This window comes from Caloenas nicobarica, chromosome 4 (assembly GCF_036013445.1).
Source record: "Caloenas nicobarica isolate bCalNic1 chromosome 4, bCalNic1.hap1, whole genome shotgun sequence".
Lineage (NCBI taxonomy): Eukaryota > Metazoa > Chordata > Aves > Columbiformes > Columbidae > Caloenas > Caloenas nicobarica.
In genome coordinates, this window is record NC_088248.1 from 26,725,071 (window position 1) to 26,869,249 (window position 144,179).

The 144,179-nt window shown below is 40.8% G+C and overlaps 2 protein-coding genes across 6 annotated transcripts; one reads left to right on the forward strand and one right to left on the reverse strand.

Moving 5' to 3' along the window:
- The first annotated feature begins 52,533 nt into the window (after positions 1–52,533).
- Positions 52,534–60,263, forward strand: PAQR3 (progestin and adipoQ receptor family member 3). Of its 3 annotated transcripts, XM_065633825.1 has the most exons (7): positions 52,538–52,810; positions 52,900–53,062; positions 54,266–54,421; positions 55,134–55,331; positions 56,744–56,834; positions 57,167–57,315; positions 57,773–60,263. In XM_065633825.1, exons 1-6 carry the CDS (start codon positions 52,626–52,628, stop codon positions 57,307–57,309), a joined length of 936 nt encoding a protein of 311 aa, XP_065489897.1. In that variant the 5' UTR covers positions 52,538–52,625; the 3' UTR covers positions 57,310–57,315; positions 57,773–60,263. The 3 variants fall into 3 exon arrangements, with proteins under 3 accessions (XP_065489896.1, XP_065489898.1, XP_065489897.1); XM_065633824.1 differs by having other exon boundaries at positions 52,534–53,062; XM_065633826.1 differs by lacking the exons at positions 56,744–56,834; positions 57,773–60,263 and having other exon boundaries at positions 52,534–53,062; positions 57,167–57,259.
- Positions 60,264–61,815: 1,552 nt separating this feature from the next.
- Positions 61,816–120,001, reverse strand: BMP2K (BMP2 inducible kinase). Of its 3 annotated transcripts, none has more exons than XM_065633804.1 (16): positions 119,393–120,001; positions 103,591–103,709; positions 102,201–102,306; positions 100,598–100,740; positions 100,152–100,273; positions 99,048–99,129; positions 98,296–98,428; positions 95,673–95,776; positions 93,444–93,523; positions 91,643–91,803; positions 89,922–90,100; positions 88,797–88,886; positions 87,227–87,408; positions 84,997–85,154; positions 78,689–78,802; positions 61,816–67,295 (listed from the first exon to the last, which is right to left on the reverse strand). In XM_065633804.1, the coding sequence occupies exons 1-16, from the start codon at positions 119,544–119,546 to the stop codon at positions 65,884–65,886; spliced, it is 3,339 nt and encodes a 1,112-aa protein (XP_065489876.1). In that variant the 5' UTR covers positions 119,547–120,001; the 3' UTR covers positions 61,816–65,883. The 3 variants fall into 3 exon arrangements, with proteins under 3 accessions (XP_065489876.1, XP_065489878.1, XP_065489877.1); XM_065633806.1 differs by lacking the exon at positions 119,393–120,001 and adding an exon at positions 115,967–116,050; XM_065633805.1 differs by lacking the exon at positions 78,689–78,802.
- Positions 120,002–144,179: the final 24,178 nt, after the last annotated feature.

A 144,179-nucleotide genomic window follows, 5' to 3' on the forward strand; every position in this document is an offset into this window, starting at 1 on the left:
ATGTTCATCTATTACCATGTCATCTTGAAATACTTTACAATCCAAAGGGACTAGAAAGGAAAGCAAATGGGCACTGTTAAAGCCAGTCATGTTTGTTGGCGCTAAGCCTTGCCAATGAACAAGGTCCATGTGTCATCAAGACCATGGCCATACAAGAAAAATGACATTACTTACTTGACAACATTTGTGATGGCTAATCTAAGATAATTTAAACACCTCTCACAGAAACATTAGGGAACAGAGCCATAAGAAACTATTAATATGTTTGAAAAATCAACATTATCAGCAGACAGTGGCGTCGTGAATCTTTTACTGTTTAGTACAAACTCTGGTCACTATTTGTTATGTTTCCCCTGCAGTAGCTCCAGTGCTCAACTGCAGTGATGCCAACAGCTAGCTATAACTTGAGATATTCACCTCCACTCCTTTCCAGTGTTGCTGTGCTTACCAGGCCAAGGCAATGCAGGTACTAAGTAGGTGGCCCACGTATGGAGTAGAGAATATTCCAGCGAGCTCCTGTGTTCAAGCACCAGTGAATTGGTGTCCTAATCACCAATGTTTGTAACACTTTGCCCCAAGCTGGCAGCCAGGTGCACTATTCTGGCACACTGCTGCTTGCAGAGAATGGCACTGCAAAGCCTCAAGAGGCTTTCCACCTTGATTACCGGGGAAAATGAGGCAGCATGCATTTAGTAGCAGAAAAAGGAGTTGTTAGGCAGAAAGGGAGACTGAAGCCTGAAAATGGACATTAAGCACAACATGCTGTCTGTGCTACCTGTCATTGCAGTGATCACCCTCACAGCGAGTGGAATCCAGTCATTTACCCATTTGAGCTTCATCATCCGTCACTGAAACTGCTCAGAAGTGTTTCAAAAATGGTAATAGTTTTGGTCAAGATGACTGCAGTCACTGAAAAAACACAGTTTTCTTATCTTTTGCCTTCTAGTTCCACTCCTTATTAAGATGAAAAAAAGAAAGAAAGAAGAGGTAAAAAAAAAAAGTCAACATCAAGACCCAGCTCTAAGTTATTGAGATCATCAACATGACTTGCACACTACATCATTTTGACAATTGGGGCCTCTAAACACCTTCCTTGATTATCACCATAACAGATGAGTTCATAAGTACCTGTTGTCCAAAGAACCAGTGGTCCAGATGAATATGGTATTTGCCTTCACTTTTTAAATCGCTTGTAACTCCAGCAGTACAAAGCACCGAGGACAGTGTTCATTTCAGGACAACTCACTAAGAACATTTTGCCTAATTAAATACACCTCATTCCCCATAGAACAGCAGATCTATCGATGATAGAGAAATTGTATCATTTATTTTCACTAAGCTGATCGTGCTTTTCCAAAAATGTGAATTAATTCTCACAGGGAAAAAGTGGCCTGGCACTGTATTTGGCTTGATTAACTCTCCTTGCTGTCTCACATTTGTTTTCTGAAAAAAATCTGACGTGGCAGCTTGTTTAAAACTTGTTTATTGGGAAGAGGTCATAAGATGATCACTGTTCAGAATAGGTTGGGCATCTTATTAAAGGTTGAATAAACTGAAATGCTTCACATGAATCTCTGAGATAGAAGCTTGATCAGGAGAGAGAGCTTGTCTTAGAGAAATGTTGCCAACTACCTAACATTGCAGACAGCCAGCAGACTGCAGTACTGGTTAAAAGAGCAGGAAGATTAAATAATTCTGTTTCTCAGCACTAACGAATATTCAGTATTATTCTTCTGTAGTGCAGGACAGGCTCTTGCCTGGAAGGCAGCCCCTCTGTAAAAGGAACATAATAAGAAATCATGCCAGCCTTGAAGAACTGATAGTCAAAACAGACGAGGAAAAAAAAGAACATCTTGAAAGGATCTGCAAAACAAAGGAGAAGAAAACAATATTTTGCTTATCTCAGGTCTTGTATCACCCTGGTGGGAAAGAAGAGAGCTGAATTCATATCTCCTGAGACTCAGCCCAATGACTTTTCCTCAAAAGGCCTGCCTTCTGTCTTTTGTGCTTTTCACAGTATGTGGGGAAAATGAAAAGAAATTAGGGGTTTTTTTTTTCTATGTTATATGTTGTTGCTGTTGCTATTGCACATTCCTGTCAGATCTGATGTGATAATTTGGGCTGTGCTTTCCAAAACTTTAGAGACTGCAATCTAAAGCTAGGTGAAGTTAGTAGGTTGATTTCATTACCATTGAAATGGAGCACTAATGCACTCCAAAGCTGCAAGACAGAAAGCAATAGGCTGTCTTTCCTTCTCCTTTCACTTTCCACTTCTCCCTTCATCTTCATTGTGAAACTATTACAGAGAGGAGCCTGAAAAGGAGAAATTCCCTGTTTCCTGTATTGCCAGTGTAATGCAGGTTTCTTCTTGCCATCCCCATGAAGTCTCCTGGTCAAGACCTGCCGAGTTCAGCTAGATGGACTCACAGAGTTATTTGCATCCAGGATGAAACAACCAAAATCAATTCACAGCCTCTTTGTAAACTCTGAAGAAACTGCTAGTTGAAAAACAAAAACAAAAAACCAGACAAACAAAAAAAGCCCACTGCTTTCCAGATCTTACAAGAGTGAGAAAATGTTTAGAAAAGAGAGTGGGGAAGAGAAAATAGAGAACTCAAAGGTTTCTGATGGGCCGGAAACTCCACCAAAAATGATAATTGAATTGATTTTGTGAGAATAATTTCCTGATCAACAGGTGTAGAACGAATGGCCAGATTACCCAGGGTAAATGCTTGGTCCTTACTACATCTCAAACCCTGGAGCTTTGCTGCACTGCACAAGATCTTCAGCTCTCGAGCATTCTGGGTCTTCTTGTGAAGTCCTGCCTTTGCAACAGCTGACCTCAGCACCATAAACTGTGTTGCAGCACTGGGATAACCTTTGAATCAGCAAAGATCTTACAGAAGCTCTGACCCTTAATTTCTCAAACCTCTCTCATTCTTCAGAGCTTTAAGTCCCTCTAACCTATTAAGTGCCAAATAAATCTCTCAAATCATTAATTCCAGGCAGCCTTTTGCTAAGAGTTCCCTGAAGCATAAGGTGCCTACCTTACTCAGATAGCACAGAAGTCTCAGCTGTGCCATAACCCAACCCTCATCTGGTTAGAGTCCAGAAATGACAACAAGGACTTCTCAAGTCCTTCTCCTGCCTTGTCAGGGTGACTGAAATAAACCGAAGCACAAAAAGGTTTGGTAGTTTATCTAGTCATACCACAGCAGCTGGGTAGGTACCATTTATGACAAATTACACTTGCTGCATGTTACTGGTCCTGGCTTCCAGCATGCAAAGCACTGGGAAGTACAGTGAATTTTTTTGCATATACTTAAAATGCCTCAAGTTGGGTATTTATTATTAAGAAGTCAGTAGGCCATGACAAGCCTAAGTAAGGCAATAAGGATACTTCCAATACGTGGCATATGTTTTGCCCACAGCCTTCAGTGCAGTGGTTCTAGAAAAAACAAAACAAAACTACATACCAGCGCACTGCACAGCTCCTCACCTCTTACAAGGCTAAACAGTCTCTTTTTCTTCGGGAGAATGCAGTTCTGGCCCAATAAGCACCCCAAACTTAAGCATTTTAGAGACAACTAGCCTAAGCAGTTATTTCGCAGAATAACAGAACCATATCAGCTACAGATATGCAAAGGTCCCAAAGCAGAATCACCTTAAAAAAAAAAAAAGTGTTCTACTATAAAGTTAAAAGCACTAGAAAAATGAGAAGGACACAGAAGAATTGCACATTCCCTTGCACCTTTTCCCTTTTGCTCTTTAGATCCTCGTGTAGGAATTTTTCCCCCTCCATTCCCCAGCTCAGGACATTTTTCTCTCATACACTCTCACACTCTCTCTGCCTCTTCATTGTAGTCCCTGGCAAAATGTCAGAGGAAGGGAAAAGTGACAAGCTTATAAGAAAATGAATATCTCATTCTGTTTGAATATTACATTAACCCCCAAGCTCTGCTGCTTCATTTGTCAGCTTTTTCAGAGCTCTCCATCTCTCCAGCACCCCTGACCTGGTTGGTCTGATTAGGAATGATGAACGTGCACATTTGCAGTGGAGCTCTTTGCACACTGGTAGACCCTCGGCCTTCAGTCACTCATGCAGATAATAACGGCAGTTCGAGTCACTTGCCCATAACTCCAAGCTTCATTAAACAAGGGGGATGTCACCGCAAGTCCCTTTAACTGTCTTCTCTTCTCCACAAGGGAAAAAAAAACTGTCAGGGCTGAGAAATGGGATTTAGAATATAAATAAAATAGTGATTTGGGTATTGCACTGAATGAATGTCTGCAGTTGGCCTGAGCCTGTGGGCAGAAATCTCCTCATTCAGTGAGGGTGGGAGGAGAGGCAGGCTGGACCCAGCATCGCCTGACCCTGACCAGGAGTTTGCACAGAAACACGCCTGAGGTCAGAACGACTTCAAAAGGAATTGTTTCCCCCGAGGGGAGCAGGCATTAGGCAGGGACCCTTGTCAATCATCACCTTGGCTGCTGGTTGTCACACTTCTGTTTTCTGGGTATGTTCTTGTGTCTGCTTGCAAGCTGTGCTGCACGTTGCACAGCAGTCACCTCTTCTTGGAAGAAATCCCTGCTCTGAAGGATGTGAGGCTTTATAGGCAGAAATTGTTACTTGCCACAAGTCACAATCCAATCCATGGCTGAACAGAAGTTCTCAGGGCAGTGAACAGGGAGGTGAAAGCACAGGAGCAGACTGAGCCCCACAGCCCAGCTGGTTACCGCTGAGAGCAGTCATGCAGTTAGTTCTCTGTTCTGATCGTAGACGTTCATCCTGCGAGTTGTTCTCTGCTCTGCATCTGCGTGTATCATCCACTTGACATGTCTTCAAGCCCTTCAGTCATCTCCCTGGTGCCACAGGTAGGAAACACTGAGGCCCTGGTTTGCTGAGTTTCTGTTGTGGGCTGTCAAGGGCCCCTGCAGGAAAATCCCTCCATCAGATTCAGTTCTGGGCCCCTTGTCAAGAGAAAATGTCAGTGTGAGCTCCGAGAAGAATCAGAAAGATGTTGAAAAAGCTAGAGGGTTTGGCATGAGTCAGTGTGTTTTAAGGGCAGGGAGGGGAATACCCATGCAAGAAAAAGTTACTTTAAAAAAGGAAATCTGGACAGGTACCCAGCACTGCAGTACTGGCTACAGGGCAAAATCTGTTTATTTTGTCTTCCCATTCTAATGTTCAAAGCCAGAAGATGCAATCACAGAGAGGTTAATTGAACCAGCAGAAACAGCAGCGATAGAAATTAAACTCCAGCCTCCTGGATTTAAGCCCAGGGGTTTCCCAGTGGCTTTTTCCAGGGTTGCTGGTCCACGGATGAAGTGGAATATTTTAACAAACTGAAAGTGTCTGTCGGCAGTTGACCCTCCCAGGAGGAGGAACAATTAAAGATTAGGAGTAGCCTGAAATGCGTGAACAGAATATGGTATAGCTGAAGGGTCATCCAAGCCTTTTGTGGGTTAGCACAGGCCTGCCTCTAGCCCCACCTCTGCCATTTATAATAAAGAACAAAAGTTTCTCCCTCTTCCATTTCTGATGGAGATAAATAAGGGAACAAGCCCTAATCTTCAAGGCAGTTATTTTCCCTGGATCTGAAGAAGGTGGATCTTAAGGTGCCTTTTTAAAACACAGGTAAAATTCTAGACTGTGATTGCAAGAACTACCATGACATTGACCATAATGCCCTGAGGTAAAAGATTGTCTTGCACTGGTCCACTGCTGCCCTGTAGGGTCTTACTCAGGGAACAAGTTACATAAACACTTGCTGGAAAGAGAAAGATCTGCTAAGATAAGGATGTGTCATTATAGTACATACAGCCCCAGGCAGCTGTTTGATGAACTTGCTGTCTTACCTAACACTAAAGCTATGTTATTACACACATACACACAAATATGTATATACTAACAGAAGTATATGACACTAGACAAGAATGGAGCTCAGTGCTCCTGAGATCCAGCCCAGGTTTGCTCCTAGCTCTTCACAGCTGTCTAGGGTTAGATTTCAACCAATCCAAACATTTAGGCACATTTGGATTTCAGGTTTCAATGAAAATCCATCTTCAGTTTAAAACAAATACCACCACTGATGTAGAATAAAGACCATGGTCTTCACCCAGATAAAAGGTTCCAATACTTGCAAAGATACAGGGTGCCACATTTTTTAAAGCTACGTTCTTTCTCATTGACATTTAACTTCCCATAGGAAATGCATTGTTTTCACAGCCTATGATATTTCCCATCCCCTAAATATTCTCATGAAGCATCAAGGGAAAAAAGAAGCATTTCATTAGATATCTTCTATTAGGAATGAAGCCCAAAACAACCACCCAAAAAGCCCCTTTGCATTTCCAAGCCACGCCAGATATTTCCTTGACAGCTCATTCAGATGTTTAAACCCTTGCAACTGTATATGACTGCTTCTTATCTGATCCCCAAGAAACACATTTCCTACGGAGTGCTGTACAAATCACCCCTCCGCTCATTCAGCAGGCCTGAATGAAGCTGGGTCATGCTTTCCAGCAATGCCTTTGGACAAGTTCTGCATCCTTTTCCTCCCCTGTAAACTTCTCTGAGTGGGCTAGGCTCTCACTGATTTCAATGGACTTCAAAGCAGGCTCATGTCCTGTCATCTCTGCTAAGAGGAGTTATGTATTCAGTGCAAACAGAAGCTGCTTCCTTTGGAAGACTCCTGACCCCAGGCAGAGTTTCCCTCACCTCTGTACCACAGCCTGCAGAATGAGCCACTGTCTTTAAAACAAACACTCAAATGCTGTGCTTCTCATTAGCCTGAAACTTTTGTCCCCTTATTCATGGGAAGGAGTACCTTGGCCGCCAAGCAGTCATTTCAGTGATGCCTCACTGAATAGCGCCTTATTTATATGTGTGGTGTCTGCCTGGCCCGCGGCTCTGTGTGGCCAGAACTCCAGCAAACTGAAACAGGAATTCCATCTAAAACAAGACACAGAGCATCAGAATCAGGCCACAAAGACTTAGATAAAGGCAACAAGCACATAATAAAGCCACATGAGAACGGATCATTACGAAAGGCTGTCCCTATAATCAGAGAGTGATGTATTGCAAGAGTTTTCATTGTGGTTCTCCCTGCTTTATCCAAATACAGTCATCCCTCAAGTTCAGATGCTTTCTGTGTTTTGCTGTCATTTTTTCCCTCTCTGCAGTATTGACCACAGAACAAAGTGTGGACTGATAAAGAGTCTGGTCCTGGCACCCAGCAGCCTCAGCAGGAACGCTTTTATAGTAAACCTGCCTCACCTCATCCTGGTTTGAAGTCACTGAAGATCACAGGCAGACACCGACATTTACAGTCTCAAATAGTGCAGTAACAGCTCAAGGATGAAAAGCATATTAAAACCCTTGATTAGGCCAATCATTTTATCCTCTTTCTTTTAAGGACAGCCCCAAGCTCAGGTGGGAACCACAGCAGTTGAGAACGTACCCCCCCTCTGCATGTATTCATATTCCAGACAAGTTCCCAATTTCCTAAAGTTCCAGCATCTATACCACCGAGGTAGGGGAGAAAAAATCCATATCCAGCAAACAAGTTTAGTTCTGAGAGGACAGCAATATTTACACTAACGTGGTCCGATATTTTATGCAGACTTGGCATTATTTAACTGACCCTGAGCCAAAAAACCAGCTCCGCTGTCCAACAAGTCATGGTCCTTACTCCATTATCAATGAGGCTGTGCCCTCAGAGATTTTTATAAAGGAACATATTACAGCTTGGCAATCTGATACCCATCATGTGATTTATGAAAAGGGAGTATTGTCTGAGTTGCCCTCAAGTCCACTGAACTTTAACAAAAAGGAGGGGTGGGGGAAAAGGAAAGAAAAGAAAAAAAGGAACGAATGCTGGACAAAAAAAAAAAGGGGCAATAAACATGACATGCATGTGCTGTTTAAGACAAGGCAGCCTGAATATGCAATGGAAAAGTGTAGCTTGAACCCCAACACCTGCTGCACGTAATGGACTCTGAAGTGTTCTTTCAGAATTAATCAAGTCATTTAAAATCATAGCTGTAGTCTCCATTCGCTACTCCTGTGCATAAACACGCTGATCCCGATACTAATCCATGTCGGGTGACTTGAGCAATATATCACCATAATTGCCATTTTAGGGCTGCAAATTGGAGCTAAAATAACCAGATGCAAAAGAGACAGCCATATCATACTCTCAAGATGGATCTTCAAAGTTCAAGGAGAGTTCAAGCATGGAAGAGGCAATAGAGAGGGGTCAAGTGTAAGGAGATTGTTCATGTTCAAGAGGCATTAACTTTACAAATATATTGTTTCTGAGGTGGTAATTGTACCATCTTACAGCAATTCATACCTCATTTAATCTTTGCATTCTTCTCAGCCATTAGCGTGATTGTTCCTCATTGAAATAAATTTCATTTTGACAAAATATTCCATTTAAAACTGCAACTGATTTCCCTAAGATTTTTTGTCCTAAAATAATTCTCTCTGAAACCACACAGTCCAGAACCAGCTGCAAGATCTTGAAACTACAGACTCAGGATCCACGTGCAACGCAAAAGCACTGAGACTGCCAACTCATTTTATTGTCAGAGAAATAGGAAGTCAGACTGGCTTATGATGATTAACAAATACAGAGCTTGAGATCTCATTAAAAAAGAGTGCTAGGAGCCCTGTTCTTGCCCACAATAATGCGCTGTGTCTGCGGGCCCAGTCTTGAAACTTCAAAGTATTCAACCACTTCAGCTACCATGGCTTTTAAGGTTGCTGACACAGAAATATCTTTTAGGAATCAAGGATATTATTTCCCATATAACTTGCCAAACAGAAGTTCACATAAACAGAAAAGTCAATTGTTCTCGGAAAAAATCAAGCTACAGACACGGAGCATTCAAGGGCAGGACTGTAACAACAGAAACAAATTGTATCGCATTGTTTTGCTGAGGCTTATAACAAAGTGAGAAAACATACCTGCCATCAGAAAACAGCAGTCCTAACATACCTGCACAGTCCTCTAAAATCAAAACAAAAGGCATTTTAATAAGCTGTAGGGCAAGTGCATGAGGAAGTTTTAAGCTGCTCATGAGTGCTAGTTTAAGTTATTTTCTTATCTGATAGGGTTCTCTTTTTAAGTCAGATGAGTCCAATAATTACGTGTTCCTTTTCCCGGCTTCAAATTGCACCGTTAAAATACAATTGTTGAACTACCACCAGACCTAAGCATTACTGTTGGCATCTAATAAGTCATCTGCAGTGCCAAGAGAGAAAACACACATACCATTGTTTGTGTAATGCTGGGTCATAAGAATCTCTACTGCAAAGCTGTGATTTAAACTTGCTCCTACTACAACTCCAGCAGACAAAGAGACAGCTTTTCAGCCGATGTAGATCAGCACAGCACCATTGTACTTTGGATAGCTATGCTAATTCATCCTGGTGAGGATCTGGTGACCTGAGCATGTCCAAACAATAGCATTACAAAAAGCTAATGTGCTATGGGTTACTTGATAATTTCTGCAGCATAATTAGCCAACATGGAAACATTAGAAATTATTGAAGTTCATAACTAATTGCAACCATTACTGAGACAGCATTATTTATGATTAACTGCATGTAGTAGGCCTGATTCATCTCATTCCAGTCAGTTTTTTGACAAGTAGGTTGTGACAGTTCCTGTGTGCCCAGCTTCTGGCTTTTGGAAGAGGCTAGCTCTCATGGTTACAGCTGTGTTTTCACAGCATATGAAGTTCTACATCATACTGAGAACATTAAGAAAGCCAGGTCCTTAGTGCTTGAACTCAAGGCTGAGTGGGAAAAAAAGGACTGTGTTTAACTTTTTATTTGATTTCACTGCCAGCAGGACTCTGCTAGCCCACCCATCCTGTCACTGTCCACCCCTGGTGCTTCAGGCAGCCTGGTAACTTGGCTGTCTCTTGACTCCCCTATTTACGTGACTGTCAAGAAGGGTGGGACTACTGCAGCCTCATTTGGCAGGTTCAGCACTGGCATTACTTTTGTTTCAGATTCTCACGTGCTGCTTTGTATGGAACTGGAACAGAGCAGACAGATTTCCTCAAAAAGCTCTCACTGCATTAACAGTACAAAATAAATGGCTTGAATTTCCAATTTTTTTCCGTAGGTTTGACTACTGAGTCTCAACGGCAGCTTTTGGGAGCTGGCTTCTCTTGGAAGTCTGCTTTCAACTATGGCTGCTCAGCTTTGAAACTTGGCTGGCGGGAGCTGACTCGCAATGGCTCGAGTAACTTGGGAATTTCCTAAACAGAGAAAGAAAAAAAAAATCAGTGTGAAAGTGTAAGGAACAAAGGACTGTTGTTTTTACATAACTGAGAACCTGGCACCTGACCCCAGCATGGGGGGAAGGACTGAGAGACAGCAGACTATGAATCCTTAATGTAAAACAAAGTCTCTTCAGCTAATCCCAGAATACAAACTGGTATTTGTATTTAGAAGTTAATCTAGGGGGAAGGGTAGCCAAAGAGCCAGGAAACCATATTTTAAATAGATCGATAAGGGGAAGCATATTTTTAGAATTAGAAGAATCTGTAAACTGAGGCAGATGTCAGGTAGTCTGTAAACCCTGCAGTACCCAACCAATAGGGAACAGGGGAGGGAAATTACAGCTGGGATTTTGGGAGGATATAAGCAGGAGCTTTTTGCCCATTATGTGTGCCTACCTTTAGGTAGAACACCTGATCTTGCAAAATCATTATTAAAATATGCTTTGCTGAGAGATCCTGCCTGGGTCTATTCTATTGGCAAGGTAATTGTTTCCTACAGATTCAACCATTACTGCCCCGAACACAGACACATACACAAACATACAAATATATATATATAAAATATGAAAATCAAGTCTCCCCAAAAGTTCCCTAGTTGGACACACTCATGTTTGACACAGCCAAGTCAGAGCTTGAAATCTCTTGTGCAGAATGTACAGTTCCATATCTTTATTTTCATAAGAGCCCTTGTCTAAAAACAATGATCTGCAAATTGTAATTTTTCTCCACTTTTCATAAATATCAGCAATACTGCAGCCCTCTTTCCTCCTCTCTTTTTCTTATTCAGGATATCAGGCAGATAAGAGTTATCACTAAAGGTCATCCTCAATTTCTGTACAGAAATGATCTGTCTCCGGTATGTAATAAACATTTATCCATGCCTTTATTAGCTATATTGGATCTGACAGTTCTGTTAAACCATTTTCTTTCATTTTGCTAGGTCATGACGGTTAATGCTGCTAAAAAATCTCATCACTGCTTTTGATCACTGTATTGTCTTCTCGGTATTATCAGGATTCTGTAAAGGTAAGCACTGGCTGGAATGACCTATTAAAGTTACAGCCCGTTGAGTTCCTGGCTTTTTTCACACCACAATAAAAAAGCGAAGGAGTGCAAAGCATAAATTCTACTTTCGGGGTTATATTTAGTTGTGCAGTTGACATTTAGTGGAGCAGTCACTTTAAGCCCACTTTGCATTGGTTTCGCTCCATCTTTTTCACATCCTTGAGTTTCTGAAATGGTGTTGGAAGACACACCATAGCAAATGAGCCCAATTAGTGGCACCAGGAGGCGATGTCCCAGTTAACCCCTACCATGCCAGCAGCGCTTTAGGCATCTGCTCAGTATTTTTAAACAATCCCCATGATTTACGAAGCAGACTCCACCTGCAGATTGAGAAGCGTTTAAAGCATTTTCATTCACTCTCACATGCTCATGGCAGAGCAGCATGTATTCCAAACCTCAGTATGTATTTAAATTCAGCAAAGCACTGGAAGATATTCACAAAGTTAGGAACCTATGTCAGACTTGTTGCAATTCTCATTTCCCTCCACCCAGCTCCATGTTTCAAGCAATGCAACAGACTTTCTGTCAGCTTAATAGGAGTCAGCTGCATCTAAGCCCAGGGTGCCTTTCTTCATCCTCTGCCCATCATTCTCTGTCGATGCTTACACCAAATTCATCACTATGGTGTCTGAGCACACTAAACATTTTTCAAACTCACTGTTGTTTCGCATTACTAAGGGGGGACGCAGAATATATCAAAGAGAAAGCCCTCTGTATGTCTTATTGGGTTCCTCTTGCCATGCAGCATAGGGCCACAACTCTTCAGTGAGATCAACAATTATAATTTTCACTGCTATGGGATCTAACCATTGGTCCCCTTACCAGGTTGCTCTCCAAATTGCATCCTGCGATTGGGACAAAGTACAGATTTAACATGGTCTCGTGTCCTGTGTCAGTACACCCTCAATGCAGCTCAGAGGTCTAGGCTGTAATGTACCATCATGCCATGACACTGTGCTGCTTATTTGAAGTGGAGCCATGCTTTCCTTCACACGGAGCAATGCATACATCCCACTTGGACCTTGAACTGGAGGCCCACTACCCCACAGGCCAACCATGGGGCACATCCAACCCATGGACCAGTTCCAGCCTCTGTGCATTAGGAAAGTTCTCCCCTCAGAAATCAGGAAAAGCTGCTTGCATCAGCAAATGCAACAGCATTTTCCCCAGTCTATTCTCAGTGAGCTCCAGGGAGTGAGCAGAAACAGTGTTCCTTCAGCAGCAAACCAGCTCCCTGTGGTGGATCTGATGGACATGCTCCAGGGCAAGTAATTAAACTACTTCATCCCACTGCAGTGGGCCTGGTAGCCTGTTGCTCTCCAGGAAGAGAGCGACAATGACCCTCTCTGGCTCTGGTGCTGAGGCTGCTTTGATTCTGAATTGGGAAATAACATTTCTGTAACACACAAACAAAAATACATTGATGTCCCTGCAGATGCACTGCTCTGTCAATGCCTCACACTGATTCCTTGGGCTTCTCAAGACCTCTACAGCCTTCTTTTAATGCTTTCTCTTTTCAAGGTAAAGGTAGCATTTCTTCACTCTGTGGTTCTCCCTAGCCCACTTTGTTATTGGCAACACCAGTACACATTGAATTCAGGACAGTGCTTGGGCTAAGCTTTATCCTTCCAAGTGATCAACAAATTTTAGGCTGTGGATTCTCAAACAAGTTATGAAAATGAGCTAAAACCAGAGTGAAGAGCCAGTATAACTCCATTGGAAGTGGAGAAACATATGTATGATGTCAGTTTTAACTCAGACATCACAGCAGCCATTTGCAGAAGTTGGCATCTTCATGTTATCCCAGGATACTGGTGCTCTTGGAGATACCTATATCCTTAAGTTTAAAAAGAAGAAGGGCACTAGCAACTCTCGAATAAGAGATCTCATATTAAACTACACCCTCTTAAAGAGACTTTTGTGCATGGTATTTTAGTGTCTCTTGTAATGGGTATTCACTAGATGTGAGGTCTTCCTGTTCTTGTGGGTAATTTCCAACACTGGCCGAGAGAAAGCATTGCCTAAGGATAAAGGTACAGGGAGTATCAAAGAGCGTGCCCGGTTCACAGCTGCTGAGCCTTCACAGAACTAGGATCTGCAAAGGCAGTAATGGGAATGCAACTAACCTCCAGCATACCTGGGCAAGTCTCATTTTTGATACAACTCTGACAGTCTCCATGTAAAGTGTAATATAAGTTTAACCTGCTGTTCCATACTGTGAGGATTTGGGAACTGGCGAGCTGACACTGAGCAAAGGTCCTTTTGGTCTGCTGTCCTGCCAAGCATAGCAGCCAGAAACAACAGGTTCAGAAGGTACAGATCTCTCTTGTGATGGTTTGCAACATAAACCTGTCCCCAGAAGGAATGACTTTCTTATCCCCATTGAGTTGCAAATGGCTAATATGCAGTTTAAAAAAAGGCAGTATGGGATACTGCAGACAGTTACAATGACTTCACTGGAACTATGTTATACATCCATGGTTAAAACCCTACTTTCTGCCTGAAGCCCCATTTTCAGTTACAGACTGTAACAAGGAGCTTGAGGTTAGTGGTATAAAAGGGCATAATAACTCTTCATGTAAGCAACATGTTGCTTTTCGATTTCCTCAAGAGTTCCCTTGTTTGGTAGCAACAACCCATGCTCTTCTCCTCTCCAGTTGCACCTAGCTGTAGCTTCAGTGACTTCCAAAGGCAACAAGGATGGACAACTTGCAGCAACTCACAAGAACAACCAGCAAAACATTTTCCTGGTTTCCACGACAACAAGCATATCAAAAAGACAAATCTCTGTGTGCTTCTTCATATGCTCTTCATCTCCCTGAGTCCTGCAAGTCCGTGTCCACCACAGTCTGTGTGATATATACCTGCAGCAGAAGATGTCCTACCTTCTCAATAAAAATGACAAGCTTGTACACACACAGACTTATGTCTCTGCTGCCAAGACGCTCGTGAGCCCCAGCAAAATGCAGGAATTGCCTACTCCGGCTTTGTGCATGCCAAAAATCCCACAACTTTCAACAAAGGAAGATCAAGGGTGTTAACCCCAATGCCCCAGCTAACTTAACCCAAACCTTGTTCCCAGCACCAACATTTGGAGAAAGAGGCCTCTCTTCCTTGTCTCTAAATGGCCACCCAGCATAAGTATCTCCCCACAATAATTCACGAACAGGCTTCAAATGGTGCAGGCTTGGAAGAGGAGGTTAGCTTAGACATGATTATCCTTTTCACCAGCCTAAGTTAGAAGTGTAGACAATAGACACACAGACCAACAGATGCACTCTGACCTTGATGTTTCAGACCACCAGGCTGTTAAACAAGAGGCGGGACCCCTGTGGTCATGGGAATTTCCAGCATGTGTTTAAAACTGTAACACTATATTTATTGGTGAACTTTGCCTAAGCTATCTTTAACATTTTTCAGGTGCATGATACCTACTTGCAAAATTTTTTGCACTCTGTACACACACAGACATACACACAAGCATAGGTGAGGAAAAGAGAGAGAGAACTCCTGGTAACAGCTTTTAAATGACCAGTTAGCAGCAGCTACTGCCTGCAATTTTTCATGTATCACCCGTTTCTTTAGTTCGGTTGACAAATTTGCTGCTGAGCCTTATCACACTATAAACAGGTAAATCTATGCCCTAATTTAAGGCAACAGTTTTGCACCAGGGCTCCATTTTCTAGGTGTTCTGCTTAAAAACAACAGTGTTTTCTGATGGCTGGGAGCAACTGGATTGTTGATTCATGAGCTACGGAGAATTCATCTTAAGTAGCCAGCTTTGCCAGACATAGTTTACTCTCTATACAGTTTTTCCTCTATATGTCAGAATAGGACTCAAAGTGGATATGGGACAAATTAGTGTGGAAGGGCTAGTCTTCCAGGAAGATGGAAATTCTGATATCTGACTTCTATATCAGCTAGCAGATTTGTGCAAAGTAGTGAGAATATCTATTAAAATCATGTAATTGACCAATTTGCCAAGTTACTTGTCTTTAAAATGAGACACTTAACATGTCCTGCTATATGCTGATGAATTTTAGTAGTGGAGAATAAACACAGTCCTAAAAAATAAAATCCATATCCAGATAATGCAGCTGGTAGTTAGTTAATGATTACAATATGTGACACTTCGAATATACCGAGTCAATGACATTTAGCTGATTTGTCTTCCTTATTTTTTACTAAGCAAATTGGCAAAAGAAGAAAAACGATTGATCTACTAACAAGTTTAACACAACCTTGAAATAAATTACATTCAAAAGCTGAAGCCTGACTCAGTTTAATGGCTAAATCATTTATTTCTAGGCTAAAAAAAAAAAAGAAAAAATCCTGCCCTGAAGTCATTATCAGCATGATCCTCTATTTGAAGTCTTGCAAAATGTTCAAGGAACGGCCCTTGTGATTTGGCCAAAAGGAAACAACACACTCAGCAGCTCTATGCAGGCCAAAGAAAATGGAGACTCCCAGTATGAGAATATTAAATTATTATGGCTTTTGCAACAGGGGGCACAATTGTTAGTGGCCCCCTTCCTCTGATGGCCAAGCTATGTTCCTCCCTGCCGTGAGCATTCATTGTCATACCTAATATTTGCATGCTTTGATAATAATAAGATTGTCAAGATAATAGCAGGGAAGTTTGAGTAGAAAGTCAATTTTCATAAGCCAGCTGTGCATGGCCCCAGTCATTTTTTCTAAGAAGATGCCTTCAAAAAGCAAAATTAAGCCTTGCTCATTAGAAAAAAAAAAAATCCCTCCCCAAAAGAAGAAAAATAAGAAAGAAAAGAAGGGTTATTGGACAAGAGAAGGATAAAAACCACTTCCTAGAGAAATTATTTTTACATGAGTATCAACTTCTTTTTGTTCCCTAAGGCATTTTGGTTGGTGCAAACAAATACTACTGCAAACAGAAGAGCAGGTCTTAAATCAGAGAATTACCTTTGTGAGCTTTATTGATTGCACTGATCTAGCTGAAAGAGTTTGGGGGCTTTACTCTCTCATCCACCTTTTGGCATGACATTAACATTCAGCAACTCAAATGAGGTGGGACATAATGTGACTTTTGGAAAGAATGGTAGTATTGTTGAAGTCCACAAATTCTGTGTTTCTTAGGGTTTTGGCAAACTTGCTCCTTTGTCCACACAAAATAATGGCTTAAAAAAAATAAAAAAATAAAAAAGTCGGCTCCCTCTCCCCTTTTGCATTTTACCCTTATTTCAGACTATACCATCCTGAGTTATCAAGGCTGAGGGAACTTTTAAACATTCCTAAAAAAGCCCACCAAGGGCTAAGCCCTCATTGGACAAGAAGCCAAACCCCAAACAGCTTTCCTGTAAGTTGGGAAGGCTACCCAGCAACCTACAGCAGCTAAAGAACTGTGCTGTGGCTAGCGTTAGGTAATCTTCATGTGTCTCTTCAGTGCTTTTTGCTCACTTTGGACTGGTTTTACACTTTAAATAGCTTTCTTTTTAAAGTCATCTGAATTATTTGTCCCAGTGCCATACACTCCTCTCCAATGCAGTTGAGACATAGAAATTAGAAATTTACTTCCGAGATCAAGAACTTACTTTCTGTAAATGAATTGAACTGAGATGCGCTGGTCTGCAGCAACCCTCAGACCCAAAGACCTTTTCACCCCACAGAGGGAGAGAGGATCAGAGTCAAAACCAGTCTTCCACCAGGACACTGAGCAATGGAAAAACATCTCAAGCCAAGTCAAGCCAACCATCACATTTCTCTTGTTGACGGTGCCACTATTTCTGCAATCCAAGTAAGTCTTTATAGTTCTTTAGTATAACTAGATTCATAGAGCGCACTTGATACAGTCTGAAATGCAGGTGATTGAATCCCACAACATTTTAGGTCATTTGTACTGAGCAGGGAGTGCTCATTATAAGATCCGTATTCTGACCTTTTGTAGGAAAGAGGAAAAGACCAACTCTTGGGCCTGCCAGCAGAGATCCACTGATTGAGCCCCCTCAGGCTCAGTTTTTTTGTTGTTGTTTTGGTTTGGTTTTTTTGTTTTGTTTTTCACACTGCATAGCAGAAAGCAGACTTCACAGGACAAGTGTCCATAGTCTGCTCCATTCTTTGCATGTGTTTCAGCCTTCAAGCAGCTGATGGGATGACTTACCTGGAAGGTTTTGGACATCATATGGATTTATATGTTTCTTGCCCTTGCAGGCCACCAGAGAGTCAAAAGCAGGTAGAAGGCAAACACAGAAACCTAACTATTTTTCACATGAAAATGGGATGTGTCTTTTCATTGGCTTGTGCCTTGTAGAGTCATTTATACAGCAACAGTGAAATTATGATAAATTACCAACAAGTCAAATGCCTTCACTGACTCACATTTGCAGTGCCTTGCTCTCTGGGCAGGCAACAATCACAAATGACAGAGCACAGAACAAGAACAAAAGAATACAGTGTTGCCTAGGCAGAGCTGGAACCTCAGGCAAGGCTCACTGAAAAGTCATTTCCTCAAAGGTAACAGTTCCCTGCAGCAGCCAAGAAGCTGCTGAGGGAGTTGCAATTTGTAAAGGAAACAACAACAAGCAGAGAACTAACTTGACATTCATAAGGTAAATAAAAACTGAAATAAGAACAGCAAGGTTTGAAAAGCAAATCACATTGCTAATAACTCATTTCCTCCCACTGACTGATGCAGACAATAGTATTCCACCACCATCTCCCTGCTAGAAGACAACAAAAAGACAGTGAAAACATTTTTTTAAATGCTTTCAAGTTCACCCCATAATTCTAGTAAGGGAGACACAGACATATATTTGTACAGATATCTCAGCAGCACAGCCTTGCTACCCCAAAAGTGCTGTTCCCAGGCAACTAGTTAGCTGAACACTCACCTATTTCTGCCTTTATCATTTCTGTGCTTCAGCCAGCAAGTGAACTTTGGTGAGCCATACATGAAGTTATTTTTTGTTTCATCTCGTCCTAAATTACCCATTTGCAGCAAAAGAAATCAGAAGCGTGTCCAAAGAATACATATTCGCATTGGCAACCGCCCCACTGCAGCAATAGCCGCTTTCACAAAGCCAAACTGAGGTATAACTCCAAAGCGCTTGGATTAAGGCGCTTATAAAAGGCAAATATATTGCATATATTTATAAATGCACACGCATAGACATACAAACATGCATACATGCTGTGAAAGAAAATAAATGTTCTAGTATAGTAAGCTTACTTGCAATGGGCAATTAAGCATCCAACAGCACACACCGATTAAAGGAAGATCTTCGTGGCCTTAAATTGTTAATGTTACTGTAGTATACCTTTGCCTGTTGTTCCGTTGTTTGGTTTCTGTGGAGTTCCATCAGGGTAAAAGAGCAGAAAAGCAGGTCCCTAATTCACCACATTAAAGTCAATATTTAAAACAGTGAAACTTGTCAAAATTGAATTTATGTATTATGTAAATGGATTTGCTGTTTTCCTTTGCGGGTGGCAAAGCGCTCAAGACATAATCATTAGTATGGTATGTATCACCTCTGGGCAGGGGGCAAATAAAAAAAAAAAAAATCAGAAGCATATTCTGTGTCAGCTGGGATGCCCAGCCTTCTGTAAGAGGAAAAGGGAAAAGCTAGATAAACAATCATTATTGGAGGCAGCACCCTCAGCTAAAGTCAAGAGAGTAGAAACAGCTTGAACTCCCTGACAACTTTATTTCTCTTCCTCTGTCGCTGGGCCTGTGCTCCTGCATTTAGCTTTGAATTTCTGATGTGCCACTCACTCGTCCTTTAGGAGCTAAAAAGCTGACATCATCGTGCCTTTCAGAAGGAAATCTGTTGATAAAAGCATGAAGAAGAAATCAAACGGGTAGAAAGCAAAGAACAAAACTGCATTTTTACTCTAAAACATAGAAGTCCCTTATACAACACAGGATCTGAGAGTTTTCCTGCCTTGGACAAGCAAGAGAACATGCATTTTGCTAGGAACTGCTCAGTTTGAAAGGCCAATGTTGCAACTCCTCCCACAAAACAAGTTTATCCTAAAGCTAGCTATCTGTTCCTTTGAGAGGGGCAGTATGGGACAGAGAAGGAGGGGGTTTGGGAGGGGGAAGCTTTTCTTTACACTTGTGCTGTTCTGAATGTGGACCATCTGTGCCCCCAGCTGGAGTGCTGGAGATGGTCTGGCACTTGAACCACACCATATTTACAGATCTAAACACAAATGGCTACTGCCTGATTGTTTCATGATTCATTAGTCAGACAAGCTCTCCTCTCCCGCCAGCACAGCTGTTACAGAGTAAACCTTTGTCACTTAATAGGCCTGATTATTACTTTCCATCAAAGGTATTGATCTGTGTCATCTCTACTTAAGGGAAAAGGGGAGAAGCAAAAAGGAAACCAAAATGTGTTGGGAAAACAAGAAAGGGGGGGGGGGGAAATAAAAAATTAAAAACCAATGACATTTGTATGGTGACTAGAAGCACTGGTCAATACGTTTAATCTCTCCTGGATGTACTGTATTCATGTATTCATTTACCACAGTGACTAGGTTACTCATGGAGATGAAACATTTCACATGATGTGGAACTTCTTGCACTGCACCAGGCTGCTGCAGTCAACAATATGGCCATGCATATAATTGGTCGGCAAAATACAGAATGTGAATTAACAAATAGTATTAAAAAAATAGAAATCAATTAAGTTATGCAGCAGAAGGTAAAAACACAGGTTCATCTCTAAATGGCGTGAGATTATAGGAAAAGATGGATAGCAAGACTTCAGAGAGAATCATCCCAGGGTCAAGTCCTTGACCATCCAAGTCAGCAGCGCTACCCCGCTTTACACCAGTGGAGGAGCTGGCTCCTCTTGTTTAGCAAATCAGCTCAGGGTAGGACATGGTCTGTTACATAATTGTGACGCAGAGTATATTTACCACAGCTTGAGAGCTTCTAGTTGCTCCAGCCTGACAAGCTGCCATTGCAGCAGTTTCAGTTTTACTGCAATTTCAATCGGGAAAAGGTTTACAATTTCCAGATTTAGAGTTTCATTGCCTCTCCGACTCACAGCATTGTTATTAGCAGCATTATTGCTTCCCTACTGTATTTGAGGTGGTACCTGGTAGACAGTTCAGAGCCATGGATGTGGCTCTGTTGGAAGGCTTGGCTGTGGGAGTGAGGAGTGAGCTCTTGAGGGAAGATGGTTTCACTCTTTCCATTTTCCTTGTGTTTACGGCATCATCTCTCTGAGTCATGAGGCCAAATCACAAAGCCCCTGTCCAGTCCACTTCCAGACTGAACAGGGTCGAAGTCTGGGAACTGTGGGAGAGCAAAGGAGCCACAGCAGAGAACTGCTTGGCTTGCACCCATAGCAGCATCACTACTCAAGCTACTGGAATTGAAGAGGAATAAAAGCCTTACGTGCATCTTCAGAGCCAAATGGGACATACAAAACATGTGGAAGTTCCAAGTGCAGCATTCAGTTCTCTGTCCCAATTTGGGAAGAGTTTCAGGAGCAAGCCCAAAATTACTGCTGCTTAGCTATTCCAGAACATGTTTTTTCTGGGTGAAATCCACTCCCCTTGTTCCAAGTCTCAACAGCTTTAGGAGAGGGCAAGGTGTTTTAGCCCTTTTGGCCCAGAGAAGTCTAGAACCCAAACTCATTACTACACAGTCCAGTGTGCCCTTGGTTATGCCCTGGTTATATCAGCATGCACACCTGTAATATAATTCCTGTATTTTAAGTAGAGACCAAGGTCTAACATCAAACAGGCAATTACAGGATTGGACGTAATTTCTGTATGAGAACAGAACAATAAACAAATGCATAGGCCACTGCTAACTATTTAATAAAGGGGACCTTCTGGTTTTCCTTGTGCAGCCTGTTTGCTGTGCAGTCCTGTAAGGACCAGCTCAGTTTTCTGCACCTTCCAACAAGCTCCTTTCCCCCCCACCAATACCTCTCCAAGAGCAGTCTATAAATATAAGGAGCTCTTCCTCAAACCAAGACTGCTATTTTCAAAGCAAAGAGGTCAGTAAAACATTACACAAGGGAATATCTGTCATTTAAGCCAAAACACTGCTGAGAGAATGAAGGAGAAAGAGCGAGAACTTAAATCAGCGGTGTGGAAGACCTGCTCAAAGCACTTCATTTTCACCCGAGGTCAGCCTGCCTCCAGGGCCATACCTGCTGTGTCCAGCCGAGGTTAGCAGAGTGCAACAACAGATGACAGCCCAGCACATCAGTGAACAGGGAAGCAATCAACACTCATGTGAGAAGCACACAGGTATGTTGACAGCTATGACATAGCATATTCTGTTACAGTCCAGTTTCCACCCAAAGCTCTGAAACACACCAAAAAGTACATGCTTTTCTGACTAAATCTGTGCCCCTAAGGAAGCCTGGTCCCTCCATCCTAGTAGTTCCTCCAGCCTGTCAAGATCCCACTTCTACCCACTCACTCCCACATCCCGAAGCACATGCATTCTTGCTGGATGGAAAGAAAAATCAGAAGACTGCGGCACGTGACACGAAGCAAGAGTTGTGGCACATACAATCGACAGGAAAGCATTGCTTGGCAATACTGCGTGTGCTCAGCTTCCTGCCAAGGGACCGGCGTTGTCTCTGTGCCAGGAAATCAGCCATTCAGCTAACAGGCAAAGCAGCGGCCACAGAAGACAGAGAAGCAGAAGGGAGCCGTCAAACTGAGAAGACATGCTTGCTCTCTTCTCCTCACACACTACAACAAATAGCAGGGGGGTAGGGGTGGGTGTGGGGAGTGAGGAACCAGAGAGATGCTGTAAATTTTAGTTTAACCCATTTATCTTTCTAATGCATCAAGGAAGAAAACGGCTTAATCAGTTGTTAAAGGGGGACCAAAACCAACATACTGAGACAATACCTTAGAGTTCAGGTTACAAGCAAAAACCTTCCCATTTATGAGCCATCTTGGAATGCAAAAGGCTGACATTTTGTCACTGAATGACTTAGAAGTAGGCTAAGTAAAGCAGGCAGGAACAGGCTGCTAGGAACAATCCTGCACTAGGCAGGTCTCTGCCATTGTCAATGCTTTGTTTTCTTCCCTTGGAGACAATGTTACATTCTTGTAGTTCGTGACAGCACTAGAGCAAAAAGCCAGCAAAAGAGAAGACAGACACAGAAGGGGGAAAAGAAAAAAAAGAGAAAAAATCTACTGAAGTAGCTCTTGAATAAAACCTTAGCTTTCCAAAATTTGTCCTTTCTGGGGACTTGCTGAAAGGTTTTATTATTGATTCATAGAAATGGGTTACCCTTGAAATGGCAATGCTGCTAACTAGCTTCACTATCCTTTTTAAGAAAGTGCTGCTGATAAACGCCAGACTTATGTTTCTTCCTGTTCTCACTTATGCAATTCAGGAACAATTGAACATAAGCACAGCATCACACCTGCTATCAGTGTAGCCCAGTAAGACTCTGGGTAGGCAGCATTAGCAGCAACATCTCTTCAGCTTCACAGCAAAACTTGGGTAGAAAACTTCTTCCTGTAGTACATAGCAGAACCTGCCCCAACACCCAGAGTTCTACATCTTTCTTCTTAAGTCAACAGGCACTAATGGCCCAGATGGATTTCCTACCTATTTCCAACACTGAGTTCCTCCCTTCCCTGTTGTTTAAAATAAATCCCTCTGACAGCCTTGACAGGCACACGAGGCCTAAGGCACTGATGAATGACATGGTCTACCCCCCTGCCAAAAGCATGGATCTGACTTTTTTGAGAGAAAGACACTCAACTGCATTGTTTTACTCTTACTTGTGCCTCTGTTGCTGTGCTCAAAGCAATGCTGAATTAATTCACACTTTAACACGTGTTTAACAGGTTTAACAGGTTAAACCAAATGATGTCAACTGACAGAGCTCCCCTGAACCCTAAGGACCTACTTTGCCCAAGTATTTCCTGGTAGGAAGATACTCTCTTTGAGAAACAGTACAATGCTTGCAGTATTACTGAACACCTATAAGCCATCATCCACAGTTTTGAAAGGACCCAGGAGACATCCCAACACAGCTCTTCAGAGGGCTGCTTCACAAACCAGAGAGTTCTTCTGACCAGCTGCAGTGCAAGGCAGGAGCAGACACAGCATGTCTCACACAGGCAGGGAAGGCAGTTGCCTGGGCCAGCAAAAGTGTTTCTTGACTCTGGGTTGCATGAGTGGCCGCAGCCTGAAGAACACGGCCAACCATTCTCAAATTGCCTCAGGCCACAGGTGCTCTCATGCCAGATCTGAAAAGGACCAACTGGCATGAAACTCCTTGCAGCTAGTGACGGGAGGGTAAAGTAGGAGCAAAGACCTTCCCATCTTGGCTGTGACAAAAGAATGTTGAGGCTGCAGGAACACCCAAGTTGAGTCCATCCCCAGATTTTCCATATAAATATATATGTTGTGGCTGGTATAAGTTGCAGCAGACCTGTGTCAGATTCCTTCTGTGGGTCTTGTGAAGCACCGAGCCTTGCAACTGAACTGTGTTGTCAGCCAAAGACATTTTCCCTGTTAGGGGAGGGGGGGAAGGAGAAAAAAAAAAAAAAAAAAAAAAGAGAGAAAGCTTCAGGTCAAACGATTGATTACAGTTTTGAATTACAGAGGGCTATTGATTTTTCATTAAACACCATGTACTGCTGTAAAGCAGAAAAAAAGTAATTCATTGATCAGAGCTGTGGGCCATGTTCACTTATTGGCTTCCTGCCACATCCCATTATTCCCAGTTCTAAATGTATATTGAAGTCAGTTCATTCTAATCATTGCCTCCTGTCACTAGAAATGTCTCTCAGTAACTATTAGTTTAATCACCCCTTTCTTACAATGGTAATGAGTGATAATATCCAGCATTATGGCAGATTCATGAATATTATTCATTGTATTACAGCATTGCATTTCACAATGCTACAGTTAAGGGTCTGTCAGTGTTTCCATTACAAAGCCCCCAGGCCTGAGACTTTATAAATCACTCCTAGAAATTTGCTGCTGGCAGAAATGAGGAGCAGAGGGTGTCTCAGTTCTGGAGAGAATATTGTTGGAACTGCTCTCCGCAAAATCTTTCTGGCCACAGTTTAGCTGTGTTGAATGAGTGCTGGAAAGGGGAGAAAAAAGGGGGAGAAAGAAGAGGAACTTTGCCAGCTCAAGCTGCTTTTTCCAATTGATTAAAATGCCATCATTTCAAAAACAGGATGATCTTGCTGTTACATTGGATGGTAATTCAGGAGACAGGCATTCTCTTCCTAAAGCTGACACACAGACATAAGATTACCATATTATCTTGCTGATAGAGACACAATAAATTTAAGAATGTCTTCTTTGAAACCATTTGACTTCTGAAGTATGCTTTTCTCTCTACTGGCTTCTTTGTTTGCTAACCTGCAAATTGCTTCCTGTAGGGCCAAGTATTGAAATCCTCAGATTTTATGCAGCATCTACTTAGATAAAGCCTTAGCCTGGGAACAATGGCAGGTACAGTTTTAGGAAAAGGTTTGTATCTGATTCCAGAATCCAGCCTGGAGGTTTAGAAGGAAACTAGGCAAATTTGGGGTTTACACCCACACCTATGGGAAACCTTTCTGTTTCCAGTAACAAGCAAGCCATGGAGGTGTCACTGGAACTATATGCCCTAAAGCTGACAGCAGGCTCTGACCCATTATTTTCAAAACTCTAAGCTGATTAAGATTTGTTGAGGTGAACAGTTGTTTTTACACTATCCTCAAGCAAGAGGAGGAAAAGCAGATATTGCAGGATTCAAAACTGTGCTATGATGATAGAAGATAAACAAGTGAAGAGAACATGAAGCAAGAAGGAATATCAAGTGGGCATGCAGTCTTAGGCTACTCAAGGACTCTTCATGATTTTCAACTTCGTCCTCGTTTTCCAGATACCAAAAGTATCTCTAGTACTCAAGAACATGTACTTGGACTTTGCACTGGCTGTCTGAAATAATCCTCTGGAAGGAGAAGATGTGCACAGGTTAATAAATATAAACCAGATCTATTTATTCCAGTATGTGAAAGCATTTAGAAAAGAAAGATCCATTATAGGAGAAAATATGGAAACAAAACAGATTAGTACCAAACCGTAACATAGCCCTCATGCTAATTAGGTAGAATTAATATGAGACAGAGGCTCTTCCAGTATCCACACACTGATGGTGATATCAATGACTTTTCTCTGTCACTTTGTAGGCATGCTCTAAGCCATCTAGTCCAGTCTCAAACTTACACAGTGCTGGAAAAATTTACAGAAAAGTCATTTCAACTCCCTGCACGTAAGCCTCCTGTTACACACAGGCCAAGTTTCATCTTTATTGCTAAAACTTCAACTGATTGCTTTCATTGTTTAGTCCAGAGGTACAAGTGCTACTCTTCCCATCACCATTTCATCACCAACGTGTCTATCACCAACATTCACTGTTGGTGTGAACGAGAGTCGTGACAAGTGGGATCCACTGTTACACCTACGCCAGGTAAGGGGCTCTCAGGGACAGATTCAAAAGGGGCAGGCAGGGCAAACTGAAAAGGATTGAAGAATGCCACCTCGCCCACTCAAGGAGATAGAGACCCCTGTGAATGCAAATATTTGCATCAAACACCTGAGGGAGTCCTCTTTTTCAGCAGGCGTCTTCAGGCCCTCCAATCCTGCCAGAAAGCAAATTCCAACTACAGGCAGAAAAACAATAATTCATTTACTTACCCATGTTTTCTTGCATGAAGTGTCATCTGCAATGTGTTCCAATACATTGCCTCTCCCTGAAGCCAACCTCCTGCTGAAGCTCTTCACAGTCTGTTGTGAAGGAGAAGAGATGAAGTCTGCTAATTCCTGCTTTTGAGTCCAGAGCCTGTACTTGAGAGGTCAAGTGGGGCTCAGAGTGACCATCTGGACAGAAAAGAAACAGCAAAATCCAGCCACAAAATTGCTTTTGTACAATGGGGCTCTGGGGCTGCAGAGGTAGAAAGAAGGGTCCTATACATGATGCAGGAGAGGAGGTGGTAGCCACTGTAAGTAAATTCTAGTGAGGAAAAGGGCTAATGGGTGAGTTACAGTGTGTGGGAATAAGTTAGCGGGTGTGACTGCAGGGCTAGCAGTAATCAGCCTAGACGCATCAGGTGAAGCCCAGAGGGAGCTCTTGCTTCTTAGAGGGTGCCGAAAGGATAAATAACACTTTTTCTTACCAGACACATGCACAAAAGAGCAGCTTATCCATGTCAGGTAGTTATATGGCTCCTACTATCAAGTAAGCACTTTGCAATCTTTATTGTGTTTACTGTCACAATACCCTGATAAGGGAAGAAAACACAATTCTCGCAGAAGGGAGCAGGTTCATCTGGGTACTTTGAGTATGACAGGGAAAACAACGTCGGTGAATCTAAAGATAGTAGGACCCAAATTGTAAAAGACACTTCAGCCTCTATATCACACAGAAAATCACGTGGAAGTCAATGTGCAATACATCTGAGGATTTTGATCTAAGTGCCTAACCCAAGCTCACACAAGGAGTCTGCAGCAGAGCCGGAGACTTACCTGCAGTGTTCTCAGGGAAATCTTACTTTCACTGCTACTAAGACAAACACACCCAATATGGACAGGAGGATCCCGTATTTGCATGGCATTCACCGAGCCCTACAAAAAGTTAGAGAAAGAGAGATCAAAGCTGTTATTTTGGCTGCCTGAGCATTCATCATCTCCCAGAAAACCCTGTGCCTACAGAAGCCAGTTCATTTTAAATGGATTGGTTGATGCTATTAAATCTACACCCTAGAAATGAAGTCCTTTCTGGCAAGACCTGTTTTTTTCCTCTAATGTCCTTATGTCGTGCCAAATAAACAGTGTTGATTTCACATCATTTGCAAATGACAGAAATCCTCTGCATTGCTGCAACAAATAGCCTTTCTCCCATGCCAGTATGCAGCAAGCACCTCTTGGGGTAATAAAGCCTTCATTTCATGCTTCAGCACACCTGATCTAAGGCTCGGATTCAGCAACATGTTCAACAACAGCTCAGATTCAACAATGGCTTCCACCTAAATTCACTATGAATGTCCCCATATTTTATTCACATGTTTAACTTTTAACCTGGTTTCCCATGGGAAAAAGAAAACAAAAACCGTTCAGACTTTGTACCTTCCAGTTCTCTGGTAACCTCTCTGCATACTGTAACCAAATCTGAAAGAGCACTGCCAGTCTTCAAGACAGTTGAGCTCCTGCAAGTGTCATGAAAATAGGTGGCTGGTTGCAGAGAATGAACATTTTACTTCAACAGCAACTTAAACCAAATCTTCAGAGTTCACCCCTTCTCTAACTCTCTCAAGCAAGCTATTCATTGCAGAGTGTTTTTTAATCAGTCTATATGATTGGTCTATCAGAGTCCAAGAGGCTTCAGAGCCCCATGAAATACGTGTGTGCTTGTCAAAAGCATAGCCTAAATAGTTACAGTGCTGTAAATATAAACAGCTGCTATACTTTACAGCTCAAGGTAAGACAGAATAGCTGATGTAAATTGTGCCAGCGTGCTATCAACACATAAAACAACAGGGCACAATATATCACTCCAAGCCCCAAGCATTTAACATCTGTCTTGACACCATTGTAAGTTTGACACCCATCAGTTCAATAGATAAAATACAGCTTGCAAAGGGAACCATTTTGGCCCTGCATCAGACCGCTTGTGCGTACCACAGGGCAGGAAGACAGGACTCTCTGTTCAGGCAGCATTAAAAAAACCAGGCAATGAAGCACGAGGCAAATATGCTGATCTGTTCTACATGAAAATACCTGCCAAGATAAGTCTTGGTCCATCTGGGTGCTTCTGCTGGCATATAACCTCAAGCACCGATTTGAAGAGAGCTGCTTGCAGTCTTCAAGTTATGTACATACTTATGCTGTAGCCATATACTAGGGCATGCTAAAATAGGATCTACCAGACGCTACCTCACTACAGCACTTCAAACAGACTAAACGATATTCCTTGCCAGAGCCAGTCTTCAATACAAATTTCACCATACCCATTACCACCTCCACTGATTTAAAAAGATCACCTCCCCACTCCTGATGGGAAAGCTGCTTACCTCCTTCTGGGCAACAGGAGGCTTGATTAGATTCTATATTATTTTAAATCCAGCAAATATCCACACACCAAATAGGATATAATAGTGAAGGCTCATGTAAAAATTGGACACTGGAAAAGAACAATACAAGCCATAGTCAATACCTGCTCTTCTGATCCAAGACTTTTCTGACCTTAGCATTGCTTGGAAGGGAAGATAAAAATAAGTCATTCCTTATACAAAGTCATGATTTTCTTATGCGGCTTTGGCCTGACAGAAACCCTTGGCTTTCAGCTAATCCTCACTTTATAACCACAAAACTTTTCTTCCATCCTGCTGTGACAAAATCCTTCTGCTCACGTTTAATTTGAGGTACCTGCATGATTTTACTGAGGTCATTGGCCACATTTGCATGTTCCTCATCTGCATCTGGGAGCTGGGAAGGATTTTGGGATCTCTGAGTTCGGAGGGACACAACAAGACTGCATGCCTTCTTCAAGTTAAAACTTCAGGGCTTTGTGGAATGTCAAACTAAACTGGTTCAAAGTGTTCAGATTGTACATTAGCAGAGCACATCATTACAGGCCCAGCCTCAAGCACATTAGCTATCACACTAAAGCCTGGCACACATCTAAGCAACTGGCTGAATCAAGACCTGAGCTCCCAAGAACCTGAGAGCTTGGGAGAACCAAGTTGTCACTATGGTCTTCTCCATATTTATTCTGCAATGGCACCATCTATTCTGGACACCATTAGGAGTGTTATTGATTTTTGCAGATAATCCCAGTTGCCTTTACTCAGATGTAAACCTTTAGATGCAGATTTAGCCCTAGGGAATGAATGGAGCAGAAGAAGAGCAGAGCCAGGCACAGCAAGCATTTGTGACTGCTAGTGAGCACTTAATATTGCCAACCATTATAAAGCACAGGAAAATAGCAAGCAAGTCTTTAGCCAGTTTAGATAATCCTGCAGGGAATGCTGCCAATAGAAACTAATGCATATGCAAGCTATAGCAAGCTGCCTGGGAAACTGAGCATGTTGCCTTTGGTGTCAGATAAAATGCAACACTTAAATTGCCTTTGGTCCAGAATTACGTGTATTATTTAACATACATATACCCCCAAAAGACTATTCCTGAATATGTACATGGATCTTATCCCCTCTTGTTAAAAGTTTTAGCACAGGAGGTCAACATTATGCATGTGGTCTGAACTAAGAGCAACTGATTTTGCAAGTCTGGAAACAGCCGAGATTTCTCCCTAAGTACCTGGGAGCAGAATTAGACCATGTGGAGACATATCCCAGGTGACAGCAGTTGCTTCTGTTTTCTTAGGAATAGTCAGTTTCTCCATTTAAACATCCTGCATTGTATTGTTGTACTTGCATTGCTCTAGACCTGCTCGCTCATTTACTCTTGCTGTTGGTGTAAACTCTTGGTCTCTCCTTCTGCAATCCCTTTCACTTCTTCTAGGAGGGCTGTATTGCTCTCCATCGTGCAATCCTGCTGCATATGTTCGTAAAACACTGATGTCCCAGAGAAAGGGAGGGTGCATGGGCCCACATGCAACATAATAGCATTGCAATGCCAAGAACAAAACATCCCCAAATCGGGGTGGTCAGCAGTACAAGTGACTATCAGAAAGTCAGTGCAAAATTCAAGAGGCTGAGCACTCTCAATTACAATTAAAATCTGCCATTTAGTTCATCATGTTTATTTAGGCATTAAAAGCAATTTTCCAAGCACATGTCTGTCACATTTAGACACAATGGGCTAGCCTGTAATTAGGAAGTATATGACCTCACTGGCTTTAATTGGGAGAAGCCTGCATCCAATCCGTTTACCAGATGATAGAAGGCAACTGGCATTAGAAGGGAAGTTTGGTGTCAGCTGGTAGAATGCACACAATACCTGCTATAATGGCCCTCAATTCATCATCACCCCCTCTACCATCAGGACTCTGTCAATGGTTTGCTCATCAATTTGGTTGTGAACCAACAGAAGAGATCAGGATACACATACTGCATCACAGAGGAGGACTTTTATCGCAGATCAGGAAAAAACCCCAAAACAAAACCAAAAAACTCCAAAACAGGAATAGCAAATCTTGCTTTGGCAAGGGAGCAGGGCAGGCATGGAACTGAAGCCAGGTTTAGCCTAAGTGGCTGTAACTCTGCTAACTTTACACCTGCTTATGTTAGGCCGGAATTTAGCCCATATTACTCGCCAGGGCACACTGTAGCTTAACACGCAAGAAAGAAAAAGAACACATTTAGGACTGAAACAGCCTAGCAGAAGGCAAGTATAATGAAAAGTTGATTTGTTATAGAAAAACACAAAGAACTGAAAATTCGGCTATATGTATCCTATGAAATAGGAAGTATATTTTGAACTGGTTAAGAACCGACAGACCTATTTCTCTACCTCCAGTGCATCTCCACTAATTTCTGTAATGTTGCACAGATGCTCCTGACTGCTGGACAGGCCACGTAACTATGACCCATCCCAGGCACTGGCTCTGAGAGATAAATACAGCTGTTGTCAGTAGTTTCAAAAACAGACCATCACCCTTCAAAGAGATCTATACCCAGGTCCAAGAAGTCCTGCCAGCTGATTTTTTCAGAAGAGGGAGGAGAAAAGGGAAAAGCTCTTGTGTATAAGTTACATGTAATTTTTTTTTTTAGTTGTGATAGCAACAGGAACTGCAGCTCTACTACATTAAGAATATGACTAGTTAAAGACACATGGGCAAAGAACGTGCAAAAAAAAATGTTAGAAGCTCACGATCCCTTCATCACCAACAATCTCTGTACACTAAAATCACATCCTCTGCGTTCTAGGGCTCACTTGTCAACTCCATTTGCTAGCAGAAGGATACAAGGATTTCCACACCTCTAAGAGCAGGTCTCAGGTCAGTCAGTGCATTTATTTCTGTTGGCTATATTGCTTTGCCTTGAGCAAAAAAACATCAGCTCCACTCCCTCGACTACAAGCAGCCTCTCTCTTCAGCTCACAATTTCATATCACCAGTAAAAAAGCAGAAAAAGTGAAAATTGAGAATTTTCATCTCTCAGGATTTTCTAATATTTTTAAGAATATATATTGATGAAAAGTTAGACAGATAGATCAATTATTTTTACCTTGACTTGAGACAGAAAGCCAAGATCTCAGAACATTTTGCAGAATGAAATTCTATTTCTGTTGAGCATCCTCCAAGGAGCTAAGACATTTTTCACCATACACCAGCCAAAACATTCTCACTTGTGAAACCAGCCAAAGGTCAAATACATCATCCTTCTTATTATACAGATGTCTGGTACAGCCTCAGTAATTCCACCTCTAACTCAGACAACAGAGAGAGTATGTAAGCACTCTCTTGGCATTATCTTGGAGAAGGGAACCAGCCTCCAATCCTCCTGCGAATTGCAAGGAAACCTTCAGGCACCAAGAAAAGTCTAACCTGTGGTTCTGGAAGCTGAGGGGAGGTGATCTCAGAAGGGAACATGCTCCAAGGTGGGAGATATTGTCAGTTCCTGCTAAACGCTGCTGTTTCACAGGAAAGCTGAATAAGCAGCTGGTGTGGAGGGACTCAGCAGCCCCATAATTTGGCTATGCTTGCTGCAGCTCCTGGGCATTGAGGATGTAATCCAAATACCATCCAAAACCAGGGTGGCTGGAAATGTGGTACATCTGCATAAAAGCTTTCACTCTTTTCTTGAGTTCAGACTCTGTCCTGGCCAGACCTTTATTTTGACCATACCTGCACAAGATTTAATTAGGAGAAGAAATAGTTCAGAGATGCTGGTCAGACGTTAATTGAAAGGCAGGGTGAAATATTTACAAATATATTTTTGCGTCTGCTCAGTTGGCCATAAAAAAACCAAACCAAACAAACAAATCCCACACAACACACACCAAAACACCACAAGGCTGACATATATGAAGAGTTAGCACTGTTTCTTAAAAACATAACTGCCATAAGTGATATGCATCTGCTGCTGATTACTAAGTGACCCATTAGAAGCTGCTTGTGGTGAACTCAAGCACAATGACAGAACAGGTTCACAGTGATATTGGATAATTGTGCTTTGTCAGTACTTGGAGTACAGTGTGCAAATGAGTGATCTGGAAGAAAGTAGTCTAGCTTCTAACAGGAACATCCTGTAAAAGAACAACTGCATTCCCAGCAGATTTCCACCTTCATTTTGGCCTACGTCAAACCAGCTAACTGCTTGGTCTTTTCATGGCTGACACATTTTACTGGGGCAACAGAGAACCCAACCAAGGTGAGACAAATATTCAGGCACGAGGAAAGGCAATGAGTAAGTAAAGGACAAAGCCACCTAAATCTCCCACGTAACTAGTCTGACTTCTGTTCTTAGCACAATTAATGAGCTCTAATGCCAAGCAACTGGCCTCCTAAGAGACTGCCAAATCATGCACTGGTTGTAGCAAGGCCTCTTGCTTCCTTGCATTCACAGTTCCCTCCTTCATGCCTCTGCCAAAATAACCTACTTCTCCACGTGATTTCTGTCTGCTCTTGGCTTGCTTCAGTTTTCCTCCAGCATCACAGCTCACTGGGTTCATCCCATGCTCCTGTCCCAGTCACCCATAGGGTCTGCCTGAAAGATGTGATGAAGAGGGAGAGTGGAACTAGTTGCTACAGTGCACCTGATTTGTATGCAGAGCACAACTTGGGGACAGACCCCAGCCACAGCTTTAGGATATAAAGCTGGGCCAATGAGGGAGAGAGAAGCTACCTGCTTGCTGTTTCCAGCAGACATAAAATATGATTCTCAATGTGTGTTCTCAATAAAGAGCGGCTGTGAAGGTAGAATTAATAGCCATTAAGCATATCATGTAATAGATTGATGAGCTAAATAAGTAACCAAAAAAAAAAAAGCATGTAGAGCAAGGATACAAGGCGAGGCTTATTACATTACTTGCATTAGAACAAGGGAGCAGCTGATGGGCCTTGAGGGCCTCCAGAGCAATAAACCCCCCTTGCTGTTTTTGGATAGGCAGGGCTGGCCACGGCTGTGACTTGTGTGCAAGCCTGCAGACATGGCAAGCGCCTCTCCGGTAGCTGCTGCTCTGACTTGGAGGCATCACATGTAAAAGCTGTCAGTGTGAGAGCCAGTTTGAAAGCAGAGGCTGGTGTTGGTGGAGGGGGTGGGAATGCTGGTGGATGGGCTGTGCAGTGCAGAAATGTGTGCCCATGGGCTGGGGCAGGTGACGGGAGGGGGTAAAAATGTGGGGCGGGGGTGTCAGTTGCAGGAAACACAGTGCCGGGCACTGCACATGGCTAAAGAGTAGAAGAGAACATAATTTCTTTAAACTCATCTTGCTTTCAGCCAGCTGCATATAAATTTCCCTCTATCTCATCAAGCTCTCACTGTTTGGCCTCCTCTGACTGATATTGGCTCATCATACTTAATCTAGGGTGAAATTTCCTCGTCTGAGCTAAATTACTCGCAGCCATCAAGGGAAACGATATTTATTTTTCGTGGGGCTAATGACCTGTCCCCCAGACCCACCCACTGATGGTTATTTACTAGGGCCCAGATGCTTGGGCTCAAAATGAGTGCTAATGTCAGTGGGGGCCATTTCTCATTCAGGTCTCTGATTGAATTGGAGCGATCCCATTGACATTGACTCTGTGACTTTTAAGGCCATTACCCTCAGCAAGAGATGAACCTCTCATCATTGCTCCAACACTGACAGCTGATTAGCAACAAATTACAAGCAGGAAGAACCTAAGACTTTTTTGGGTGAGGGAAGGGTGGGGAAGGAAGAAGAAGAGGGAACCAGAAGAGGCAGGGGGAAAGCATAGAGTTGGGTACAGTGGAGTGAGTAGAAAAGGGGAAGAGTGGGAGGAGAGAGCAACATTCAGAAGCTGATGCAGCCTGTTGCCATTGGTATTGCTCTACAGGCTTTTCTGAACGCAGAACAGGGCTCAAAGTCAAAGGCTGGAGGGAGTGGTAGAAGATGTATACTGACTGCAGGGCACTTCAGTCAGAGGAGGGCTAGGAGCAAGACAGTGGGTGAAGAATGGACAGCCGGGCCAAGCCACAGCAAGCAAAGTGCCACCTGGGGAGCGCAGGCAGAGAGCTCAGTAGCTGTGTGCTCTCTCGGGAGCCATGGGTTCTGTCAAGACAGAAAATCTCTAAGAAAGCAAAAAACTGCTGCCGTGAACTGACAGCCCCAGGAGTTGAGTGGGGGTCTGCCACCAGCTCTCACTGTGCAGCCTCCGGCAATCTGCTCACCTTGCTGCCTCTATTTCCCTGCTAGGAGGCTGAGCGATCAGGAACGCCAGCGATCCAGACAGCACCTCCCTACGTCCATCAGCCACTGATGTCTGACACACAAAACAAGTGCAGTGGAAAAAGCTGCCTGACAACTCTGCTACACATTTCAGTCATGGCCCTTGCATTTTCAGTGTTCGGAGCTAACAGGCAATAAATAACACAAACATAAGACACACTGTCATCATGACATATTTTGCCAAGCACAGTGGTACCCGAGTTCCTCTTTTCACCGCTATTATATTAAGGATAAAGTTTTGAATAATTCTGGGCCACACTCACAGTTTTGTTTCTAACTACAGAAACACAGCCACTCCTGCTGTGAAACGTGGGAGCCAGCCAGTAACATGCACCAGCTTTCGGAACCAGCTCCTGCAAGGGAGTGAAGAGTGGGTGTTATTTTAAAGCTGCCAGAGAAAAATTCCATACCTTAAAAATGCTACCTGGTGTGGATACAGTTCTTCTTACCTGGATGATTTGTGAGGCAGACTATGCTCCCCTAAGTAAAAGGGAATATTTTTAGTGACACAATTAATATAAATGGAGCCATCCTGAAAGACATTACAAGGAGGCTTGTTGCTCTGCAGTCCTGCATAAGCAGGCTCAGAGACACTTTACAGCTCACAAAACACCAGGCCTATTTAAAAGAAAAAGCGGCATGAAATACCAACGGAGAAAATGCTTGCAAGGCTGAACTGCCATGGTCACAACTGCCCTCTCTGAAATAAAAACTGACTTTGGTTACTTAGGCAAATAAATGCACTATGGCTAAGTACAACCTTGGCATGCCATGTAAGCACCAGAGCTGTGATTTCTGTTACTCAAAACTTAAAAAAATCCAAATGGACCTTAAACAGTGGTCACGGGTGTTAGAATCTGAGCCCCTATCCGAAGAAAAGATGTTCTGAGGGAACTTGAGCCTGTGACCAAACCTCCTCTTGATAGTTCTTTACAGCTGTGTTTGGCAAGTGTCTGCCCACTGTCCCTACAGAAACCCAGCAAAAGTAGTTCCACTGCTCTCCCCTCCCCTGCCCTTCTACCCTCCTCTCCACACCATTTCTTTTACTCAGGAGTACACTAGGAAAGATAACACATATTCAGACACCCTAAAAACCTCTTGGGGACTTGGCAACAAACGGTGTAGTGGACTAGCTGCACAACTCACTCTATTTTATGGTCCGCTTAGAAAAACTGTGATCTCATTTATGCTGATTGAAGTCCATTTAAGTAGATTTAAGATACCCCACTGCAGAGCTGATGGGTATGTGATCAGGTTTGGTTATAGTTGACAAACTGACACATATTTTGATACAGCAACTAACAACCCCAGACAGAGTTCTTCACATGTTACATGCACTGTCCCACCTTCTGTCCTGTGCATTTAACACGCATTAGTTTCCACAGCGTATCCTACACGTGAATGCAGGCTGCCTTTTCTTTACATGAGCATAAGCCACTGCAAGCATAACAGCATGAAAGACGTGCTGAGGGATCAGTCCTCTTGCCAGCCCATATCTCATCCTCATGGGAAGTTCCCTGGAGTACTGCACAGGTTTTAAAGGATCCTGGTAACAAAACTTCCACCCGAGAGACCACTCCATGAGCTCATAGCCCACACTGAGGTTCTTCTCATACAGGGAACTCATACTCCGGCAGTTAACGCTTCCTCTTACCCAATTTTTATCTACCCCTATGTGAAGGACACGTCCCTGGCACTGGTCAAACCTGCTTTGAGAGGAAGCATTGCCAAACCACCATCTCCCAGCACTGCAGAACTATGTAAGATATTTCCCTCTCCTGAGCTATCACTTGGCCAAACAAAACACAATCCAGTCACTAACTGCAGCACCACAACACTTGCTAATCAAATGACATGTCAGAGCATACAAATACTGCAAAAGATTTTGCATTATCCCTTGAAAACAGCAACAGGAATCAAAAGGAAAATAAAATTAAGCTAGGACGTTTGAGCTAAGCCGACAGGTAAAAGCAGCTGTGATTTTGGGCTGCTGAGCAGCAGCAGGAAAGAAAAGCTGAGGGAGTGCCTGACTGCCTGTACGAGCTGCACAGTTGCTGGGGTGGGCCTGTAAGACTACACATCCAAACAGGCTAATGTTCCCCTTAGCAGCCTGATTGGTCAATTTGGATGACATATTTTGGGCATCTCTGCTTACTCAGTGACTGCGACTTGTACACCATCCACAAATCTCCATCTGCATCTACAGATGGTCCACTTTTTTTTCCCCCCTTTCTTCATTGTGTGTAACAGCTCTTCGAGGTTGCAGAAAAGAGACAGAGAGATGCAGTTTTACTGTATCCTGCTCCAGAAGGCAGGTAGCCATTAAATTCAACAGAAGTAAGGCAAAGCCAAATTTGGTTTCTGCAAAACTGTCCACTCTGCGCTGTCAAAAGCCTGTTTCTCTGGTTCAAGCTCACACACAAAGCACAACCTAAAAGCAGCCTTTAAACACTGACATTAGGACAAACCAGAAAAAAATCCTGCTGAGCTTTTAACTTTATGGTCTTCATTTTTAATTTAGTGTTTAATATACTTTATTCTACACTTTGTAAAATGTTATCTTTTTCTGCAACTTATGAGGAATTACAAGATTTACCCAAACCTGGGAATGGATACTTTACAAAACCTGGAAGATCTGATGAAACACCACAGGGAAATCAACCTCCAGTTTTATTTGTGCTGCAAAATACCTGCCTGTCTTTTCACATTTCCCCATTCTTATATTTTTTCTTCTTCACTATTAAAGAGTGACACACAGAAGACAGAAAAGACCTGCTTCACTACTCATCCAGTTTCAGTTCGCTCTAGCAAAATTGGACCAAAATCAGAGGAAACAAGATAAATAGAGAAGATGAAAGAAACATTTTCTGCATACACATATACTCACACATACACTGCTTCTTTCAAACTGCTTCTTCTGAAATGAGGAGTTATTTACCTGTATGTCAGTATTTCATGCTGGGCTGTTAGTGCTGTCAACCAAACTATTCCCAAGAGCCAGGGCTTTTGCCTAAGAATTTTTTTTTTTTTTTTTTAGTACATGTACTGGGAAGAGTCCTGCACTTGTAAAAGTCCACCTTGAATACTAGTCCAACTCTGAAAACACATCGCATATGATATTTTGCCAGCTGGTCCCAAAACTATTAATCCATTTTTAAAATGCAGACCATTTTGTTTTTAATCACATACTTCTATTTTGAGTTGGGTGCACTGTAATCCACAGAGTTCTGTAATTTTCCGCTTCATTTATTTTGGATTTAATGAGCTGGCAATAATGTATATTTCCAGCTGAAATGACTGCCTGAAATGTGGAGTGGAAAGTCACAAAAGTAAAGAACTTGGGGAGGGAACATTGCTGCCTGAAGCTTTATGGAAATAAAATTAAGCAACATAACACGGAATATTCAAGCGAGGTCTGCTAGATACCACAGAATAAAAACCACGGGGTGATTTTTGAAGGTTCTGAGCAACGAGCAACTCTGAAAGACGCTTGAAAATTAGGCCACTTAATTAGATGTAAAAACATGGGGCACTATTTTATACTTTCAAGTGTACTCTCAAGTACATGTCATTCCTTTCATGGCTTGAAGACACAAACTGCTTTTCCTCTGCTCCAGGAAAGCAGCAGTTTGATCACGAGTGAAAGCAACAAGAAGTTTCATATATTAAATGCATGTTTATGTCTAGTGTGTGTTCTTTTGCTCCCTTTGGGCATTTGACACCATCACGTGATTATACCATTGAAATGTGTTTTGGTTAGCCAAAGATGGCAAGGATCAGATATCTACAAAGTAGCTTTGCTGCACGTGAAAATACATGGGGTTTTCACCTCATTTTGATTGAATTATTTTAAAATTAAAAGTTGCATCTTCTTGTATAGCAACTTTTAAATACAATAATAGGTGCAAAATCAGCTTAGCTATCTATTCTTTGCCAGTCTGATCAAGCGCCAGAAAAGAGGGAGTATTTCCAGCAACTGTTAGACAACCATGTTCACTGCTAGCACACGCAAGCCAAATTCTGTGTTTCAGCATGGCTACTCCAGCAAGGATCTGGCCTGATCAGTTCTGTCAGATCTAGACCTCGAGAAGAAACTTGGCAAAAAACCTAGTCTGTCTCTTTAACAGTGGAACTGCTTTTAAAGATGATGTTTAAAATGTTAGTTTAAATGCTACATTCACAGTCCTGATCTACAAACTGTAAACAAAAGCTGATTAGCCAAAGACATTTTCCCCATAATTAGATTCACTCCTTGTTTTTTTTAAAAAAAAACCAAAAAACAACACAACCCCAAAAAAACCCCACCAAACTCTTAAGGAAAAAAAGAGTCATGTGGTATATTTTCAATGCTCTACACAGAGCACTATGAATAATGTGGCTGTGCTAATTGGTACCCATTAGGGCACTGAATCAGAATCCCACTACCCCAAACAGGCTGCCTTTTCCTGATAATTATAACGCTAAGAAGCAATCCCTCAACAATTTCGGGGCTAATCACAAAGAATCCTGTATATAGTGTAACATTACATTATTCAAAAAGGTAATGAAATTCCAGGAAACATCAGATGCAGCAGGTACATGAAGATAATTTTGTTTTTATAACCAATTTCAGTCAGATAAATACTAGAATCCTTTCCAATTTTCCCCCCATGAAACTAAAATGTCACTGAGATTTACAGCCCCCTCAAGTTCTCTTTTCAGAGGAACATTCATTTACATAAACAGATAATCCCAGATAAAAATTTCCATTAGACAAAGGTGAAATGGATCAATTTTCTCTGCCAAGACAAATCTTAAATCTTGAACAGATAGGGTCATTATTACACCAGGCCTATTTCAGAAATAATGTATTAAAAAAAAAATCAGCCGATAGCAGCCATTTCCAGCTTTCCAATTATCTTTAAGAAAAGCTTATTCTGTGGACAATAAAGCACATTACTGCACAATATGATACAGTCCATAAAGATCACAATGTTTTATGAAAGGTTAAAGAAAGCTCAGCACATTTAGGGGAATGTCATAACCCACAAAGTCTTTCAAGACTTAACTGAATCCATGCGCAGGCTGTGCAAATATTGTGCTACGGTTTGCAGTGCTCCCCTCTTGGTAGCAAAACAGTGCACTAGGAAGCATATGCCATCCTGGTTCCACCCTGGAAATCGGGTATTTGTGTGCCATAAAATGGAAGGTGATGGAGGCACTTGCACAGCTCTTCTTCCTTCAGGGAGGAAGTTAATTTACCCATCTCGACTTTATGTGCTAAGGAGGGAGAGATGGTTGCTTATGAATACTTACCAGACCACGGGGTCCTTGTCTTCAAGATCAAAAGGCTCTCCTCAACCCACAAAGAGGTTGGACCACACAAAGAAACATGGGAGGAGGTCACTGTCCATCTCACCTGGTGTGTTGCCCCTTCCCTCTCCACCTCCACCGAGGCTAGCTTCAGCATTAACACAGCAGAAGCAAAAGCACAACCTCTCCTCCCCATCACTGCCCACTTGCTCCACACCTCTTGGATCCCTTCCTCCCACACCGGCTGCTGTAGCCCTCAATGCAATACCAGAGAAGAGCAACCAGCTCTTCCCCTGGCCCAAAGCTCCAGGGGGGACAGAGCAAGGCAAGGCAGCCAGGGCAGGAATACCCCGCTGCCAGAGAGGCCACGCTGCTCTCGAGTACCACACGAGTTTGTCAGGCCCCTGGGAATGGACTTTATGAGGGGTGACAGCAGCAAGAAAAAAGTGCTAGAAATCACTGCCTAATAGATACAGCCATCACAGCAAAACTAAGCAGCAAAATACCTGACTCGTTTTTTCATCTAAAAGGAATCAGATTCATTTGCCACTTAACTAACTGCTCCTTACAGACATCATATGACGAACAAGGAGAGCAATGACATGGGACTGAGTGAAACCTGCCTAGTGGCAAGAAATAAGATCCCACCGTAAGACGTAACCTGCAGAAAGGCTTTATACTGGTCAGTGCCAAATCCAGTCCTATAGAGTGCTAAGCCTTCTTATGAACTAAGGTGATAAGGCTGCACAAATCCCTTCAAGAGTTTGAAAGACCACAGTGCTTTAGGTCTGTGGATGTGCTGTCACTAGCTGTGAAACACAAGAAACAGGAATTACCTGAAAAAGAAATAGAAACCAATAGGCACATCTGGACATGCTTTTCCAAAGATTGCCCATGTACCACAGTGTAAGGCAAAGTTATTTTCGCTCCTTCATGAAGGGCAGCACAAGACTGTCGGACAAACCAGTCTTCTCCTGAGCAGGGAACTGATTTTCCATCAAGTAAATAAACAGCCCAGTGATAAACTTAAATAATTACTTTAAAATAATCACAGAAAACACAACTGTTGTATCCCATCATAAACAGCAAAAACCTCAGAAACAACACTTCAACTTTCTAAACTCTTAGCCTACATATAAAAAAAGATCATTACGGTTCAAAAAGGATGGAAGAAAGTAAAATATAAAGCGGAACCTCACCTGTACCAAATCTTGTATTTCAGACATAAAGACATTGTGATTTAATTCTCTGCAGTTTAGCGACATGTAAGACATGAGGTACGCCATTTTTGAGAGAGATAAAGTGTTTAATTTGGTAGTAGCTTTAGGCTGACTAGAACAGATCTCAAAAAGGCTATGTGATTTAGTGACCATTGCACAGAAGTCAGTGTAAAGGAGGGACCTGGTTGCCCTGAGAGGGCTCACTGGATCATCTTTCAATTCTAGATTGGGTCCCACATGGTTCTGAATAAAACAAGGTAACCCTTGTACACCAGGAGAAAACAAAACAAAAAGCAGGCTTTTCTTATGAACCAATGCAACTATGGTAGATCAAGATGGGGTCTAATCTGCCTCATCATGCAGCATTTCAGCTGAATTTTGATTGGCTGAAGATGCAGAAACCTTGTGAAAAGAAAAATAATTTTGATTTTCAAAAGTGTCAGGCAATGTGATTAAAGCTGTCAGGCGCAAAAAACAGCATGGCTTGAATAAACAGATACTTGTGGTTCACTAGAAGAGAAGTGCATGCCTGTCTTCATCATTTTAGAAAATTGCTTTAATTTTGAGCTGAGAAAATCTTCCAAGTAGAGCCATATTTTCTTCAACTGTTATCTGAAACTTTTTTAATGTCTGGAAATACTTACTATTGCAATCGCTGAAGTATCAGTCATAACATTAATGATGTGGAGATTGTTGCCTTATAAAATTCACAGCTGGGTAGCTACATGGCTCAAGGCTAAAACCCATGTTAAAATCCAATGCTTTAAGAGGGAGAATGTTTATTAAAATGTTTTGCCCATTAAAAATATATGACATATCATTGGTCATTCCATGTGATGCAGTGCCAGCCTTTTTTTAGGCATTCCATTCAGGATGACTGCTGAAAACCTGGCTGAAAACCTGTTTGACAAGTCCACATCCTAATTTACTAACCTATCAGATATTAAAACAAACAAAAAACCCACAACAAACAAACAAAAAAAAAGAAGCATTCCAGCAGCCTGAAAGAAACTCAGCAGTGCCCCTCATGTAGCATGCCCAGGAACTTGCCCTCACATACAGCCACAATTGGTCTCTTCATACTGACAGTCAGATATTGACATTCAAAAAGGAAAAAAATTGCTTGATCTCATGTCAGAAGTTACCTTGAAATAATAATGAGGCTGTAGGTCTGTCTTTTTTTGTCCTTTTTTTAAGAGAGAAATGCTAGTAAATACTCTGTCAGCATTTCCATGAGTTGATGCCTGTCTTAACATAGAAAACACAAGGATGAATACTAAGAGGCTAAATTAAATCAAAATTGCTGTCTCTTCTACCATTCACCCATGTGCATTGTATAAAGACAGTGCTTGGTACTCCACAGGAAGGACCCCAGTTTTTGTGGGTGAAACTCTGTCCCTCAAACAAGTACTCCCACTGAGGCCAGCGAGATTACCAAGGGAATGACTGATCACTAAAGCAAGTGACAGAGTTGACCATCTGATCCAACCTTAGACACAGCTAGTATGTCTGCAACCACTATTTGAGAAAATTATCTGAAAAGCTCTGACATAAAGTCAACATGACTTAGATACAGAGAGATGGATGTGCAGTCGAAGTCATCTATTCTCCCAGGTTATTTGTGGGTCAAGCTGCAACTCTCTGCCAAAGGGCAGCTCAGGAGTGTGAGAATAAGCGCAGACTAGACTACCTAAATACAAAGAAGATGGTGGGTCCCCAGATCAGAGGCAGCAACTGTATTCTGTTTGGTCTTAGCCCTGTCAAGGACAGCCAGACAGCAGAGTTACCTGCTCTTCCTACTCAATTCACAGAAAAGAGGGCAAAGAGCAGAATAGATGGAACTCAACAGCTGTTAAAATGGCTTTCTTGCTGAAGCACAGGTTTCCTCAGGGAAGTTCAAGGGGACACACACAAATATGTCCTGAGGACCCAAAAGCACAGCCCATGCAGTAAGTCTTTGGTTTTAAAAGATCCCAGCTGAGCCTTGGCTTTGGACTAACTCTTCAGCAAAAAGAGCACAATGTTTTGTACTTCAAAGAAAAATATCACCATTGCTAACAACCAGGATAATAACCCTGAACACATTGAACATCCTCTTGTATGACAAAGCATGGATACTGTTATTCATATGCAGACCGTACAGATGTCCCCAAAAAGCCAACCTCTCCTAATGATACTAAAGTGATTGAAAATTAAAGTGCTGTTCTGGGCAGAGAAGTGACTCTACTAAAAATAGAGACAGAGGGTGACCATGGCCATTGCCCATAACTGTTCCTAGCCATCTTCCAAGTTCTATATATTAACTAAGCTTATGTACAAAAGCCATTTTTTTAACTACTGTCAGCACTGCAGAGTCAATACAGCAGCAATAGAGCAAGCTGTTCTGCCTCATGCCTCATCAACATTTCTCACACGCTGTATCAAAGCATGAACATAAGCAAATTCAGTTGCCCTTCAAACTTTCAGCTCCAGTCAGGAGAAAGCATCTGTGGCTGTTCATCTCCTTGCAAGGCTGCTGAAAAAAAAAATTACAATTTGCCAGAAAAATCCATAATATGCAAGCCCAATTGTTCTCCGTGACACATGGCCATAGGACAAGTGAGAGAGCTGTTGAGCTCAGCTCACTTTGTCGCTCTATAATATCCACGCTGCACTCCAATTACCACTCAAAATTGCAGCATAGCTCAGTGAGTTAGCTGTAAGCTTTCATAACTCACTCATACCATTTAGCATGTCTACGAGAATCAAAAGATGTTAGAAAGGGAAGAGGCCCACTGCAAATGTTTGTAAGAGCACTTCCAAGTGACACACCAGAAGCTAACAAAATAGTAGCTGTAGTGAGATGTCTGTTGTGGAGTAAAAAGCTTTAAATCTACCAGTAGCTCAGAAGGCAAGAACACTGTCAGAAGACATCCATCACTTTTTGAGACAGTAGGAAAACATGAAACAGAATAAAGATGGGCTTTGGGGAAAAGTAACAGAACTTTAACTCCTTATGGCTTAATGTGTACAGCACAAACAGGCAGTTACTTCTCTACCTCATTTTACCGAAGTAAAGCATCACAAGAAGAGACTGCATTACCTTTATTCCAAGGTTACAGAAAAAGGAGCAGAAGCATAACAGAATTCTCAAGGTTAGTCAAATCCAAGTGGTCTGCAGCCACTTTTGGGACATACTAAAGATTCTTGTGTGACCAACAAGATAAGGTACAAAGCATAGTTTGTGAACCAAAGGAAACAGCAAGGAAGATGCAATTGGAGAACAATAGAGAAAAATTCTAACAAATGCTTCTAAGATTGTGAGACAATCTTGTACGGATTTTGCTTAATGATTGAGAACAACAACAAAAAAATCAACATATTAGCTTAAATATGTGGAATTAACTGATGAAACACTGAAGTAATGTGATGAAAAAGAAGAAAATTAGGCAGTAAAGCAGACTACTGACCCCCTTTCCTCTCTCCTCTGCAGATAACCTTTAGTCCAAGTAATTGCTGAAAAGAAGCATTCTAGGGCTCCCAGTCTCACATCAAGAAAGGACAGGGGCATCTACTAACATAAAAAGTAGACAATCAAAAGACATTACAAAAAATATATTAAAAACAACTGCAGAATTTTGCTGCTTACACTGTACTTCATTCTTCACTGACTTCCCAGCACTTCCCAATTAATTGTCTCCTCCATACATCTTTGCACTTAAAGGTCTAAATGACTTAAAGGAGCCAGACAGACAATGAGGATGAGAAAGGGAAGATGAACTTCATATCTTCGGAAGAACACAGTTATGGGATTGCAAATATAGTAATCAGGAGAAGCATAGAAGACCTAAAATCTTGTAAGACAAACTAACTAGCAAGGGGAGAATCCCAGTCGTGGCAGATCAGCAACAGTACACACAGTGCAGTCAGCAAAACAAGGCAGCTGTTTCCTCCCTGTTTCCCGGATCACTCCGCCTCACAATGCTTTTGGAGGCAAGGCAAACATTTATTTTTGACACCTCCAATTCTCAAACTATACCACTGCTACTTAGACATTCAGCAACACAGGAAAAAAAAAAATGCATGCATTTATCTTGGCTGGTGAAGAAAAAACAATACAAAAGTGGAGTGAGATGATCCCAAATGCCAAGTGCCCAGGCTTTGTTTAGGATTAAAGTGGCACTTCACAGGTCAAATTTAAGAGCACATTAAAAGTTTGGAAGGGATTTTGAAAAAGGTCAAATAGATTTAGGCATACAAGTCCTCATCAAAACCAAATGAGAATATGTGCCTCCTGTCACATTTATAACTACATTCAAATACCTACAGAGGTCAGTCAGCAACACTATGGATTTACAACTGAAGTATTGCAACAGGCACCTCATCCCACGAGACACTGAGAAATCATTCTGAGTACCCACACAGCTCATAACATGCTTAAACATCACTGAAAATCCAGCCTCTCTTTTCTCATGCACTATTGAGAAGCCACTATAGAAATTAAAATAATGTAAACCACAACTGTAGGACTACTTTACAGAAAGGCTATTTTGGCTTTCAACAGTGTCTTGGAAATACAACTCGGACTTTCACAGGAATGGTCTGATTCTTACTTCAGTGAAGTCAGAAACCCACATGGTTGTCCAAGAGTGAAATTACTGTATCGACCAAAGCTGTCCACAAGTCCTGAAGTGTCTCCCTTGTTATAAATAAATCAACTAAATTCACCACAACTAGAGATATAAAACCTCTATGGCCAAAATAGTTTGCCTGGAAATGCCTTCTGTCATGGCATGAATTCCAGCTGTGATAAAATTTTATAGGCAGGCCAGAGTTAGAGAGACCTTTAAATCTGGGGGGGTGGTGAGGGCGGAGGGGGTGTCGCGGGGCGGGGGGGGGGGGGAGTGGAGAGAGGAGGAGTGGTAACAGAACACCAAACAACCCCAAGCTCCTAAAATTCAGGACTCCAAAGAAAGGAGTTCATTATTTTTCCTCCCTGTCAGTTTCACTCGGAGCAGGTGGTTGTTGTGCTAGGAAAGACCATCCCCACATGATTGAGCAGCTTTCCAAACAGCTTCTTTTCCTAAAAATACCCTAATTTCTCAAAAAATTCCTTTATTGCCCCCTCACCACTTTCACCTTCATAACCTACCCAGAAGAAAAGCCATTTGTCAATTAATTCCAGTCCTCCTGTCACGAAGGCACCCCAAAATAAGTTTAGGCAGACAACAAGGTCCAAGCCAAACTTTATTCTGGCCGGAAAAGTACCACCGATAAACCAATTAGAAACGGGGTTTATACAATTAGTTAGCACTCCGATAACATAAGATACAGGTTTGGATATTAGGTTAGGAGATTATTTGGGGTGCAGCAAAATAAGAATAATGAGGATCCACAACGTGCATATACGCACTCACAAGAAAACAAACCAGAGCCCTCTCTGCCCTGTTTTGCCCATAAGAGATAAACACTAGCCTACTGCAGCCAGGACTTTACACTCGTCTGTCCCAGACGAGGAATTTACGCTCGCATACCAGGCGAGGACTTATTAAAGCATATATTCAGTAATTTATCACTCACCCACACACGGAGGTGAGGCGCTCCCCATCCCAGTTAGACGGCTTCTCCGTCTAATGGGAGAGACTCCGGCAGCATGGCAGACCCACAGCTCCAAGAAGACCACACAAAGGGGGTCTCCAGCAGGAACCCCATTTATAGTCTGATCAGATCTGGCTGTGGGCATTCCAGAAGCTTCTCAGCTTCTCTGGGCTGTGGGCACTCTTGGCCCCTCCTCTGCTAACGACTCTGGGTCTCCACAAAGAGAGCCATTAGCTGCCCCATTGAAGGCCTCAGTTCTGAGAGGGGGATGGGCAGCTACCAGTGCAACTGCCACACCAGTTCTCAGGGCGCGTGGCGGGGGAAGTGCAACTGCTGCACCTTCACATTCAGGACTCTATTATACTGCACAAACGTTCACATGTGTCTACTTAATATGGAGGAAAAATATGCTGCTAAACTGAAAAAAAAAAAAAAGTAGGTTGGGCAGAAAAGGTACCTTCTTCCATTGTGTGCACAGTGCATTTTTGCTGACTGTAAGCTCTTGCACAGCAGGAAGAAGCCCAAATGCCATCCTTGCTCTTGCTATTGGCAGCTGTTCTCTTATCACCAAAGAGAATTTATTGCACCACTGACAGATGCTGAGATTCAGAAGATGGAGCTGAAAGCCAAATGGATCGAATCAGAAAACAAAAATGTTAAAAAAAAAAAAAAAAAAAAAAAAGGAAGAGCCCTACCAAAACAAGTCACTTCATTGCACACACATCTCCCCGTGGGGAGAGGAAAGAGACAGATGTCAGGCATTCTGTTTCGGGCACTCTTGGAAGCTGCTCAAGTTCTATACCAAGAAGTGCACTACAGGAAGCCATAGAGAACTTCATGAAAATCTGAATGGGGACAGTGCAAGGAAGAAAGATGTATCTCCAGAGAAGAGGGACTTGAAATCAAGTTTTCTTAGTGTTAAGGTCACTCTAATTATCAAACACAAGGTATTTGCATTCCTAATGCTGTCTCATGAAGGGAGTCTGTGGATTGGGCGTATCCTGGGATTTCTATTCTTCCCACATACTCTTTCAAAGACTCTTTGACTTCCACAAAGCTATGAACCTTATTTTCTTATATGCAACTCCATCACATGTAAACATCCAGTAGGTAATTTCACAGATGCTTTGGCTACTTCCAAGAAAGGATGAGAGAGGATACATCTCTTTTACATAACAAGGGGCTTTAAATGTCTTTCTCTCCTGATGTAACTGTCAGTAAACATGTATTCTATACACAGCCATTTGCAAGTTTTCTTTGCATGCTGATACAGAACCAGAAGTGCTTTATGCATATGACTAAATATATGGTCTCTATGGTCATAAACCAGTGCCTGTATTTTATTCATGGGCTTTGCATTGAAATATACTCCTGAACAGAATATTCTGAATTATACCCACTTCTTCCCATCCCCAGGGAAAACACAGTTGTTTTTATGCACAAAGAAAAACATAGCTATATGCTAACAGAGCTGTAAGCATGACACAAAGGAAGACATACGATCCCTTTGACCAGCATTCCCAAATACATTTTCTCAACTAAGGTCAGACTGATAACAGGTTTTTTTCCTGGGCAGTAAACTGTCATTTCGGGACAACTCAGAGCAAGCCGAATATTCCCACAGCAGCAGATTCCAATAGCGTGAAAAGGACTCCCAGGGCACCTCCCACTTCTTTGCTTGCAACGCACATGTGAAAAAACAGATCCACATGAACAAAAATCAGGAGATATTTTGCGAGCACTTCAATAGAATAGAATCAGACACTGAGCCACAGCTGCTTCGGGAACACCAGCACTGACCTGACGGATACTGCTACAGGTCTGCAAGAAACGGCAGTGCCGAGGTAAGAACCCAAGTGATGGTCTCAGTTCTTCGTCAATTGGAAAGAGAAGAGGCACCTCCCGGAGCCGGGGAGGCTGAGCAGTCCCGGCAGGAGGAGGGCAGGCAGGCAGCCGCCCGGGTGGGTAGCGCGGTGCCAGGCTGACACCTGCGGGCAGAGCCAAGAATGAGCCCGCGGGAAGGACTCGCCTTTCACTAAACCACACACACCCAGGAGCTGCCTCGGATACTCTTAGTGCTTACAGCTGTAACCAGCCTCCTCTTCTGCAGCTGGACCAGCTCTGGGATGGGCCTCCTAGAAACAAAGTGGTGATGGGGAAATATTTCAATGTCTCAAAAATCAGCACCAAGAATATTCTAGCCATTTTCATCCTTACAGTTTCAAAACTGAATAACAATTTTCTGTTGTTGTTCCAATTTTATATGACCATTTGAGATACTTGGTTTGGATAATTCTTCTTCCAAGTCATTTGCCCTGTATTGCTCCCTGAACAAATAGACCAGAAGGGAGCAGGGCATAAAAAGATATTATCAATATTACAGAGTGAATACCAGTTAGTTCCAATAAACTTGTTCTTTTCTAGGTTTTCCTCAAATTGCAGGCTAAACAGTGGTTACAGGCTTATACTTCACGTGCCTAAATAGGACATTATACAAGTAAACTGATGACAATAGAAATGAACTCAGCAGGGTGCAGTTACAATTAACAAGAGTTTGGCTCATTTGTGATCTCTTCAGCTATCTCTTTGAAAGCCTCCCCCTATGTTTGTCTGCACAGGTGGTTTCAGTTTCAATAGAAAAGTATGGAACTCTCAGGCATGATTATCTTTATTCCCAATTAATCTTATCTGCTCATAAAATTAGGAATACAGTATAGGAATTAGGGCAAGCTACTTACTTACCCTGGAAGGTCAATTTAGGTCAAAGCTATCTTGCACAGATGGCTAATTTCAATCACTTACGCATACAACACAATTGTTCAATAAGCTCAAAATAAATAGTTTAAGTAATTAATTTAAAGCTGCCCTAATTGTTTCTCAATTTTCCCTATTAATTTAACCTATAACACTTCTGCTATCAAAGCTTCAAAGCTTTAACTTAACAGCCAATTAAATCTTTTCCAAAAAAAGTGCTTGTCAGCTCTGATTCCTTCCGACTGAATTATTTGAAGCACTTGAGATTTCATTTAAATTGGACAGGGCTTAGCAACAAAGTGTTTTTTCCAGGTATAATGTTCTCAGTGAGCTAACGATTTAATGGACAATTAAGACTAATTAAGGTTTTAACTTGGTAGCAACTTTCTAAGCAGTATTTGGCTTGACAAAAGTGAGTCACCACTCGAGTGAACAATGAATCTCCTCATTTATCAGCAGGAGTTGGCAAGAACACGACTTCCCCGGCTCAAGTTTGCCACAGCAATGAAAGACTCCTTGGGACAGTCGGTGTTCGCTCACCTGAATTAACATGGCAGCTATATGCTTATTCCATTAAATGCATGTGTGTGCATAAATGCATATTATCTCCCTCATTCTCCAAATGAGCATTGAAAAAAGAAAAGCCAGTGGAACGCTCCTTAGGAAAAAAGGTTGCTATCGTGTAGATATCATTGCTAGCTCGGTCCCACTATTCAGGTTCAGAGATTATAGCTTTTCAGTGCAATGCAGTGACCAAAACTGGACACTTTCCTATTTTTAGCACAGCTGGTACAGGTCAGCTGGAAATTGAACTGTTCTTCCACCACAGAACAGAAACATCAACAGCCTATGAATTATTTCCCTTTTCAGTAAGCTACCAAATAACACTTTCATGGCCTCTTAAGATCTTTTTTTCTGAGTAAATTGGCTATCTGAATTCTGAGTACTTCTGCGACCCTGTTATGGGTGAGACCCACTGAGCCATCTCCCAGTTATCAGCCGACTTAGTTCTTCTCTGCACTGTATCGTCCCACAAGGCGCTTTATTACACTGTGCTTTCCTGTGTACCTAATGTGGCTCCACAGAAAGGATATCCTATGTTCCATCCTAAATATAGCCAGCACTACTATCTGGGTCTCTCCCCTCCTATCAGGAAAGCCATGTCTAAGTATCTTTTTTCAGTATGCATTTTTTTCTGTCTCTCCTAAAGTATTCTTATTAATTTCATTAATAGCAAGCTAAGGTGAAGGGGAAAAAACAAACAAACAAACAACAGAAACAGAGAAGCCATATGGAAAGGAAGACAGAAACTAATTAAAGTAGGAATGAGCCATTCAGAGACATCCTGGAAAGATGAGAACACGAGGAAGTTTCTTAAAGCTAAGACTGCTGAATTTTTACTATGAACATGATTCCTCTGGGTACTTCACCAAAATCCTGAGGTACATGCAAGAGAAAAATGCACCCAGCACACAGAGCAGCTGAAGAGAAACTAGAAGGCATGAATTGCCAGCAGCTTTGTAGAGCTAGGAGAAATATTGTTTTCAGAGCACTGACATTAAGAAATCTCAGTGAAAGATTGATTAGTAGAAGTATTCAAGAGCTGTCATTGACCAGAACAAACTTAATTTGGGTAACTAAATGGTGTAAACATGGAAATTTGGGGGTGATGTAGCACAGCTGGTTATATTGCAATGTCTAGGATTTGAACACCTGGTATTTACTGTCTTTCTTGCTTTCAAATGCCCATCATCCTGCATCTTTTATTTCACAACGCAAATCTCTCTGCCATGGGAAAATCTTTCATACTTGTCATACTACGTTGGAGATGAGCTCTCACATTTTATTTCATGAGACAGAAAACCTTTGAAGAATTCTGCATGGCATATCACTAGAGAGGAAGAGCAGGTGAATGAGGATTACCATTCAGCACACTCGTTTTCAACTTTGAAAACAAGAGCCAGATGTGGGGAAAAGGATCCTATTGATACCCAGCATATGACTTGTTTCTCCTTTTTTTTTGTTATTTTAAAAAGAAAATAATTATAAAGCAGCTAGCAAATAACCCATAGAGGTTTTTAAAAAATATTATTTAGGCAAAACAAATCCTTTAGAAGAGTCTTCTTAACTAATAATATTTTCGCTGGGGTACTTCACAGACAACACAGAAAAAACCCAAATGCTAATCATTATTATGTCAATTAAGTGGAAATTGCTCTTGCAAGGTATAAATACAATTCTCACAACTGATGAGATTCCACAACACATTTTAACTTGAAGTGTCTCTGTTTCTGGCCCGTTTTAGAAAGGTTTGAAACACTCAGGTCTACCTGACATAAACAGCTAGTTTTCAAAGAAACATTTTTCACCAATAGCTTCTCAGAGATACACACCATTTCTTTTTGCATTATATTACCTACCATGACATAAATATAACATTTTACTGTACACCATATGCTACAAGAACTACAACCAGAGCATTAGTTACACCCCCCCAAAAAACCGCAAAGCAGCGCTGCGTTCTCCAGCACTTCCACCTAGCCTGGGCCACTGACAGACGTCACACAAAGGCCACGAAGCACCAGTTTTGGAGAACGGGCTCCTTCCAAAGCACTCTCGGAAAAAAAACCCAAAAAACCACCAGCACCTCCTCCACCTCTGGCGGCACAGCCCCGCCTGCCCGCAGCCGCCCAAGCGCTTGGACGTGAATTACCGGGGGCGGCAGCAGGGCTTTGCGGGCTGAAGAACCTGCGCGGGTCGCACGGGCAGGAACTGAGGGGACACGGTCACCACGAGTCCCCTCGCTCCGCCCGCCCCGCCTAACGGCCGCAACGGCTCCGCGCGCGGCGGAAAACAGCGCCGCCACGCGCCAGCAGCCAGAGGTATGCGCAGGCGCCGCAGCGCTGTGACGCCATCACCTCGCGACGCGCCCAGCATCGCTGCCAGCCGTGACGGCCGGTCCCGGGGAGGCAGCGCGGGCGGCGGGCGGCGGCGGGGAGCGCGGGACGCCCGCGCGGGCGATGCGCGCGGTCCGATGCGGCGCAGCGGCGCGCTGAGGCGCGGCGGGCAGGATGCACCAGAAGCTGCTGCGGAGCGCGCACTACATCGAGCTGGGGAGCTACCACTACTGGCCCGTGCTGGTGCCCCGCGGCATCCGCCTCTACACCTACGAGCAGATTCCCGTCTTCCTGAAAGACAATCCCTACATCACCGACGGCTACCGGGCCTACCTGCCCTCCCGCCTCTGCCTCAAGAGGTGAGGGCAGGACCCGCCGCTCCGCCCCGGGCCCGTCGGGCTGAGCCCCGGCTCACCCCCCTCCCCCTGCGCCTTGTGTCTCCTCGCAGCCTCTTCATCCTCTCCAACGAGACCGTCAACATCTGGAGCCACCTGCTGGGCTTCGTCCTCTTCTTCACGCTGGGCATCTACGACCTGACGGCTGTGCTGCCGGCCGCCGGCGCCTCCCGGGAGGACTTTGTAATCTGCTCCGTGTGCCTCTTCTGCTTCCAGGTACGGGCCGGATGTCCCGTGTGTGGGTGCCCGTGCGTGGGCTGGGGAGGGTGCTCGGGGAAGCGCTGCCTTTCATAAATAAACTGTTAAAGGCCACTGACAGTGCGTCCCCGTACATTGTGTGAAAAGGACTGCATGCATGGCCCTTGGCAATAGCTGGGCAGAGCAAGATGGACTAGGGGCAGAGCTAGGAAAGCATGTTTTAATTGCACTGTTCTTAAGGTAACTGACATGCTCACTGTTTGATTTTGATCAGCTTAAGATATGGAATAAACCAGGGAGGACTAAGTGTAGCTGGCACAGAAGAGAGTCAGTGAAAACCAGTTGTGCAAGGCCATATTTCAAAGCTTCAGCTGGGTGTTGTGGTGTCTGATGTGGCTCCCAGACACCATCAATTATCGCTGGAAATGGTCACCAGCCAGAACATGAAAATCAGCCAGGGCCTGATGGTGGTCTGGACTGGCACTGGGGCTTGTATTCTAACTTTTTGCCTGCTATACGCAAGAGTTTCTCTGTCAGATCAAGTGTGTTATAATTTGGCTGCTGAAGCTCTGGTAAAGTATGTTATCCCTAAAAAAGCATGAAGAGCTGAAGAAGGCTGTTCATATTCCCTGAATAGAAGAAAATGCCTTTGCATAGCTAGAAATGGGGAACATTGCCTTGCTGGCGTGGAAAGCACTGGTGGTGTGCTCTTCTCTGTTCCTGTTGAGGGTTGCAGAGAAACAAAAACAACATTTCTCAGGGGAAAAAAAATGATGCCAGCTTAGAAGCAAATAAGTAGTCTGTGTTTAATTTCTCATGTGTTCTCTCAGTAAAGTAATGTGGGTGCTGGGCAGTTGGAGCAGATTTGGGCTTTGGTTTCTGCTTGTAGTAGTTTGGCCAAGCAGAATTCATCATCCCACTGTAGTCATGCAGACGTGGCTCTGTTCCCTTGCATACTCACTCCTCTCTGGCCTCATCATCTAAGCTTCCATAGCCTAATTTTCTTAGCTGTGCAACTTGGGGTTATCAAGTCGTGAAAGTTTTATTTTCCTTCTCCGTTCTGATAGAAAAGCTTATGTTAGTTTCTTTTGATTATGGCAGGAATCACTTGCACTGCAAAACATGTCATGGGTTAATTTAATGCTCTCAGCTTCAGAGTTCAAGCTTGCATTAATCCAGTGTTCAAGAAATTAATGCAGCCTTGTTTGAATATTTGTATAGGTCTGTATGCTTTGCTCAGTGGGATATCATCTTTTCTGTTGTCACCGTTCAGAGAAGACCAGTCGACGATGGATGGCATTAGATTATGCGGGAATTTCCATTGGTATCCTGGGCTGCTATGTGTCAGGCGTGTTTTATGCATTTTATTGTAATAACGTAAGTTTGAAGCACTTGTTGATGTGATGTTTAGTTTCCGTGCCTTAGGAAGGGGGTTCATTGCACAGTCTCCAAACAGAATGCTAGTCAGGAGACAGAGATGGAAACTGAAACAAATTCCTTCTGACAGGAACAGAACTTTGCTTGCTGAAGTGATAGGCAAACTGAGATTTTCCTTTCAAGCTGTCAATCACACAAGCCTCAAGAAAATATCTAAATTTATATGAAAGCAGGATAAACTTTACAGGTCCTACCTCTGTCAAATGCATGAGGCTGATGATGGGATGTCCCCCCATCACAAGTAATTCACACATCATTTTCTACTAGGTAGCTTACACGAGGCAGGAACAAGCTTATTTTCTCTTCACCTAACAGAGAATGAGTAAATTAGTTCCTTTCAGAGGCCTCGATTACATCCATGTCTGCAGCGGATGTAGCAGTCAGGTAGTTTAACAAGTCCCCGTAGGCAGAGGTATATTTAAATTGTTTTAGTGGAGGTAGTGCTTGGAAGAAATGATCAGGTGTACCCAAGCAATAGGGTCACTTCCCCTCAAATACAAGTCCATTCATTCAGACCTTATCATTTGTGCTTGCAGAAGTGACAGGAGAATTGATATATCCTTACTAAATGTAACTTTCTACCCAGAGTTTACTTCTACACATCATGAGAAAACTCACAAACTTACTTTTGTTTCTTTTTTTTTTTTCTCAGTACTGGCGTCAGGTATATTTGATCACTGTGCTGGCAATGATCTTGGCAGTATTTTTTGCTCAGATTCATCCCAGTTACCTCACGCAGCAGTGGCAAAGACTGCGCTCCATCATCTTTTGCTCAGTGTCTGGATATGGAATTATTCCCACTATCCACTGGATTTGGCTCAACGGCGGCATGGGTGCATCTATTGTACAGGTAAAAGAAAAAAAAAGAAGGAAGTAAGATTCCCTTTTGCTTTTCACTTGGCATCTCCTTTCAGTCCTATTACACTTTGGGGAATGAGGGGAAAGCAGCGGTAATTAGAATTTCTTAAAGCAGACAATTCTTTCAGACAATAGGATCCCAATGCTAACACTTAAAAGTTCATTGAGAACCAGTACACAAATTGAGTAGATTAAATCTGTTTTACTGATGTAAACCTGCACTGTGAGAAGGAAAACTGGATACAAATGTGAGTGTGCACACCTGCCTGAGGGACAGAGTAGCCTGTGTAGGGGGCACCCTTGCTCACCCCAGGGTGAGGGACAGGAGCGAAGAGCTGACTTGGCTCTAGAATGGGAAGTAGCCTGTCAGGCTGCGCAAGTGCTCTGAGTTGTCCCCTCCACAGCTTGAAAGGAGAGAGGGGAACCAGAAGACACTGATGGGATGATTATTTGTTTCCTCTTCTATTTGCTGGTTTGCAGTAAATTTGCCTACCCAGTGCTCTGTCTCTTATGCAACCTTCATTTAACATCACTGTGAAGTAACTGTTTTCCTATTCTTGCTTTACCACTTAGAATTATGCTCCGAAAAACAAGAAGCACAGCTAAAGAAAGGATGCTCAAATCTGAAAACCCCAGAAATCATTGCAATTACTCAGTGACATAATTGTGTTGAAGAAAATATTTCCTTTTTGTAGTAAGCAGTAACTGTGCAAGTTCTGAGACTGGCCCTGCTGGAGGACTGTCACCTGGGGTGATGGTTGAGCCTGGTCCAGAGCTGCTGTTAAATGTGGAAGAGCAACATTTATGAATATAGATAGCCTTTAAACAAGACACTTAACACTGGCTTCCTAAAAATCAGATAAACAGTAGCTGTCTCCCCATATCTCCCCCATTCAGTTTATCCTGGTATAGCAGAACGGTAGGTATGGTACTCATTTTGTTTCCATACTTCAGAAAAATGCTCTGCTTCTGGTAACAAAACTTTCTGTTAAGGAAGACTAAAAGCAACTCATGAATGTGCTGCTTGATTATTTACCTTGGCCTTGGGTTCTAGCAACTGCAATCTCAATGAGTAAATGAGATTTTATCATTGAAGTCACACTCCTCACTTATCCTGGCCACTTTGTGTAAGATCACTGTATCAGATGTCCTTTTACTGAGAAACTTTACATCTGCTGCAGGCTGCACAGAAACACTAAGCAGCTTGTGTGTTGCAGCTGGGAGATCATGACAAAACAAGTTTCTTCCAATTCAGATTTTCCCAAATTTTGGCATTTGCTTCTCCATTGGATTTTGTCCATAGATAACATAAGCAGTGAAGTAAGATTCAGTTTTGTCGTGCCTTTTTTATAGAGACTTCTTTTACCTTCCAACAGAATAGGAGAGCTTCATTTTCTTTTGCAGGAGTTTGCTCCGCGTGTAGTTGTCATGTACTTCATCGCTGCTGTAGCTTTTCTCTTCTATATTTCCAAAGTTCCAGAAAGATACTTCCCAGGTAGGAAATTGTCTTCTGGGTGTTTTTTCTGCAGTTAAGCTTCCTGCACTGCCACAGTCCTTTCTGTGAGTCCTGAACTTCCTGTGAGAGAACAGGTTGCCTATGTTCTACATGAAGTGTGCTCATATAGGGTAAAACACTGCGTGTACTTCCATCAAAAGAAGGCAGACAACTTCTGATCAAGTTTGTTAAGGAACTTTCACTGCCTCCCAGTAACTTGAGTGTACAGTTTAGCTTTGGAGGAGACTGATTCTAATTGTGTTACAAGAGCTATTGTTGAATTTAACAACTTAACCACTTTTTCTTCACTTAACCCATTTTCTTCCTCACAGGGCAGCTGAACTACCTCGGCTCTAGTCACCAAGTATGGCACATCCTTGCGGTTGTGATGCTGTATTGGTGGCATCAATCCACAGTGTACATCATGCAATACAGACACAGCAAACCCTGTCCTGAGTACAGCGCAGACTTGTGAGTGAAGGTATAGCAGTTTTCATACTCACGGGAATAGGATATTCTAACAAGTGTAGGGTTAAATAATAATGATTGTAGCCTGTCACAAATTTCACTCAACCTCCCTAATTAGCCTCCCCAGAGAAAATGCATACTGGTATAATACTTGCTTGTAAATAAAAAAGTAGTTCTCTTGATGGCAGGGACTCCGCTCATGTATACTGCTGAGGCTCCCTGAGGCGGCAATGCCCTTGTGCAGTTTTAGAGCAGCTGGACAGAGGTCTACCAGATCCCTTTCATCTGTTTCACAATTTTAATAGTCTCAAGCAGTCATCAGTCTTTGTTCCTAAGTAGCCTTTTCCTTGGGCTTTTGTCAGGTTTTCAAGACTACTCAGCATTGTTATGGATTTTTTGGAAATCAGGTAAAAGTTGATTATTTCATATGTATAGTCAGTGACTAAAGTTGTTTCCTCACTGTATTTCAGAGGCACTCTGATGAGATTTCTGACTTTGAGGCTGTGGACCTTGCCTAATGTGCTAAGCTATGAAGTTGAGCACTGAGGCAGTTCCCTTCTGACTTCTGGACTGTTACCCTGGTTGGAGGGACAGCATATTATCAGTTTTGAGAAAAACAGCAGCACTGCACAGGATCCAGGATGCATTTCCTTCTCAGTCTTTTGCTGTTCTGCAATCAAGTACAAAACAGGTCTTCCTAGAGTGGGACAATGAAAAGGTGGGCTGTAAAACTAAGCATTTGCATCACAGCATTATTTTTTTTCTTTTTCTCAGTAAACACAAACAGAAGTACCTTTGCTGAGCTAACAGGCTCAGATGCCAGGTTTTCAGGTTTTGTTCAAATGCATAATTAAGAAACTGCTCCTGACTGTGTTTTTGAAACCATGATAACTGTGGGACCTGCTCTTGGCTCTAAATCACAGCAGTTTGGTGTGTTGCATTCTTCCGACTCATTAAGTGATTTGTATATGCTTCGGCATTGCTCCGGTAACATATAAAATTGAATTTAGTGGACTCTTCTACTTTTCTGAACAAGCGTTTTTGCCTTTTTTTTTTTTTCTGGAAAATCAGATCACATTTCATCCACCATAGCTATATCTTCATTTCAAATCTTAAAAATTGCCTCCCCCAATATGGGTAGTGCCATTACTTCCAAGAAATTTCTCTAGCTAGCTCCTTTTGGTAATTTGGAATTCGTATTCTAAAATATTTCAGTAGCAGGACTAACCCAGCATGTTTGTTACTATATTGCAGTCAGTAGAGTTGCTAAGAATTTTAAGTTAAATTTTTTTAACAGGATGAAATAATATGCCCTGAGCAGTGAACCTGCTGTGGATTCAAATCACTGAACTTTGGCCTTTTACCATGTGACATGTACTGTACTTGCAGGCTTTGTTACTGAAAATGACTTGTTGCCATAAGCTTTCCACAGTGAAAAGGTTGCCTTGTGTTTTATAATTTGTCTTGAAACCATGTCTTATAAACTCAACAGTAAAGAGATGTGAAATATGCTGGTGTTAAGCTCTGTGTGTGCCAGTTTTTCAACCAGAATTGGAATTCTTTGGCTTTTTAGGTTAGAATCACCATTTTTAAGTGGCTTCTGTATAGCAGCTGTGCTTGTGGTTACAGCTGAGTTGCACAACAGTAGCAAATGCCGCTGCTGCCCACAATCCAAGTGATAAGTCAGCATTAGCCATTTGGAGGTTCCTCTGCATGCCTCAAGATGCTGTTACGACTTAAGCCCAAGTAGTTTAAGTTTGGGACTAGAGCTGTTAAAGGGCACAACTGCAGCAGTGTGGCTAGGCCTGCGAAGTGGGAGATACCATCACTGTTTCTGCTTTGACTACATGCAGAAACATTCTCTTCTAGGATTATAAAGTGTCACAGCTGACCTCACTACAACCCCCTCTGTTATCTGCAGCGTGGTCTTGGAGGGTGTCCCAGCATCCTCTCTCTTATTTTGTGATCAGCTGACAACAGCCAGATGATAGAAGCCTTGTACGATTTCAAGTAAGTCTGACACAGCTCAGGAAGAGATGGCACTGCCTGCAATGGGCTAGGAAAACCCGAGGCAAACACGCTAAAGGCCGCATAACACACAAGAAGCCCTTAATGAGCTGTTGGCCTTATCAATGCTGTGCTATTGTCTCTTTCCTCTCAGAGAGGGTTTTCCCATGATGGGTTTTTGCACCCTCAGAGCTGGGGAGAGGCTGGCTTTGGCAGCGTGAGCAGGCTGCAGGTAGGTCCCTGCGAGGCTGCCTCCTCCTTGGGCTAAACAAGCCCAGCCCCTTCATCCGTTCTTTTCAGGGATGTGCCAAGGAAATGAGGAATAGTGACAAATTTACTGTTGGGCATCTGAACACTCATCAGGGATGGAGAAGACAGGATACTAACCTGTCTATGGGTATGCTGGAGTGTACTGCTAACTGCTGATTAAATTCAGATTAAGTTCAGGGGGTTGTCAGTTTTCTTGGTTTTGGTTTTTGTTTCTGGTTTTGTGTGTTGGTTGGGGTTTTTTTGGTTGTTTTTGTTGTGTTGTTTTTTAACTCCACAAACAAATAGTAGCAAGAAGTGACTTTGCATTTAAAAGCCAACTCCCAGACCTTTGAGCCTTCCAGTGTAAACACTGATTTTTATTTAATTTTTTTAAACTTGACAGCTAAGCGAGTTTCAAGTGCACTAATTACTACTACTTAAGCCTGACAAGGAACCTGCAAGTATAAAAGCCTGTTTCCAGTGTTATGTGAACAATATTTGAAGAATGTGTGTTTGTGTATTGAAAGCATACTTACTTGATAGTTAGCTAATGTACTTTTTTATGTGAACTGTTAACTACTGTAACAGTTTTCACTGGATAAGGAAACTGATGGCAAAGTTGTACATTTTTATTACCCTGACAAAATTTATCAAGCTGCATGATGGTCTTTTATGTACATACTGAACCTGTAAATAAATTTTGGTTCACTGGATGTTTACTTAGAGTGACATTCTTGCATCTCACGTAAGTGAAATGACAGATGTGAACTGCTCAACCACACAACTTCAGTCACCTCCCCTGGGTTTTAAATATACAGGGAGACTGGCTCTTGAAGTACCAAGACACAGCACGGAAGGGCAGGGTAGGAGTTTAAACTGCACTATTCCAATAGCCTATGTAGTATATTCTCGAGAAATTTAGTGTACTGTGTTTCTGAAGGAGGATTTCTAGCTTATTCTGCTGATGCACATAGCTTCGCAATCTTCCACCTTCAGATCTAGATAGTTTCCAGGCAGTGCCTTGTTCTTAAGAGTTCTGGCCATTTCTGTTGCTGTGTCCTAAGCAAAAAGGAAAAGTTCACTCTGACTCAACTGAGGCAACAGTACTATTTCCAGCCTCAACTTTGTAAATATGCTTTCACTCTAAGAGAAGTGGTTCAACTGCACGCAAAAAACAGTGATGAGAAATCACTGTTACACCACAGTATTCCACAATTATATCACAAAACCAAAACAAAACTTTGCAAGATTTAACTGTTTTTGTCACTGCTGAAGGCTGAAAACAAATGTTTGATCAGAGGTGGCAAGGGCAGAAAACCTCTGACCATATGCAGACCCTGCCTGTGCATACAGCCTGAAGTGGGCAGCGGCTCAGGCAGCAGGAACTACCCTGTGTGCTCTTTGAAGCACCCATTCTCATTCTGTCCTGCAGCACACGGCTGGTGCTCTTAGAACACTGGTTACCAGTAACCCTCGGTACTGCCCCAGGTCGCCTTCCTCCTGCACTCTGCCAAACCTTTAAACCACAGGAAGGGTGCAGATTGAAAGACCACATTATCCATGAAAAACTATTTAAAGCAGGAGTTTTAACAGCAACGCTTGTTCATGTTTGTTTAAGCTGAAACCTCCAATTAAACTGTATCCTTGTGGATTTGCTTTTAACAAAATTAAGACTGATCTGGGACATAACCAGAAGGCAGAATGGCCAGGACACCAGCTACTATGCCGTAACTGAGTTCTGTTGCTGCTCAATCTTTTCCTGCCCGTTTTTTACTCTTTCTTCAGCTTACCCAAGAGTAAAATCAGTACAAGCAGTATCTAGAAAACTGCCCTGGTAAACAGCTGGTAGAAGGGGTCAAATCACATGAAAGTTATGTCTAGAATATTAAGGGCAGAAGTCCATGGAGGCAGCATTGGAAACTACTTAAAATTTTGGCTATAGACAAGGGACTAAGCTTCAGTTACCGCCTAGGAATCGGAACGCATCCCTTCAGAACCATTCTGCTGGAAGGCTTTAAGAGTAATAATGAACCTTAGGAATGAAAAACAATACATGATCAATGAGTTAACAAGCTGAACAAAGAAAGATGATTGGGCAGCAAATACAAGTATTTTAAAACATGAAAAAAATAGTAACAGAAACCTACAGCCACTAAAAGTAATCAGTAGAAGCAGCATTGCTTATAGCAACCAAATTTAAGCCTAAATATGAAAACTTAATGTTTAAGGAGATCTGCAAAGTCATGTTATCATGTTTGTTTATTTAACAACTGCAAGTATTTCATGACATACATCAGTTTCACAAAAAAGTTAAAGTTCTCTGTTTAGTGGTACACAAAAAAGATTTAGAAACTTGAAGTCTAACAAGAAATGGAAGTATAGTTCAGGAAAGTGCACTTAAAAGCTGAATGCCAGCAATTTTAAAAAAGTTTCGTTGCTCTTTAATATTAGGTGATGCCTTAGTCACAAATTTAGCTATACACACAATTTCCTTGATTTTTCCTTTACAAAAGAAGCACTGTAGACAAGTAACGCAGCAGCTACCCTTTGCACTTTTTTTCTTTTGCAGCTTTCACTCATACTCACTCTCCCACATCAGACGAAAATGATTGTGGCTGCTATGTTACTAAAAACACAGCGGCTCCAAGAGATACACAATGTATGTGAGCATGTGTATATTTTACATATACTTTTCATATATAAAAATACACAATAAAGTATAAAAAACTCCAGATAAACTCATTCTCACAGTAGCAAATATATCAACTTATTTTCACAGTACGTTGTTTTACTAACTGGGACACCCAGAATGATTAAAAGTTCTTTCCTCCAAAGCTGTTATCAGGGGTCCCACGTTACGCAAGTCAGCCAAAGCAATCACGCACATCTCAAGGCCATTTGAGAGTCGGCAGAGAAAAACAACTATGTTATTTTTCTTTCAGTGACCATAACCATTAAGGGCTTCTTAGTACCTTTTAACTGACAGAATCTCTCTCTCAAGCAGCTGATGATAAAAGGCCTGTGGTTCAGTCATTCGACGTGCTGAAAGAAAAGCTGTAAAAATCAATATTTTCTGATGCAAGTATCAGTTCCTTACCTCGCCATTATTGTCTTCACAGACAGTATGGTACATGTTCAGTGCAGTAAGGCCTTTCCTGTGTTACAGGTAAGGTCATAATACACTCCATGGCAAGCGCACATGAGCATGCACACATACTCCAAATAAAGGCAAAAGGATATGGCATTCCCCAACGGTACCACATTTTGCCTCTGTTGAATAGTGGGTTTAATCGTGTATAAACAAAAATTACCACGCAAAGTCAACTTAGTGAGGCATACTAAGGAAGGATAATTTTAACTCTAGAAACAAAAAAAATTACATTTATGCAAAACCCTGTTTCATAACTAGAATACAAAGAACAAGATTCATTAAGGCCATTAGAAAGCAAATATCATTGGCCATAACTCATATGCAGGCAGAGGCATTATGCCAGTTTTAGAGTAACTTGTGTTTACAGTTTGCTTTTATTTCATCTATCAGTTTCTGTGTACAACCTCACTTCAGCTTTCCTGTATTGTAATAAAACCGCTTATGGATCCTCTGCCAAAAACAAACCAACCCACCACAAAAGGAATAAACCTGTAGTGCTCCTCAAACTGAAGTCTCAGGGTAAACAATAAAAAAAAACCCCACGCTTCCTTCTGTTCTTATTTAACCTGAATATTTAGGCCCACGCTAAGTCTGCCAATGCACCACCTTTTCCTTCTGTGTCAAACACCAAACCATCTCTCAGGCAGTGGAACTAAGCCTCAGTTTTAGTGCGTGTTGTTAACCTGCTCCTTTGGCACCAAATTGCTGAGCAAGCCCTGAAGTCGCTTTTCCAGCAGGGAGAGCAGCGGCTGCATGGTTTCCATGAGGACTTGCCACATTTGAGACTGTGGGTCTGTTGCCTGTTGATTTTTTCTTGTTTTATTTCCACTCAACTGCCCCACTAGTATTCTGTGCCAACAGCTCTTAAGGCAGGTAAGTAACAGTTCAGAAGGAAACCGTAGGAAGGCAGCTCATACGTGTGCGCAGAAAAGGAAAAAAATGACGACAGTTAACCTGAGTATCAGAAAATGCTACAAAATCTGGTGTGTGCTTCTTACAGCCTTTGGCACAAAAAAACCCCAGGTGAGAACAGTAGTAATAAAGCCTAAGACACTCCTGTGCAAATAGAGTTGAAACATTTCTACTCATAACCTAAGAGCTTAATATCTAAGCCTGAAAAGGCATACTTAAGCAAACACAGCTGTAATATTTCACTTCCACTTTGTGAGCAAAATGAAAACAAGAAAGATAATGGTAACAAAAGTATGTATGAGCTACTTAAAAAAATCCAGGAGTAGGGGAAACAATCTCGCATATATCCAAGGGAGTGTTTTATCAAACCAACCCCCAGAATCAATTGGCTTGTTTTTAATGTGGTGTTTTCAACAAATATTGTAAAGGGTCCACCCCTGACTCTCACAGATCTGGGGATGACTGTATAAACCAGCACAACCCTCAGTATTTCATTTTACCTCCTGTGAAAGAGGGTAGGACAGACATGGGGACACACAATGATGAATGCTTATGGCTTCCATATATAAACATCCAATTATCTACTCATCAGCATTCAGCAGAGCAGGGTATCAAGTTGAGACAAGCAAAGGAACTATCTCCTTATGAAGGCTTCCTCTTTAGGATCACCATGAAAAAAAGGCAAACAAATTGGACCATCCCAACTCGAACTCACTCTGCAGGCACTGTAAATGGCTTGACACAAGTTGTGAAGCAGTGAAGAAGCCATCCTGCCTACACGCAGCACATACTTCTGTAACACAGTAACGAAATCTTATCTTCAACGAGTCTGTTCACATCTTCCCATCACCTACTAGCACTGCACTTGCAAGCTTTCAGCCACGTCTCGTGCACCTAATGTCTAAGAGGTATTGTGCCGCAGGACAGGAGTCCTGCCTGTAAGGCTTTATGGTGTGAAATGCAGTTTACTGGTATAGTAGCCATCAGCTTCTGCATGCTACCTGCTCCTTACCACTTCTGTTCTGAAACAAATCCAGTTTCAGAGAAGTTTCTTCAAAGCTCAGTGCATTTAGCAAAACTTTCTTATACATTTAAGTACAATAATAGATTCATCAAAATGTAAAAGAAATTAAGTTACAGTAATTACATAAAATTGTTTTAAAAAAAAGCAGGTTTGAAAGAATACAAGTTTTCTTTGCAATAAAAATCCAAGAGAAAAAGAAAAGGTATTTTCAGACAGAAATCTCAATTTGTAATCAAATAAACCTGATGGTTGTATCTCACGGTCAACTATACAAGGCATATGAAACATTCCATATATGCCAAATTACTTACTTGTGTAAACTAGTCTCTCTTCCCAGTGTACTGAGTAGTCTTAAAAAGTGCTGCAAACACTGGATGCATGCCTGCTGGTTTACTCCCCTACATTCAGGCTTTCCATCTTACAAACCATTACATTCTCTGCATCTTTAGTTTTAACTCTAAAACTTCCAGTTTGCTATTATATATTAACGGCACTGTTTGTAAAAAAAAAACCCCAAAACCAAAACCAACCAAACAAACACCCTGAATATTTAGGCACACAAAAAAATAATTTGCCTTTCATCTCTGCAGCTGCATAGATGTCTACTAGGTCTCGAGCTACAGATGTGCTCTGGAATTCCGGGCCACAACCCCTTGAGGACTTTGCTTCTTTATTTCTATGATTAACCAAGGTAGTTTATCTAGGAAGCAAAGACTCAACTATTTCCAGCACATCAGTTTGGATATTAGTACATTTTGGTTCTTAGGTCTACTGCAACTGAGATGTGATGAACCATCACAGTTCCGTTAGCCTACGTATACGTAAATAAAACTTTTTTCATGTGATTTCTGCCTGTCCCTCTCCCTCCAGCTCAGCACATCACAGAGGACTGAAAAGGCAATGCAAAAGTGCAAAATGACATCACGTTCCAGGGCTCAAAGTCTGTGACAGGCAATGATTCACATCTGATTTCTCTTTTCATTCTGGGAGCCATCTGTCATAACCAAATAATGCTCCTGGTTTTTTTTTTTCTATTTCTCTCAGAAAACAAACAAAAACTAAACCCCAATAATATAAATTCACCATCATTACATCATGCAAGCTGGCCATGCCTTCTTGAACTTGAACGAACTGTACAACCCAGGTCCCTGTCAATTCAACCAGATAAATTACTCCACTAATTAAAACCTCTATGAAGCAACTCAGAGAGGTGGAGGGGTGGAACCCATTGGAAGCATTTATGGTTTGGAAGGAAATGGAGCTGCTCCGAAGGGATCTAACTCTAGTGCCTGTTGCTGCTGGCTCTGCGTGCTCTGCACAACCAGTTCTGTGAAGGGTACTGCACCAAAGTCATCTGTTTTCAGCCCATCACCACCGTGAACAGCTGCATGCAAGGAGCTCTGCCTGGGTCTACCAGCTGCTACTACAGTGCCATGATCTCCACGGTTGTCACCAAAACCTTGATGCTGAGGATGCCGCATCAAGTCTGGCGGGTGGAAGGGTTTGGCTCCAAAAGGATCCAGCAGACTCTCATCAGTCTGCAGAGGGTTGCTCCGATCTTTGCTGTCAGTCAATGAAATGCTTATGTTCTCTTTGGAGTCCGAGATAGTCAGGAACTCATTGCTGCTCTGTGAGTCCCTGCGGCCTGCTTTCTTGTGCCTGCGGGCTCTCTCAGGGGTGCGGTAGCTTGGCTTCAATGCCTTCTTTGTGGTGGTTGGGGTGCCGTGGTGGCGCTTCCCATTGTTCTTTGAGACCTCCTGTTTCATGCGCCTTTGGCGGGAAGAAAGTTTCTGCAGGTTACGCTGCTGCTTCACCTTCTGCTGCTGATGATTTCCTGTGACCTCTTCAAAAGGAACCAGCCCAAATAGGTCCTCTTTACTCCCACTAGTCCTGGGGAGAAGGGAAGGCTGAAATGGGGTACAGCCGAAAATATCGACACTCTGTGGAGAGGTGGGGGAGAGCAGAGTCTTAGTTTCTGCCACCTGGTCATCTTGCTGAGACACCTTTTTGCTGAAGGGGGCTTTTGTGAAAACATCAAAGTCATCTTGCTCTTGGTTTAGGCTGTGAAAAGCAGTCTGAGCAAAGACATCTATGTCCCTCTTCTCTTTTGCCTGAGGCTGAGGAGTGAAAAAGGGCACTGCCCCAAACACATCAAATTCTTGGCCAGGGCTCACCTTGATTACAGTGCTTGGCAGCTCAGACAAGGGTGTGTGCATTAAACTGGGTTCTTTGATTTCACCACTGGCAATGCCACCTCGGAACCTACTGCTCGGGAGTCCTTCCACAGATTTTTGCTTGGTACGACCAGAATCAGAGTCAGAACTTTGCTTCTCTTCCTCCTCTTCCTCTACCTCTTCCTCAGAGTCCATGAGGAGAGGCCGGTGGCCTAAATTCTCTGGTTCTGTATCATTGTCATCATTGAAGTCTCCATTCGCTCCTTGCAAGACTTCTTCATCCTCCTGTTCTTCTTCCTCACTGCTCTTGGGAGAAGGAGGATCAGATTCAAAATCACTCTCTGACTCATCGCCACTTTTTGTCACTTCTACCTCTGCAGTTTTCCTCCCATGGCTCAGTTTTCCAACCTTGGTTGGGGTCCCTAAGTTATTTCCTTGATTGCTGGCTGAGTTATCCACTTGTTTTCCAGGGGAACCTGCAGGTCCGAAGAAAAATGCAAAACAAAACTTGAAATACACTCTTAAAATCAACACTTATTCTACGCATGCCATAGCCACACATACAAAGAGTTAAGGCAAACATATATTCTGTAATTACTGAGGAAAATAAGCTAAAAATCAGATCTAATATTTCAAATGATAGTAATAAAATTGATTAATAGTCAGACTTTCCAGCTTTACTCTTCAAACTCAAGATGTCTAGAAATACAACACTAGTATTTTTGGGGCATGGAGAAAGGACCAATGGACACAGGTCATCTCTAGAGACAGCTTTTCAAATGCACTCATTACGCAGCTGCACCTCTCCAAAGAAACAGGAGCCAGCATGCTCAAAAGATTTTAAATGTATTATTATTTTTTAAAGCAAGCTACTTATTTGTTAAAGTGCTTAGGTTTTGATAATCTGCTTTGACAACCTTAATGCTCTAGTAATAAAAACAATCAGCATAGGCAAAAGTATTTAGCAACTTCAAATAATTCACTTCAGATCTCAGGTACCACTTTACAGCAACAACAGATCTCAGAGTGCTCTGCTCTACTGGCCTACCACATACCAGTGTATGTGCAGTTTCTGCATTCCAGAAACTAAATGCACCTTGTTGACAACCACATCCCTTAAGGCTGCCTTTTGAAGAGGTTCTCCAAAACTAACCCACTGTATGAAGGTTTTCACCACACAGTTTAATACATGTGGCAATACTGACATAGTCAACGTCGTTTCAAACAGAAATGAGTATGACACCTTGTTAGCCTCCAGTCTTTCCTCTCGCAAACTTTCATAGCACTAGCCAATCCTACAAAACATCTCCAAGATAACTAGGTTCCTCTAAAGTCTATGAAAATCAGGGACTAGGCAAAAGAGAAAAAGTTTGTTCACATCCAAGCTGGAGGAAAGATTCCATGACATCCCAATGTTGCAGAAGAAATTTAATCAAACTAACTTCTTAACCATATTGTATTCTTTTAGCATTCTTTCGTTTGAATAACCTATTGCAGCGTGAGTAGCCAAAATTAGCCTGAGTGGCCAGGCTCACTGGAATTCCAGGCCGCATGTTGTGAATTTATCTTAACCTGGTTGCTCAGTGATGGAGGGGCCTTGAAGACTGGTACAAGGTGCTAGAGAGGAAACTGTCAGCAGAGGCTGCAAACCACCTCAATAAGAACAGTAAAAAAGCTGCCTGCAGAACAGAAAAGAGAATCCATTAAGAAACAAAGAAGCCCCCAGATGCAGAATTACCATTGGACCAAAAGGCACATGGGCAGCACATGAAGGATGCATGAAAAGTGGGTACACAGACTGGGAGGGTTTAAAAGCCCAAGCCTCTTTTGTTTTGGGGTCCTCCTCCTTGAGAGGCACTCAGTACAGACTGTTTCTTTGCTGTACCTTTTGATTTATTATTTTACCTTTTAACTAAATTACTTTTTTCTAGGCACAGATGAGTCTATGCTACAGGAAACCTAGGGTCAAGAGCATTTCTTTGACAACGACCTCTGTCCTGCCCTCAAGGGCAACAACTCCTTCCATGAGCTGAACAAGCAGGACTTGGAGCCTGCATACAGCCACAACAGAGCTATGTTGTTTGGGGGTTATTGCCTCCCTAGTGTGTTTCAAGGTATACGAAGGGAAAGAGACCAGACAACCATCCCCACAAGGAGACAGCAAGGTGATTACTGACATAACTATACAGAAATGGAGATGCAGGGAGAAAGATGTTTTCCAGCATGTGTCCTAGTCTGAAATACTCCATCCCTCCCCTCCATCAGTGCCAAAACTCTAATTTGGATTGAAAAAATCCCACCAAGAATTAAGCTTGATGGCCACTGCCATTTGTGCATTTTGAAAAGGTCTCTCAAAGTGCTCCCCCTTGGTTTCAGCAGAAATAGCCTCTCTCCATCAGGGCCTTACCCACCAATAATGCCAACAAAGCACACATTGTGATAGCACAACAACTTTTTTTTTTTTAATTAATATTTTCCTTGGTATTTCAAACCTGCGCTTAGAGAAGACCTTTTCCCCTAGTGACACTGAAGCTACACATTCAGTCACTTCTAACTTCTAGTGCAGCAATTCAGGCCACCACCCACCCCCCCCCAAAAGCTCTTGTTTTAACTCAAGCTTGAGAGAACTGTTTTCTGGTTTGTTTCTAAATACAATCTGTGAGCTTACTCTCTCTATGGTCTGACACCTTGATCCCTGATATTTACTATCTGACAAATAGCTAAGAGAACAACTCACTGATGACTCTTTCATGGGGTGTTTGGCTTTGAAATACAGGGAACAATAAAAACTTTGCATCCGTAAAGAAAACAGATGGCAAGAGCCCACAGACAAGATAAGCCTGCACAGCACAGTTAGTATGAAACTTGTCAGACTTATGCAAACCAAGTTTCTTCCTATGTTGGAGCCCCGCCACTGCACAGCGATGTCTTCAGGAGCATAACTGACTGTCAGATTTCTATTTGAAGAGACTGAGTAGGACAAAAAGCAAAACACTTGGTCTCAGCTCAGGAAAGCAGATTTGCTCTTGAGATGTCCTTTTCTCTAGGACACAGACCACAACGCAGCCATGCTGCTCTAAGAATGTATAATTGAACATGTAACGCTAATAACAACAATAATAATGCAGCTCTTTGCAGACAGAGTAACTACCAAAAATTTGTGTGCAATACTTAGAAGTGGGCTATATTACAGTCACTCCAGACTGAATATTATGCGTGTGCCAACCTTCGGATGAGGGCTAGAATGACAAAACCAACTGCATTTCTGCTTGTGTCAACGAGGACTTGGACTGACAACCAGTTTATACTTGCTTAACATTCACCTTGAGTTCCCTTTTACCTGGCTAGGAACATCCATGTATCCCACTTCAAAGCCTTAACTACCAAGATACTGTGCAACATAAACAATACACCATGAGCGCTGCATACAAGTTCTTCTGGCATTGTGAGGACAGACACTGGCTCTCATTAAAGCAATTATTAGAAGCTCTATTCACAGCACTGCACTAGATTGCTGACCCTCTCACCTAATCAAAATTAACACCTTCCATTTACAGGTTTGTTAAGCAGTTGCTGAAGTTTAAATAAACTCAATATCATCACAGGATTGAAAAAGCTGGGGATGGATGTGTGCACCAGTTCTTCCTCTGAAAAAAGAAATCTTCAGCCAGAATCCAGATTGTGACTCTTTCGTTCTTGTAATATATAAAATAATTTCTCAGGTAGTTTATTCTTTCACAAGGAAACTAGCATGCAACTTGCAGGCTAGGTCAGATTTTTTTCTTTTTACGCTTAATTTTAGACCAGAATACTAAGTTCTACAAGGTCAGTTTCTTCCTTTTTGTTTTGTTTTTTGGGTTTTTTTTTTGTTTGTTTTGGGTTTTTTTTGGTTGGTTGGTTTGGTTTTTTTAGAAGGAATTAATAGCTGGTTTCTTCATCCAGTAACCATTTTGATCTTTTGCAATTACACTTAAAAAAAAAAAACCCAATAGAAATTCTGCAGCAATATATTTTATGTATGGATTTAAAACCAAGATGACCAGAATGACTAAAAACATCAGGTGATTATGGCTTTGAGCTGCTGCTTCTTTGCTTCTAGTGTCAGATTGCTTCTTATCTACTGTAATTTTAAATACTACATATTTGCTTTACCTACTAAATTAGAATGTGGATTATTCGGCTGCTTACTTTAGATTTCCCAAAGGTACAGCCTTCACATTGCACTATATAACCTCCTATCTTCCAAATCCTGCTGTTTCCAATATTTACTGAAACACTAATGTTAACATAAACACAATGAGATTTCACAAGGGGAAAAGAAAAAAAATGTTTCTAGGTTAAAAGTTAACACCATTTATAGAACAAAAAATTCAAACCTTTTTTATGTATGTCAATATCCACACGAGTTTCCACTCCCAAAGAATGTTTATACCTTTATACATTATATCAATACAGTGAAAATAATTTATAAAGTTATTTTTTTAAAAGACAAGAACTGAATCACAGTATATCTAACATATCCGACATACCATGAAGTTTAAATATTATTTGTTAATTGCTGCCACAGTCACACTCACTGGAAAAGAAACCACAAAGGACACTGACAAGAAAAAAAACCCCAACCTATACTAACAGCTGCTGACATGCTGAACAAGTAATTTAAACCACATGATGTTTAGCTCTCAGCAGAAGACTTCTCTGGACAGAACAAATATCAAACAGGACTTGATGATAGATGGCAAAATACTTAAAGACGTTTCTCAAACCTTATTCAATGTGTAAGTACCATCACACAAGCCATTTCAACATCTTTTAATTGACACACCTATAATTGTTATTCTTGCTGACAATATGCAGCAAATGATTTAGGGAATCAGACATCTAGACAACCTACTTTTTAAGGAATCTAGATTAACATCCTAAATTTCTTTCTTGAGCCTAACAGCTACCACCTCTAGACAAACTCAGGAACAATCCACTGAGGAACTGCACTTTCTGGAGATTTGTGTTCTATAGTAAATACTTAGACTGCCTGCTTACTATGTATGAAGCTATGGGGCTTGTTCACATACTGAGATCTGAACCACTCCTCATGAAAACGCTCAGCATGCTACTCATTGACAGAAGCAGAAATATGGAAGGTGCTTGAATAGCTAGCAACAGCATTTAAAATTTTGAAATACATGTTTATTTTTACAATAGTTTCCACACCGCAATCTATCTTGGCACTAACTAGTCAATTTTGTGGCCTCTTGTTTTATGGGCAACACGGAGCTAAGCCATCACATACTGAATATAACACACAATACCCTTTTTGAACCCTGGCAAGAATGAAGAAGCACACAAGAAAAGGAAGCCCGAGTCTGTGCATTTGTAAATGTCTAAGCTCGCATGTGAGAAAACACTCTCTTCAGTATCTTCATTCTGAGGCCACTCAGATATTGCATGCGTATTTATTTTTCCAGCTGTAACATCACAGCACCAGGCAACTAACTGCCTATCAGCTCCTCAGCTTCGAACCCCTCATTTCAATAAAAATTCTGAATTTCTGGCTCTCTAGCCATGGGATTACTACTTATCCACGGCCTCCCTGCCGACGTTATGAATATTACTTCTTCATCACAGCAGGAACTTTATGTGACTGTATCTTGTTCAGAATCAAAATTATCAAAAAGACAATAGATTTTGCAGTGATTAGAAACTCATAAGCTACAATAACAGCTCAATGTGATGACAATTTCAGAACCAGCACGTATGACCCTGTATGCACGACTTAAAACAGGAAAGCAAGTGCCGCACATCAAATGACGCCTGGAGCTGTAACTCCTCCAGCTACACAGTTCTGAAGAAAGAACTTCTACTTTTGAAATATTTTAAGAGTGGTGACCTCACTGCTCCCACATTTGTCTTTTTCAAGAAAGGGAAAGTATCTTGATTCTTCATTTTGTGTTGAGGTGTTATAAACCAACAGAGCCATCTGCTCCAAGCAGACATTAGTCTAAGATACAACTGTCATCGCTCTATAGTCTAATATGGTAAAACTTCATGGAAGAAACTAGCTCTATGTGTGCTTTCTCATGTGCGGTGTCTTTGGTCTGCTCCCAAAGACAGAGAAAATTGCAGCAGATTGGTGTCAAAACCAAACCAAAGAGATAAAAATATCCTCCATAGAACTGTCAGCTTTAAACCTATGACAGGAATATTTGGGGAGGGGTTGTGGTTTTTTCCTTTATTTAATGTTTTGTTTTTTACACTACAGTTCCTCATTTGTCACTCCAAAGAAGTTAGCAAAGTAAATAAGTACGAAGAGCACTACAAGTAGAAAGTTAATGTCCCAAATAGGAAAAGTCCCTGGTTAATGACAATTTAATGCTCTGGTCAAATAGATTTCAAAAATTAAGTGTTCCGTCATGTTGATTTCATGCAATCTTCCCAACCTCAACTGCTGCAAAGACTGTTCAGATATATATAGATTAAAAAAAAAATGCTACAAAATATTGAGTAACATCTGTTTGTAATGTACTGTTCAGATTACTACACTTCTAATCAAGTTTGCATCCTGTAGGAGACAATTGTTCTTGGCTCAAATGCAAGCCAGGTGGAACATCTTTAATCATATAAGAAGATCCCAATCTTCAAGGAAATTTTCTGTTCTGATGTTCTTTTTCGAGACATCCGATTAGAAGAGGATGAATTCCCTCCAACAACTGCAGTAATTACATGCCTTCTGCTGGTTCATCACTTTAGGGTATTGCGGGGGTGGCAAAAGAATAGGGCATAAGGGCTTTAAGCTTTCTTTGAATTGGTAACATACTGCCATCATTTCAGAACAATTTGCCACATGTCATGCCCAAGGATTACCAGCATGCTGCAACTTAATCTGCACTGTTTCTTTGACAATAGCTAGAGCAGCAGCTGTTGAACATTTTACATTGCTTACCACCTTTATTTTGAAAAAAAAAACCAAAAAAAACCCAACAAAAAACCCCAAACCACTTCTGCCTGACATCTATTCCTTAGAAATTCTTTCATATAATTGGTCTACAGGTCAAGGCATATATTTAAAAAAAAATAGTGAAAGGTGACCATGATTGCTCTAAAATTTCACACACACACACAAATCACTGAATCATTTTGGAGGAAAAAAAGCACACCACTGGCACAGCCCCCACACATAATTTGTTCTTGTGAAGTGTGAACAATTTCAAGTCACTTTGGAAGTCATCTAGAAAAGCTCAAGTCTAAAAAGGATCTTGATCGGGCAAAACATCCTGAACATGCCTCCTGCAAATAGTATGACTACCTGCAGTCACAGCCAAGGAAAGGTTATGAAGTAACATAAGCAGTATTTTCAGTGAGTACAAATATTGATACAAACTTATTTTAATTGTCGAACTACCTAAATCTGGACAACTGTGTAACAGCCATATCAAGTTGCAGGTCTGGGCATCTTGTAAGAAGCAATTGCTGAAGAAACGTGAACCGGTGGCATGAGCTGTTTCAGTTCTGTAGGGGAAATTGGCTCAAATCTTTTAGTTACTCCCTTTCTTATGTTTGTAATTTCTTGCTATATTATAGTAAGTTGTGTTTCACCTAAAGCTCCAGACTGCACAGTAGTCCAAGGGCTCCAAAGCTGTGGTACATAAAGTGGCAGTGGTTTGAAACCTTGTTAGAAGCTGTATACAAGTAGCCAAATTAACAGTCGTCACCCACATTTCTTCATGCCAAAAGAACACACTTTTCTGCTGTAACATAGTGAATGCTAATAATCAGCTATTGCAGCAGAGTCCTTTCAGTGATGTATTGCGTCCGAGTCTCCAGAAGATTTCCATTGTACCGCTATTTGGCATGCAGTTGGTGGGTTTTCTGCCAGATCCACACAGCTGTGATTAGCTAGTTACCTACCACACCACAAAACGGCTCTTATTCCAAAACAGACGCCTATAATGACAATTTAAAGACACTACCAAGTGAACGCACGGAGTCTGGAAGTCAAGAGGAAGACACTACAGAACAAAACTTGCTTTTATTCCTAGTTTCTGCACAGTGAACATGCACGCAGTGACTGAGTAGGGGTTACCTACATTCATTCAAAAAACCAACAGGGACTTGATCAAGAAGCAGCATGCTACAGTACAGAAGATGAGTTTTACATTCACTAGAACAGTTAAATAGATAACCAGAACCAGAGCCATATCCCAGTAAGAAAAAACAGAAGACAGCTCACTGAGATACTCCATGGGAGCAAAATGCCTAGCAGACAGCTTCAGGTCAGCAGTTATGAAGAAATTCCAGTCAAGGCTTCCCAGCATCTCCATTCCTCTCACAGCCCATCCACATAATTTTGAGAGTTATTTCAAATATTTTATTACTTCTCTGAATTCCAGTTTTAAGCTGAGGGAAGCAAAAGGCAATCTAGTCCAGTTCAACCTCAGAAAGAATTCATGTAAACAAACATAAGATGGCAAAAGGCCACTGAGTACAACTCAAGAGCAGACTGTACTATGTTCATGACATTTGTGTCTTATAATTTGAAGATATCAGAAAATATGCATCTCTTTTCAAGTTTCTTAAACACTCAACTTGATGTTGACAAAGGATGTTACAACAAGAGCTGGTTAACACACACCAGAATCAAAAGTTGCCATTCCAAGATGCTGACTGCAGGAACTGATTTTCTGCTGTTGCTATGCAGGGGTTCAGGCATTCAAGAACCAGAACGTGTTTTCCATGTGCTAGGTGCCTGTCCTTAATGTCCCCTTATGAGCTATTCAACTGTGCAAAGTTTATGACTTCAGTTTTGTTTCTATCAGATTGAGAACCGGGATTCTTTCTCAAGCCAATTTTCTTTTCCAGGTATCTTAAGTTCTGAGCCGTTACTATCTTCCACAAACATTTAGCCATAAAATAGGGGGTATAGGAAGTTTATATCTACCTGCCCTCTACATAGCCTGTCAAGTGACACACATGTTGTTGCTGGCTCTCCATTGTCACCTGAGAATAAGCACTGAAGCTCTGACAGATAAGCAGCCTTAGTCTATCCAGTTCCAGGTTCTCCTTCCTGGTGATCCTTGCAACAACAGTGGCCTCAAGTGCACTCTCAGCTCCAAAGGGGAAATTCTAAGGGTTCACAATTCAGAGCACCTCAGAGTTTTTTCCAGCGATGACAAAAGATTTCAAATTTCAACCTCTGCATCTTCCTTGGCTTTACATCACCTTTCTGGAAACACGTAAACGTACCGGATAGCACTTACTTTGCTGGACTACCAGCACTTTGTTAAGTTGTTAAGTCAAAAGATGATAATGATCTTCAGCTTCTTGCCGCTATCTCACATCAGATGAGAAAAATTAGTTAAGTATTTAATCAAATGCTGCTTTCACAAGAGAACCCTGAAGCCTCTGAAACTGAAGTAATACTCTAGGTGACTCTACTTGGCTACATTCCATATACAACAATGTTTAGGAACCTGAGACTTATGTCACACACTAAAAAAAAACAAAGCACAAAAAGACCGCACTTCCAACTCAAAGGTTAACACAGTAGAACACATCTTCTATAGTAACTATCACTTTTTAAGGAAGTACATTTTTTTATTTACTTAAAATAATCTGTATCAGTAACATCTTCATCTCATTATAGCTCAAAAATTCAAAATCCAGTAGTCAGAAAGCTGGGTGAATAGTGATAAAACACTCCATATTTACACTGTAGACACGTTACAAGAAGGAAGTTAAACTTGCTCTCTAACTAGATAAAGCCAGTCTCTCACCCATATGCTGGAATTGTGCTCAAGGTATTAAAGCTATGTTCCACTTTCTAGTCAGTCATCTTCCCTTTGATGCCCTGAGTAAGGTATGCTTGTGGCTTACTTCTCAGCTAAATCTTTTGAAATCACCAGGAACAAACCAGAAAGAGCACATTATACAGACATGTTAAGTAAAAAATAGAAATCAAAATATTTAGGACATTTGACAGGTTTGTCCTAGAAAGCCCTCAACTAGAAATAAAAATTTATCTAAGTTAAAACCATTCTCCTTTTCTAAGTTACAACACCTCCTTTCAAGACATTTCTAAGAACAATTCCTTGGGGAAAACAAACCAGCTTTTAAAAGACACATCATTGGATTTAAAGATTTATCATATCACATTTGTTTGCTAAGCAAAATTCACTGTTAACACCGAATTAAAAATACCTTCCTTGAAATCAAGACAGTATGTACACTTGTTTAAGTTCCAGGTGTGAGTCAGGAGGAAAAAAGGCTCATGAAAAACTTTTTTTTTTTTCCCCCATGAAACAGGTATCACAGTTAACAACCAACTCAACATCTCTCAAGTGGTCTGGTTTTTGAGTTGTGAATGAACTTGTTTTTTTTTTTTCCCTGAAGAGAAGGTATCTCCCCCTGTTTTTTAGTATGTCAAAAATTAAAGCTTGGATTCAAAGTAACCAAAGCAAAACCCATGACAAAATACAGGGAGGCCATTCATTAAAATCTAAGCTACAACTATGTGAAAAACAACAATGAGCAAATAAATTCCTAAGACCTAAGGTGGAAAAAAAAAAGAAATCCCTTAGACACATGGGTATGAACACTCAAGTAACCTGATAAGACTTGATGAGGTTTTTTTGTTGTTGTTTTGAACGTGGATTTAGGCTCACCTATAAAACAAAGAAACCTCTTTAATGAAGACTATAGTGTAAATGCTTCTGAACTGCCACCTATATAGAGAGCAAACAGTTCTTCACTTAAGAACTGCTTTCATATTGTTTTGAACTACCAAATATTAACAGGATGATAAATGGTAAACTTGTTCTTTCTGAATAAGAACAAAAAGAGAAAGACAGTAATAGACAAAGCAGAAATAATTCGAGTGTCTCTAACAACAGAAGAGGACCTGCATGCAGAGATATTTTTACAAATTGCCTTGTAGCATACAACAGCATTTTCCTGTTCACCACGTAAAAGAGCACTTGTAAGCATCAGGCAGCCCTAGCAGATGATCTTTAGGAATGCAAGACAAAACCAAAAGGAAACACAGATACTAGCTGAGGTTGACCTCAAGTGATTTATTTTAAAATATTTCATTTGAGCTTTTGAACTCCAATAGGAATAGCTTTAAAAAGTCATGTTAAGGCATCTTTATCACACAAACACTCTCAACAAAATTTAGATAGGCATCTAAGTGGCTTCACAAGTAGATTGAGCTCTTTTTACCATTTAACTGTCATATAGACTTTAATACATTTTTTTGGTACCTGTGGCACATTCACAGTCAATATTCACATACAATACTATTTTTACTTCCATCCAAAGTAAAAGTAGCCCAAACTGAACTGAAACACAATTATGAACCGCCCCCCTCCCCTCCAAATGTACAGATGACATCAGATATTTTGCTTGTTTTGACTCAAGTTGCACCAAAACTATGCATTAAATGCAGAAGCTTACAGTCTTAACAAAAGAAACAGCAGGAACAGGAAGCAGACTACAGGGAAGTTGCAAAATTTGGTCTTAGCAAGTAATTTGCATTTACCAAAAGCTCTTCTGGTTCTACATAAGTGATTCACACTGCATTGGTCTAATGTATTTGCACTGTCAAGACTACATAGTCTGGACACCGTAAAAGTACCAGGAATTGGATGCAGAAGTATTTTTTAATTGGAGGTAATCAATGTTCTAAAAAAAAAAAAAAAAAACAAAAAACAAACACACACCAGGCGGTCTGCTGTCATGAGGCAGCCAACACCTTTATCCTTCTTTGCTCATTTAAGTGGATGTACACAGTTCAACCGATACATGTGTGTATATATATACACATATACATATGTATACATATATATGAGGTAGTGATGTTACAGATGTAACTTGCCTGGGTGAGAAATGAAAGGAACTGAAGCAAAGGGATCTTCAGGAGTGTTTTTCTGTGGAGCAGTGTGTGACTCCACATTCTTATCTGAAGATGCTCTCCTGTCCACCAGCCTGCCTGTAAAAATACAAACAAACAAACAAAACCCAAAACAAAACAAAAAAATAAAATAAAAATGGCAGGTCTTACATCTATGCAAAGATATCTGCTGTATGGAGTAAGGGAGAAATATATTCTTGATTAGGTTTTTTTGTATGGTTTAGGGATATCCCACATCTTGAATTTACACTTTTGATCATTCAGGAAAATTCATCCGCACAAATCTTTTGTTAATCACCCTGTCCCACCAAAGGTATCATGTAATTGCTGATGGAATGCTTTAAATGAGGAGCTCTCTTACAGTTTATTTGCGGTCTATGCCCTCTGTAATAGGAATCACTAGTCCTCTATGCTCTTGAAGTTTCAAAGCCAGAATCACCGTGCTTATCTAAAACACAAAGTCATTCATTATATATCCAAGTTTTGGCCAGCCTTTGCCACAAAAAGAGAGAAGGTGACAATCCCAGCAAAATAGCTGGCAATACTTTTCATTAAACATGTAACACCTTTTTGTAATTAAAACCAATTTCAGTGTCACATAATATGAAGAAATGTAGTGTCTGTTTTGAATGGTGTTCAACCTTTAGGATACCGATTTACTGTCTTTTAAAAGGAGAAATACAAAAGGTGTTTAACACAGTCAAAAATTAGTAGCACTACGAATGGGAAATACAGGTTTTTCTGTCTAAGCTCTTATGCTAAAACTGCAGCCAACTTAAGACCCAGACTGTCCAAGCCCTACCACCACGTCACAGCTCAGGAGGGTCCAGGAAAACCCATCAGCAACTTCACACCACCGTGACACGACGTTCCATCTTCAGCTAATATCCCACATCCTCTGTGGAGAAGACACCGCATTTTGCTTTTCCCCTTTTTCATAGCAAGCAGCTGCTCTTCTAAACCATTTGCAGCATAATCTTCTTGACAATTTACCACTGTAGAAATGCAGCTAAACTGTGCCGTAATAATCTATCAAGCTACCTGCACGTTTTCTATTCAGTCCTTCAAAGCAGCAACCAGGAGGCTTTACTAAGACAACCACCAGGGACTAGACAGCAAGCTAATCTACTTTAGACATACGCATATTAACCCCGTATACAAAGCCCAAGAGTTTTGAAATTACATGCCAGTTTTCACAGACAAGGGTTCTGTTCATATAAAAGTGACTGAAATGTGAAGTGTCTTCCTCTTACCTACTGTTAGACTCTCCAAAGAAATATGAGTGGGAGTTGTTCCATTACAGGCAACCCCTGCTTAAAACTGAATACCAACTGAGGAGCCCTGGTGCAGGAGATGAAGTAGCTGATCTCACCTCAACATATATATATTGAAATAGGCAGAGTCTAACCAATCCAGACAAAATTATCTTTCAGTGGCACAGGCATACAGAAGAGAATACTAGCAAAGATGAACAAAAGCCAAGCATGTTTTATACCATCAGCTTTGACCCTTAAAGAGTAACAACTGCCAAGCATCACATCCAACAGTGGTACTTACTCTTAAGTTAAGAGTAAGTTAAGAAGTTAAGAATCCTAACAGCCATACTGACATGGCCTTCTCTCCTCAAGGAAGAATGGGTTGGTTTTGTCTTTTGCTTTTTGGTTTTGTTTGCTTGTTTTGGGGAGGATGGTGTTTTCATTTGATTTGGTTTTGTTTGTTTGGGTATTTTTGAGTTTTATCTTTGAAAAAATGTGTGCGACCTTCAACTTGCATCTTTACAAATGCAGACTGAGAGATGTATTTGTTCCATAATTCTTAGTGTCCTGCCTCCAGAGGAAGACCAGTTGACTGCTGCACAACTTGCGGGCAAACTCTAGAGAAACTTTCAAGGGTGCAACAACACTTGGGAGAGTCCCTGCACATGCTGACACATGAAACTACAGAAGGAAGTTCAAGCCCCCAGATGATGATCAGATCTCCCAACTTGTGCAGCAGGGCTAGGGATAGTGGATAACAAAATGGACTGAAAGGCTAAGTAGGCAAGAAAAATTAGGCAAAGTGAGAAAATACGAAGTTTCAACCCCTCTGTGACATCTAGACTCACACACAGTGAGGATACATGTCCTTGGAAAATTTGTTTTAAAATTGTCAATTCATCAAATCTAAGGCTATTGGAAAAGGATGAGCCCTTTTTTCAGTATTCTGTGGCTCGGGTATCATTTGTCCACCTTTTAAAAAGACCCACTTCCCTTTATCAGAGCGTTTTAGAGAAAATAGACAGTGATGGTTCCTCTAGCTTCAGGCAAGCAGAAGTAGATTCAATGGGACTGTCAGTATTAAACGTTGTTGTTCTTCAGATGGAACTTCCTCAAAAAGATCCAAGGTTTTTTTCCCCTCAGTGAATCATCATATGAATGCAGCTCAGATTGCTGCCAAAGACATGACCATGTGCCACAGGGCACAGCAGACCTTTCCATAGAAAGGTGCAGTTATTTAAAACCAGGAACAAGGAATCCAGCTGTTTCCATTCAAGTGCTAGGCACAAGATTCAGCTCTCTCAGAACTTTCAGAAGTACAAGCAGCAGCCATGCACAAAGACAACCTGGTAAGAACCATAGCTCTTTCCTGCACAGATGGCCTAAGTAGCTCCTTCATACTGTACACACTGCAAAGCAGACATGCACAAGGCTTAGTAGTCTTTGCACCCACAGCTGTCTCTGTTGAAGCACCAAGATGATTCTGGGCCTAACAAGCATCTTTCTGCAACTCAGCATGAAGGCTGTGGTAGTACTTTTCCTGGTGAGAAAGCTGACTTGTCTCTTTGGCTCCCAATTCTGCACAGATTAAGTGGTTATAGAAGCTCTTTGTAAGAAATTAATTTCTTCACAACATTGTCACAGTCTCAGGTTGCTTTTGGACCATCATTAATGCCAATAATGACAACAACAATGTCAAAACAACAGTGCACACAAAACCCAGGAACTTTAACCTGTAACTCTGTATCACAGTTCTCTGCAAAGGTGCTCAGTTTAGAAATTTTCATTCAACTGCACATCACTTTTTACAGAAACAGTAATCTTTTTACTATGAAAACTTTCACAGTGTAAGCAAGGTATTCTGTTCTACAATTTAGCTCCATTTTAAAGGAAAAGTGATTATCACAGCAATACTCATCACTACACATGCTATGATAAAGACTGATGTTAGTCTGAAAAAACTGTGCTGACATCTTGATACTCTAACAAAGGCAGCATATATTTAATTACTTGTGTATTACTGTCATGAACACAGTGGCTTTGAAAAAATTTAACTCACTTTAAATTCTTTTTAATTTATGTATAAAAGTATCAGCTCAACAATACAAACCACGCTTTGGGAAGTGGAAAGAAAGGATTAATGTTCTGAATGCTACTCAGCCCCACATCACACTGCAAAAAGACAAATTGTTACATTTTCTGTTACTAATGTAAGTTTAACTAACCCATATCTTCAATTCTCCTTCCTTTAGAAGGCAAAATGATTGACAGTAAAGTCAAAAATGGAGAAAAAAATTACTTGGTAGTAAACAGCAGTTTTGTCTCATAGGAGATAACCTACATCTAAAGAGATTTGAGCCTGAATCCTTAAGATTTATCTGAGAAAATAGTAGGAAGTATTCTACAACTAAAGACAAATGAATAGGTCTAAGCTTTAATGGTACAATGTATCACTGAATTTCTCATTACTCCACATAATGTTGAAACAGTACCAGTATACAAAATTAAGTATAAATATTTCTGCTTTGCCTGCAATACAGGCATTAACACTGCAAGGTAAGTTAATATGATCTTTGGCACAAGAGACACTTATTATCAGATCTTTGAAGTCTTTGATGTATGTGTCTATGTGTGCACACACACACACACGCGGAGATTAAAACAAGCAATGTTCCCCCTCTGCACTGGACCACTTTAACAGAAACTAACCCAAAAGGCCTAAGAAAAGCTCAAACTGCATCTCAGGTTATGTATAAACAAGCCTGCCATCTAGTGTACCATTAGTCCATTTTTTTTTTTTTTCAAACATTTTCTGTATTCAAGTGACTAAAAAAATCCTAATGCTGATTATTACTAAGCAGAACTATGCTGTTATATTAACTTTTCTCATAACAGCATATGAAGTTTATTATCACATCCAGCTCTTCTGGGTGTTGAATTATCTTAACCAAGAGGTAAGCCAAGAACATGGCTAAATTAATTCAGTCTTTAAAAACTTCAGACTATTTTCACAGACGTTGTACAAAAACTGGACAAAGGAATTACAGAGTTACGTCACTGTTCTTCCTGCTAGAGATTTAGATACAGCAGTTAGCAACATCTAGCTCCAAGGTTTTTTTTCCTTTACTAAGACTGATGCAAGTCAGCATTGTAGCATACAGAAAGGAGTTGCAATTGGATTGCATTGTCATGCTCTCACTTCGTGAGCTTGACTTAGGCAGATAACGACAGCCTCTAAACAATTTTGGGGTTGTCTCAGTAACCCTCTGCTTTGTTTTGTAGGGTTCTGTAACCAATTCTTGTAACCTAATCTAAATACAAAGTCTTAAGTCCTAACAACAAGGTGTACAGAAGAAAATACATGTAACTTAGGTGTCAAAGACTGTTGTAAAACCTTCTGATTAAACATCCTTATATGAAGCTCATTAGAGCCTGCAAGAAAAAGGAAAAATCGCATTCTTAAAAACAATGAGTTATAAGCAATTGGATATCATTATTTCAGACTGTATTCTGTTCAAATTTATGAACAATCACACTGTTTTACAACAGACTTGCAGAAGTTTGGTTTATGACTCACCTTATCTAACAATGTCTATTTCCTCAGCCTAATATAACCAGCCTAGGCAGTTACTTCAGGCAAGCACATTTATTGTATAGCATTTTCCAGCATTACCAGAAACAGGTAATAGTGTGCTGACCTTTTGGTCGAAGCTAACCTTCTGCAGATTCAAGAGTGCATAATATCAAAAGACTGCCAAGGTTTCATTTGGAAGCAGCATGCCTTAAGACATTCATTTCTAAATAATTTCAAATTCTAAACTTATATTCACAAAGGGAACTTATTTTTTTGGCCAGTACATTAGCCATTTTCCCCAGCTTGCAATAAGTAATCCTACTCTAAAATATGTGCAGGCTACCTCCACCCCTCAAAAATAGGAGTCTCATTTGATCAACATAGGATACAAGTGGAAAAAAAAAAAAAAAAAAAAATCAACTACCCCTAGAGTCTGGGGAAAAAAAAACCAACAACAACAAAACCACCACAAAAAACACACAACCAAAAAAACCCAACACAACAACAAACACCACCAAAAAAAAACCACCACCAAACACACCACCTCACACAAACAAAAAAACCCCAAAACAAAAAAAACCAAAAATCAAAATCCCAACTTTCCTTAGGTAATGTGCACATCTTGCTCAGCAACATGTAAGCAACCAGAAAACCAAGAAGAAAAAGACCCAACTGAAGGCATAGGGTTTTTTGATTTTCTTTTTTTTTTTTTTTTCAATCATTTGAAATTCAATTCTACTGCATTTTTAATTGCAAGGAACTTGCTGACAGTCCACCGAGTATATACAGTATGGTTTTTGACATTGTGACATCTTGCAAGTCTCACAAATAAATCCGACCGTGACAAAACCAGCTTTAGGAAGACCATCCAGTGAGTATGTGTTAAGGAATTAAGAAAAGCCTGACTTCAAGAGGAAAAAGTTTATTCAACTATTGCCATATCAGAACAATAAAGCAGCCCTTACACATAGCCACTCATCAAAAAGGACATTACAGAACATTAACATAATGTAATAGGTCCATTTTCTTTCAGGCATTTTCAAAGGACGTATCAGACCCACAGAATCTTCTGCTTTGGTGTGCAAGAAAGAAGCTGGAAAGGAATAAAGCAAACGGCCAAACTTTTCTTCTTATCTGACAACATAGCTCTGCTGTTCAGAGCTTCTTGACAATCAAGGTGACACAAGCAGGACTTAGGAGCTAATGTGTAACCATTTCTGCCAGTAACTACCAATTTTAGACAGTGAGTTCCTAGTGGATGCACATTTTCAAAAAGGGAAAGGAAAGAAAGGAGACAGGCCCAACTCTGCCCTCAAACGCTCCGAAAGAATTTTCTGTACACAGACTGCATGGCCCTTAGACAAGCCAAGTGTTAGAACTGCTGAGCAACCACAGAGCCCTTATTTACTGTGAAGCAAAATAAGCCTTCAAACGTCCCTTACTTGATCTTAGCAGGTCAAATTCTCTGTCCAGCAGCTCCTCCTCTGTCAACTTGGAAAAATTGTCCTCTCCAAATGGGTTCCAGCCTGACATATCAGGTGGGTTATTGATGTTCTGCTTTGAGTAAGTGGTGACTGCCTCAGCATCAGGAATACCTGACCTGCAAAGTCAGTTAATGGAAACAAATAAAAGAGAAACATAACAAAATTGTTTATAAAGGTGCAAATCTATTACATGCTTCATTATGCCAAAATGCTACATAAAAGTAACACACAGGCATGAACAGCTCATCCCAAACGCATATTCAAGGTAACTGAAGATAAAATGGATCACTTGAAGTATGTGGTTTGATCGCATAATTTCTGTATGAAATCCTCGGATCTTTCTTTTTGCACTTTTTCATTGTAAGCAAAGCACAGAAACCTTCATCAAGACAATATGCAAGGGCAAACATCGTCTTTTCCCTGTGTTCATTTCTCTACCACCATAGCAGACAGGCTTGTTTTTTGCAATAAACCTCTAATAAATGTCTGAAGTTTTCATCCATTCTCTATTTTCAAATTTCTTTTCTTGTGAGACACTATAAGCGTCTTTAAATTCTACATCCATCCAACTGATACAATTAACTTAAAACAACCAGTTGTCATGACAGCTTCTGCACGTATGAGTCTTATCTACAGAGATAAGGAAACCTTCGACCAGATGCGTTTTTCCTTTCACGCACGTTTTAGCAAATTACAGCTACCACTAACTCTGTTTGTCCGAAGTGGACTAAGGAAGAAGCAATCAGGAAGTTACTGTCTGCTAACTGGTTCTCTCTCTATGCCTTGCCAGGCTCTGCAGGCCACACCTGCAGCCCTTAAAGACAAGGGCAATGGGCTCCTTCCTGTCAGCTCGGCTGCTGCCATTCTAGAAGACTATTGGCTCCTTCTGCTGAGAGAAGGGCGACAGGTAGTACACTGCAATGCATTTAACACAGCAAGGGAAAAGAAACTCACCCCCTGTTCCTTTAATACAAGAAGTCATCTTTTTGCTTTACAAGATTATTCTCACACATTGCAAACCCTTGCTTACCCTCAGTCACTGACGTGAAGCTAAACAGCAGGATCAAAATCTTCAGTTAAACCCACAAAGAATCTAGAAACATACACATTTACTTCCAGACTAGCATGCTTCCTTTCAGAAATTGAGACAAAAGTAGTCTGGCAATAGACTTGATCAAAGTACAGCTGGTAAGCCTCAGATATGGGCACAGAAGTGCAGGATAACCCCCTCCGCTAGGGATAAGATTACCAAATTAGCAAAACACAGCCAAACAGGTCACAGTGCGATACAAGATTGTATCAATCCTTCCTACAACAGGAAAATATATTGCCTTTTGCTCTTTCAATACACTGTAACCCAGAAGAGACTCAGAATGACAGCAGCACCTGATACATCTAAGTCATGATATGAACTAAAAGCCTGTGTCAAGATTGCACCGAAGGCTTTGGCACTCCCACAAGTGCAAAGGGCTTCTCCTTCAATATACTATAGTAGTTATCTGTATGGAAATATATCCTAGAACATGAGTGACACAGGACAAATACGTGATTTTCATACATTTTTTTATTAAATTGGGAAAGGAAGGTTTTTTCATTTCACATGCTGTTTTTAGTAAGATTTCATGGGAAGGTCATTATTTATTATGCTTCATTAAGCAAGGGTAAGTCCACAGGCCTCTACAAAGGGACCATATCCCTGATTGGGTCTACTCCATGGTATAACATACTTAAGTCAGACCACTGACCAATGGGCACAAGAGTTAGAAGCCCTAGCAAATAAACGCCAACTATGAAGCCTCTCTTAAAAAGAACTACCCTCCAGACTGGATTGGAGGACAATAAAGTGATAAAATTAGTGTCTAAGATGACTTTCACATGCCCATTACCTCATTAAACACAGGCTACTGACCACCCAAAGCAAAGTGCTTAGCAGTCAGCTTCTGGATTAAGTCCATGAAGGAGAAAAAGGGGAAGGCAGGTTGTTTAAGAAGTTGAACCAGGCTCATCTGTTGATGAGTTCCATGTCCCATTCTCCTCCCAAAATAGCCTTTACCACTAAACAGCAACTACCTAACTGCTTTCAGTAAGCAAGCAAGTAATTCCTAAGGAAAGGATTCTGTTGGGCTCATCACAATTAGCCATGTGAGCAATAAGTAACCCTTGGGCACATCTGTGTCAAAATACTTGCCTGTTTGCAGGGTAGGGAGAATCTGCCACTGTTCCAGCATGCACTGGAAGCGACCCAGGGTAGGAGATCAAGGCTGGTGAGAAGTCTTGCGGAGAAGCGATATATTCAGGAGACCACACCTGTTGCAACTGCTGTTGCTGCTGAGCAAGCATCTGCTGCTGTAGGAGAGCCTGCTGATATTGCTGCACCAAAATAAGATAACAATCAAGTTACTAAAATTCACCTGGGCCAGCATAAAACTCTTCTGCTGAGTAACAATACCAGCCTTGCAGCCAAATGCACCAACAACTAGCATACTCCAGAAAAGCTTGGGAGCTCCAGCAGAAACAAAAAGCCAAGCCTGTCTACTAGACAGGTCAAAAGAAACTGCCCACTAAGTCAGTGACAGTCTTCTCTGACAATGTATTACCATTTAGCTTTTTGCAATTGTTGCAAGCTAAGCATATGCTACTGCAGCACAAAGAAACCTGTTATCATCCTAACACTGTTCTTAAAAATCACTAATCAAAATTTCATGACAATAGCTCCTGACTTTTGAAAAAGATGTTATGCCAGTTAGCCTTCTTGCTTTATCTGTACTTTTTATACATGTGTACATTTCCACCATGCTACAGCAGCATCACACAGCATATGCAAGAACATTTACTCTTCTGTGAAACCACTATGTAAGTAGCTACATGATAACAATCCTTCTCCATTTTAACCAAGAGAGGCATTAAGAGCTGCTGCGTTCTGAAATGCAGCTTTAAAGTACTTAAAAATATTCAACCGGTAGAGAAGCCATTGTTTCAAAACTTCAATGTCAGCAAATGACTATATATTTTCCAGAGTATCCCTCTAATCACACACCTCAGTATGAAACAGTATTTTGCACAATATACTTGTTTTTAACAACAGTATCTGTGCTTTCAGCATGCCATTAGGCAAGGATTTCTCTTGGCTAGATGGCCTTGTAAACACTGTTCTGTACAACCTTGGCTGAATGATACCACTCCAGAACACTGTTCCCTTTTTAACAAGCAACGTGCCACCCCTATTTTAAGAAATCCAGTAATCTATGGGTGTCACCTGTATATTTTTTTAACACTGCTTTAAGGATGAGGAATTTTGCGTGGTTTCCTCAGGTGCACCTCCATCTGCAACCACCACATAACACAACTATATAACTATAATACATACACAATAGGGCCTAAAAAGGCAGTTGCTGGCTACCTCCACTTAGACTGTTGAACTACTTAGTCATCTTAGGCCTAGAGTAGGAATTTAATGCCACTGTGTTTTCTGTCACTCTGTAGCATAACATATATTCATTGCTATGGTTGTTACTGGAAACTTTAAGCACCAAGTAGGTTTCAAATTAGTAAACAACTACTTAATGAAATTTAGGATATACTCCTTCCGATTAAGATAACTGCAACTCCAGATAAGCTTTTTCAAGAAAGTCTGGATCAACTTTTCTTTCCCCCTTCCCCTCAAATGTGTCCACAGCTCATTACAACTACTCATAAACTTCTCTTACTGCATCTTCCCAATATATTTACAAACCACTTATGTTCCATTCTTGACATACCATAGCAGAATACTGTGAAGGTTGTTGCTGGTACATGGACTGCATCACCAGCTGTTGTTGGACCATTTGCTGGTGCATCGCTTGTTGATACTATATTTGAAAAGAAGAAAATATCTTTAAGAAGTCATGATCCTTACTTTAGAAAGATACAGATATTTAGAAGATGCATTGATTAAAATACCACTTCTGTGCCTCAACAGCATTTTTCAGTTAAGATACCACATAATCAAGAATCAGCTTGAAATTCAGTCACTGCATTTTTATGACTCTCTATTTGGAAGCTTTTCCTTTTCTTCCCTGCACCTCCTCCCCCATTAATACTAGCCTGTTTAACAAAAAAAAATTAGACTACACATTCTGCACTGCCTTTTCTAAGTCAAGTCAAATCACATCCCAACTTCTGCAATATTCACCAGCGCTGAGCCCTTTTGGAAAATAATTCAGATCTGCTTTAATAATAACATGCCCCAAGACAAGGGAAAAAAAAAAAAAAAGAGGAATAGCGACAGATGTCTTGGACAGGATCTGAAAGTTCTTGGCTGACCCAGCTGCTCTTCCATTATGCTTACAGTTATTTACAGTACACAACTTAAGCAACTTAACAGTATGCAAGCTGTCTGTGTTAGAATACACGGTAACCATGAAAAACCTGTGTGGACAGCACAATTAAGAAGAGGAAGCTTGTCAATGACCAAGAAAAATCCAAGAAAGCAAAAATTGCAAAAATCCAACTCAGATGTTGTGTATGTAACCATTTACTCCAAGCACAGAACTGTCACCTAGATAATTCCTACCATTTATCTCAAGCATTTTTACACATACACAAAACTTTACCTGGGCCACAGAGCAGGAACTGTAAGCAAGCTGAGATTCAGGGTCAAACAATAAAAACAAGATAGCATAAAGAAAGCAACTTTGTAGGCTAAGCTTTACAGTGCCCATGAATAGACAAATGTGCAAAGGTAAAAAAAGAAGGGGCAGGTGCAATGATCCCTTTCTCTCTCCCAGCAGCAAACCAGCAGGCCATAGCAGCAGAAATGTTTAACTGGCATGTGAGTCAAACTGTTATTAACAAGCACAACATATGTCTCTCACAGCAATTTGTGTAACACCTTTGACTTGTACCTGCTGAATGTAAGTATCCTGAATCGTAGGCTGCTGCTGCTGGTGAGGCAGATGGTGTAACTGCTGTAGTCTCCAGTCCCCTTGCTGCAGTTGCTGGAGAACTCGGTTCTGCTGTGGGTGATGTTGGTTGGTTCCTGGGGACTGTAATATTTCTTGTTCATTCCCTGGTCGTGTGGTTCCTGTAATATTCAGACAACACTAGTAACATACTGATCTCTGAAGCTGAGCTAGAGCGCTCCCTGGCAGTTAGCTTTTTCATTGAACGCTTACAAGGTGAAACAATTCATAAACTTCTCTTCCCAGTCTGACAACTAGTAAAGCTGTCAGATACTAAGTTCACTTCTTCAAAAATACTTCCAGGCCCGTCAATATACAATTTCTAATTATAAGATGGAGGAAGATTCCTCTGGTCTCATTACAGAGGAAGTTGGGTTCAAGACTTCTGCTTTACTAACTCTTGAGTTTTAGCTTCTATCTCAAACCCTAACCCTCAAAGCATGCAATTTGGTATGCACACAAAGCATACATGTTTTTATCTATTTAAGGGAACCATCAGGTCTCTTGTCAGATTCCCTTCAATAGGACACGATTAATTTCATCAATTCAATTGCTTTTTGCAGCCTTTTAAGTAAGCAGTTACTAACATAAATCAATCTCTCTTGCACACTCTATTCATGTTCTCAAGTGCCCAGGAATTATCTGTTCCTTGTCATAACAGGAAACACTTTCCCAGTTGGATGTTATTTGGATCCTGTGTAGTACAAGTTGTTTACGTCTGTGACACAGACATTCTCAGCGGCCTTTCAGTTAGAGGTTTTCCCAATACCACCACTGAAACTACTCCTCCATGAAACAAATCTACACTCGATAGCCTGAAAATTTAAAATTAAAAAAAAAAAAAAACCACACCACAAAAAAACCACACAACAATAGGGCAATATCTTGTCTTTGAAAGAACAGCACTGCCAGGCAGTGTGCTGCCAGTGACTTCCAACCCTAGTTTGCTTAGCACTCAAAATATGTATTGCAGTGCAAGTACTGTAATAGACACAAAGTGTAACTAGGAAAGTATTCAAGAGATAAATTAAAACTATTTAAGCGAATATTTACTAGAGACAGAACTCTTTTTGAATGAGATAAAGAAAAACTCAAAGGATTTATTGAAAACCCATTTAACTTGAGTCTCCCTGCATTACTCCTCTCTTGCCCCTCTATCACACTGACAGTGCAATATGAAATGCAGTGGTCAATCACTAGAGAAGTGAAATTTTTACCTGGTTCCAGCCTACACATAATACCAACATATTGTGGACACCTCATGACTTAATCAGGCACAGGGAAAAATTCTTCCTATTACAACGAAAGCAGTTTGTTACTGACGAGTTCAATACTTTTAGTGAATTATTTGAAAGTCAAAGCTGAACATGAACTTCTCTCACAGTCTGCAGTGGGAAAACCAGTTAAAAAAAAAAATCATTGTTAAGCACAATGATAAGAATACCTTCACTTCTTAACTATTTGTATGTAGCTTTTGTGGCATCTGATCAAATTTATTACTTGGACATTTAGAGTGTTTCAGAAAGGATGAAGATTTGGGTTTTGGCATATTAAAAAAAACAGATGAACTTAAGTTTCAAATGTTATCCCTACTAGAGGCAATAAAGAAATACAAAATTCTTTCTTCATTTATTTTGGTCCATCTTTAGACTTTGATAAATTACCTTTTTGCCCACGATTACAAAATTCAGCAAGAATTTGTGTTTTAACTGGAGTTGCCGAGCTCTGTATGGTCAGCACGCTAGAAGTGGCAGTGCTTGAATTGGCCTTTGGTCTTTGTCGCGGTGCAATTGAGGTTTCTGTTGGTCCAACAGTATCTGTTATTCTGAAACAGCAAGTTTTCCATAGAAGAGACTTGATTTAAAAAGTTACTATTTCTTCCTCAAAGTAGACATGATATCTCTCTTAACAGGTCAATTACACCTTAACCATGTGCTGCTCTATTTCTGAATTGGAATTTAACACCTTAACATTTGTTTCCCAAAATTCCCCTCATCAACCATTGCAGCCACAGGATATATAACTGCTGCAGAACACCATTATGAAGGAGGTAGAAAACAGTCTTATTCCCAAGGACACCAAGGCACTAGATAAAATTTCACTGTACAAGCTTTTGTGAGGTTACAGTAGTGAAAGGTATGTGCAGAGCTTGAATCAGCAATCCTATGACTAGAGATATGATCGCTGTTCATACATACAGGAAATAAGATTAAAAATCTTCTCTGTTAAGTCAACTCATGTCTATTTTGTTCAAAAGAGAGATTTAGCCTCTACCAGTTATAACACCCACAAACTGCTCAAAATATTCATGTCTCCCATTCAGTACTTCAGGGCTGTTTAACAGCTCACCAGGGTAATAAAGATGTTGAAAACCAAAGTACTTTTGAGCTTTAATCCTGTTATCAAGTTATAGGTATGCATTTTTTAAACTGCCCAGCTGCTCAAAAACAGTAATTCACCATGGGAGCTCCAGTACCTAACACAGCTCCTCACGTACTATGTCAAGACACCATCTGCCTTAACCTGCTGTAACCCAAGCCATCAGAAAAATAATTTTTAGGAAGAACTGTGAATCTTCCTACTCTTGTCTAGCAGATTTAGTCAGAGTTTAAAACATTATTGCAGTCTAGGCCTGCCTTCTGCTGCATGTTACCAGCTGACAGCACAGCCAGCAAAACCAAAACGTATCCAGACTGTGACATTACCTTACAACAGCACAAACACATGTATATAGCTCAAAAACACAGCTTAGGTGAGTCTATTAATTTGCTTCTCATTCACAATAGGCTAATGAAGTCAGAGTTGCAACAGAGCTGATAATTAGAGCTCAATATCAAAGTACTTAAGTCAGACATGTTGGTAGACTCAAAACCCAAACTTCTGTTAACAAGGAACAAAAGCATAAAGGATTCTTCCAGCATTAGCATTAAGCAGACACCAGACACTACAGCAGAAGTATTAAATAAAAAGAATTGCTAGGAATTCCCAAGGTTTTGGTTTATTAACAGGTACAAATTAAAAAGGAATATTTTGATATAAAACCTGGAATTTTTGAAAGAACAAAATCCATTTACCTTCAAGAACCACATGATAGCACATTTAAATAAAACTCCTAAGAACAGTTTACCTGCACCATATTATCCTCACCTCCCACTAACATCTTTTCATTTCTTAATTCACTCATCCCAATAGGAGAAAATAAGGTAGATCAGGAGCAGACTGCTAGAACTTCCTCATTCCATCACAAAACAGTCTTGGTTTCTCTCTGTGGATTCTCAATGCAATGCAAAAAGCAATGCAGTGGAATCTTGAAAGCACTAGAACTGCAGTTTATCTATTCTAGTGACCTCTGCTACTAAGATCCTTCTTCATTTATTAGCAAACTGACGAAAACAGGTTTCAGACAAATGCAATATTTAATAGTATTAGTAAAAAAATAGAAGTAAAGCCACATCCACTGCTCACCTTGCTTTTATTTGGCTTCTTCTAGCAGCTGCCTCACTAGCTGTCATGGGCTCAGGAAGAGTTGAAGGGACAGGAGAATTCTTGGGAAAAATAAATTTGAATACATTAAAAAAAAAACCACACAACAAAATCTTGAAAGAAAAAATCATTACATATTGAAAAGGAATACTTGGCTTCCAGTTTTTCATGTTACAAGGTTTCATGTGGAACTCACTCACATGACTGTAGAGTGGAAGTGTTTTAATTTCACAGTATCTCTATTTTAACTTATCTGTTACAAAAGTAAAACACAAAAAACATTACTGGTCTGACTCTTACAGCAACTACTTCACTTACACACTACAAACTATCAACAATAAAGTAAAACATTTTCTCCAAATGTGTTCTTGTAACTGCACAGAACACTTATTTTAGCCTCAAGTTGAAGAACTAAAACAAAGCCTAAACCTTTGGATGAAACCACAGTAGTTTTTCAGTCCATGCAGCTCTTCCACTGCAATACAAATTCCAGAAAACAATGCAGCATCTAAGCTTCTGTGGTCCTTTAAGTTATCCCCATCTCAGTTTCATTTCTGAATGAACTATGTCACACCTAAACTGCACTTAACTAAGGCAAATGGCAGTTCTGAGGGAGGGAAAGAATACGCTCGCAAATTACACATATGCCAACTCCTTATGTACAGTAAAGCAAGCAAATCGAAATCTGGCCACAAATAGCACAGACGGTTAGCAGTTTTCAAGTACTGTTTCTGAAGACTACTGTTAGGGCTGGAATTAGTCAAGAGTTTAAAAGAGACAGGCATAACTCTGACTTTCCCTTGAAAAAATAAGCTGCTGTCAAAGACAGGACACTGGATTCAGCCAGCATCTCTTCTAACCTAAAATGGTCATTCTTATATTCTCAAGAAACTTCGAGGGAGAGGGTTAGGAGTGCCCACATGCACGTTTTTGTGCTGCTTCTCTTTGAAGGCAGCACCAGGCACTAGAGAGGCAAGTACTACAGAGGAAATCAACAGCAACAGGAACCAGGACATAGACTTATTGCTATTATAACACTGACATGGTAAAAAACAAACAAAAACCCCCACAAACCAACCAAAACCACCTCATCGCGTGCCCAAAACAGCTTCACTTTGTAAGAATACCCCAGGCACTTTAACTTTTCTATGTCTGTCTCAAGGCAAAGGGCCAAGCAAGCGGGCAATTCCTATCCACAGCTGAAAAAGGAAAAACAAACAAAAACCAAGAAACAGATATATTCAACTCACTGTAGTAAGTTGATACAACTCTTCCAATGAGTAACATAGTAATGTCCCAAATTATGCTATGCCAAGATAAAGTTATATACTTGCTCATACTTCAGAATGAAGTATTGAAGGGAAAGTGTAGTTATTGCACCTCCTAACCACATGTCACAACAACATAATGCAAAACCATTTGAAACACTTGAAATTTAGCCTTTACCTACAGACAGTAAGTACTTTAAGGTTTTCTGACTTGTTTTTAACCTATCCTAAGTTTCAAAAAAAAGCAACACTCACATTTATTGAGCACCTTCTTCTACAAGGATCAACAACAACAGAATTCAAAAGGATCTCATCAAGTTCACTTGTCTGCCTCTGAAGGCAGGAGTTACTAGAATTGACATCTATTCCAAAATTAAATGAGATGGATTTTTCCTAATGCCTACCTCAGGAATCACTGAACACCACTGATAGGCCCTCAAATTCCATAGCACAGTAATTACATCTGCACATGCAGGCTAACCAAGGTGCTTTTCTGGTCACTGTACTCCTTCCAACGGATAAACAGAATTGCTAAGGATGATTACAAAAAACGGTTTATCCAGAATAAACATAAATGCTCTTGACACTACAGTTACAACATTAAACCTTCTATTGTCAACAAGTCTAAGTTCTGTAGTATATTTACACATTAATTATACTGGACACAAGAGATTAGCAAGGGTTAAAATCACAAATCAGTTGGTATTGGTGCAGTATCAATACAATTCATTAAGTTATGCCCTCAAAACTAAAATCTATTTTGTTCAGAGAGTTAACAGTGAATGGGTGCAATAGCAACCCGAAATGTACTCTGCTCTGTTTTAAATTTAGGAACAAGGTTTAAAAGAAATTGGAATAATCTTTCTCAGCTGCTTTGATAGACCTTTCTCAATGCTACCTAGAAAATCTACTAAAAATATAAACAAAATTAAAGACTACTTACATTCATATTAGACACTGGACAGTCCTTTCTGGCAAGTTTAAAGGCAACATAAGACACTTGAAAGATATCAGGTCTCTGTTCCTGATCTGGTTCAAGCATATATCCTGCAAAAATTGATAGAACCAACTTATCACCATTGGACATCAAAGAGCCTATTGAGGCAGCATGCTACCAGAAGAAATAGAGCAATTCCACCAACTAAGCTTTCCCCAGAAAGAACACGTCTGATTGTTATGGCTTTTTGGGTTGTTGGTGGTTTTTTGCTTGTTTGTGTGTGGGGGTCTGGTTGGTTGGTTGGTTTGTTGTGGTGGTTGTTCGGTTGCTTTGTTTGTTAATTTACTTTTTGTCAAATACTTTCTTGGGTCAAATATAATTGGAGAATATGTACACTGTTTGACATTTTGAGACTCAGTTGTGGAAAGGATAGCTAAACTGCAGTAGTAATTAATAATTTCCAAGTGAAACAACAAAACCAAAGCATAGTACTAGCATTTCCCAGGGTTAATACAAAATTCAGTGTACCTAACAGAAAATTCACAGATTTCACTGTTTGCATCAGGCTAAGGTTCTATGCCATCTTTTGTCTTTCAGGTTTAGTTGGCTATGCCCACTTTCCTATATTAAAAAAACACCTAGTTCCATGGATGAAAAAAGACATTTTCCTGAAAAGATACAGAATTTCTGACATCCTTCTCAAACATTAGCTTCCCAAATTAGAAGGTTTGCTGCTTTTCAAACAAATAAAAGTTACTTTACATTATTTACAATATGACAGAGAACACAATCAGGAAATCTTGCCTGACTGAGGAACCTAAATAAACAGTGAAAGAGATTTTCTAAACAAGCAGAGACTCTAAAAGATGTTCAGCTACAAAGAAAATTAACAAAATATGAAAACACAAGCTATAGTTTCAAAATGCTTCAGTAGTACAGCCAATCTTAAACATGATGATGTAAAAAATGAAGTATTTTTTTTTAATTAACGTAATTTTAGACAGATCCTACAATTTTGCTTAAAGCCATTATTTTGCAGCCAACACAATTCACAGTAAGTTTTATTTTCAATTGGTTCTACAAAATAAAGCAGATTAACAGTGACAGGACCTTTAAGCAGAAATAGAACACTTACGAAGTGACTCCTGCCATTTAATTCTGAAATATTAGATTTATGAGGTGGAGAACATTCAGCTTTTTGGGGCTGCTATTCCAAATGGGAAGGGAAGCCTACATTATTAGATTGTTCCCCACCCACATAAATTCCACGCCAGTACAGCTCATCTTGGCATAGAACTTCATTGAATCTTAATAAATTGGCCTTCACGCTTATATGAAGACATGATTAAAATCTGTACTCTTCTATAAAAGGAGCACTGTCTGACACCGAGAAAAGTATTTAATCATTTGAAAATGAATACCTCATTGTGTCAGTTATTAAGTATTTACAGAAGGTAAAGGCTTACCATGGAAACTGCATCTTCTCAATTAGAAATGTGTGCTCAAAAAAGTGTCTTGGATTTGCTATTTCCTATCATATAAAAGCATCACCTATGTGGTCAACACAACTTAAAAATAATTCGTAAGAGCTCCCACTCAAACTTCCTGAATTTTTCATATTTTGTCAGTTGCACTCTTTGAAGTTAACCTGCTCGAAGCTGAAAACAAAGATAACTGAAAATACTCATGACTACTGTAAATATTATATCCACTATCTCTGTGTTTGCATACAAGACTAATCACTAGCCTCAGAGCTTGTTGTTGTCCACATATTTCCTCCATACTCTTTGTGCTTTCAAACATTCATGTCTGACACCCTGGGTTGCATAAACTTTATCAGATTTGTCTTCGATAAACCAAACTACTGTAAAATGCTCCCCAGTGCAATACATCCCAGTACATATCTGTTGCTACACTAAACTTGCACTCCCAATTCCTCTAAGCACAACTGTCCAACTTGAATAGAAAAATACTATGAACGGCCTGACATTCCATAGAAGATACACACTTAGGAACAAAAAGGAACTATGAATAAATTAAGACCTACTCTTTTCCTTCCCCTTATCCCTTTGTGGTTTACGGACATCTGAGGAAAAAAAAAAAAATCCATGCCTGCCAAAGAAACCAAAACGTTCTTTTAACTCCAACAAAGCTCTTGTGACGTGAGGACTACAAGTTAATCTGGTAGGTCTTTGCAGTGTTTATTCTGTTTCAGTCTGCAAGTTATCAACTCAATCATTAAATGTCCAGAATACAGTAGCTGATTTTAACATGTTAGCTTGTCTTTGTCCAAGGGAAAGACTTGCTTGTATTTCATTCACCTGGCTCACTTTTAGCACCATTTCAAAGTAGTTTTCTCTAGGTTTCTGAAATTCCTCTGTAGGCTGGCACCTCAGTTCTGCACCCTGTAGCGCAGTCCTCCATTGAGCAAAGGGATAAGAAAGCCTCCTTTTAAGGGCAAGTGCAAGACTTGCAAGACAGATGGTAGCCAGGAGCAACTCCCGCTGTTCACTCAAGAACCCAGCCAGTCTGCACCACCCATCCCAGTCACTCACCTACATTAGCGGGATCTTTTGTGTTTTATTTGATCTACGAGGCTCAAGAATTGCCATGCTGCTCAGATACTTACTTATCAAACAGTGTATACTATGAGAGTATCGGGAATTGTCCGGAACGGTAAAACTTCCATCACAAATAGCAACTTGACTTTCTCCAAAGGGAAGCGAAAAGAAACAAAGCTTATACAGCAAGCAGCCGAGTGCCTGTAAAACAAATCCATGCACTGTAGAGGGATGAAGGCAAGCCATTTACACCATAAAGCAGCACCAACAAGAAACAAATTGCATCCTAGCTACAGCTGCCTTATGAAACACTCCGTTGATGGGACAAGCTGACATAGAAAGCAGCTCTAAAAAAAGCTTTCTTTCCCACTGGTTTGTATGTTCGGTAACCAACTACCAAAACTGGAATGTACTGCAAGACCTGCATTCACATTGCCATATCACCCAGAAATAACACTAGTGTTTCTGCTGCATTTAGTCTTTCCTTTACTACAAGGGCTCTTAAGCACAACATCTAATAAAAACACCTTTTCCTTATCATGCTGCCAATAGGTTTCCATGACAAATCACTGCCGACTATCAAGCAGCAACCTGAGCAGATGAAAAGAAATAGAATTCTAAATCATCTCCCCCTTAACTCAAAATGCTCACACATAGTATTAATGTTCTTTACAGAAGACATAACTACCAAAGATGCTTCTACTATCTTCAGCATAGTATATTTCACTTTCGAAGAATTAGTTTTTCAGTTAGTCAAAGCTGCTTTTAAACTCCATCCCGCTTCAGATCCCATCTCTTGAGTCCCTGATCTTTTGCTTACCCAGATATCTGCCTTGGTAGTAATTGGTTTTCCTTCATAAAGATTGATCATTTCGGGAGCTCTGTACGATAGTGTTGTATACCTAGCAGTACACAATTAAAAGAAGACACAAATGAAAAACATGCCTCAGAACTGGAAGTGTGTTTCCCTGCATCTACGATGCACATACCGTTCACGCTGAAGGTTCGGATATACGCACAGAACTGTCTTATGCAAGTCAAGCCATTTATTGTATTTGCAGCATCACAGAGAATATTTGGAGTAGCAACACAATATTTCTTCTTGCGTATAATTTTAAGTTAGCTAAAACATGCTTTTCATGTTATTTCCCCAGCACATGTACTTTTGCAAGAATCATTTTGCTTAAATAACTGCAATAACCAGTCATTTGAAAGATGTAACATACAAATCCTACACGAGTAATCCCTATCACATATTGAAACATACAGAATATAGACTTAAAAACACTAACATCTCAAAATAATTACTAAACCTGTAGTCAAATTATTTTTCAGAGATGGGAAAAAACCTCAACTGTATTGCTTTACAACTTGAGCACGAAACCTCTATTTCTTCTCCTGCAGTAGTGAGCCTGAAGGGGCAAAACCAAACTAATACATGTTTTCAAGAGCATGCCTGTAACAAAAGTTAAAGTATTTTTCTGATCGTTCTCTAGAAGAATGAACATGGATCTCTGCTTTATAAATAAGACTCTATATAAATCCATTCTAATGTTGAATTACACCAGTTCTTTTTTCTCTCATACTGTTAGCTGGACTAAAATAGCAGAAACTTAAAATATCAAACTCCTAAAAAAGCCAGTAGCCAGATATTTTTGAACTATTTTATTTCAAAACCACATGTTTTCCAACAGTTTTATTCTTAAGAGTCTCAGTTGTGCAAAACCAATCTGTGAATAAGTGGAAGAAATATATGTTACCATATAGTTCCACTATTTTACTCAATTTACACTAACATTTGTTAAAATCCAGCCATTAAGTTACAATTCATATTAGTAAGACATGTGCACAACACACAACACCACACTGAATTTCCTGGTCCCACAAGCATTGCTTGTGATAGGCCACTTAAAAGTGAACTTACTTTTTAATTTCTTCTTCAACCACATGAACACCATCTTTTTGGGGATTAAGATATTTGTTTGTGGCACTGCCGAAATCACAGAGAACATAGTTGCCGCTATCATTTAACAATATATTCTCCACCTTGAAAGGAAATCAAGACATAGAAACATTAGAGGAAAACAATTGTATTAACTTCCCAGGTAACTGTTATTATACATTCTTTCCATCACACACAAACAGGAAAGTTTGCAGAGAAAAAAAAAAACCACACACAACACTGATAGACTTGGCAGTAGCAATAAGTGAGGTCTTATGGTTTAGTCTCTCTGTTTAAAGCTCCACCAAGAGCAAATGCTTCCCTAACTAGAAGACAGTATCTTAGTGAAATACCTCTTATATTCTTCATCCTTGTTAACCTAGATCATCAATTTTAACAGAGACATCCCTGTTTTTTGAAGTTCATACCTTTAGGTCCCGGTGAACTATAGGCGTTTTGCACTGATGCAACCGAGCAACAGCTTCACAGGTATCACAAAATATTCTCATTACTTCTGATTCAGTAAAGCCTGTCTGCAGACGCTGATTCATCTGATTCACAACTTGCCCAGCTAAAGAAACAACATGGTAACTTTTTAAATAATTCCTTTCATGGACAGAAGTATAAACTTCATTGTTGGCTTTTTGCCCATAAATAAGATTCAAGAAAGTTTTCCACAGTCATGGTATTTAAATAAAACAAACCTGTCTTCCAAATTCACACTCTTATCATCCTAGGTAGAAAAATTTATGTCTTGAATTAAAAAAGAATTACCTATGACTGAAACCCACGTAGGACAAAATGTCGCAAACACAAGGAAGCATCCATCACACAAAGATGTTACCTTAAAAGTGCTTCTTGCATTTAGATCCTTAGCCAAAGCCCCATCAGCCAAGAGAAAACAACTGATTTCATATTCTAGACACTCTCTCTTTGTCTTTCTGGGAGACAAAGGAAGAAAGAAAAAAAAAAAAGCACCCTGAATCCACCTTTCAAGAAAGACCTCACAGAACCTCTTCACTTTTTTTTTTTTTTCCTAAGATCAGGAAACATTTCCCTGTTTCTTTAAGTAATTTTACCAGATCATACTAGGCTATTCCTACCACAATGCCCACTTAACACTAACATGAAGCAAGACTCAGTATCTGCAGGGCCTTAGCATTCCAGCTAAGCAAGGATGCTTGGAAAAAGAAAAGTCCTGATACTGTCAAGTCATCTGACAGTTGACGTCCATGTGGCTGTTTACCTTTCTAGCTAAGGAAAGAATGCTATCGATAGGGAGTCAGGAGTGCGCTCTCACAAGGGTACAGAAACTCACCCATACAAGCAGCATAGAGGATCCACAATTTGGCCATTAGTTTTCAAGTTCTCTTCTTATTTCCTTTCCCAATGAGGTCAGTACCTAGCTATCCTAATTATAGACTAACTTCAGAAGTTAAACTCTATGGCAAGTTTATTCAAACGCACATGTGAGATTGGGGAAAAATAATCTAGAACTACCTGTTTTTATATATTGTTCAAAACAAAGCTAAATTATAAAGCGGGGCCACAGGACTATTACATTTTTGTCCAGCATTACCAACACTAACTATGCTATGCTCATTTATAACAAATCACCTGTCAGAAAAGAGTAAACAATCTTGAATATTGTGATCTGAAACAAAAATAGCAGAGGGAGAACAGCAACAAAAAGCTTGCCAGTCTTTCCTATTCAATTATGTTCTAGCTACATGTTGATCAGCATAAACAGCAGAACAGAAGGATTTTGTTTTATCCTCATACGAGTAATTTTCCTGTTTCTAATCTTACTTAATTACAAAGACACACGAAACTGACTTTCACATTTTCTCGGTGTTCAACAGCTGAGCACTTAAGTAACAACACAAACAAAAAAGCAGAAAGAACTGGATTCCAGCTGTGAGATATATATGTTATCCTGTTCAAGTAAGGGAACTATAAGTAAAAATCCCAGGGGATCAATACAAACATTTTCCCTGCATTTTATCTGAAAACCTAGGAGTTGTCTCTTACCTCGACAGTACTCCATGAGAATGAGCACCTCCCAAACATTATCACTGACAGAGTTAACAGTGCAATCCAAATAGCTCACAATATTCTTGTGCCCAGATAACTCTTTCTGAAAGAGAAAGTGCACAGTAAACCTCAGCACAGAAAAATTTAAACAAATAAAAGATAGTAACAGTTTTCAGACGAGCACTTCAAATTCAGTTAGCCACTGCCTCACAGCCTCTAGTCTTGAGAAAGTACCACAAACACAGAACATCAGCTTATCACTGCCAGCAATATCAGAGTGACTGCTACATATGGAACACAACACGATGACTATTGAAAAAAGAACATCTATGTGCTACTTGTTGAACAGCGCAAACACATTCGAACTGTTGCTGCTAAAACAATCTTACAAAGTAGTAATATCAAAAGCCTTGATATGTAGGAGATATGGATTATTCCAGCTGCTCATGACCATCCAAAGCTAAACTGAAAGAGAGTCTTGGTTATTAAAAAAGGTAGTCAGCAAAAAGCCACAATTCTTGTTTTCTGAACTACTACAAAGGTATTAAATACAAGCAAAGGTGTCCCCAAGCAAAAAAACAACTTAAGAGCCATTTTACATGTGGAGTTAAGCAATGGTTATTTCTCATCTGACTATAGAAGTGTTGTCATCTGTACTACAGAGGTTCTGCCTATAATGTAACTTGCTGTTAACATCAAATAGGTGCTGCTATAATTAGAACGTACGTAAGCTAGAAGTTTCTGAAGACGGAGACAACCTTCAGAGTATCTGCTGGAAGGCAGTATGACAGCTTTTCTCTTGCCCAGTCAGCAACTAATTTATTTTTTTTTCTTTAATCCTTTTTCTATCTGTCAAGTAATCATAAGCCCAAGTGTGCCTGAGTAAATCTTCTAGTTTCTCCTTGTTTGCTGGTCATCTGCTTAAAAACAATAGAAACTCTGATGATATAGGGGAGTTGTGCTACAGTCCTATCAGTTATTTCCACATTGGATGGCAACTTCAAGAACATGCTTACATCTACTCAAAATAACAATACCTGTGGAAGCCACCAGCAGTGTCATTCAGCTAACAGAGCTGTAGCACACAGAGGGCTTGAGAATTCAAGTTACCACTGCAGAACTACCAGAAGAAGTTACTTTCAATTGGGAACCAGATTTACTAACTAAATTGACTGTGGTATGAAATACATTTTTTATCATTGCTTTAAAAATTATAATAATATACCAACCCTCAACTCAGCATTACTTTCTGAAACTAATGGTGTAACACCAGGACTGCAAGGTTAAACGGAAAAGTCGTCTATAAGCCATTGTCATTGAAGAGGCATCGGGTGTATGTATATTACAAATTAATACATTCTCTAGCTACACAAAACAAGTTTCTTACCATAATTGTAATTTCTCTCTTGCACACGTTGAGATCCGGCACATTATTAACATACATTCGTTTCAGTGCACAACGTATCCCACCATGGGTACGTACCAGAAATACAGTTGAGAAGCCACCTGGAAGAAACAATTACAACTGAATGAAGCTACTTAAGTTTGTTATTCCTCTAGCCAACATCACTACACACTAAGAAATGAATGAGAAAGTATAGGTCAGTCATTGCACGAGGAGTAAAAGTTACAAAGATTTGCCATCTCAGTCCATTTCACCTATGTCTAGTGTTCTTGACAAAAAGGTAAGGATCTAAAGCATTTTCATATTCAAATAAATTTATAAAGCCCAGTGCAGACTCTAAGTATGCAGATTATCAACCCAGAAGTGCTTTCAGAGTCATTCAGAAACATGAACAAAGGGAAGGTATTCTCCAGATCTTCACAAGTTCTGTACCCCCACTACTTGATAGAGGTTAATATTAATTCCCTAAATTTACATCTTAAAACATAAAAAGTAAAATACAAGAAAAAAGGAAGTTGTAAGAGATGCTAAAGAAGTCACACAACTTGCCAGCATTGTCTAAAGACTGGTAGAACCTCACCACAGATGGTGCAAGCAATCAATTCTAAAGTAGTGTTTTTATTTAAACCCATACTAAATATGCAGTTAAGAATTAAACTTTTTCCCACAACTAGTCCAATCAGGAGCATTCTTAGTTCAACAGTAGTATGAACTGCAAGCCATATATAGATACTCAAGCCCACTTCCCAGTTTCCCAGCAGTTGATTTTGTTTTTCTCTTCTCTAGTAGAGAAGAACCATGCAGAGAGGAATTACACACAGAAGCGAAGCGAAACAGCCTACACAGAAAGTACTTCCAAACACTCATGCAAACCCAAGGGAAAAAACAACCACCTCCCATTTTATCTGTCTTCTCTTAGCCTTAACTACTGCTCAAGGCCTCAAAGCACACTACATTAGCATCACCTCAAGGGTCAGATGCACAGCTTTCCCACAGTTTTTAGAGATCTGCTTCATAGAAGAGCTCACGTCAATCCGTACTTTCCTTAATTGACTACTGTCTGATGGTAAGCCAACTATTATTACCATGGGAGCTTTCAACTTGTGCAAAAACTAAGCTATATAATCAGGACAGAAAGATGTAAATTACTATGATTAACCACTGATAATTAGGCAGCCAACTGAAACACACGCATTTTATGTTTCCCGATAGAATCTGCATTCCACATTTATGAAGTATAATGCACCTCATCTGACACAAGTCTCATGTGCTTGAACCAATTTACAACTGAAGAAGCTAAGTTGTATTCAGAAATTCTCTTTAATTTTAAATATCAATTATTTTTTAACTTAATTGCTTATTTAGCTTAATGAGATGCTATGCTGTCAAAACAGAATTACTGCCAATTTTAACACAAAAGCCTAAATTCTGCAAAGTTATTATACTTAACCTAGTTTACAAAGGGCTGTTCCCAAAACACTGACAAGACATCTGCTCTTAAGATACTCAAGTTCTGCTAAATTCTAGTTGGGGCTGGAATGATCATATAGGGCTCCTCTAATACTAGCCTAAGGAATTGCTTTAGGAGTGATGTACAGACCTACATTAGTGTAAGATTTCTGCACTATTCTCTCAATAAAAAAGACTTCTTTTTTAAGCACCAATACTTGACCAAAAGAAGAAAGCAATATGTGGCTAAAGCACAAGAGTCTCATGATGACAAGACAAAAATCACTACTTGTCTTTTTAACCAGTTTTACAGTCTTAAAATTCTTGGACTAGCAGGAGGTCAAGAACAAAATGCTGGATTTCAAGCTTGCCCAGCAATTGCTTTGATGTAGCCAGAGCAAACATGACTGGGTAAAAACTATCAGCATAAAGTACTGAAATAAGCTCAATACCCAGAAAACTGTTCTTCTTGCCATTAGCTGGCAAGATTGAGGAATACTTGAACACTGAAAGGGCCATAAAAGCAGACCTAGTGCCCATTTTGCCAAGTACGTGTAACCCTGAATGGTTTTCCATTCGGAAATACAACTGCCATAAAAGTCCTTTCATCAAAGAGCCAAGTGGCATAACTCTGAACAAAACCTGAGCAAGTATATTACTATTTACAAGAAAATTAATAGTAGTCAATGTTCAGGGAACCCTGATCCAGCAAAATCCTGCACCATTAAACTTTGAATCTTTCCAGTCATTTCTGATGTTCAGTTTCACACTGAAAGTACCAAAGCAAGCAAGCAGTGCTGGAAATGTTGGCGGGGACAAGGGAGAGGGATGTGGCGACGCGAAGAGGAGGTACGTACATTGCCTTGTCCTATATGGAAAACCAACAAGAAATAATGACTAGTTGCTTTGCCCAGAGACTCGATATTTGCAGATTTAACAGAATTACACTCCCACATGTTGGTCAGCATAGGAGCTGGCATTTCACCAGCATTTTCAGAAGCTGATAAAAATGTTCTATTACCTCATACCAGTGAAGACAGAAAAAGCACTCAGTTCTCCATAACATAATGCATCCAAAAAAGCTTAAAATAAAACTGTCATATGCCATGGCACATAAAAAGATGACAAGGAAGTTCCAGATGTTAAGTCACCATCTTTCTCTGCACACTTCCATTCCTTCCCACCCATTGAGACAATTCTGGTTGCCTTAAATTCCCAATATAGTCAAGTCACAACCCCCCAGCAGCATCCTACAAGTATCTTCCCATCTTCCCACAGACAAGAAACATCACAACATGCTGCAAATGGTCCCATAACAGGTATGCAGATCTGACTAGCACATGTCCCTCATCAGCTGTACAACCAGCAACAGCTTTGCTGACTTTGATGCCTTTCTATCAAAAAGCAAACACTGACAGGCTTGGGGCATCAACCACCTCTCCAGGAAGCCTGTTCCAGCGTATATGATGCTAATCATATGTAGAAACATTTAAATTCTTAATATACTTATACATATGCCCTCATGTATGTACACACGTGTATTTTTCAGTAAAGCATATTCTACATGTCTCAGTCATGAATGCAGGGCTCTGAGACACAGCTCCATCCAGAAGAGCAGTTGACAGATGTTGCCTGCAAGCTCAAGAGCTAAGCATTCCCAAAGCCAAGAGCAAAAACAGCTCCCTACCTTTAAAAGAATGCATTTCTTCTACACACACGTATTTTAGAGTTCAATATTTCTCCACTTTGTTTTAAGTGTGCAGACAATGCATTCCAAGGGACACACCACTGTTCTTTTTCCTACTTCCCACACAAATTCCCACGGTGTAACAATCCAAATATCCTGGCTAGTTTAGACAAGGAGCACCACTTTCTTCAAATCAGCCTCTGCTCTTAAGGCAGCACTGTGAAATCAGCAGCTGTGAATCGCATACCAAGCTCCATGGGACAACTCCAGAGCACAAAACAGTAAAGTCCATTAAAGGCAGGTCTGCTCTGCATACCTCTGCCCAGTAATGGACTGTTAGCCCTGCCTATGAGCAGGTACTCTCCCATTTTAGTTCTCCTAGCCCCAACTGCTGTCCAGCTTGGCAAAAAGCTTTGACAAAAGCACCTGAGAGTACTTGCAGCATCCAAGACACTTCAAGTTACTAAGGTGCTCTGGGAAAGATGAAATAAGGTCTGCTACCGATTTTCATGAAAAGTTGTCTTATTTAGTAACATCTGTGCAACAGATATGCCCAGGTGCCACACTGGGGAAAAAAAAATAACCTGATGTTCTTACTGGGAAGAAGCAAGCAGTTACAATGCAAAGCTGAGCATCCAAACGCACAAATGACTTTATTTCTTAGCCATTTAAAAATAATTAAATCAACTGATACCATGTGCAGGCTTATCCAAAACCCATAGATGCCAGGGATGCAAACAGATGCTAGTATTTTTACCATGAAGCAGCAGTAAAGCTTTATCCCCAAAGTTTACATATTTAGAGACTCCAACATGTCAAATGTACTTTCTAAGTTCATGGCAAGTACATGTATGTTTCTGTAGAACAAGAAACTAAGATACTATTAACTGGCCTTTTAATAAGTTAGTCTCCACAGAGTCCAGAAGATGTCATTTTTCTTGCTGCAGTTTGACTCCTTTCTGAGAATGTTGCAGAAAGAAGCTTGGATCAAGTCCTCCTACGCACAAGAAGTATTTCTACAGACCTCTATTCTGTCAAGTCACTATTAAGGGCACTTTAAAAACTACAGTTTCATTGGATGATACAGCCTTCAGAACATTCTTTTTCTATACACAGCATAGCTGTTCTAGTCAGCTAGCATCCTACAGCACCATGCTGCATTGTAAACTAAATCTACTACTTACAAACTGAAGCACTAACACTGTCGTTTAAGCACATTTTGTCTGACAGGTGGCTGATCAAGATACTCAAGCTTTGATCCAGGCAACAGCAAAAGGAACAACACTCAGTGTCCTGCATTAAAGACAATCACATCACTCACCCTACACGCTTTTCAGAGTATCCTGGTAACTTGCTATCCATAGTTGACTACTAGAATGACAGAACTGTTTCTGTGCCATCTTCTGTTTGCCTTGCAATTCCTGTAAAATTCTGTCAAGGAAAATGAAACTACATTGTCTGATTATCTCATTTGATGCATGCTCTAAAAAAAACGAGCATCTGATATGCCCTGTAAGTAATACATCTTATGCACCCAAGACAAATCGTTGTAATTCTCAAAGTAAAACTGATCCCTTCTCTACTCCATACTCCTGTTAGAAGAAATATGACAAACCTCTCTACATTTCAGTTTTGAATTAAGCTACCTGAGAATTAGCCACAACCACTGTACTACTTTCATACTACTTTCATAATATTATTGTTCAGCTAATTGATTGTGAAGATTATGCTCAGGATCAATTTGCTAAAAATGCTGTAAATTAAACCAAGATTGGAAAAATGTCAAGAAGTCTACAAGACTAAAACAAATTAGAGGCAGAGCACAGTGTTTTCTTTCGATAAGTTCCTACATGGTTACACTGCTTTTAGAACTACCATAACAATATAAACCTTCTTTTCTATCTTCAGAGCACCTAAGCGATCTCTGGATAGCTCATTCTGAGAACAAACAATCCCCCTCCTGCTTTCATAAGTTCTTATTAAGTAAAAGCCAAGTGATAATACACAAGTGATATCTAAACTGAACTCAAGGTGAAGGTGTCTACTCTACAGAGAGACCATGCTACTGAGCTCTATGGAGAGACAGCAGGCTCCAAAGGATACAGTAACTTCATTTTGTTTGTTTGTTTGCTTCATTTTGTTTTTGTTCTTCCCCAAAACTGTGTTTTCCTGCACATCATGCACAAAACAGAACTGATCCCATGTCATGACAAATTTCATTAATGTTTCCTATTTTTGCCTGTTGGAACGCATGCTATATTCAAGTCAAGTCCTTCTACATTTGTGTCAGTAATTAAGTGCCTTGCATTCTTAAATTATCTATTTGGTTTATATCCGGGTCATTGAGTTCAAAACCAAAGCACAAAGAGGAATCACCTCCTGTGGTTACACAACTGCAATCCAGAAGGGCACCTGGCTCAGCGTTCTTAAATAGCACAGACTAAGCCCATGCACATTTAGCAGTTACATGATTAGCTCAAAGTTTTGTTCCTCCACAGCTTGTCTCTCCAAAGAAACACTGCTTTTATACAGTTTCAGGCATGTCATCTAGTAATTATCAAAAACCTAAAGTAACAACAACAACAAAAATTGTTTAGCAACCATTTTTCCAAACAAAAGCATATGCAGTTTTTCAACCTACAGGAACGGCAAAAGAACATAAGAACATGTCATACTGACCACTGACTCTTAAAACTATGAGAAAAAGTAGCAAAACAGTGCAAGAATAACTCTTTAGAACTGCTGCTGAAAGACAAGATGCTGAGACAGAAATCGCAGTCCAAACAACAGAACAAGAATTAAACCAAGAACTGAACCATTTCTGTATCTAAGGACATCTTAGTATATTAGTGACTTGTGCATTAAAGTTTCAAGGCGCTACAGGAACAAAGTCATCCATTAAAATAATGGGCAAGTTTGGAAGGAAGCCAAACATACACATTATGTGGAACAAAATCTCCTCAAGTCCTGGAACGTCAGAATTCCTTTCATAGTTTTGTATATGGCAATCAATGCACAGCGTTTACAGAAGCAATGAGAAATAAAGCATCCCAGAGCCAGGACATTCCAAACTCTACCCATATCTCTTGTAGGGACTTGTTGGATGACCTGGGGCAAATCCCTCATCTTCCTTTTTTTCTTCATCTGCAGGATAAGGACACTCCCTAAGGGGATGCCACATTCTAGAGATCAATACCAGCTTGGACACCTCTCAAAGAGCAAGACAAAAAACTCTAAGAGGTGTGCACTCTCACATGAGTCTACATCATCATTTCTTCAATATTTTTACCATTCGAATCGGAAGCAGCAAGGCAAAAAGGATGAGAATCAAGACTAAGAAAAGACCATCATATTTTTACAGGGAAAGCACTGCAAATTAACTAGTTTTCAGTTCCACAACACAGACAATGTTTTATAACATCTATGTTGATACTGCTCAAGAACAAAGCAGCAGTAAAAGTAAAACGTCTTCTACTCAAACCAAAATAAATATTCCTCACTTAATTAAAACAGACCCCTAGGATCAAGTTGGCTTTTTATTTCCAGTCATTAACCTGTAAATTTCAGTGCATTCTCCTCCACACTGCTTCTGTTGAGAGATCCAGTTTCACAAGTGACCTCATCCATATCCAAGACATCCCACTGCTACTAGTATAAAGTAACTAACCTAGACAAGCAAGACTAACCAAGACATGCATGAATCAGAGGAGAGGAAGGGAAAGGTTCCTACCTTCTTAACTGTCAGACAAACACTCAGGAGACTGACATCCATTCGCAAGACAACCAGGAAAGCAGGAGAAGAGGAATTCACTTGCCTTCCTTGTCAGCAGGTAGACATCATGAAGAGAAATAACAGAACCTAGCCCTTCAGGAGAACAAGGGTTTCATGTTCACAGCCTATCTTCTTAAGCTAGAGAGGAAAATACAGGACAAGCCACCTCAGACTAGAGATCACATCACCTATGTCAGAGCCCTGCTGCTTAGCATCCTTGGCATCTGAAAACTAGCCTCAGGCTTTCAGCTTAAGGTATTAGAAACAGGCAAATACTCCAAGCACTTCAGGAAGCAGCTGTTCATCCAGTATATTAACAGCTCTTATGCTAAACCTATAGAAACACAGGAGGAAAAACTTCCCTTAGAAAACAGATGGCTGCAAACCTAGCAATTCCTTAGGAAACAGACAGCGTCTCAAGCAACCAACTTACATTTAGGAGACTGACCACATCTGTGCTCCCAGTTAGTCCCAAAAGCAGAATAAAATTTGCTTGCTGGAACCATCTGTTATCTGACACCCTTACATTCTGCATTTTAGCAGGCCTGGAGCATTCATAGTGTCAGTTAACACAGCTCTGCTTACACACAGCAACTCAATCAACTACAGTAACCTACTTATCTAGACTATTATGGAGGCAAAAAATAGCCACAACAAATAAGATACGATCCAAGGTTAAGCAAGTAAATATTTTCAAGAAGGAAGACTTAAAAAGAATGCTGTAAACCAAAACAATGCAAGAGCCAAGAAGCACAACCTAATTGATTACCTCAAGCTTTTTTCCTCTGAGTTTGAGGTGAAATCCATTTAGCAAGAATCAAGGCAGTCATCAGCATGTGTGCACACATTTACAGCTAAAACAAACATCTACAGCAAGAAAAATGTCAAAGTTTGCACACTTAACATTAAAGCATGCTCAATCTTCCCAGATACGAAAGGAAAGTAAGCCTGTAATTAAGCTGGTCCGTAGAGACAGAGTTCCCTCTCTGCTATTAACTTCAGTTCTCTATGCACAGAACTGTGCAAATACTTCCATATGGGTAACATACTAGTTTATGACTGACAGCTCTGATATTGCAATAACAGAAGTCCAAAGAAATAAACACACACTTCCCAGCCATCACTGGTTTCTAATTAACATCCGCCTGAAAATGAATTCTACTTTTATTAGCTAATAAAGATTTTGTTTTCTATGCTGACATCCAAAATACTAACACCTAATAAAAAAAACCTGAAAAAGTCGAACCAACAAAACCCACACATCCAAAATAAGAACCTGTGCAGCTTCTTTGAAAGGCAGGCCAAGTCCTTCCCATACAAAGCTAATCTGTCCTCTGTTATTACATGCTGCCTTATGCTTCGAGGGTGTCCAGGAGTTTCACAGTAAAAACACCTGCACGCATACACCCTTTTATGACTACTGTAACAGTAGCATACTTTATCAGAACACATCCACAAGAAAAAAAAGCAAGTAGATGGCACATACATTTGCTACATCTGTCTTTTGTCAAAATTTGGCAAAGGAAAAATGGTTTGAGTTTGTGCATCACATTAACATGACACTGCTACAGATCAAGCTGCTGCTTGTAATAGCACCATCTGACTCTTGGCCGCTATCCCAAAAACTTGCCTCCAAACTACCAGATTCCAAAGTACTTGCTCAGTATTTAACTACTTCTGGGCATGCAAAAGTTAGATTGATGATCTTCTTGAAAAAGAACAGAACAATTATGTGCATTTAACAGAGGTGTAATAGTACATGTTCATGGACATTGCAGTGCAGAAATGAGTGTCCTTAGGGGATGCAAAGACAAATAACTCGACAACCCAAGAGCATTAGACCATGTGTGTGTAAGAGCTGAGCTTGGTCTTAGCTGTACAACAGAGACCTTTGTCAGCCTACAGAGGTTTCCTAACGTGTTCATTTCTTCATCTATGTAGAAGAGGCACACGACAGCTCTGGAGAGTAGGGTGAGAATAACTGTTTACTGAAGAACCATCAAAGTTCAGGCAGTACACTAGCTATCCCACTAACAAAACCGCAAGCTTTTAGTTGGTGTGCTGTGTTACATGAAAAAACATTTTAAACTGCATCTTGATGTAAGACAAGGATCCCACATACATACCCAAACTACTTCCTGCTCTGTTTTCCTGTTCATTACACAGAATACAGCCACATACTGTAACAGGCAAAACAAACCTCTTGTTTCAAGCTGTTAGCTGCCTGCCTTAGGCTTCAAAAGCCCAAAGATCAATCCCAAGTACTACAGCATAGGCTACCTATCTTTCATCATCCAGAGATCAAGACTTGGTTCAGCATCTCACTGCCTGCCATTCTGAAGCTACACTTGAACTAAGGCAGCCACACGTATTATTGGGACTGCTAAGAGCTTTAAGTCTATTACACTATATTCTTCACCAAAAGGAAAATCAGAACGTTTCGAGTATTTGTGCTGCTTTTTTCTCCATTCATCTTTTTAACTTGAACAAACCATTTCTGCTACCCAAATATTAGCAAAGCAAAACTGCTGGAGACAGAATAACAGGTGTGACCTTTACAGTTACGGGGGAATATAGATTCAGTGATGTTACACACTGGGGGGAAAAAAAAAACACTAAGCAAAACAAAACAAAAAAACCCAAACAAACAAAACCCCACAAACACAAAACCAAAAAAACCCATCACCACCAACAAAAAACCATGACCAATCCCAACTCAAATTCCACAAGTTATCTTTCAAGACAACCTTCCAGCTCATAATCCATTGGAACAACTGAACTAGATTCCAACTGAAAATAAAACTGCAGTTACTGCAAAGAGTGGCCAGTAACATGCTCCACAACCAATAAAGTAATGAAGAAAACCAATCATGAATGTGTCATAAGATCGCCATGCCACATAGTCATGACAGAAAAAGTGACTCTGCACCACCTATATTCATAACACCGGACACAAAAATAATCTTCCCACTGTACAGTCAGAATCTCACAGCCACATTTAAAGGCTTTGAAGTACTAAAGTTAACAGATTGATACAATGGCACTTCTCCCTGTTTGCCTCTTCAGCACAAAGCATGACCAACAAGCCATGTCTCCACAAGAAAGCAAGCAGTATATGCTGTATAGCAGCATGCTTAAGAATTTACAGCACAAAAGACTTAAAAATCAGGGCACGAATGGTTTATCAAAATGGGTCTTAACAAGTCATTCTAGAAGGACAAGAACCACCTTACACATCAGAAACTTCATCTACTTAGACTACAAATTCAACTGCTATTGCTAAGACATATGAAGTTTAAAAAAAACCCAACACACAACAAAACTTTCTAGACTATCCTAATTTTAGGACTGATGTTGAAGAACTACACCTCCCTTCTGGAAAATAGGCAATTCGACCTTTACCACAGCTGTGACACTGATCACATATAAAGATTCCCCTTCTTCCCTTAGATGGTTCATTGAAGAAAAACCTCCAGTAAAGGACTAAAAATTAGACAGCATGATGATCTACAAACACACAGCACAAGATCTCACAAAACAGAACTTGGATTCCTCTGCATTGAGGTGCTAGTTTTCTTAGGCCTCAACTGGAACACTATGAAAATAAGATACCAAATGAATAATCAGTGTCATCAAGTACTTGCAGAGACTGCACGCTCCATTTAAGTAGGATGGTAGACCTTGCAAGAAGCTCATTCCTTCACTAGTTTGCCAGTAATGACTCTAAGAGGTTGCAGTGCAAGTTGGATTATAAAAGAAAGGAGAATGAACTTCCAGCCTTATAAATGGAAGACTGAAAGTTTTCACTTGTCTTCTGTATTGAGAGCTCCCTCTTCACAGAAAACTATGCCTTAACCAGCATGTTAAATACATGAAGCAAACTTCCTGTGTCATACTAACATTAACTCACTAACTGAAAAGCAATCATCACTTGAGTGGCTTTTCCCCTACCTCTCCAGTCCTACATAGCAGGTCACTTAGAAAAATAACAGCTTCCTAAGATAAATCACCAGAAGACTCAACACCACACAGCTCCAAACTCACTATTTTATCAGCTAGAACAATTTTAAAAAACAAAGTAAACCACACAGTATAACCACTATCATATGACTTATTTCCACATACACTAGGGCAAAGGAAATAGAGAAAGTGACAGCGCAAGAGCAGTAATGCGTCCTGTTCAATCCCTCCTTTCCAAAGTTTCAAGACACAGAAAAGCTGAAGAACAGCCTATTGCCTTTTCTAAACACAGTGACACTACCTACCACTACTTTACATCCAGTTTGGATACTTCTTGGAGCAAGCTGCACAGGGTGTTACCCAGTCTATTCTGTGTAAGTGTCTAGCATTTTACCTCTACTTTCATCAGCAATGGACCTACAGGTGGGAGGGTGAGAATGGAAAGAACTGTACCGAATTAATGGAAAGAGACTTTTGCTTCCTCCAAATAGAGTGAGCCCAACCTAGTCCTTCCCAAAAAATAAGGTTTTCAAAGGCAAGACCATCACCTCTTTTGCTATATTCACAGCACAGTAGGACAGATAGGAGGATGGACACAGGACTACTGCCTGACAGGGAGTTACCACATTTCTCTGTTGTACTAAAAACATATCTGGGAAGCACACAGATATGGTAACAATTGTCCTGGACAGCAGCAGAACAACAAGTCTGAAGAATGCCTTGTAACTGTGGTACTTGAAATACCAAACCAAGACACTCAAGACACTACATGACAGTTTATTACCTGTACCACAGGAGATAAAAACCACTACGCAGTACTTGTTTTGTTGTTGTTGTTTTGTTTTTGTTGTTTTGGGGTTTGTTAATATAAAATGCAACTGCATATGCTCCATGATTCCATGAATTAATTCTAAATAGTAAAGAATGAAAGCAATAAGATGAGCATCTTTCTATGCCCACAAAGTAGCTTCCAAACCAAGCCAGTCATGGTCAGGAGTGAAGCTTGACAGTCTACTGCATATTTCATGTACAGTCTCCTTTTTTTGTTTTGGTGGGGTTTGTTTTGTTCTGTTGTTTGTTTTTCCCTTTTGTTGTTTTTAAACCGCTGTAACTGTCCCTGCTTGCTTTATCTGCACTCATTAAAACATACCCACATACTAAGTTTCAACACAATGCTCAGCATGCCCACTTCCATCTGCTACTAGTACAAAGACAACTTCAAACCTGGAAAAGACTTCATTTACTTAGTTTAAACACCCCGAAGACCTTCCAAGCCATCAAGACGAGAAAACCATTTAATATCTTCCAATGCCTACCCTTACAGTATCCAGAAAAACTAGTTACACTGCAGTTCTTACACTTCAATATCTCCTTTCTGTTTAAGTCAATGCAAAAAATGAAATCGTATTACCTCCGTATCAAGCCACAACTTTCTACCTCCTTCTTACAGAAACCAAAAACAGCTTAGGAAGTTGCATATTTTTACTTACCTCTTCACTCTTGACAACATTAACTGTTTTGCAGTGACATTTGAGATCGATTTAAAAGGATGTTTCATAATTTGTCACATCCAGTTCATGGCAATTTCTGAACCACAAGTCTTTTTCAGTATTGGAGTCATCATAACTAACTTTAGAGTCCCTGTGCACCATCTGTAACTTCAAAAAGAAAGAATTCTCCATGTATTTTTCAGATTTAATTTTTCAAACTTCAGCTGCATCGCATATATTCTTGTTCAACAAAAAAATACAAAGAAAAGGCCTCTGCTCTGCCTTGATCAGTCATTATTTTACAGACCCTTGAAATGGATAGGAACTCATTGTCTACATCAAAACTTAACCCAAACTGATTTGGTTTTGCCCATGTCTGGGTAATAAACCTTAACAACAAACACCTCCATCCAACAACACGCTGACTCTCGGGTAATTAAGGCTAAGAAGTCACCAGAAGGGACATGTGTTTAAAAAAAAAGAAACAATCTAATAGCCTACTAAGCATGGCACTATGAACCTTTATACCTACTTTGCTACAGAAGGGTGCACTTCCTCTAGATAGTAGTATACGTTTTCTAGCAAAAGAGCTAGATTATATAGCTACATATTTTTGCCTTCACAACACTGCAATAAAACAATATCAAAGATGACAAAAAGTGTTTTGTGGGCAACATCTGTATCAACATGGAGAATCTACCAAAGATTCATTCTTGCATCCTAAAGACATCATTACTCCTTGAGCCTTTTGGCATCACTACCACCATTAGCTCTAGTTAGAGAGAACCTTCCCAGGACAATTCAGATGCAAAATCTGGAAGGAGTCTATGCGGGGGTAGGGGGTCTAAATAGTTCAAATCTGGCCGACACAGAATGGTATTGATCCTAATAGCTAGCAAAAAAGCCTATCCATATCACTGCTAGCAGAACATTGTATATCCATTCCAAAACAAGCTTGTTAAGTTCACTACAATCATTAATTTATTAAGAATGCTTTGTGTTACACAATCCAAAACTCTGATAAGAGCCTCTTAAAGTAACTTGTCAATGGTTTTACATCAGCACTTAATAACAGAAACTATCTGACCAACTTAAGACCCTCAGTAAAACTGGGTTTCTGAAAATGAAAGAAGAAAAAAATGCCTTATGCAAAGGAACTTGAGGGAGAAGAGAGTTTGTTTCCACCTACCTCCACAAAGAAGGCGGATTCTTAAGCACAGGACTTATTAAGTTTTAAACATAGATTGTAATATGACTCATATAACATCAATAGCATACAATTACTCACTCTTAATCGTTACTATTAAGTCCAGGGAAAACCTGACTGTCAAGAAGTAATTCCTAGACAAAAAAGCAACTTTTTCACTCATAAACTCTTGTGCTCAATTAGGAATAACAGAGTCCCACTTGAAAACTTGCTCATAGTGACCTTCTCATCAGCCACCACTGGGCACACATGGGCTCCCAACACGCATACTTTTAGCCCAGTCACAAGAGTCGGGAGAGCATCATTCCCCTGGCTCCCTCACTTCTGCCCTACTACCTCAACCACAAAGTTATGCCAACTGTTATTTTCTTCTCTAAGCTTTTTAGGGTCCATCCTACTGAATAGCTCTAGTGTTGACTGTCAAGACTTTGCCCAAGACACAGCAGATTTTCACTGCTCTGACTCTTATCAGTTCCAGTCCTAGTCACCTGTATTTAAGAGAACACATGAATGCTATGGAAAACTTTCTATTTCTGTCTCAAAAGTAAGGAAGCCAATTTGTACAACACTCCACTGTTAAAATTATTATGCTCCCTGCCCCCAAGACCCTACGGGCTATGAGTTTGTGTCTGTGTGCTACATAAAGAAGAAGAAAAAATAGTGATCTATAGTGAGTCTTCAAGATGCACATTATGAGAAAACTTCGAATAATATGCTAAACTGAACCAAGCACCATGCAGTTTTGCTGCTTTCCCCTACATACGGGTTTTCTGTTACATCCTCAATTTGTTCAGGAATCTATTTCCACATTTGGTTGGTTGTTTTTTGTTTTTGGTTTTTTTTTTTGAGAATTCTCTATCCTATAAGCAGCCCTGCAGAGAAAAGACCTTCTGTCTGACTACAGGGACCGTGAAGGAGTTCTCAGCAAGAACCACTTATATTTCAGGCAACCAAGTATGCAGTTTACTAAGCCCTGACCTCATTTTCATAAGCCAATGACAAAAGATTGTGGTCCAAAAAGTACCAATTCCACTACACTACTAAAACTTTTTCAAGAGAGTAATGAAAATGTAAGTACTCCCTATATGGCTCCATTTTCTACCTGCATGTCCGTGTTCAAACTGCATCTTAAATCTTCATCAAGAAACACACTTAAGCAATAAGTTTACCAGTACATTTATACATAAACTAGTCCAAGCAATGCACAAACAAAACTGACAAAGGTAAATTATTTTACTCACAACATCCAAAGTAGCACGTTCTAGTGCTGCAAAATTCAGCACCTACCAAGTACATGGGACTAGCCCTGTGCTCAGTAACCTAGGAAGAAAATTACGCTTTCTACTTTACAACATCATCTGCCACGAACTATAAGATATCAGCACTGCACTGTTTCCCCCACACACACACAGAGTGCAACTCAAAGATGGCTGTTGTCAAGATGCCCCATGCTAGCGTCTATTAAAGTTGTAGAACTGACGAAGTCTAGCCAACTCTGTGACTATCCGAATTCAAACAACTTTTTAAAGACCCAGTGGAGGCCTAAAAACATGAAGTGCAAGTTTCTGACAAGAGTTACAAGTCAAGCACCCTGCAAGAAGGGGAGAACGAGGATTAGCTGCAGCAGAAATTGCTAGCACTGCAAGTTCACTCGTGACCCAGCCAGAAATCTACTGCATCCCAGCAATAAAGATCACGGGGTTTATTTGTTGTGTATCAGTAGTAGGCTAAAGCCTACTACAAGATTAAAGCACCCTGTTCTGAGGCATCGCTTACCGGCCACACCGTCTCCAACCTCAAGTGATCTGGCCGAAGGAAACATCAACCCCACCAAGTCGTGCTGTTATCTAAGGCATCTAACACCACCCTACTCGCGTCAGTATGCTAGGAAACTCTTAATCCACTTAACGAGCCTCTGGCACCGGCCATCAGCCGAAACAAAAAAATAACAACAAAAAAAAGAACTTCAAAATATCCCCCTTAACCGGATTATAGGGGCTTATTCAGGGACGGGAAGAGCGACCGAGCGGCTGGCAGGGGCGGCGGCTGCTTGTCCCGCTGCCCCCGTGAGGGCGGCACGGAGCGGGGCAGCGGCACAGAGCGGGGCAGCGCCCCCCGCCTCTCCCCATGGCCGCGCTCGGCCTCCGCCGCTCCCGTTCTGCCGCTCTCTCCCTGTTCCACGGGCACCCCGCACGGCAGGGCCCATGTCCCCGAGTTACCTTCCGCCAGCAGCTCCTCGGGGGTGACCTGGTAGCGTCCGACGGCGAACACCTTGCCCAAGACGACGCCGCTCCCCCCACCGCCGGAGCCGACACACGCCGACCCTCCGCCGCCGCTGCCCTCGGACTTGGGCATCCGAGAAAACTTCTTCATGGCGAGCGGAGCCCCGCTGGGCCCGCGGGACGGGCACCAGGCACAGGCGGCTCCCCGGCCCCGCGCGGCACAAGGCGGCCGAGGAAGAAGCCGCCGGTCGGGACGAGCGTGAGGCGAGGGCGGCCGTTACCCGCAGACGGCCGCTGCCCAACGGCTGCCGGAGAAGCGGGGGGCGGGGGGGGGGCTGCCCCGGTTCACGAGCCGGCCGCGGCCCCCGCCCCGCTTCTCCTCACCCGCTCGCCCGCCACCGCCGGCTCCCTGCGCCCGCAGCGACGCCCGCTCCAGGAAGGGAAGGAGGGGGGAGAGAACGAGGAAGAAGGCGGGCACAGCCCAGCCACAGCCCCGCTGCCGCCGGGACGCTACGCGCACTTCACTCCCTCACGCAGCCGCGAGGGCCGCCGCTCGCCGTAAGGAGGCGGGCGGAGGGGAACAGCCGGGAGCAGCCGCCTCTCCCGTCTGCGGCACGACAACGCATGCGCAACCCCTGCGCCCTCACAGTCGCTCACGCGTCCGTGTGCTCCACCCCCCGCCGCCTGGCCGGAAGTGAGATTGTCAGCCTCGGGCGAGCACGTGGAGCGGGACTTGGGGAGAGCGAGGCGCATCGCGCAGCCCGCCCCGCTCCCTCGCGCCCCGGCGCGCGTGGCCACCGTTAGGGGTCCCAACGGTGTTACCAGCCCTGCGCCCTCCCCGTGAGGCGCCGCTGCCGCCGCGCGCCCCGCGCCCGCTCGGTCCTCCGGAGCTGTCGCCGTGGGAAACAGGCGTGGGGCAGGCGGGGCTGCTCGACCTTGGCCGCGGCCGCCTTCACGGCGCCGATGACGCTTCACTGACCCAGCCTGGAGTAGGATATACCGCCGTGAAAGAGGCATACGAAGAGGTTGGGCCTGGCGTGGTGCAGCGGCGGCATTGTAAAGCACCTCTGTGGTGAAAACAGCTGTGAGGTTGCCTGTAGATCCTCTGGGGTCTGTTAAGTGCTCCTGGGAGAATAACCGTAAAAAGCCTTGGCGACATGTGAATTCCCAGCAGTGGGTCTCCACACGTGCCAAAGAGAGGTTAGGAGGTAACTGACTGCAAAGAAGTGCTATAACAATGGATCTGGACAGGAAAATAGCAGCTGTGAATTTCACGCTGTGGAAGGTACGCTCCATGGACATCTTCCCTACAGACGCTGACAAAGCAACCCTGGGAATTTTCTAACACAAGCTTCGTGTCACCTGTGAAGTTTTTGTTAAATAAGAATTGTATTTGAGGAACGGTTTCTGAACCATCAGAAGCCCTGTGTCCTCAAGTCACTTGTTCATCAGCTTGATTGGTGAGGTGCAGAGCCACTGCAGCCAGAGAGCTGCTGGCTGTGAGGTACATTATTATCACCACGCTACTAGATGGCAAGTGCGGCTATTTAAGGCAATATTTGTCACCGTTCCTAGAAATAATACTTGAGAAACACCCTATGCTTCCAAATTATTTCTCTCAAATGTCCGATTCAAGTTCGCAGTCAGACTGAAACCAAATTTCAAACTGTCCAAAGTGCCAAGGATATCCAGTTTTTGTACTTAAATAGTGGTTCTAGGCCCCCCAAAATGGCAAGAGATGAGTCATTGAAAAGGTAGCTTTGTTTCTAGTGTACTCCCCTTGAGTAGTCACCCCTGTGCAAATACAAACAAGGGGTTTTTTCACCCTTAACGGATGAAATAACACAATAAAAACAAAATGGTTATGAGATCTCCTGTCAGTCTCCCATAGGCATGAATGAAGCTGCATTTTTGACATCTTTTGTGGGAATTTAAGGATGCAGTCTTTCACAATGAACATCTAGTTTTGGATGGACATCAATTGCAGCCATCAGTTCAGTAACAGCTCTTGAGATGTCAGAAGCTCAAATCTTTGGGTTAATGTTTCAATAATCAAATTAGTTTTGACTTAATCATACTGCCATACTTACGAGTCAGTAACCAAATGACAATATTTCTCTTCTGAAGTGACAACTTCATACATTGAAAGCATCAATACAGCTATTTGCATAAGTAGTCCCTCTTTCTGTAGTCGTTGCCATCCTTTCAGTAACTACAGATCAATTTTTCAGCAGCAGATACTCTAATTCACAGTTTTACTTAGAAGAGAAAGGTATTTTGACTGCAGATGAAAGAAACAGAGTACTGTGAGGAGAATGGCATGATCAGTGGCATTTCATTAATGAGGACATTCTTATAGTGATATCTGCCTGCACTCCTTAGATAGATGCTTTTAATTATGTCTTGGAGAAAAATTGCAGCTAGGTTCAAAGTGTCTAAGTTTAGCACCAGTAAGTAATGGAATTTTGCTTGTCCTCAGTAAAAATAATGTATTTTCTAAAAGTCACTGCAAGAAGGTAGGATTGGCTTTTAGGTTAACTCGTTAGTTTGTCTTTGTTTTGGGGGTCCCTAGCATAGCCCACGTATCTTTGTACTTTTTAAAGCAAGAGATTAAATTATTGCTTGAGTTATTTATAGGCTGGACAAAACGAGTGCTCTTGTTATACTGGGATTAACGCTACTAATCTTTGTCTTGACATACCAGCGGATGTAGAGGTCAACTGCTAGACATTGTAGGCAAATAAGTATATCACTGTTGCACATGGAGTTGTGGCAAAGAATGCATAGATGACCACAGAAGTGTGAGTCTCTCATGAGGATCTCCAAGAGCCACGCTGCACCTACCTTATAATGCTCCACAGCCCATTTAATCACAAACTCACATACGAATGGTCTTTTTCTTTAAGATGGCAGCATGTTGTGCAGAGGTTTCATATGAAGGATTCCCTTTTATTAACTACAGGTCAATGAGTTTGAGTAATAGAGATGATTTTGACAGATGACTTAAAAAAATGTGCCTGATCCTCCAAGCAGGTGAGCGATAACTTTGAATAAGCGAATAGGCCCACTGACTTTAATTCCTCACCTGAGCAGAAAGAAATTTTGACATTTCTAGAAGATATCTTAATTTCCAGAAAGGAAGACCTGCGAGGCATCTTTTACTCATGGTATGAAACCCAAAGGAAACTCTGCTCTCCCGTATTGAAATGAAACCTCTTATTTGGTTCAGGCAGAACAGGGATGCTTCAGTCATCTGCATCTGGAACACATGCAGTAAAACCAAACTCTTTAATGCTTGATACTGTGACAGCAAGACAAACAGATCAGAAAGGTCTTTGCACTAATTTAAAAACAAACAAACAAAAACCAAAACAAACAAAACTAAAACTAACAACCAAACCAAACCAAAAAACAACACCAACCAACCAAAAAAAAAACCCCAGGAAACGAATTTTAAAGCCTTGAAAGTACCCACAAGCACAGTTATTTTCAGGGTGATGTCAAATGGTAGATGGTCTGAAGAAAAAATCCAGTGACAAAGGAGAGAAAATCAAAAGTATGAATCCTAAAGTGAGAAGAGATGAACTACAGAGGTGGAGAAGATGAGAGGATCTTAGTGCAGAGGCTCCATTGAGGCCAGGATATCAGTTATCATTATTGGGGGGGTGGTATACAGTGTTTTTTTCTTAAACCTTCAACTTGATAAATCATAAAATCATAAGAGATATTCAGCTTTTGTTATCAAAAACCATAAAAGAGCAATAAAGGCCACCATCTGCTTTTTATGACTGTGGAGTCAACAGTGAACTTCAATTGCACAAAAACAGGAGAGAAAACAAGTGTCTCAGTCACATGCTGTGTATGTGTCCATCACAATATTGGTACATCTTGCTTCTTCCTTTCTTTTATCACCTGGGGTCTAAAATGCTGATGCTTTCTTCCTTTTTTAGTGATTGCACAATGGTTGATCCATAATAGCATGTAAATTATTCCAGTTACTGCCTTTATTCAGCACAGAGTATGCACCTTGAAAACCCTCACAGTTAGTTTCACAAAAACAAACCTCCGCAGGTTTTTTCATACAATAGTAGCTGTATTCTCAGTGTCAAGGTAGTGAGAGTCGTAGCTCATGTCAGATAATACATCCATGGCTTTATTTCATTGTGCTTGACATCCGGGTCCCCCTCCTGTGTCTTCTATGCTAGACAGCCTTGAGCATGCTGCATTACCATAGTATACAAAAAAGTTTCCTGACTATATATCAGGATAAGGTAGCTTTCAGTATGCTGCTTCACCTCCAAACAGGAAGAATTTTCCCCTCTATGAAATTATGGTAAAAATTATTTACTCCATTATAAAAAGCTTTGAAGATGGATGGATCAATGAAAGCTCTAGGGGAGAACACTCTTTGAAAATGAAACATCCAATACTTGCTGTTTGAAACGTGATGATTTAATCCTCTTTAAACAGCTGAATAGTTCATGTGTCTTTTACCATGATTACTCTTTCTTAAGCATTTCTCTCCTTACATCTCTGTCTACTCATAACTCCTCTATACAATACATAAATTGGTTTTAAATCAGTCCTACAAGAATAAAACAGCTTACTGCTAGAATGTTAAGTATCTCTTACAGAAAGTATTTATTAAGGCAAAATAGAAGTGGAAATCTTTCTGTGTGTAAGTGCTGTTTTGGAAATGTCTGTTGCTGTTTCTGGACAAACTCTTTTAATGCTAATTACCCAAGCTGAGTGTTAGAAAGAAAAGAAGAAAAATTCTCACTTCCTAGAAATGTTCTTTACATATTAAAACTTTTTTTCTTTTTTTAAGAAATGTCACTTCATTAGTCTTCACCTTCATTTAACACGCATGGGCATGTGTCTTTGTCATATAGACTCTCACGCGTTTAGCAATTATTGCAGTAATTTTTTTTTTGGTCATTATTCAGGTATGTGATGGTTATACTATTTTGGAATAGTTCAGTCAGTGTTAATGAAGTGCTGCCAGAGAGGCGATGTTCCCAATACAGACTTTTAATTATTTTTTCCCTCTTATCACCTCATTGTTGCCTGTTTGTTTTCCTTTTGATTCTGCAGGAGTCCTGAGAAACATCATTTTACACAGAAAAGTAGCTAGACAATCTTCCTATCTTAACAAATACTGCTTCTTAGTTTCATACTGCTGACCCTGATGGAGTCAGTTTTAGACACAGTTACTAAAAAGCTAAAAGTTACTAAAAGCTAAGAAAACCCCAGGAGACAACAGTTTTGGATTTGGTTTTGCTTTTTACTAGGATCAACTCATGTGCCAGCTCTGCATCTCAGAGGCAGTAGTAGTAATAAAAAGCACTTTTTCTTTTTGGTTGCTTAATTACATATACAAAATAGCAGAAAGATTTTGATATGTTGCGAAACAGGCTGGTGTGGGGGGGAAAAAAAAAAAAAGAAAAACACAAAAAACACGGAATCACTTGGTGCATAGGAATGGCACAAACCAGCTAGAGAGAAAGTGCATTCTCTGAGTTTCAGGAGACCCGAGCAGCAGTACAGGCTTTGCCTTGACCTTGTGAACAGAAATTTTCATCCTTTTCAGTTTCTATCATCTATTCTAATCAGGAAAGAAACAAAAGGAGCTGTGGAAAACAACTAAATGACTGATTTCTGGCATTAAAATGGAAGCAAAATGAGGAGGAAGCCGATTAATGTGTTTAAGGTGCAAATGGCTGAAATCTGCTTGGTGATTCCCAGTGCCACTCTCATGGACGCTGAGATCAAGGGTCTTTTATTGCAACACGAGATTTGGTCACTTGTAGTACAGCTGGAGTTTGGACAACCATCCTAACTTACTTAATTAAAAGTCTCAGAAAGACTTTCTTCCTTGAAAGTTATGCATGTGACCAAAACACATAGCCTTTTTCAGCACTTTTTTAACCATTGTACATGCTTAATAGAAGGCCTTCCGATAGTGCACAGAGAACTGGCTGGTGGACAATGCTCCCCCTCCTGAAAGCTAGATTTTGTTACAACAAAGCAAAAATGCCTAAATTCCAACACTAATATTACTCTGCTTCTGCAACTGTTATTGAGATAGAGAGAAGGGCAAAAGGGGAAGGGCAACCACAAATGGCAAGTCTAAACAATCGCTTAATTTCAGCAGCATACAAATTAAAATATAGCATACTTCATTTAAGTACCTTTGATATGTAAATATATTGTTTTATAGCACACAAGGAAATCCAAGCGTCACCAAAAACCAACAGAGGCATTGGTATAGCCCAGAGACACTTGCAGCATTAAAGAGTTCTGGAAAAGCCACAGCCACTGAGGTTCAAAAAATAATTTTATTTCGTTTTTTTTTTCTTTTTATCCTGTTCACAAGAGATAGGTTTTAGTGTTACAGTCATTCTAGAACATGAGCAATGGATTTGCCCCCCACCCCCTCATGTATTTTTGAGTCTTAGAGAACTGCAAAAATATGACTGGTCATCAGTCCTTGTGCTAAAAATACTGACTTCTTTATATAGTCTTGTAAGTTTAAAGAGAAGGAAAAAAAATCCTTGGACGTTGAAAGCCTAGGAAGAAAGAATGTCTTTTGGGTCATAACTGAACAGTCTTTGTGCTGATGCACATTTGCACATGGAAGTGGTATAACTACAATAGGTACAGATGTCTTTTCTAGCTGACTAGTACCTTTAAAAGCCTACATACAAATATTGTCATGTTGTTTATAAATTGTTTAATTTTGTAAACAGGTCATTTCCACTCACAAGCTGTTAGCTGGAAGTGCATTTCAAATACTGGGCAGTTATAAACTCTAGTTATAGTTTTGTCTGGTTAAAAAAACATTAAGAGTTGGGTGAGTTCTGTAGCCAATAGCATTTGCCTCCAGACTAAGGAAAAGGTAGAATTTTATCTGCCACCACAGAAGTAGTGGTGAAGAGGGAGAAAAGAGAATTGCTGCTAGTTTATGCAATATCTAAGTAGGTACATAAAAATTATAATAATAATTCATAATTTTGCAAGAGCCTTTCCTGAAATAGGCTGTCCATTGTTCCACTATGCAAAAAGATGGAGACAGTTATATTACGCAACCCAGTGACTGTCATTTCATGCTCTGCAGCCCAAGTGCATATTAAATAGGATAAATAAATCTTTGGCATGAGACAGGAGTAACTTTCTGTTCTGGAAGGCAGAAAAGTTTGTTAGGAGAACTATGTTGGATCTGGTTTTGAATATGTTGAAAATAGTTGTAAAGCTAGAAGAGTCAAATGTTTTGAGTGAAAGTGATCACAAAACAATTAAGTTCACCATGTAAAGAAAGGTATAGTAATGATAAAGGAAAGGTGAAGGACTTCAGAAAAAGTCAATAAGTATCAATGGAACTTACAGATGGGACCTTGGGATAGTAAGCCAAGGAATAAAGGAGCGCAGAATACCTGATGACTTCAGAAAGGCCTATAACAGACTAAGCAACTGGAAAGATGGGCAGCTTCGTAGGGAAATTATATATAAGTCTGAGATGGAAAATTTTTAAAGGATTATCTAAAGAGACTGAAGAATTCATGCTAGGGCTACTATTGCCTGTTTGGCTGTGAACTGGGGCACTTCAGTATAACAGAATATTTCAGTTGGAAGGGACCTACAATGATCATCTTTGTCCAACTGCCTGACCAACTTTCCAGCTGACCAAGAGTTAAGGCCTGTTATTAATGGCATTGTCCAAATGCCTCTGAAACACTGACAGGCTTGGGGCATCAACCACCTCTCTGGGAAGCCCGTTCCAGTGTTTGACCACCCTCTCAGTAAAGAAATGCTTCCTAACGTCCAGTCTAAACCTCTCCTGGAGCAGCTTTGAACCATTCTCAGGCATCCTGGCACTGGATACCAGGGAGAAGAGCTCAGCACCTCCCTCTTCCCATCCCTTCCTCAGGAAGCTATAGAGACCCATGAGGTCACCCCTCAGCCTCCGTTTCTCCAAACTAGACAAACCCAAAGTGCTTAGCTGCTCCTTATAGGACATGCCTTCCAGCCCTTTCACCAGCATTGTTCCCCTCCTCTGCACACATTCGAGGACCTTCACATCCTTAAGCAATCTGCGCTGGAATGGATTTTATTCTAGACTACTGGATAGCCTGGCTGACAGAAGAACATACACTTCCAAACAGTTAGGATGAATCAATACCTGAACAGAGCTGAAAGTTCTTTGGAGGGGAGAATCCAAACTTGATGTGATCTTGAGAAGTGGTATGAAAATAACTATATAAAATTCAGCAAATACAAATACAGTAGCTAAAGGCAGGAGGAAAAAGCTTATTCAGTAAAAAAAATCAGAAGTATCTGACAAAGCAGCAAGTCTGTCTAGAAGGGTCTGAGGGCAACAGCAGCTCACAGTCTGAACAGAAATCCCTAACCAAGAAACAAAGGCAAAATTCAGTCCAGTTCACACTGAAAGAAATTATGTCTGAAGGACATGAAGGTAATTAATTTGCTGAGGCTTCATCTGAAGTACCACATCCCGTTTTGGGTATCATGCATTAAGACACATTATTTTACATCGATTAGTTCAGAGAAATGCAGCAACTACAATAAGTTTAGAAAAAGTGGCCTCATTAAACACAATACCCCTATAAAAAAGGCTGTAGAAGCTTTAAACTTTTTTGGTTGGTTGGTTTTTGTTGGTTTTGTTTGGTTTGTTTGTTTTAAAGGGTAAATACACAAGTATCAGTTCAGAAGAGATTGAACTTGAGTTGTAGATACACATGATGCTCCTCAGTGCACAGTGCTAGAAGAGCTGAGTAGATTCTTCTCAACTCTATTTCTACCTTTGCATTCAGGACAAGGAAACACGAACTGGATTGAATTTATTGTGATATCTAACAAAGATGGCACAGAACTTAACAACTAATGGCTCCAGCCTGCAGCATGCTGGCTGCTTTAATTTACTCTCATGTTCCTCTATACTTGGTTGGAAGGGGCCTTCAGACTGCTGTGGTGTTGACTTGACTGGGTAAGCAATTCACATTTTGATTGTAAAGTCAGTGAAGCGCAGGTTAGCTTCCAAAACACATGAAAGCTGGTTTTGACAGCAGAAGGAAAGACAATTCATGCAACAGAAAAAAACCAACATACATAAAGATTTGTGACAGGATATGCTTGCAAGGAGGGACTGTGAGCTAAACTCAGCAAAAGCATAAAATGTTTGTCAAGTTCACTTTTTAAGCTGGTTTGGAAGTTGAGAGATGATTGAAACAATCTGACAAGCTCTCAGGACATGCATTCTTTTCAGAGCATGCATTGGCTTTCCAATGCCAATAAAATTGTGTAATCCATTAAAAAAAAAATCCTTCCTGCATTTTTTTCCCCCTTGCTTTTTCCCAGTTTGCAATAGCAATTTCTCTGCAGGATCTTGGCCCTTCCCTTCCTTCCAGCCTTTTATTAGTCTCTAGGAAACGCCTGTGCCTAGTCATTGTTTCATTGGAGTGTCATCAAATAGTAGTTTCAGTCCTTACAAGGGTGATTGCGTGAACCAATGCAGGCACATCGCAAGAAGAGCCAGAGGCCACAAATGCATTTGCAAAGAGCAAGTTTTATTTTAGTTACCTCTCTACCAGGAGATCTCCAAAATAGCACCTAAGTTCTCATGCAGAGGTAACACAAGTGGGGATGCAGGCGCTGCAGCAATTCAGCCCTGGTAGAAGATCACTGGGCCTGCTGCATTCACCTGTGTTTCAAGGCTTCAAGCAGGCGCAGCCTTGTGGTCTTTCTCATAACAAAGCAGGAATCTCAGGCACAATAATAAGGTGCCTTAGAGTTTCTCACAGGCCTATGTTATCTAACAGAGAGGTTCTACTTGTCAAGCATACAAGCTCAGTAAAACAATTAGTGTGATGTATGTGCTTTTTCTACACCACAGCTGCAAGTCACTTGAGCATATTTACATTTAACCTCCTCACCATTCTTGCACAAATCCCATACAGTGATGAATTAAGACTTGCAGTGTCCTTGAGAGGAGAATGAGTAACAGCAATCTGATGAGCCATGAACAAAACCTGGGTACTGCCCACATAAACACAGTTATTGCTGACGAGAGCAGAAACAAAAAGACATGAGCACTTTAAACTGCAACCATCAGAGCCTGGCTCTCCAGCAGTGAGTGATTCTTCATTCATAAGCAATCCCTCCTCACCTCTAGACCTTCAAACAGACCAAGCACAGGTTTTTAGCATTTAAGTTCTACATTTTTTTTTGGTCCCCTAAGTCTTACAGGCAGAATTGTCCAAAACTGCTTAGCATTGTGACAGTTTCTGTGACATCACTACTCTAGACCTCCTGCCTCCTGAAGATGCTGCATCATCTCTAGTTCATTTTGTTCAGTTACAAGGCTGTGAACTTGTGACCATTCATGAAAACACAGGATCAGACAAGATGATGTCAGCCAGCCCAGGAGGTTAGTTCTAATTATCATTTGTAATTAGGTGCTCCAGCTAGGACTCCATGCTGAGTTTAGTAATCCCAGTGGCAAAAGTAGCTTCCATCAGGTTACAAGTCTTCTCATCAACATGAACAGGGGGCTAGTGCACAGGATAACAGAGCCACTTCAGTGTTGACTGTGCCCCTCCACACATACAGTGCCTGAGAAGCATTAGAAGAGAAGGGATCAAGGCTTGGCACAGCTGTTTACCCTGTGGGAGCAAGGGGAGCCTCTTGACTCCTCCTGGGTCTTTAATTTTGATTTTTAGGGATGGCCCAACTATGCATTGCACCAAGTCCAGGTTTGACAGTAACATCCAGCAATGATAAAGACTCTTTACTTAATTCACATTAGCTGATATATCAAACATTTGCCAGTGCCTGTAGTGATTAAATTCAGAGTGCTCACATTCACTCCCATGTAGCAGCACTGGTTTAGATGTGAGCTTAATTAAATCACTGCAGCATGCACACTGCTTAAGCAGTTTCTAAAGTGATTTAATTCAATCAGTCAAGGCAAAGTCTTAATTCAAACTTTTGCTCAAGTATTTCATCTGTGATCAAAGCGATCATTTCCCCCATTCCCTGTGAGCAGTGGGTATACCCAGAGGGTAGTGTGGCATTTATGTTTATTTGTCACTACCCTGCTACCACTCAACTGTCTAGAAAATAAATCAGTAAAAAGGCCACATCCAAATCTAAAGCAACTATGTCCATTGCTAATATTTGTCAGTGTTACTATAAGAAACACCAGGGAAAGACTATGTGAGGAAAGTTAGTGAGGACTGGAGTGGGAAATGTTGATAATGCTATCACCCTAGTATTGGTATATAAAAGAATAACATAAGGACATTTATTTAGCATGCTCTGTATTTGCATTCCAGAAATAAGGTAGTGAATTAAACCCCAATGCAGACAGTTTGAACTGCTTGTGGAAAAATGTAAATATACAACAGCAGACATACAAAAATAGACATAGAAATAATATTATGTATGTATACATATGTCGTGGTTTAACCCGAGCTAGCAATACAACCACAATAGCTACTTGCTGTCCCCCTCCCCCACCCCCCCAACAGGGGAGAGAATCAAAAGGGAAGGGAGAAACCTGGACTGAGATAAACACAGTTTAATAAAATAACAAAATACTAATACACTAGTAGTAAATATATATATATAATAGAAATAAAAAATACTCAAGGCAATTCCTCACGAACTCTGTCCACAACTAAGCAGCCAGTCCCAGCAAGCCACACCTGGTCCTAAAGCCGATCCCAGAGAAAGAAAAAGAGAGGAAAAAGGCAGAAAAGCCCAGAGGCCTCTTCAAAAATGGCAAAAGACTGGTCTAAACATCCCGACCAAAACTCCCCTAGCTCAATAGCAATAGTATGCAAGAGAAAGCAGAAGAGCAAACCATAAGATCCCAACTCTCCTTAAATAATTAGCATGATGCTAATGGGATGGAATACTCTTATTGATCAATCTGAACGTCAGTCAAGCTCTGCCCTATCTCTGCCTCACCCCGCTTCCTCGATACCTCACACCTGTGGGCAGAGCACTCAGAATGTCCTTGGCTCTCAGACCAGAGCAATTAAAAACTTTAGCTCTGTGCTGGGGTGTTATCTGCTTGTTCTCAAACTAGGTCCAAATAATGAGCGTGCTAGCTATGAAAAAGAAAGGTTTCTAACTGCGCAAAGAAAATTAACCCATTTTCAGTCAAACCAGCACAGTATATAATACTGGACTAACCTGTGGAACTCTCTGCCACTAAGGTTATGGAAATAAAGAGCTTAGGTATATGCAAAGGAGACATCTATTTTGATAATGAGAAGAGTCACAATTACCTCAAGCAGCTTGATAAATGAATCATTAATTAAGGAGCACTATTAACTTTAGTGCTTCCTTCCTGGTAATGGGAAAAGTGTCTTCATTATTGCTATACAGATTGCTTATTTTCCCCTTTTTAGGATCTGGTATGGTTGCCTTTCAAAGTCCAGATGAATCGGTGCCCATTACCAAATGATACTTCATACAACAATATATTCTAATATAGTTATGGGAATATTCTAATTTACCTAAACAGCACATCTATCTCCAGAATACATCTCTAGGTGTGCTAGAATTTTTAGCAGTAATGAAATGTAAACATTTTCCCCAAAAGTCATCCATTTATTTAAAAGCAAAACCTGTTGGGGGGGATTATGTTCTATTGCGATAAACAAAGTGTTATTGTTTTCCTAGCTTTGTTACATTAGATACTTTGAGAAATGAGAAAAAAATGTCACAGTTATGCTTCATTTAGTTTGGATCCATTGATTCAGGAAGAGCTGTTTCCAAAAGCATTTTCAAGCCTCAGTTAGCCTTAGCTGCTGCTAAGATGATTTCTGCTTCCATTTGTGAACAATATGCTTTCAAATATAAAACACTTTAGGATCTTGAAGAATACCCAGCCTGGATTGTCTTAGCATAGGCTTGCTACTGAATGCACCTATGTCTACCAGAAAAGCACATTATGATGCCCTTTTTTAACAACTATGTGGCAAAAGTCACAGCTTCATGACAGGACATTTGAGTCATCTACAAAAATGAGATCCAGGCTTTACCTTGCAGAACCCATTCACGAAGGCTAAGTAAATAAAGTGGGATTTTGCAAATCTCCGTATCGGTATTTAAAATGTGCAACTTACCTTTTTTCCCAGAGATGAAAAAAAAATAATCTTCCTTTTAGTGCTACAAAACTGTTTTATAATAGAAAAGGGGGTGTGAGGGGCCATTTTTGCAATGATATGAACTCAGCTTTTTGTCAAAGAGGAGAACATAATACCAGTCATCAACTTAAACATTTCCATGTCCATGGTGAACACGTGTCCATGTTTAGGACAGAAGTCAATACCAGCATATACTAAAAATGTGCATGACAGAAAACCATTGAGGACAGTTAACTGCAGTACAGGTTTTCTTCTTTTTCTCTATAATGATATCTGAGGTTCAAAGCTACATTCTATTGTCAAATGAAATCACTGCTCACCTGAAATGAGGTAAGTTGACTAACTTGGAGATAAATGAACCCCTAAGTGTGGTTTTGCAATTCGGAAACACTAATGCTGCCAATCAACAGCGGAAGACCAAAAGGGATTGCACTGATTTCTGCAAAAGCACAGAAAGCACCATTTGCCCACAAGTTTCATCCTAGTCCTTTACCACAGCACCAAACTGGTGTCTGAATTCATCAGCATCATCTATGCACAGCAAGGAGAGCCAGTGTACCCTTCAGAATCAGTTTATACCCTGTCTGGAGTGCAGCTTATCCTCTGGTGTGCCTCATCATCCTTGATGATCGCATATATCTGCAGGTATTGAAATATTCCAATACACAAATGTTAAGCCCGGGCATTCTGAAGGGCATCAGTGGAGATAGAACCATGGCAATAACTGAGAAGCAAATACAACAGGGGGGTCTCCCATGCTGAAGGCCAGAGCACGTACTACACCCATCCATTCCAATGAGGCAGATCACACATGGTCGTTCTGCCCTGTGTTCCTGGGCAAAAGAGGGGCAACTCAGCATCTAACAGAGTTGGGAGGAAGTGGTCTTTATGTTAGCATTCTACAGCTGAAGCCTGTGAGAAGGTAAAAATCATGCTACAGAGTACCAGCCTGATAAACAACCACCACAATACCCCAATCTGATGAGAGCACAACTCTTCTGCTGAGCTGTGTTCTACAGTTCTTCCCCAAACACACTTTGCCTCTGGAAAAACGCATGTGCGGCATCATTAAAAGCAGGATACAAGCTTGCCTGTCATTGATGAAGTAGATAAAGGATGGTTGATGTTCTTTGAAGTACAGAACACACAGCATATCTAACAATCTACCCCAATATAGTCTGTGAGAAATAATATGTCACATTATTAAAGACACACTAATGCACAAAAGAACAGGCTTAAGGTGGCAGACTCAACTTGGCATTATCATTTCTTGGGCTTTTCCCTACCAAGTGGCATATATAATTACATTACAGCTGCAGGACCCAGTGGGAATTTGACTATCATAATTCCCTGAATAATTATCTGTAATGAATCAATTATTTTTTGTTGTTTTTTCAGGACAGGTTGAGTTGCATCATCCTTTCCCTGCAATTCAATGAACTTTATTCTGTCATTTACCTCAAGAATAGCTTGTCTAAGGGTCTGCTTTTAATTGACGGAATGCTAAAAGGTTTCAAGTCTGCATAAAGGAGGCAAACGTGCAGCATTATTTTAAGACGGATTACTACTTGACCTCCTGTGAACCACCTATACTTTGAAGAATGAAGACTGAGGGCTCTGGTGTCTTTCTCAGCCGGTATTAATGCACAGGCTAACTTCTGTTATACTGGTTTTTGTTTCCATGATTGCTATCCTAGTGAAAAGCAAAGCTCCCTTTGCCCAGCCAAGCTTACAATGGTTAAACCAGGCAGCACAGCTCAAACTTCCTCTCTTCCTCCACTGCCTGCTCAAGTGGAGAATTAAGCCATGTTCACAAATATAATTCCAGCCATTTGATTTGTAACCTCATACACCAGTCTATGTTAGCAACTGCAGAAAAAAACATGCACAAACACTAAAACAAAAGTACAAAGAACAGCTTAATACTACAGCAAGCAATTATAACAGCTGTCTTGGTTTATCCTTCCCACAGCACAATGTTTTCTTCATTGCCCAGCATCTCTCTCTGTTTCAAAAAGTAAAGCAAACCTTTGTTAGTGCCTACCAATTGGGCAGAGCTGGATAAAGTTGACAAAGACTTCTTCATTTGTTTCCCCTTTAAAAGATAATCTTTAGTTGCCTTTTACAATACTGTGAGGTTTGTGTGTATGTAAGTTCATGCTTTCAATTCGCAGAAGTTACTTTTGTACAGATACGATATATATGGAGACTCACTATTATTTGCAGGCTTAAGCATTCTTAGTATCTTCGAAAAACAGTTTTTCCCCACAATATAAATGGCCAAGAAAATAGCAGACTCCCTATCAGAAACATTAAGGTTGAAAAAATAAGATGCCCTTTCTCTCCTTTTTCCCCAAATATAGAAAATACAAAATGCCCAGGTTTCTACAAGTATTACGTTGCCCTGAAGTCATTCAAATAGGAAGAGTTCCTTTAACAAATAAAGGAGAATGAAATATGCTAGAGGTGCACGTGAGAGCCATACCTTTTCCATATTGAAATCAGTCTTAAGTGGCAGAGTCCAGTTTGTCATTAATTTGCCCAACATCCCCTATTTATTTTTCCCTCTCCTCCAACTTCCATCTTGCAACCTTTGCCCTTGTCTTGTGAACTCTTTTGAAGAACAAGCATAATTTCTCATATTGGGAAAGCACACAGCTCATGGAGACATTCTATCAACATCTGAAGACATCAAACTTGCATTTGAAAGTAAAGAAGTTGGTTATGGGGTTATCAGAATTAATAATTCCCCAACTTCATCTCAGGTCTTCTAAGAATTCGGTCCAAGTCACTTGCACTAAAAATGTGAGCTAAAACAAGGAAACAAAAGAGGGGAAAGCTGCTCATACCACGCTGTCTCAGAGGGATGATATGGGTGCTCTTGGGCTTTTCAGGACATTGAGGAAACCAGTGCTCAGGGGAAGATAGGGAAGAGCATTCCCTCTGCATTTGAGGGCACTGGAAGTGACAAAGGCAGAGAAGCCACCTCCCAGCCAAAGCACACTGCCATGTGAGCCTAAGGCCTACTTCCTGCTTTGCAGTTGATACTGTTTCCTGACACAAGCAATAAATCCCATTGACCGCCTCCAGGGACAATAGTATTAAGATAGCCAGAGGTCAGACCTGAGTATCTTCCCCGCTGCGGGTCTCTTCCATCCCAATGATATTACATCCCAATGATGTCACCTTGTTACTGCAGACCTCAAAACACCACTGGCATGAGTTTTACAGGCATTTTGCAGCTAACAGAGCTAATTAAATCCACACAGTGCCATAGAACAGCACCAGGCTGTATAATACACCTATACCTGTTTGCATCAGCAGTGTATCTACCTGGTTATTTCCAAATTTGATATTAACATACAAATCCTGCTTCCGGTTCTGACTTGAGGTGCATCTTGCCGCCTGACTTGTCAGAGAACTCCAGCCAGTAAAGCAAAACTGATGTTGTACTTCTGAGACACTGCATGCAGTTGCAAGCTTGAACAAAATTCCCTAGGCTCGAGTTGGGCAGAGAGGGAGCAAGCGTGTTACCAAACATGCTTGCAAATAAATTCTTGAAGCAGGTTTTCATGTAACACAGCTTTCTTAAAAAAAGTTGACAGTACAGCAATAGCAGGTTTCAAACTAACACCCCTCAAGCCTGTGTCCACCCACTGCACCCAAAAGCACACTGGTGCAGTTGCTCGAGAAAGACCTCACAGCACTGGAAGGTGGCAAGCTTTCAGCATGGCACATAAAAAGGGACAGGGCTGACAACTAGCTCAGTCCCAGCACAGATGAGGTACTTCAACTGGCCACAATGCAAGCCAGGAGGGGACAGAAGACCAAATCTCTCTAGTTTTAATCTATAACTTTCAGAGTGACATTGTCCCCCTTATTTCCAGTGCCTCTGTTTCTTTACAAACTACCCTGAGGAAGGCATGTATTTTGCACCACAAGATCAAGTCCCAGTGAAGCTGTTACAAAATTAGTAAGAAGTGAGTTTATTTGGCCTACACAGATCTCTTTAAATAGATACTTCCCAAAAATAACCTGATTTCAAAGGCTTCAGCAAAAACACATACTTAGAAGTTGTTTATTCTCGGAGAGATGGACCAAACTATTCTCTGCACTCTAAAGGCTTTTCCAGAACTGGATTCTTCCCATGCCATCTTTTCATTTTAACACGTGTTTTATTCTAAGTGGTATGTTTTAATGTGTATCTCTTTTGAACCTCATCCACCTCCCACTCAGCAAGAGTATCAGTGTTCCTTATGGGATAGCATTGTGGCATGTTTTATATGCTATGGCAAGCAATCTCTCCTGGAATATTTTGGTCCAGCATTTCCTGGGCTATTTAATTGCAGCTTTTTAAAAATGGAGTGTCCTGTAAAAGGAAATTGCATTAGAGGGAAAGCAATAAATGTTTAATTCAGTGTGCTTGGCCTAAATAGCTCACTGAGCCTTGGAAGGAAAAGACCCTTGTCTAGAACAGTACAGACAAAATTACAAGCACAGGCAGGATGGTTTTGTCTAGAAAGGGAACATGCCTTGCAGCATTAAGGGGGAGGGTGATATCTCTTCACAGGTAGGGCGATCAGTTTGGTAGTCCTTATGACACTTATAATGGGGAGTGGGGAAGAGATGGGAGGTCAGAAGTGGAAAAAGGGGACAGCAAAGTGAACCTCCCAGCTTCATAAGGAAAACACTTCCTCTTGTTCCCTTCCTGTCTTCCTTAAGGGAATATTTAGGATAATTCACCACATAAACATTCCAAGGAGAAAAACCCATCAATTCTCTCCCTCCTCCTCCACTGTTCTTTCTCAGCCCTACCTTGGAAGTTATCACACTTGCTCCAACCTTTCTGTTTCATCCTTCTCTTCAGTTTTTTGCCTGTTACTCCTTTTCCCTAGCACACTGTTCCAGTTTGCACTTTGTCTTCCTCTTCTACCCCCTTCATCCTGACTCTCCCTTTTGCCTCTCTGGCCCTAATCTGCAGTTCCCCTTTGGTTTATTTTTGTATCATAACTACCCTCTCCTGAGGGATTCATATTGTAGGCGGCAGCAGCAAAAGCAAATTGAGGTGCACCTTATAGGCCTAAGCCACAGGACCTGGACAATGGTTTGCCACAGTATCGGATACCATCATCTGGTGTCAGGGGTGAGTCAAGACTGATGCCTGCTTTTATTTGCCACCAGTTAATGGCTCACCAGGCCAACTAAAATTATCCCACAAGGTTCAAAGCAGCGTAAACACCACCTTGCAGAACTGTAGCAGCGCTACAGACCTCACAAAGGAAGCCGGACTGAGGCTCAGCACTTCATGATATTCATCTTCTTGCTTCCCTGAAAGTAATTCACAATTTGGTCTGAACAAGAAGGACCAAGCAAGTAGCAGTCATGCCCCCAACAAACATTTTACTCTAATAATGGAGTTATACGCACACAAAAAAAGTTAGTCTTTTGGTATGGCTACAAATGCCAAGAAGGTGTCAAATATGGGGAATGCTGCTCTGCACATCTACAATGCAATAACTGTTTCTGAAAGGATCTTTCAGATATTACAGCATTTCAGTCCCTTCAGGGAGCACTGCTTCTAGTTCCTCCCTTGATAACAAGTTCTCTGACAGGACTGCATTGGAAAAAATATTGTTACTTGCATGCTTTTTTCAGGCTATACTCTCTTCGTGCTCATGATCACTAGACTTCTATTCTGTGAAAAGTACAGGCTGCAGAGACAAGCCTTATTATTCACTCCACTTGGCAGTACACAGGACATTTAAGATAGAGCAATGCATAGTGCAGTGAACTGTGCATGGGACTCTACAGTGAGGAGACCCAGGTTCCTGCTTCTGCAAACAACCTGCAGTGACAGGAAACTAGAGAGTCTGTGATCTGGCTGCCTACATGGACAAAAATATTCTATGCATCAGTTTACTTGACCACCATGAAATCTGCAAAGATAAAGAAGAATCACCTGTTTTTAGTAGGAAGGAATAATCTTCCATTTCTTGCCACAGCAACACAATTTCTAACGACAATTTGCTCTCATAGTCCTCTCCTTTGTAAGAGCAATAGGATGCGATTGTTCAAAGGCAAAGTGCTTTCTGAAGAGGCTGTTACATGCTTTCCAGATCCCTCCATACCATTAGGGTATGCTTAGACAGCACTGCCAGCAACAGGAAGCTGCTGATATGCTTTCTCTCCTGTTTTGAGATGCCCTAAGGTGTGCTGCCAAATTTTCAAACAGAGGTTTTTCTGTTTTGCGAGCCAAATGTTTCTTAAAGAAAACATACTCTGTTTTCTCTTGTCTGTGATATCACTCGTTTGCCCTGCTGGCAGGGAAGTGATGTTCAAGTCCCACTGCAGAATAAGAGAAAACAATTTTTCCTTTTTTCCCATGGAAGTGGAACCAAGTAAGACACATAAATAGCTGGTTAAATTACATCTTCATATTGAACACACTTCATAGAAAAAAAAAGTCTGTTGATATTGCTATCAAGTTTCAGATAAATAATTACCTTTAGCAATCTCAGAAGCACTCCCTGACCTTGTTTTCAAATGGAAGGTTGTTATGGCACATGCCAACATTATGTCTTACACCATGGTCTAGACATGGCCAAAATTAATCTCAGGTTTTACTGACACTCTTATGGCAACAGAGATAAGTCTGTAATATAGCTTTTCAACTCACCCAACACAGTGCAAAAAAATTTCTTTAACCGGAACTAAAAACGAACCCAGACGACAGAAGCATGTTACCATCTTGGCCTACTAACACAAAGCACAATTATTTTTGCTTTTACATGTCAAAATGAAAAATGCGTGGCTCTGTTAATTCTTTTCATGTTATAAATAAGAAATTTGTTCAAGACCGAAAAATGTAAAAAGCCAGAGACAATTCCTCAGGGAAAAAGCATCCCCTTCTCCCCTCCCCAAAAGCAGTAGAAATTTACTCACTTAAGTAAATATATAGCAACTCATAGATGTCTGAAATTTAAAGTTTAAAGCACATTTTCTCACCACGTGTATTGTCTGATCTCTCTACTGTGAGGCACAAAGTATAAATAGAAAGCACCAAGCTCTGGTTTTAGCTTTAGTTTTTCTTTAATTGCTTTGGGAGTTTTTCTTCTGTTACTCAGTTTACCTCTGTGTATACACACACATATAAACACACAGAGAAAAGCTACATTTCTTACATAACAAGGTGACCACAGAAGCTGAAACAAACTAATTCTGCAAACCACACAACATCATGCACTCAGATTCAGCCTATAAATCTGCAAGCAGCATATGCTTTGCTCAAACCTCGAGACACATGGATTAGGTATACCTGGTCTCTGCTGCCAATTCACTGGAGGACACTGGGGCGAGAGAAAAAAAAAAAAAACAACAAAAAACGAACCACAACATACCACACACCACAAAACAAAAACACATGCACAACACTGACTGCGTCTTTGTAAAATGAAAGTGATACATATCTCCCAAGTCCCATTTACTCACTTCAGTAGGAGTTTTGCTTGATAACAAGTTGTATAAGTATAGGATCCATTCCCATATTAGCCTATGGTAGATGACTTGTGTGTCACAGATATTATTCTGAGTCACCAGCTGCTCAAAACAGCTCTTTTGAAACCTCAGAGTTTCCCTTTAAGAGCTGATGAGATCTGTCTCATTCAACAGCTCATTTTACTTCCTCAGCATTTTCTCACTTCCACATTGTACATACTGGCAACCATGATCAGATTGTTTCAAAATAGTGCTCTTCTGAACACAGGAAAGTTTTAAGCACCAGTTCTGATCTCACACCGGCAGTGAGACAGCAAAACATCACTAAGTTTATAGTTACTTGGGATTGCTATTAGAATAAAGGGCTGAAAAGCTGATCTAAGCTCACTTGCAAAACGTATAAACGCCACTCTGCAAATTATTGAAGTCTATCACTTTTTAAGACAAGAAATCCTGCTATCAAGAGAATTGAATAGCATTATCTGTACTCTGGCGGCATCATCATCAGAAATCTAGAGAAGCTCTCACCAAATTATGCCTACAGTGTAGGGAACATACACATTAAATAAAACCAAATCAATCTAAAAAAAAGCCTTCGAAGGGATGCAAGCTTGTTTCTCACCTTTCCTCCCTCCCAACCAGTGAAGCAGATCTTTCTCTAGCGTACAAAATTGACATTTAACTTTTGCCGAAGCATATGATTCAAGAGCTCCATTGTTCTTTCCTGCAGTTCTGTTCTCCATTTCAGATGAGTTGTGCCTGCTTTACACCAGTCTAAATGACAAGAGAATCAGACATTCCATCTTCAGTGCTTTTGTTTCAAAGATAAATGACTGTTTTGCTGATTTCTCCATGCTTTATTCCAGAGATCTGCTGCCAATTCAGACTGGCTCAGGGTCAAGATTTGACATGAGCAAAACCAGTTGAAAAACAGCAATGCTCTATCTGATCAGCTAATTTGGAAGTTTTGTGCTTTCAAAGCTGTAATAGTTGGGAAGGTAGCAGACCCACAACATTTTTAGAGACCAGTTTCTATTAGCGTGCTTTGCAAAAGTTTGCTCTGTGAGTTTTGGACAGGAAGCAGATGACTCCAGGAGCTGAAACACTGAAAGGAAAGAAAGGGGGAAGGGAGAGAGAAAAGAGAGAAACAGCAAATTGCTATAGAACGTGTGCAAATGTAAATAAATGTGCAACCAAGCAGGCCACATCAATGTGTCACATTTGGACAGAAGATAAACTTTAGCTAGAGCAGTGCTGCAAAGACAAATTGAGGACATGCAATTCAAGTCTCTTTTATAGAGAGCAGCCTAGTTCCAGCATTTGAGTCCCTACAAGGATTCATAATTGGTTTAAAACTTCTCACAAGAGGAAAAAAAAAAAAAAATATATATATATATATATATTTCCTTCCTGCCTTGGTTTAAAGACATGAAAGAAGTAGGGCAAGATTCATTTCCTTTGAGGCTTTTTCTAGTGATCTGTCAGAAAGAAACATCTCCATAAACACTTAATACATTTCACCCCCCATCACTAATCAAGTCCACATTGGTGAAAATAAAAGCATTAAAGTGAAACAGACACATTTCCACGGAGAAATTTTATTTTACATCAGCTCCAGAGCTGACGATCAGATTCACATCTAAAGCAGTGAGCCCATGATGTGCTGTTTTGGAAGCAATTTTAAGTTAGAGCAACTACTTTATCAGAAGTAACTCCTAGAAGGTAGGAGGCAGAAGTGTTTGGTCCCAGTCAGAAACACATCAGCTGTTCACTTCATGTTGTCATGTACTTAACTCATTAAAACAAAACAAACACATTTTGGCCATGGATTTTATGTTCAATCTAACACCTGCTTCCATATGAAATAATTTCATAAGTTCCCTATGACATTTTGAGTGGAAGCTTTACCCCGCAGAGTAAGTCTCTATATGAAGTTACCTGTTTATTTTAATTTTTTTTCTGTCAGTGTCCAGAGCCACTGCCTAATCAACAGGAGATTCTCCTACTTCTCCTCTTGGAGCTGAAGATCAAACATAGTAATAGGAGTGAGACTTTTTTTTATCTCACATTGTCGAGGAATAGGTTGCGGTACTGTTATTCACAGTATGCAGAATTCCACTGTCATCTCACCTGTGAGAGACACTAATTAATTCAGAAAGAAGGACATTTCTTTTTTTTCTTTTTTCTCTTCAGGTTGTGTGTGAGAAAACCTAGCTGAAATGTCAGCTTCTGCATTTCAACATTGACAGTTAGAAAAACAAAAGAAAACTTACTGCTCATCAGCTGCTGAGGCTTGCTTCAGGGAGACACACAGGAACTGCTCAACACTTTGATTCCACATGGGGTTTTTCCGTTCTTTTTTAAACAGTCTCTTTTAGGACTAGGACTGCATTTAAAAATCTAACGTAAGTGCCTGATTAAAACAATGGTTTTTTAGAGACTGTTCAATAAAACACAGTGCAAAACCCCCACTATAAATATGAAAATAAACATGATAGGGTCTTAGGCTTGTTTTGAAAGAGACATTCTTTGCCACCCCAGCTGCCTGTCAGCTTGGAAATGGCACCAAAATCCTTTTCTTCAAGGGACAGATGGAAGCAACTGCGGGAGAGAGAGGAGCACTGTCACAGAGCAATAAGTCAGCTCTGAGCCTAGCTTCAGCCAAGTAATTTAGGATGCCTGATTGTTCCTAACGGATGGACAACATTTTCTGCATTTATGGCTGTAGCAGACCGGAAATGTTGCAATCAACAGATGGTTAAATTCACTATACTCTGGTGACTTCTTAAGCAAGGATTATGTAAATACTTCAGGAGCTACCTCTTTTCATTAAAAAAAAAAAAAAAAAAAATCAAGAAATCATTTACCCTACAGCAAAAGCCTTGGTGTTACTGATTACCTTAACTAGTTTGCTACCTCTCTACTTTCAAGTGCAGATCTCCACATCTAGCTAGCTCACTGCTAGCTACTAGAAGTGACTTTTGGGGAAAAGATTTTTTTTCAGGTCTCTCACTGTTCAAGGCCATAACCTTTGAATATAAAGGTGAAGGTTTGCTCCTTTGGCAGGACTGCACACTGCTGGACTCATACGAGAGCAAATTGCAGATCATACAAGAAGTCTTAGTTAGCATTACATTTATTTTCCTCTTCCTCCCCTTCTGAGATGCCCACATCCTCACATCAATGACTCAAATGTGCTCTAAGTAGCCAGACCATGTATTCAGGTTCTTGTTAAGCCAGGGAGTCCCAACTCCTAAATAATAGGTGGGGTTTTTATTTCTTTCGATCAGGATTATTTCTTAGCTTTCTGCATGTTATGCTTCTAGAATTTACTTTTTTACCACCTCTTCACCATCATGAAAGAGGATTTTTTAAAATTCCCCAGAAAACTCTCCCTTAATTATAAGATTTCCAGAGCTGCTACTTCAAACAAGGAACAGCTCACATGAGATTCGTGTTTTACAGTGATAACGGTCAGTTATACTGACCTGACACACCTCTCAGTAGCTTCACATTCTTTAACTGACATAAAAAAGGATATGTTTTCCTCTGTAAAGCACAAAATCCTCCAGAAATTGAAGTGAAAGTTTCATGAGATCATCTACTGCCAGAAAGAAAAGGCAGTATCAGTCACTCAAGGTAACATAGCTGACTGCTTTCCAATTAAAAGGCCATTCCCTCTGAGGCAGATAACTTTTATGTTGCACATCGAAAGGATTTAGTAGCTTCCCTCCTGAATTACCTCAGGTGTGTGCAGACAACAGTCAAGATTATGATAAACTTTACAGGTAGAAAGTTCCTCGAGTGTCACAAAAAGAAAAAACAAAACAGAGGCATAACAAATCATCACTTTCTTACAGGACTGAACATATGTCACTCTAGAAATATCTATTTTATTTGGATTTTGGGTTCTGTACTTTAGAAGATCCTCAAGTAGTCTCCAAACCACAGCCCTAATTCTGAGGAAGTTAGAGGTCAACCATAGCCTTACTCAGTGGAGTTGGAAATGACCAAAAGCCAACAGAGCCAGAACTGGGTGGGGTGCAAAAGGCCAGCAACTCGTAGCTATCTTCCCTTCATCATGGCTCGCCTCAGGGTTGATTTGATTGGATAAG

Excerpts from the sequence above, each read along its gene's own strand:
- PAQR3 (XM_065633824.1), top strand. The coding sequence starts at position 52,589 with ATGCGGCGCAGCGGCGCGCTGAGGCGCGGCGGGCAGGATGCACCAGAA. Across the intron at positions 54,422-55,133 it reads ATGCATTTTATTGTAATAAC|TACTGGCGTCAGGTATATTT; the intron begins GTAAGTTTGAAG and ends TTTTTTTCTCAG. Across the intron at positions 55,332-56,743 it reads TGGGTGCATCTATTGTACAG|GAGTTTGCTCCGCGTGTAGT; the intron begins GTAAAAGAAAAA and ends TTTCTTTTGCAG.
- BMP2K (XM_065633804.1), bottom strand. The coding sequence starts at position 119,546 with ATGAAGAAGTTTTCTCGGATGCCCAAGTCCGAGGGCAGCGGCGGCGGA. Across the intron at positions 99,130-100,151 it reads GTTGAAGAAGAAATTAAAAA|GTATACAACACTATCGTACA; the intron begins GTAAGTTCACTT and ends GTGTACTGCTAG. Across the intron at positions 87,409-88,796 it reads CTTCACAGTATTCTGCTATG|CAATATCAGCAGGCTCTCCT; the intron begins GTATGTCAAGAA and ends ATTTTGGTGCAG.